The sequence below is a fragment of the Camellia sinensis genome, chromosome 10 (assembly GCF_055761805.1).
Source record: "Camellia sinensis isolate YWXY chromosome 10, ASM5576180v1, whole genome shotgun sequence".
In the NCBI taxonomy this organism is placed as follows: domain Eukaryota; kingdom Viridiplantae; phylum Streptophyta; class Magnoliopsida; order Ericales; family Theaceae; genus Camellia; species Camellia sinensis.
The window spans coordinates 21,858,198-21,967,397 of record NC_138970.1 but is presented as its reverse complement, the minus strand read 5'-3'; the positions used below and the strand labels follow the sequence as shown (position 1 = coordinate 21,967,397).

General features: G+C 36.4%; 7 protein-coding genes and 1 long non-coding RNA gene across 17 annotated transcripts; 4 read left to right on the top strand and 4 right to left on the bottom strand.

Annotated features, from left to right (window-relative positions):
* Positions 1-20,110: 20,110 nt before the first annotated feature.
* Positions 20,111-21,643, bottom strand: LOC145801577 (uncharacterized). Of its 2 annotated transcripts, none has more exons than XR_014343193.1 (2): positions 21,382-21,643; positions 20,111-20,350 (listed from the first exon to the last, which is right to left on the bottom strand). It is a non-coding gene; the product is annotated as an uncharacterized LOC145801577 (long non-coding RNA). The 2 variants fall into 2 exon arrangements; XR_014343192.1 differs by having other exon boundaries at positions 20,111-20,345.
* Positions 21,644-32,551: 10,908 nt separating this feature from the next.
* On the bottom strand, positions 32,552-46,353 carry LOC114297700 (uncharacterized). Of its 9 annotated transcripts, XR_014341798.1 has the most exons (5): positions 44,623-45,134; positions 35,527-35,887; positions 34,830-35,081; positions 33,732-33,812; positions 32,552-32,774 (listed from the first exon to the last, which is right to left on the bottom strand). XR_014341798.1 is itself a non-coding variant. In XM_082891037.1 (4 exons), the coding sequence occupies exons 2-4, from the start codon at positions 35,565-35,567 to the stop codon at positions 32,640-32,642; spliced, it is 270 nt and encodes an 89-aa protein (XP_082747163.1). In that variant the 5' UTR covers positions 35,568-35,839; positions 44,623-44,761; the 3' UTR covers positions 32,552-32,639. The 9 variants fall into 9 exon arrangements, 3 of the variants coding, with proteins under 3 accessions (XP_082747163.1, XP_082747162.1, XP_082747164.1); XR_014341797.1 differs by lacking the exon at positions 34,830-35,081 and having other exon boundaries at positions 44,623-46,353; XR_014341796.1 differs by lacking the exon at positions 34,830-35,081 and having other exon boundaries at positions 33,732-33,825; positions 35,527-35,839.
* On the bottom strand, positions 45,757-46,727 carry LOC114297701 (putative disease resistance protein At4g27220). Its single transcript, XM_082889860.1, has 3 exons — positions 46,546-46,727; positions 46,321-46,459; positions 45,757-46,227 (listed from the first exon to the last, which is right to left on the bottom strand). Exons 1-3 carry the CDS (start codon positions 46,725-46,727, stop codon positions 45,757-45,759), a joined length of 792 nt encoding a protein of 263 aa, XP_082745986.1.
* A 9-nt stretch (positions 46,728-46,736) lies between these two features.
* On the bottom strand, positions 46,737-47,645 carry LOC114297703 (disease resistance protein SUMM2-like). Its single transcript, XM_028242171.2, has one exon. The coding sequence runs from the start codon at positions 47,643-47,645 to the stop codon at positions 46,737-46,739; it is 909 nt and encodes a 302-aa protein (XP_028097972.2).
* A 2,566-nt stretch (positions 47,646-50,211) lies between these two features.
* On the top strand, positions 50,212-51,642 carry LOC114274094 (uncharacterized). The gene has a single exon (XM_028215962.2). It carries the CDS (start codon positions 50,212-50,214, stop codon positions 51,640-51,642), a length of 1,431 nt encoding a protein of 476 aa, XP_028071763.2.
* A 16-nt stretch (positions 51,643-51,658) lies between these two features.
* LOC145800208 (uncharacterized) lies at positions 51,659-52,438 on the top strand. The gene has a single exon (XM_082889859.1). It carries the CDS (start codon positions 51,659-51,661, stop codon positions 52,436-52,438), a length of 780 nt encoding a protein of 259 aa, XP_082745985.1.
* Positions 52,439-68,999: 16,561 nt separating this feature from the next.
* Positions 69,000-77,050, top strand: LOC145800207 (xyloglucan endotransglucosylase/hydrolase protein 2-like). The gene is made up of 5 exons (XM_082889858.1): positions 69,000-69,121; positions 75,283-75,383; positions 75,895-75,995; positions 76,150-76,334; positions 76,666-77,050. Exons 1-5 carry the CDS (start codon positions 69,000-69,002, stop codon positions 77,048-77,050), a joined length of 894 nt encoding a protein of 297 aa, XP_082745984.1.
* Positions 77,051-100,260: 23,210 nt separating this feature from the next.
* Positions 100,261-106,063, top strand: LOC114297704 (uncharacterized). The gene is made up of 8 exons (XM_082889857.1): positions 100,261-100,326; positions 100,439-100,592; positions 101,468-102,102; positions 102,265-102,564; positions 102,799-103,598; positions 103,683-103,889; positions 105,126-105,225; positions 105,335-106,063. Exons 1-8 carry the CDS (start codon positions 100,261-100,263, stop codon positions 106,061-106,063), a joined length of 2,991 nt encoding a protein of 996 aa, XP_082745983.1.
* The last annotated feature ends 3,137 nt before the right edge of the window (positions 106,064-109,200 follow it).

The window sequence follows — 109,200 nt, the reverse complement described above, 5'->3', positions numbered from 1 at the left end:
TGTGGGTGGCCCACTTTGCTTTTGTTTTATGGCTCAATTATTAAAGTTAATTACATATACCTCCTTCGAGATTTAACTAAATTATAGATGTCTCTTAAAATTTTTAAAATTACAGATACTCTCCTGAGCTTTATATTTTCATAACAAATTACCTTCTGAGATTTATATTTTTATAACAATTTATCTCCTAATTTATAATGCAAATAATACCTTTAAAGAAATATCTGTAATTTCTAAAAGCTCAAGAATAAACCTCAAAGGATATATGTAATTTGCCCTTAAAGTTAGGACGTAACATAAATTGGTTTTTTTTCCCTCCTTTCCCCTCCTCTTCTTTTCCATCACAAATATTAGATCCAAATATAATCATGACAACCGAAAAAAAAAAAAAAAAAAAAAAAACACAATTGTCAGAGTGGACATAAATATGATTTTTAAAGCAGAAATAAAACGATTAATCTATATCACATATTCAAGATCTTTTAAAATTATGCTTGGTCCATAAATTTATGGAGAGAATAAAAAAAATAAAATATGAATAAAATTATTTATATTTTACGTAATTTCACTCATTTTTTTCTTTTTCTTTCTCTTTTTAAATCCATCTCCAAATCTATAAACTAAATATAAATTTTACTAACAACTAATTTATATCATATTTAGAGATTTTGAAAATATTAATCTAGTTAAATTTTACCCATCTCTTCAAAAAAAATACAAGCCAGCAAATGAACCAATTAACTACGAGAGAGGTAAAACTTGTCAAAAAAAAAAGATATCTATGGTCATACCTCTTTCTAGCAGTTGTTTCTTTGAAACCATTCTTCCATGACAGAGGACCCATAAGATGAAGGGAGATGCTACTATTTGTACTCTTAAAAGTATGTATATGGTATATCCTTCATAACAATATCACAAAAATTTATAGCATAAATCCTAGAAGTTCAATTTTTTTGCCACAAAAAGTATAACACTTTCAATTTATGGTGCACATCATAAATTTGTCACTCATAAATTTTACCACAAATTTTTTCCCAAGAAGAATGCACTTTTAGGTATATTTTGAGGGAACCAAACAATTTTGGGGCAATAAATTATACAAATAGCTTCCCAAGCAGTTGTAGAGGAGCATAAATTATACAAATAGCTTCCCAAGCAGTTGTAGAGGAGCATATGTCCCTGTTTCTCTGTTCAATTTTCTTATGGAGAGGCCTCAAGAAGATGACAATTATCAATCCACAAGAAAGTGTCTAGCTCATCACCAACGACATATTTAATTACAAGTATCAATCCATTTATTTCAAAGCTTTAAGGATGTTTTTGCATCATGGATTTTAATAGAGATTTGAAAAAAAAAAAAAAAAAAAAAACATAATATATGAATAAAATATAACTATATTTCACTTATATTTGACCCATATTTTTTTGTTTTCATTTTTAAATCTTTATCCAAATTTATGATCCAAGCACAGTCTAAAAATTTGATCCCCATGTCCCCTTTAATTTTTGGAGTACAAACAGAATCCCAAATGACTTTTTTTCCACCTTGTTTCAAATCTGTAGCCACATTTTCAATGTCTTTAACCACCTTGGTAGGTAAAATGAATAAAGAGCTGCCAGTAAAATTTGATAATTTTATCTTTCAATTGTCTGCAATCCATCTATTTTAACTTGGTTGAGAGAAGGGTAACACCTAGGAATAATACCCTCTGGAACTTGCAGAATTTGATTCAGTAGAAGTGTCTGAGAATTATACTAGACACATTTGTAAGTTTGGCCTGTTACCAATTAATAACTGAGAAGTATCTTTTATTACTTCGAAAGGATAACTGCTAGAACTCATTTTTGAAACGCTACGTTGGTCATGGTGGACAATGTCAAAAGTGATAGTCATGAGAGGCATAGTAGAACCGGTGGCTCGGATTTGAGGGAGTGAAGAGAGGGGATGTGGAAACTTGTTTATTAATCAAATTCTAAAATACTCGAATTAGGTAATGTGTGAATAATATTACCATGTAGCTCATTGATTGATTACTAGGAATTGATGATAACATATTTTTGGAGTAGGGTTATTATCTGAAAACCTGTTTGGCTAGAGAGTGTTTATTAGGAAATAGAACCCAGAAAAACCAGTAGGACTACTTGGAGTAGGCAGATCATATCATGTCTGGCTTTTCAGAACTTGGATACAAGTGCTTTTTTTGAGGTATTTATGAATTTTTCTTTCTTGTATCATAGCCAACAATGGAGTTGCATTATGAGCAAAAGCATGATTTCAGATTCAGGAATACCTTGTGATAGATTTCCAAAAAGGTTAAGGAAATTAGATCAATCAAAGTCAAAAATGAAATTTAATTGAATTTCTGCTATGGCTAGAGAGAACCAAATCATAACCCTATTTCAAACAACCCCATATATAATTAGATACTGAAATCAATAATGGTAAATAAACATTTTAGTATGAAAGATATTGTGATATTATTTTTTTATTTATATGACCAAAAAGTTATTGATGAAAAATAACTTAAGTGTTACATGAATTAAAATTTTGTACAAAGTCAATATAATTATGTCAAAACGTAAGATTAACTTTATTTTTCTTTTTCTTTTTTAAATTATGAGAGGTAAGTATAATTTATTTTACATACATAGAACGAAGCGCAAAGCGTAAAGTGTATTTTGCCTTAAAAAATAAGGGAAATATTCATGAATTATATAATGAGATGGAACTTTTTAAAGTTTTTTTTAGAGTTAACTAAAATGTTAATTTACTAGCTAAAAATTAATACTAAATAATTAGCTTGCTTTGACATATTATAGTTTGGGCTCACCTATCGTATTGTTTTGATTTGTGGAGTCTATTAGGGTTCTGTTCGGATGATCTAAATCGTTTTTTTTTTTTGTTTTTGGATCACAATATATAAATCAATCATGTAAAAAATCAGGTCAATCCAATAACCATGGTCATGTTAGTTCATTACATTTGTTTTTCAAAAAATAAATGATCAAATTTTTAAATATTATTTATTGTTTGTTTTTGTCATGACCTAATGTGATTATAATTATCGAATCAATCTGATTTTTTTTCATAAATAATTGACATGCTGTAATTTAAAAACTAAACAGCTCAAATCACGGAGCCGTGACAAATCCCCATACCCCAAACAACACAATCCAACTGAAGCCTATTGGTTTTTTTTTTTTTGGGTTACTTTCTAATTGCCTTCATAATGGCTAAAATGAGTTTTTTAATGGGAAATTGATATTTCAAATGAGTTAAGTTTTTTTTTTTTAAAAGTAAAATGAGTCTTTTAGCCAATAAATGATTGTGAGAAAAATCATAAAATTTATGTGTTTATTTTCAAATGGGAGATGAGGAAATCGTACATAAACTAAATTATAGATGCACGATTTAACTTTCACAATTTATTGTAATTGGATTATTTGGTGTAATATTTTTTAAATTGTTTATATATATTTATATTGTAAGAGACTATGTTAAACTATTATCGTTTATTATTCAAAATTTAGTTATTATTTTTTAAAATTTAAAAATTAATTGAATTACGAAAGAAAAAATAAAATAAAAAGTGCTAGCCATTTAAAGGAAGGTGCATTTATGCTTCGAACAAGAGTTGTAAATAAGCCGAGCTGAGCCGAATTTTAATATGTTTAGACTTGATTATTAAGATTTTAACGAATTCGAACCAAGTTAGCTTAGGCTTAACTCAAGCTCAAACTTATTCACGAATCTTAACGAGCCAAAGAAATTATAAATTCATACTTAAATATGCCAGTGGTGGATGGCATTTTGGTTAAGGCTTGGGGTTTAAGCTCCAAGGTCACAGATTCAATTCCCTCCACCCTGGGCCAATCTCCTGGACGAAGCACAGTTGATTAGGAGGTTGAATCTTAGGAGGTTGGATCTCAAGTTGTCTAATCAGCACTTAGTGTGGGTTCAATGCTCCCTCGCTGTACGAGTCTTGACTTAAGCGGAGCTTGTCTTGGAAGATCGGGACAAGTTCCCAGGTTATAGTCTCCTCGCTCGGAACGGCTACCAAGAGACACTGGTGATTTCTACAAGGGGTGCTACCTTGGACCCGCGGGAGGGTAGGGAGGATTTTCCTGTAACCAATAAAATAAAATAAAAAAAGTTGCAATTGAAATTTTGCTTATACAATTATATATACAATATATATAAATATATTAAAAAAAAGTCAATATATTACTAAAATAATAATATCTACCACTACTATTATATAAGTATATATTATCTATAGATACCTATTATATACATATAAATAAATTTAACTATTATTTGTATTTATATTATTTAAATATATAAAATAATACACAATTAGTACACATTAATATGTGTTTAGGAGAAAAAAAATTGAGTACACACCTAAATTTTAAAATAGTGTATAATTGTCCCAAGACTTAAATCCATAATCTCAAAGTTATTAGGTTACGATTTTTTCATTGAACCAATGACCACTCTTATTTTTATCCTATTTTTAAATATATTTTTATTTAATATATAAATAATATATTTATTCTATTATTATTTAAATAAATATAATTAATGAGCTGAGTTTTAAATATTTAAATTTATTTATTAAAATTTTAACAAACTTATGCACAATATAAATTTAACCAACTAAATTCAAACGGGCCATTCCCAAATTAAGTTCAAATTTATTTACAAATGATTCTATTCATTTATAATCCCCACCCCAACCCCAACCCCAACCACAACCACAACCAACCCCAGTACAACAACCCATGTGATGGGCGTGGCAGACTTTGCTTTTGCTTTTGTTTTTGCAATAATGATTCATTTCACTAAGAGCGCTAATTAACTATTAATGAGGTAAAAATTTAAAAAAAAAAAAAAAAAATTTAAGGCTAAAACACCGTATCAATAAGTGGGACTCACTCTCTAGAGCTACTTTATAGGTCCCAAACATTTTTCTTATAAATGAGAAATAACATGTCAGTTGAAAAGATGAAAATAAAAAAATAAATATAAAAACAGACGACTGACCATGCAGCTGGATCTGTGGATTTATTACCGATTTTATTTTGACAATATAAATTATTTAATATGTAAAATTTATTGAGTATTTCATCTATGAAAAAAATCAAGTTATAAAGATGAAAAAAATCAAGTTGTAAAGATTATAATATAAATTATTTGATCGATTATTGATAATTCCTCGATCAAATCATCTTTTTGTCAATAGAAAATATAATTTTAAAAATAAATTATCAACAAAATGTTCTTATTGAGAGACTACTGATATCTGGTCAACATGTAAAGATGAAATACTTAAGTAGTCTTACATATTAAACTATTCGAATTATCAAAATAGGACCCATAATAAACCCCATAAACCCATCAATACCGTTTAGTCCACAAAGTGAACTAAAGAGGCCTTGCCCAAGAAAAAATTACAAATTAATGATTAAAAATAGTGTATTTCCATAAAATTATAATTATATAAACAGGTCAAGATTTTTGGAAATCCAATCCAAACATCTTAAACCTCCATTTGAGAAGTTAGTTTAGAGGTTTTTTTTGATTAAAATAGTCACAAAAAATAAAATAAACTTTTTAGTTTAATAAGACAAAACATCACATCCAACCCATAATCATTACATTCTTTCTTTCACAAAAAAATTAAAAAAGTCAAAAGTCCTTTCCAAATCAGACTTTTTAGCCCCAAATTAAAATAGCAAAAAAAGTCAAAAACTCAAAAAACTAACCCACTTCCCAAACGTGCTCCCGGAGATTAACATGACATTAGGCCTAAGTTAACATGATATATCCATTATACAAAATTTCAATATCATTCACTTGTTTGCTTAACTATTCAAAATTTAAATTTGGAAAATTACTAAACGGAAAAAAAACATTCAATGTTTAACCTTTATAACAAAATAAATATTAATTTTTTAATTCTATCAATTTAATCATAATCTTTTAATTTATTTTCAATCTAAATCATTGCCTATTTTTGGAAAATAAATTTATTATCTATTTTTGTTAAGTAAAATTGATAAAAAAAAAAATAATTATTAAACTCAACGAAAAAAAATATTCTAAACATCTTGTGTAAACCTACATTGAGTTTAGAGTAATGCTAGAAGCACTTAACCTACTAACACATTAACTAAAATACAAGACATACATGTGGGTTCCACCACTTAACATGATCTGTATAATATTTGAGAGGGTAATGGGCCGTTATGGGCCACGTTGCGAAGGACTGAGTAAAAAGGCCATGAAGTTACTCCGGCCCAAGAGAGGTGTAAAGTTACTCCGGCCCAAGAGGGGTATAAAGTTACTCCGGTCCGAAAGAATCTTGAGGTTACTCCGGTCTAAAATAATCTTTTAATTTATTTTCAATCTAAATCATTGCCTATTTTTGGTTCAAAATAAATTTATTATATATTTTTGTTAAGTAAAATTGATAAAAAAAAAATTAATTATTAAACTCAACGAAAAAAAATATTCTAAACATCTTATGTAAACCTACATTGAGTTTAGAGTAATGCTAGAAGCACATAACCTACTAACACATTAACTAAAATACAAGACATACATGTGGGTTCCACCACTTAACATGATCTGTATAATATTTGAGAGGGTAATTTATACTTATAAATTGGGCCGAGCTGGGTAATGGGCCGTTATGGGCCACGTTGCGAAGGACTGAGTAAAAAGGCCATGAAGTTACTCCAGCCCAAGAGAGGTGTAAAGTTACTCCGGTCCGAAAGAATCTTGAGCTTACTCCGGTCTAAAGGAAGCTTTGAACATAGCCCGGTTGCCATACTCAAAGTTAGCCCGGTCTTGGCTTATCGAGGTTATCTCGGCCAGAACCTTGTTGTTTGATAGCTCGGTCTGATCACACCATGGTTGGCGCTAGGAGAAACCTGGGTAAGAGCAATGAATGGAAGAGCCGAACTAAAGTTAGCTCGGTCTAGTCTGCGGCTTAGCATAAGCCATGCTTACCTCGGTCGTAGTGGAATCCGACCATGGTAAAACCATCTCACTTGGTTTAAGCAGTGAGGAGGGTGTTGAAGGATAAGCATTATCTTTCAAGAGTATGAATCCTAGGAGGACTCTACATGGAGGAGTAAGAGTCCTACTTGGATTGTGCCACACGGAACCTATAAAAGCTCACAAATATCACCTATGGAGAGGTAACACACAACTTTGATACACAGAGCTTTTTGTCTACTTGTCTATTTTGCTGACTTAGGCATCGGAGGGGTTTCCGGCACACACCCGCCGGCTAGCTCACGTTTGTGTTTTCAGGGAGTAAAGCGACGACGTTTAGAGGAGCGCAAACTTGATCAACAGGATCATACGAGAAGAATTATTTCGTGCTCGTACAATTGGCGCCGTCTGTGGGAAAAAAACACAGAACAAAACCTCTTGATCAAGTTTTTCCTCTTTAGAAGCAATGGCGCACAACGAAGATTTGCCGCAGTCCGCCATCGACGGACAAACACCAGAGGGGGGTGCAAGACGCGAAGGCCTACCTTCTATCCCTCCCATGGCAGACTTAGAACCACAGAGACAAAATTCCAGAAGGGATACAAGGGGGAGGAGGCGGACTAACAGCCCCCGTCACTCTCGTTTACGAAGTCCTGACAGACAAAGGAGGAGGATTGATCCTCAAGTTCTGGAGGACCGCGTGAAGGAGCAAGATGAATTAATAAGGAAGATGGCGGCGGACATGGAGGCTTTGAAGCGCCAGATGAAGGGAAAATGAGTGGCGACAGGAGAGGGGTGCAAAAGCAAGACGCCCCCTCGCCGCTCAGAAGACCGTGGAAGGCATTCCACACCATCACAAACAGAGAGTAGAAGCCTCAGGACAGGCGATACTCAATCCAGAACCTCCAGAACTCGTTTCTCCAGGTCTGAGAGAACGAGATCATTGAGGTCTTACACAGAGTGAAGTACCTATCGACCCTCGCGCTCACACCAGACATCATTCAGGCAGACAGAGTTGCCAAGATCGTTTGATTTGCGAAACATGTTGGAAGAAAAGGCACGAAGGAAGGAGGATACTAGGGCGCGCGACCCTCGCAGGGTATCTGCCCTTCAGAGGTTGGCTCTTCGGACGCATGGAAGCGTCGAGGTCGGAATGTCATTACCACGCCCTGCCTACGAACCAACGGACAAAGCATTAGCAAGGCTGCAGATTTCGCCATTCGTTCTGGCAATTGAAAACGCTCCCCTTCCTTCAAGTTTCCTTCAACCCAAATTCACCACGTACGAGGGGAAGACGGACCCTTACATACACCTAAGCCACTTCCGCCAGGTTATGGCGGTATATCGGCGAAACGAGGCTTTGATGTGCATCCTCTTCCCATCAAGCCTTGGTGATCCAGGTTTAACTTGGTTCGAAAAACTTCCAGAAGGCAGCATAGCCTCCTCGGCACAATTGGCGGAGGCGTTCGTCACGAGGTTCAGAACGAACACCAAAACCCCAGTGGAGATTGACCAGTTACTCTCCATCGACATGGGTGAAAAGGAGACACTAAGATCCTACAATAGTCGCTACTGGGAGACATTCAACCAGATTGGGGACTGCCCCACAAATCTCGCCATTGCACAGTACAAAAGAGGTCTTCCAGTCGAAAACAGACTAAGGGACTCAATCACCATAACACCGCCCCTCACCATGGAGGCCTTGATGGAAAGAGTGCATCAGCACATCAGGGTGGAAGAGGATGGCGCCCGTGCCAAAACAAAATCTGGCACGACCGCAGTACCAGATAAAAAGACCACAGCAAAGATCAACGCGGTAGAACGTCCAAACAAAAACGGACGAGGCAGGCGGGACAACGAAGAAGACCAGGATAAAAGATGGTTGAGAATCCGTACTGCCATAACCACGGTATTCAAAAAGTCGATCTATCGGATTCTGAGTGAAATACGCGATGAGCCTTTCGTCAGATGGCCAGCTAAGCTAGGGGAAGCACAGAAAGACTATGACGAAAGATCGCGATGCACCTTTCACAAAGAAAAGGGGCACCGCACTGAAAATTGCATGCCATTGAGACAGCATCTGGAGGAGTTGGTGGCAGCCGGTCACCTGGATAAATACATTAAAGGAGGGACGCAACCAGCTCCCCAGGACCACAATAACCCCAATGGAATGCCAATTGACTCCCCACCTCAAGGTGTGATCAATGTGATACATGGGGTATTCGAACCTGAGCGTGTATGCAAGCTCAGAGGATCGATCAAGAAGGCTGAGCACTTAAGGGAGGTACTAAGTGCCCAACCTGCCAACAAAAATGGGAGAACAGAGGCCACGAACGTCATGTCTTTTTCAGACAAAGACTTGGAAAGAATATATTACCCTCACAACGATGCATTGGTCGTCACCCTCCGCATCAAGGATTATGATGTCAAACGAATTCTGATAGACCAAGGCAGCTCGTGTGAGATAATGTATTACGACACCTTCAAACAACTGAAATTGGAGGACAAAGACCTGGCACCGGCTGTATCCCCCCTGATCGGATTCAACTCAATGCCAGAATGGCCAGTCGGCAAAATTATCCTGCCAGTCAGGGCAGGAAACGTGACAAAATAAGTGGAATTTTGGGTATTGAAAGTCCCTTCCACTTACAATATAATTTTGGGAAGAACATGGCTCCATGCCATGAAATCAGTAGCATCATCCTACCATCAAGTAATGCGGTTCCCCAACGGAACTGGAGCAATTGAAGAGGTCTTTGGAGACCAGATTATGTCCAAGCAATGCTTTGTCACGGCTAATGGCAGCCGCGCTGCCAAGGGATATGTTCATTCGATGGAAGAACCTGAGAGTAATGAACGGTTCGCAGATGTCAGCAGAGCAGCTGATCAAAAAGCGGTGGAAGATTTGGTAGAGGTAAGAATAGATGAAAAGAACCCGGATAAGTTCTTTTTGCTCGGTTCATCGTTGTCCAGCACTGAGAGATTGGAGGTCTTGGAATTCTTGACCTCTAACATCGAAGTGTTCGCCTGAACACCCTACGACATGCCAGGCATTGATCCAAACTTCATCTGTCACCAACTCAATGTCCACCCATCTGCCAGACCAATCATTCAGCACACTCGCAGATCGGCACTCCACCACGCCGAGATAGTGGCGGAAGAGGTGGGAAATCTGCTAGAGGTAGGAGTTATCAGAGAGGTGCACTACCCCAGATGGATTTCCAACACAGTCGTGGTACCAAAGAAGAATGGCAAATGGCGTGTCTGCGTCGACTATAAGACAGTCAACAAAGCATGCCCAAAGGACAGCTTCCCCCTACCACGGATAGATCAACTGGTAGACCTGACGGCGAGGCACAACCGACTTAGCTTTCTGGATGCGTACAGAGGCTACCATCAGATTGCCATGTACGAACCAGACCAGGAGGTCACGTCCTTTACCACTCCAAGAGGACTGTATTGCTATAAGGTCATGCCCTTTGGCCTAAAGAACGCAAGGGCAACATTCCAGAGAATGGTCACCAAGATGTTTGAGCCATTGTTAGGTAGAACAATGGAGGCTTACATCGATGACATGGTGGTCAAGAGCAAAGATGAGAATGACCATCTAAGGGACCTAGGTAAGATGTTCCAGATTCTGAAGAAGCACAAGTTGCGCCTTAATGCATCCAAGTGTGCGTTCGGTGTGGGATCTGGCAAATTCTTGGGCTTCCTAGTGACCAACCGGGGTATTGAGGCAGACCCCTCACAGATCAAAGCTATTCAGAACCTAGAGAGGCCTAACTCAGTAAAAGAAGTGCAGCATCTCACCAGCATAGCAGCTGCACTCAACCGATTCATTAGCCAGTCGTCAGACAGACTACGACCATTTTTTCAAGCATTGAAAGCCAAGTTCGAGTGGGACGAAGAATGCGACCGAGCTCTGGAAAGCTTGAAAGAATACATGTCTTCTCCACCATTACTAGTAACCCCAATACCTGGAGAAGAACTCTTCCTATACCTGGTAGTCTCTCAGCACGCAATTAGCGCAGTATTGGTCCGCGCAGAAGGAATCCAACATCTGCCCATCTATTATGTCAGCAAGACATTGCTGGGTGCCGAAACAAGGTACTTACCACTGGAAAAACTGGCATTGGCCTTGATGATGGCCTCAAGGAAGTTATCACACTACTTTCACGCCCACATTATAGTCGTCCTCACAGCTTTCTCATTAAAAGCTTTGTTTGAGAGGGCAAACTTTTCTGGGCGAATCTTGAAATGGGCAGTTGAGTTGGGACAATTTGACATCAAGTTTCAACCCAGAACCGCGATAAAGGCCCAAGCTTTGGCAGACTTTGTCGCAGAATTCACCCCAGGAAGTCATCATATCTGCCCAGTCGACCTGACTGATACAACCAAACCAGGAATAGAAGTTGACGCCGGAGTAGCGCGACCCCTGGTGCAGGATATTCAGTCAGACCCCAAGGCAGGCCAGAATAAAGACAGCAAGGAGGAAGCAAACCAAGCTACACCGAGCCAAGACTCACCAACAAATAAAGACTTGGTACAATCAGATAGCGAGGGGCAAACAGCAAGGATGGACCTTGAAGAGAACACCAACAACATTCTTGACCCCACGACATCATCTGACCCCTCCACTTGCTGAAAGTTGTTCGTTGGTGAGATGTGAAAGCTCTTTGTGGATGGAGCATCCAACCGGTATGGTGCAGGACTTGGCATAGCCCTCATCTCACCAGACGGCCTGGTTGTGGAGCAAGCAATCAACCTTGGCTTCCCAGCATCAAACAACGAAGCGGAGTATGAAACACTTCTAGCAAGACTCAAATCAGCATTCTACATGAAGGCCACCGAATTAATGGTCTACAGTGACTCACAGCTGGTGGTAAACCAAATTTCTGGCAACTATGAAACAAAGGATGACAGGATGGCCAAGTACCAAGAATTGGTAAGAACAGAGATCAAGAAATTTGAAGTAGTAAGGATAGAACAGATTGGCAGGGAGGAAAACAGCAGAGCAGACGAACTAGCAGGCTTTGCGTCAATGGCAGATACATCCATCCCTCACCCACTACTAATTGACTACCTACCAAGGCCAAGCATTGAATACCCCGAAGTAGAAGAGGTATATTGCGCCGAATTAGGCCCCTCATGGATGGATCCCATTATACTGTTCTTAAAAGACGGCATCTTACCGGAAGACAAAAAAGAAGCCAACAAAATTCGAGCAAAGTCGTAGCGATTTTGGCTCTCCCCATCCATGGCATTATACAAAAAGTCATTCTCAGGACCTTATCTAAAGTGTGTCCACCCCAGCAAAGTAGAAGCATTCTTGTTCGAAATACACGAAGGGGTGTGCGGAAGCCACCAAGGGGGAAGATCATTAGCTTACAGAGCCATTTCACAAGGATACTGGTGGCCATACATGCAAGCTGACTCAGAGAAGTATGTGAATAAGTACGAGAAATGTCAGAAGTTCGCATATCAAATACATCAGCCGGCCAGAGAACTCCTACCATTGTCCAGCCCATGGCCCTTTGCAATGTGGGGCTTAGACATAGTAGGACCGCTTCCAACAGTGCCCGGAAACAGGAAGTTCTTTCTCGCAGCAACAGACTACTTCACAAAGTGGGTGGAAGCAGAAGCATTGACATCAATCAAAGAAAAAGATGTGAAGAAGTTCATCTGGCAGAATATCATTACTCGATTCAGCATACCTAAAGCCCTAATATCAGACAACGGCACCCAGTTTGATGGCAAAATCTTTAGAGGCTTTTGTGAAGAATACAAGATAGAATTCTATAATTCTACACCAGCATATCCTCAAGCAAATGGCCAAGCGGAAGCATCAAACAAGGTTGTCTTGGATGGACTGAAGAAAAAGTTAGAGAAGGCAAAAGGCAAGTGGGCGGAGGAACTTCCTCATATTTTATGGGTTTACCGCACCACACCTCGACGATCAACAGGAAAAACACTATTCTTCTTAGCCTACGGCATGGAAGCAGTAATTCCACTGGAAGTTGGCCTCCCCACAATTAGAAGCGAAAATTTTGATCCAGACTTAAATGGAGAAGCCATAGCATTGGAGCTCGACCTCGCCGAAGAAAGAAGAGAAAGAGCACTAGTCCACATTGCCTCATATCAACAAGAGTTATCTAGGAAATACAACAAAACAGTGCATCCAAGACAATTCAAGATCGGAGATTGGGTGCTGCGCAAAGTGATGGGAAACACCCTGGTGCCAGGAGATGGCAAGCTAGGGCCTAATTGGGAAGGTCCTTACAAAGTGGTTGGGTTAGCAGACAAAGGGGCATATCACCTAGAAGACAAGGACGGCAAAGCAATCCCTAGGCCATGGAACACCGCCAATCTCAAGTTATTTTATTTTTAGCTTTCCTCTTTCAAACATGTGTAATTTTTTCTTTCCTCAATAAAACAAGTCGATTTTTTTCAGTATAGTTATTTTCTGTAAAAGTTAGTTTTAGTAAAGTTAGGAACATTGCAAACATTTTATTCTAAGCTGACTGGAAAAACCAACTTAGAGGTTGGCTGGATTAAACCAACACCCCTCCTAAGCCCAGGATAAGGATCCAGGCTGTAGGACGTTTGGTCGGAATAACCAAACACTTTACTTTAGGTTGGCTGGAAAAACCAATCTAAAGGTTGGCTGGAAAAACCAACACCATTCCCAAGCCTAGGATAAGGATCCAGGCTGCAGGACGTTTGGTTGAAATAACCAAACACTTTACTTTAGGTTGGCTGGTAAAGGTTGGTTAGAAAAACCAACACCCTTCCTAAGCCCAGGATAAGGATCCAAGCTGTAGGACGTTTGGTCGAAATAACCAAACACTTTACTTTAGGTTGGCTGGAAAAACCAATCTACAGGTTGGCTGGATTAAACCAACACTTGGTACTCTTTAGCCGAAGTAAAGATATCGGCTAAAGAGTGGTTGGCTGGACTAAACCAACTCTTCGTACTCTTTAGCCGAAGTAAACATATCGGCTAAAGAGTGATTGGCTGGACTAAACCAACTCTTCATACTCTTTAGTTGAAGTAAGGACATCGGCTAAAGAATGGTTGGCTGGATTAAACCAACTCTTAGTACTCTTTAGCCGAAGAAAGGACATCGGCTAAAGAGTGGTTAGCTGGACTAAACCAACTCTTCGTACTCTTTAGCCGAAGAAAAGACATCGGCTAAAGAATGGTTGGCTGGATTAAACCAACTCTTAGTACTCTTTAGCCGAAGAAAGAACATCGGCTAAAGAGTGGTTGGCTGGACTAAAGCAACTCTTCATACTCTTTAGCTGAAGTAAGGACATCGGCTAAAAAGTGGTTGGCTGGATTAAACCAAATCTTCGTACTCTTTAGCCGAAGTGGGGACATCGGCTAAAGAGTGGTTGGTTGGATTAAACCTACTCTTGATACTCTTTAGCCGAAGAAAAGACATCGGCTAAAGAATGGTTGGCAGGATTAAACCAACTCTTAGTACTCTTTAGCCGTAGAAAGGACATCGGCTACAGAGTGGTTGACTGGACTAAACCAACTCTTAGTACTCTTTACCCGAAGTAATGACATCGGCTAAAAGAGTGGTTGGTTGGATTAAACCAACTCTTAGTACTCTTTAGCCGAAGTAAGGACATCGGCTAAAGAGTGGTTGGCTGGATTAAACTCTTATTACTCTTTAGCCGAAGTAAGGGTATAGGTTGAAGAATGGTTGACTGGATTAAACCACTCTTGGTACTCTTCAGCCGAAGTACGTATATCGGCTAAAGAGTGGTTGGCTAGTAAGCTCTGTCGGATTGCTCAGCTAAGTCCGGAATAAAGTATCTCGGCCGAAAAATATTGTGTTTCGTTCAAAGTTACAGTTAGAAAGCAAGCACAAACAGGAAAGCAAACCGAGATAACAGTTGGAACAAAAGAATTCATTGAAAAACTCATTACAAGTGCAAGCATACAGATCAAACCGGAATAAGTGTTGAATACAAAAGATGATTTTCATTAATTAAATTCAAAACAAGTACAAAGGAGGGGCCACAGCCCGGTTACAAAAGCAAAAAGAAAAAAGAAGATACAAAATCAGTTAAAGAGATCGTCCAGATCAGCATCCAGCTCAACTCTGAGTTCGGTCTCAGCAGGAAGTTCGGTCGTAGCCAGAACTCGGTTGGGCTCGGTTGAAACAAGCTCCTCTGCGTTCGGCTCAGCTAGAGACACGACTATAGCATCAGGTGCTGGGGGATTAGAGATCGCTGGAATTGGAGAAGTAGGCTGGCGACCGGGCTGGGAGTCGTCTTCAGAAGAAGAACCTTCATCTCCACCTTCTTCAAGAAATTGCTTCTGAAGGTCGGCAGCATACTCCGCCAGTGAGACCGGAATGAAATACTGAGGAGCATTGTAGATTTCAGTTTCGGGCCCGCAACCGAGCTGCTCTACAGCACCTCTCCAGTCGCACTTGAAGAACAAATCCTTTGCTGCTTCACATTGTTTGATATAAAGGGCTTCGCCCTCCTTGAAACCCCGGAGCTCGGCGTCTTCTGCCTTCTTCTTCAGCTCCGTTATCTCGGCGTCCTTTTTACCTTCAAGCTTGACTAGCTCACGAAGGTACTTATCCTTCATCACAGCTAGGGCCTTCTGTTTGTCTGCATCGGCCGAGGTAACTAGTCCGGTTAGACGAGCTACCTCGGCCTCTAGCTCGGCCGTTTTCTGGTAGGACTCCCTCAGTTCGATTGTTTTTGTTTCAACCTCTGCCATGGCTTGCCTTGCTGTGCTCCTGAGCTCCAACACCTTTTTATGCGCAATTTGGCCCTTTTGCACGGCCTGACAAAAAAAAAAAAACTAATGACAAAACCGAACAGAAAGTTGGTGATATTTAGAAAGACAAGAAGAACAACTTACCAGGATCATTGACTTCTTGGCCGAGCGGATGGCCATTAGCTCGGTCAAGTTCTTGTGGTGTTCCATGTCGGCTGGGAGGCACACACTCTTGGCAAGGTTGAAAGCCATCAGATGGTCTTTTTCAGCGACAACTGAATCAGTGTCCTGAATATCACGGTTCTGAAAAGTCAATTTAGGTGCCCATTTGGAAGAGCTGGCTCGGTCGGCGTGCTCCGGTTGCGAGCTCGGTGGAGGGCTTTGTGGTAGAGTGGTTTCGTCTTCATCAACTAAGCGTTGTTCGGTCTGTGTAGTACGGGCGCGCTTAGTTCGGCGTGATGAGGAGGGTTGTTGTGATGGTAGGGCCACCACGGTTTCTTGTGTTTGGTTTGGTGGTGGTACCTCGGCCCTGTTTGTCTCGGTCAAGAGAGCCTTGACTCTGTTTCTCTTGGCCATCTCTTCTTCAGCAGTCAGTGGGATTAGGTTAATTTATGGCAAGGTTGGGTCCGATTCGGGGGCGTCCTCCAACAAAAAGTCAGTTACTCTGGCTTTTCGGCGGCCACTGTATCTGTATGTCGGTTTGAAATTTAGAAGTTTGGCCCAACTTCTTTCTGGAAAACGTAGTGCGGCGTGGATAGTGTTCAAGTTGGAGTAACTGTACAAGGATTGAAGATGGGCTGAATCTGCATAAAGAAAACAAACTGTTAGTTCGGTTCAGGAGCAAGTAACCGAAATAAAGCAAAGCATGTCAAAAACCGAAGTAATTATACCAGGTTCTCCTTTATTCCAGTTTATACTTCGACCAGGGATCTGGGCTTGCTGGTCTTCAAAATTGCCAGACACCCAGAAAAAGCCATCATCATTCAAGTCTTTGTCCGGTGTGTCTTTTATTATTTTTTCTCGGCGGCGGCGTATTCTAAGATAGTAAACCCAGCCGTCTTCTTTCGACCCTATGGAGTACTGGTGGAAGATTTCGGCTAAGCCGAGGTTAATGCCAGCTCGACGGTTTAGCTCGGCTATGCCCATTATTATGCGGTATGAGTTGGTGGAAAGCTGGGTTGGGCATATTCTCGTTTGCCTAAGGAATTCACAAATTAAGGGTTGGACTGGAAATCTTAGTCCAGTTTCTATTATTGATAAAAGGGTAAAGGGTACAAAGCCCTGGTTTCCCCAAGGTATAACATCTTTTTTGGCTAAAGTTAGGTGGACATCGTCAGGGATGTTATAATCCCTTCGAAATTCGGCCATGCCACCTGGTGTTTCTACTAAAAACCTATATTTACCCATTTACTCCTAAGTTATGTATAAATTATGCTTGGTTCTAGCTCGGTCGGAAAATGTTACTGTGTAGCTCGGTTGAGCGATCAAAAGGAGTGCCTGGGCAGCCTAAGTCTGCAAAGTGAAAAAACAGAAGTGTTAAGCACAGATCTTTAGATCGTGCTACAAAGTAAAAACAAGTTAAGTCCTACTTCGGCTTTGTGAAATGTTGCAGGTCCTATCTCGGTTTCAGCAAGGTGCTTGGTAGCTCGGTTGGGGCAAGTGATTTGTTAGACCGGTTGAAATTCTAGGGGCAGCTTTCTTAGTTCGGTCTGAACTAAGAGTGCTGGTTTAGCCCCAAGATAGTTCGGTCGGAATTAAGGCCTTCAAAACACACTAAGTGCAGACTTAGTTCGGTTTGTTATCTCGGCTAAGATAAAACAAAAGATGGTTTTTTTGACTTGTTAAAACTACTGGTACAAGTGTTGGTTCGGTTGAATGGTCTGGCTAGACTTACACATAGCATAAACAGTATCCTAGTCCGGTTGCATTATGATTTTGGATCAAAAACCAGTGTTCTACACGGTATTACATGTAATCGAGTGTTCTATTGCTAAGTTTTTCCAGAAACATACAAATCAAGTAGGAAGAAAGAGTGTGTTTTGCAAAAACACACAAAACAAAATATAGTGGATTGAACAAATACGAAAACAAGAAAAATAAAACAGATTTATAATGCTTACCTGATGAAGATCGAACAGCCTAGAGGATGGAAGCACACGGCAGCAGCAAAACATGAGCTTCACAATTGCAAGGTTGAAGGACAGTGAAGGTTGGAAGAGAGAGAGAAGGAGATGAGTAGTGATTCGAAATAGCAAGGGTTTGTTTTGTGTAGATGAAAGGACGAAAAGACGGAAACTGTTCAAAAAACACGAGGTACGACGGCGGCGTGACAGCTGCCTTCAGTCAATAAGAGCATGCCACGTGTCCATGAAATAAGAAGCGTTTCAGTTGCTGTGATTGAAGAGATGTTTTGACCGGACAAGTACAACCCGGTGTGAATTTAGCTCGGCTGGAAAGGCTAAGATGGTTTTTTAGCCCGGTTGGAAAGGCTAAATGATTTTAGCTCGGTTGGGATTCTGAAATTTTTTAGCTCGGCTGGTAACAGGTAATCCCTATCATGCTATGCAGATGGAATTAAGGGGCAATTGAGAGGGTAATTTATACTTATAAATTGGGCCGAGCTGGGTAATGGGCCGTTATGGGCCACGTTGCGAAGGACTGAGTAAAAAGGCCATGAAGTTACTCCGGCCCAAGAGAGGTGTAAAGTTACTCCGGCCCAAGAGGGGTATAAAGTTACTCCGGTCCGAAAGAATCTTGAGGTTACTCCGGTCTAAAGGAAGCTTTGAACATAGTCCGGTTGCCGTACTCAAAGTTAGCCCGGTCTTGGCTTATCGAGGTTATCTCGGCCAGAACCTTGCTGTTTGATAGCTCGGTCTGATCACACCATGGTTGGCGCTAGGAGAAACCTGGGTAAGAGCAATGAATGGAAGAGCCGAACTAAAGTTAGCTCGGTCTAGTCTGCGGCTTAGCATAAGCCATGCTTACCTCGGTCGTACTGGAATCCGACCATGGTAAAACCATCTCACTTGGTTTAAGCAGTGAGGAAGGTGTTGAAGGATAAGCATTATCTTTCAGGAGTATGAATCCTAGGAGGACTCTACATGGAGGAGTAAGAGTCCTACTTGGATTGTGCCACACGGAACTTATAAAAGCTCACAAACATCACCTATGGAGAGGTAACACACAGCTTTGATACACAGAGCTTTTTGTCTGCTTGTCTATTTTGCTGATTTAGGCATCGGAGGGGTTTCCGGCACACACCCGCCGGCTAGCTCACATTTGTGTTTTCAGGGAGTAAAGCGACGACGTTTGGAGGAGCGCAAACTTGATCAACAGAATCATACGAGAAAAATTATTTCGTGCTCGTACAATATTGTATCTAGTTAGTATGTTAATTAGTAAATTAATTAGTATTTATAGCATTACTATTGAGTTTAATAGCTAAAATATTATTATTTTTTATTAATTTTACTTGTCGAAAATAGATAATAATTTAAATTAAAAATAATTCAAAAAATTATGATTAAAATTAACGAAAATAAAAATTTATAATCTATTTTATTTCCATAGTCAAACCATGGAATTTTTTTTTAAAAATATCATTGTTTCCATTTAATTTTTACTTTTCTAAAGCTGAAAGAAAAATAACAAAAATAAAAATTAGCTGTCATTTTCGTACAATTTGTATGTATTTACCCACCAGACAAAGGAAGGGGCATTCGTCCTTCGATTGACCCAACCCCACAACCCATGTGATGTGGGTGGCCCATTTTGCTTTTGCATTTGCTTCTACTTTTGACTCAGCCTTGTGGCTCAATTATTAAAGTTGGGATGTAACATAAATTGGTGTTTTTCGCCCGTCCTTGCACCTCCGCTTTCTTTCCCATCACAAATATAAGATACAAATATAATCATATGACAACCTAACAAAAAAAACACAATTCTGGGAGTAGAAATACATATGATTTTAAAAGCATAAATAAAACGATTAATTTATATCACATATTGACGTTTTTTTAAAATTATGTTTGGTTCATACATTTGAAGGGAAAAAAAAAGAAAAAAAAAAGAAGATGAAATATAAATACAATTTACTTATATTTTACATAATTTTACCTCTTTTTTTTTCTTTCTCTTTTTAAATTCATTTCTAAATCTATAAACCAAACATAAATTTTACTAACAACTAATTTATATCATATTTAAAGATTTTAAAAATATTAATCCAGTTAAATTTTTACCCATTCCATCAAAAAGATACAAGTAGAGGTGTAAAATTGGCCCGGCCTATGTCGGGCCTCGCGGGCTGTCACACACCCAAAATAATACAATAAGCCTATCTACCATGCGGAAGAACATAACAGAAATACAATACTTGCATTCATCAGAGTTCAATGTTTAACAAACAGTTAAATGCCATGTAGGTTTACATCTTTTCAAGTCATTGCTTGGTTACACAAATTGAGTCTCGCTCGTTACATCTTAAGCTCTTGGCTTTACTAATAATAAAATATACACACAACAAGACATAATTAAGAAGCTCTTGCTTCCCAAAACTCCATCCACGCTATTGCCTTAGAGGAAGCATCTCACCTGTACTTGAAAATGGTATTCCCATACAGGGTGAGCCAACAACCCAATAGAAATAATCTAACACAATTTATGAGATTTAACAAAGGTATAAATACCATGTACATAAACAATACCGATCCTGAAACATCCACAAGACTTGCATATTCATAGGCTACTAAGACCAACCTTATTCCATTTTCCTTCAATTCATTTTCAGTTCATATATGCTACTCAATTCATGAGTTAAATTCATTATCTTTCAACAACCAAAATGAGACTACAACTCAATGATTTTCCAATTATGCAAAACTCACATAAACACTTCAAACCTGTCATTTTACGGATATTTCGTCCGAAGGAATCGGCACCCATTTATATATAAAATTTTGGGTCTTTCACCCAAGACACTCCGGCCAACTTGCTTTAAATGAAGTCCATCCCCTTTCTCCTCCCAAACAAATATACATATGCAATATATTTACAAACATAATCACATATGGAGTACATCCTCTTTCTCCTCCCAATAAATATACATATACAATGCATCTATAACATAGTCATATTCAATGACACCAACAATGGATTAGCATTAAATCGCCTAATCTTCATGTAATTTCTACAACAATCATAGCTATCCTCTATCGATAGCCCAATGCAATTATTTCTAAAGAGATGTTCAATATCAAAATAAATAGTTTATTCAAAACTTCCATAAGTGAGATAATATATATCCAATATCACCATTTATAATTACAACCTTCCAATTTCACGTTTTCAATGTTAATCCCAATTATTTATACAAAATAACAATTTAATCAAAATTAGGGCAGAATCCCCTTTTCACCAAATATCAACCCAAACACCAAAATCAACCATTTTGGCACAACATGATCTTATATTCAAGCCTCATACTCGTTTACCTCTTATTTATCAAAACCCCTCTTTTCATTTCACACTCAAATTCTAGATTTGTCCAAACCACAACCAACTCTCATCATCTATACACAATAGCAAATAACTAAGCTAAAAACCATATTGGAGTGTAGAAAATCCATACCACAAGTTTTGAAGAGAATCTGAGATGAAACCCCAAAATCTACGGTGTCGAAACTCGATCTCCACCGCACACAATGAAGCCCTTGAGGTGATAACCAACTTTGATGAAAAACTTAGGCCTAAATCCCAATGGATTTGGAGAAATCAAAGAGAGAAGTTGACTTCTAGAGAGAGAGGCTCTAGACCTGGAAATTTGGAGAGTTTTAGAGAGAGAGAGAGGGGGCTGCAAAAAGTGATCTGAAATCCTAATTTACGGACTGATATAACAAGGTCACTCGAGAGTGAAATACACTTTCCCGTAAGCAATTTCGAATGCATTTTGCACTTTTGCTTTCGGCGAGCTGACCAGGCAGCTCGACCCCCGAAGTTGACCAGGTCAAAATCGAAATCGCTACAGCTCTAGCCAAAATTCAGATCAGATCGGGCCGGGCCACATGCCAAAAAATTAGGCCTAAGCCTAGGTCTAGGAGTGTTCGGGTCTTGGGCCGGCCTAGCGAGTCTAGGCCTGGTCTCTGTTTTTCATTAAAAAAAACACTGGGCAGGCGAGCGGGCTGGGGCAGGCCGAACTTCAAAATGATGGCCCAGGCACTGGCCTTGGGGCTCAGGCTGGGCTCGAGTCCGGGTCCAAACGGACCTAAACGGGTCGGGCCCAGCCCGGACCGTGGACGGATTTCGAACTGCTCACGAACCGCAGGTCATTTTTACACTCCTAGATGCAAACCAACAAATGAACCAATTAACTATGAGAGGTAAAACTTGTCACAGAAAGGAAAAGATAGGATCTACTGTCGTACCTCTTTTTAGCAATCTTTTCTTTGAAACCATTCTTCCATGACATAGGGCCCATAAGATGAAGGGAGTTGTTACTATTTGCCCTCTTAAAACTATGTATATGATATATTATATGATATATCTTCATAGCAATATCACAAAAATTTATAACATAAATCATAAAAAAAATTCAATTTTTTTGCCCAAAAAGTACAACACTTTTAGTTTATGGTGCACATCATAAATTTGCCACTCATAAATTTTATCACAAATTTTTCCCTAAGAAGAATGCACTTTTATGTATATTTGATTTGCCACTCATAAATTTTACTACAAATTTTTCCCTAAGAAGAATGCACTTTTATGTATATTTTGAGTGAGCTAAACAATTTTGGGCCAATGAATTATACAGATACCTTCTCAGGCAATTGTAGAGGAACATATGTCCTATCAGTAGATAGAATCCAAACCACTATATTAGCAATGTTAGGCATAGGCTTGAAATTAGTAGGACTGCTTGTCACAAATTCTTGAATCGCTCTATCGCTCTGTTTCTATTAGCAAATTTCTTATGGAGAGGCTTCAAGAAAATAACAATTATCAATCCACAGGAAAGTGTCCAGCTCATCACCAATGACATATTTAATTACAAGTATCAATCCATTTATTCTAAAGCTTTAAGGATGTTTACATCATCGATTTTGATAGGGATTTGAAAAGAGAAAGTAAAAATATAAGTGAAATATGAATAAAATATAATTGCATTTTACTTACATTTGACCCACATTTTTCGTTTTCGTTTTTATTTTTAAATTCATAATCCAAACATAGCCTAAAAGTTTGGTCCCCATGTCCCCTTTAATTTTTGGAGTACAAACAGAATTCCAAACAACTTTTTTCCCCACTTTGTTTCAAATCTGTAAACACATTTTCAATGTCTTTAACCACCTTAGTGGGTAAAATGAATAAAGAGCTACCAGTAAAATTTGATAATTTTATCTTTCAATTGTCCTTAATCTTTTTTTTTTTTTTTTTTGAGGAATATTGTCTGCAATCCTTGTATTTTAATCTGGTCGAGAGGAGGGTAACACCCACATATTTAATAGGAATAATACCCTCTGGAACTTGCAGAATTTGATTCAGTAATATTAGGTGGATCTCCCAGACTTGGCCCTCGTTTTTCTACTGGACCAGGCGAAATACTAACAAAGTTGCACATTCGACTGCTAATGCAGATGCACTTTTACTGTTACCTGTTAACTGGGTTGCTTTGCCTCCCTATGGGTTGAGTTGTTTGATTTACAATGATGTAATTATACCCGCATCTTAATATATTTTCCCCTTTCTGATCAAAAAAATAAAAAAAGTTTGGCCTATTACCAATTGATAACTGATAGAACTTATTTAGAGTATCTTTTATCACTTCGAAGGGATAACTGATATAACTCATTTTTGAAACACTACGTTGGCACTGCTATGAAACACAGATACGGGTACGAGTACCAGTATTGGTACGATACGGATACGTCGATACGGTAAAATCCAAAAAAAATAGGGTACGGATACGGCTTGGTATGCTTGTAAAAAAATATTTATTTTTAATTTAGAGTAATGTAAAAATTAATTAAATGGTTTAATTTATTAAGATCCAACCTATAATTAACATTTAATGTCAAAAGTAAAGGTATAAATCAAAATTAAATGTCAATATATTAAATAACATACAAACCATAGCTTAATTTTAAAATCATGCTAAGTATAAAACTAAAAATAAAAAAAAAAATCTAGTAAAATGAGTTTTATCTCTGTAGTAGAAGAAAACATTGTTTCAACTGAGATATGATATGACTTGGATATAAACTAGGTACGTCTAAGTATGTCAAAAATGAAGAAGAAAAAATTTGGGTATGTGTTTTATGCACCCAGTACGTATGCAGAAGTACCATACGAGGTACCATAAGCCGGTAAGTACCAGATACGAGTACGGCATGTTTTTTGAAATATCCATATTTTATAAGTTGGTATGAAATACCCATAATTTATAGGTTGGTAGTGATGGACGATGTCAAAAGTGATAGTTATGAGAGGCATTGTAGAACTGGTGTCTCAAATTGAGGGAGTGAAGAGAGGGGATGTGGAAACTTGTTTGTTAATCAAATTCTCGAATACTCGAATTAGGTAATGTGTGAATAATATTACCATTTTGTTGCGGATCGTGGGCACACCAGGGGACACTCACAAGCAAAAACACAAGAGTTTTAACGTGGTTCGGCAAACCGGCCTACGTCCACGGGAGCGATGTTGTTATATATCAACAAATGGAGGAGATTACACACTCTCAACTCACTGTCTCTCTATATAACACACTCACTCACACTCTCTGACAAACAGAAAATAGCTCTCACTAGCTCTCTCTGTTTTGTGCCTTTCTCTCAGCAATGTGTTTTGCCATTTGCCCTGTCTACAACTCACCATCACCATTCCATTTTATACACCTTGGAGTAGGTGGGAGTGCCATTGGGTAGCCTCCATGCTTGACTTCGGCAGCCTCCTTCTTTGACATGGTTGGTAGCCTCCTTCCTTGACCTTTGTGTGTGTTCCCATGGAAGAGAGTCACCTCCTTTACATGGGGTGAATTCAACAAATCACCCCCTCAACCCATGTGAGGTGATCCACTGCACACACTGCTGCTAATCTTGTCACGCCCAAATTCAACAAGGTCTGCATCTCTTCACTGAGATGCTTGCACCCCCTTGCCTGGAGTGCCCGGCACCCCCTCACTGGGGTGCCATGCAAAGCTTTACTTTGCAACTCTTTGAGATGGCATCTCTCCCTTCCATCCAGTCTTGGAGAGATCCCAATATGTCTCTAATTCAGGAGCAAAAGAAACTTTCTTTCCTGGGACATGCTTTGCTGTCTTGGTCTCTTTGCTCTGAGCTGTCTTTAGAATTGGCCGCAATGGCTCCGTCTTGTGCACCTCCGAACTGCCTCCATGCGTTCTTGTACACTTTGGTTGCCATGTCTGCTGGGCCCTATGTCTCTTCTGTGCATGTCTTGTACGTCTTGCCCGGTAAGTGGCAGTAGCTCCGTCTGTCACAACCTTCTCCACAAGCCTGTACAGATTCCCCTCCAGTCGTCCATGTAGCATCACCGTATCTCCATGGATGACTTTGAGATTTCCTTTGCTAGATGTGAAGCTATAACCTTTCATGTCTAGCATACTTAAGGAAATTAGATTCTTCTTCAGTCTTGGCACGTGTCGGACTCCATCCAACGTGAAAATTTTTCCATCTTCCATTCTCAGCCGTACTGTTCCCATGCCAACAATCTTACTCACAGTGTTGTTAGCCACTCGAACAATACCTCCATCCTTGGCTTGGTAGGTAGAAAAAAGTTTCTTATCCATGCATATATGATATGTGCTTCCGGAATCTAAGATCCAGTCAGGTTTCGTCATACTCGACGAAACTGTAAATGCATACTCATCCTTAGCATTTACTGCAGCAGCGACATTTGATGAGCTCGCCTGTTCCTTTTGTGCTTTGTCCTCCTTGAGCTTTGCACAGTCTTTTATGAGGTGATCCTCCTGATCACAGTAATAACACTTTCTCCTGAAGCCTGACCTTGATTGCGAACGTCCTCTTGATTTGGATCTACCCCGTCTATCATTGGACCTACCTCTGCCTTGCTCATTTTCTGAGGCAACCATGGCATTTCCTTCTGGGTGTTTGCTACTGCTACCTTCCTGTTTCTTCATCGACTCGTGAGAAATGAGCGTAGCAATCACCTCATCCAGTCCAAGAGCATCCTTCCCGTATAATAGAGTTGTCCTGAGATGCTCATATGATGCAGGTAGAGAGACCAGTAAGATCATAGCCCTATCTTCCTCCTGGGTCTTGTCTCCAATGGTGTCCAATTCCATTGTGATCCTATTGAACTCGTCCAGATGTTCTGTGAGGTTCGCACCTTCTGGCATTCTAAGTGTATATAGCTGCCTCTTTAGAGATAACCGGTTTGTCAAAGATTTTGACTTGTACCTCATCTCTAACTTTGCCCATAGCTCCGCCGGATCTACTTCACTGATGACTTCCCGGAGTGTGTTGTTCCCGAGATACAACTGAATTGTACTGTTTGCCAATTCCCTCAACTCCTCCCACTTGTCATCCTTTATGTCTTCCGGTTTGTTGGACTTTTTGAGAAGAGCTTTCACCAGACCTTCTCGTGTTAAAATGTTTTTCACCCTTTGCTGCCACAGGGTAAAGTCATTACTACCATTAAAAGGCTCAATCATGAAACTTGCGCCTTTTCCTGCCATTGTAAATTTCTTCCCTTTTTAAAGAAATTTCGATGTAAGAATCTGACCGTACGGATGGGTCCGGAATATTTCAAATAGTTGGAACGCACTATTGGGTCGCCAAAAACGGACTCCGAATGGCCTAGATCTAGCCAAAAGAGTTTGAATGCCTCCGATTCAAAAACTAACCGTACGGATGTGTCCGGAATACTCCAAATAGTTGGGACTCACTATTGGATCGCCAAAAACGGACTCCGAATGGCCTAGATCTAGCCAAAACAGTTTCAACGGTTCAGATTTGCTGAATCTGGTGCGCCTGAGAAGCACCAGATAATTCCTCCGGATTGGCAGGTCAACGGCTCGGTCAACGGCGCAGGCGGCGCGGTCAACGGCGGCTTGACGGCTGGTCAACCCGGCTTGGTCAGCGGCTCAGGCTGACTGGGCTGACACGTGTCTGACACGTGTCTGACACGTGGCTGACGTGTCGGCTGACGTGGTACGCGCGTGTATTACACGCGCCTTCCCCCACTCGTCTTCTTCCTCCGTCAGCGCGTGTGGCGCGTGGATGAGAGTGGGACCACGCGCCGGGTGCCTTAACGGCGCGTGTGGGCGCGTGTCGAGACTGTGACTCACGCGCCAACTTCTAGGAGCGCGTGAGGGCGCGTGAAGAGGCTTCTGGGCTCTGTTTTTGCTGTTCTGGACTCCTCTCCTCCTGACCTTCCTCCTGGTATGCTCAAAAGTGGATTTCGACCACTTCGAAATCTGGACACTTTCGGAAAAAACTCGATTTTTCTCCACCCGGGCTCTGATACCAATTGTTGCGGATCGTGGGCACACCAGGGGACACTCACAAGCAAAAACACAAGAGTTTTAACGTGGTTCGGCAAACCGGCCTACGTCCACGGGAGCGATGTTGTTATATATCAACAAATGGAGGAGATTACACACTCTCAACTCACTGTCTCTCTATATAACACACTCACTCACACTCTCTGACAAACAGAAAATAGCTCTCACTAGCTCTCTCTGTTTTGTGCCTTTCTCTCAGCAATGTGTTTTGCCATTTGCCCTGTCTACAACTCACCATCACCATTCCATTTTATACACCTTGGAGTAGGTGGGAGTGCCATTGGGTAGCCTCCATGCTTGACTTCGGCAGCCTCCTTCTTTGACATGGTTGGTAGCCTCCTTCCTTGACCTTTGTGTGTGTTCCCATGGAAGAGAGTCACCTCCTTTACATGGGGTGAATTCAACACATTTAGCTCATTAATTGATTACTAGGAATTGATGATAACATATTTTTGGAGTAAGGTTATTATCTGAAAACCTGTTTGGCTAGAGAGAGTTTATTAGGAAATAGAACCCAAAAAAACCAATAGGACTACTTGGTGTAGGCAGATCATATCATGGCTGGCTTTTCTCAACTTGTATACGAAGTGTTTTTTTTTTTTTTTTTTTTTTTTTTTGAGGTATTTATAGATTTTTCGTTCTTATATCATAGCCAACACTAGAGTTGCATTATGGGCCAAAGCATGATTTCAGATTCAGGAGTACTCTGTTATAGATTTCCAGAAAGGTTTGAAGGAAATTAGATTAATCAAAGTCAAAAACAGAATTTGTAATTGAATTTCTGCTATGGCTAGAGAGAACCAAATCATAACCCTATTTCAAACAACCCCATATATAATTAGATACTGAAATATTTTACATGGGAAGGGAAAAAAAGAGGGAAATATTGAATATAGGTAAAACAAAGAGGAAAAAATTGAGTTTTTCCCCAGAAATAGTCATCATCCCTGCAGGTAGATAATAGGGCATTGTATGTTTAATGTTTGCAGCCAATTATGCATATATCTATGGATTTTTTTTTAGTAATTAATACAACTATGATTTTGATAACTAACTCCCTAAATTTTTTCACCATATATAGTTCAAGGGCAGCTAAACAAAGATGGCAACATGGGATAGACAATAAATTGCAGGTTAAGATTAATCAAAGATCAATCAATCTTTATTAAGATTTGATGGAGCTTCTTTCAGTCTCCTCTATTTACTTTCATATTCTGTATACACAAGCACACACGTAGAGAAAATAATCTACAAATTTATTTAAGGATATTGACAATCACTCATGATGTCATTGTTACAATTGCACACAAAGCACACTCATCAAATTCACACAAATTATTACATGGTTTATAATAAAGTCAATCCAGTTATACCACAACAGAGAAAGCTGTGCTAGCACAATCAACCCAACCAATGAGACGGCACACTACTTATACAAACCCAACAATAGATAAAATGTAATCCCAACAACTAAACAGTTTTTCATATAGAAGAACACCTTGTAGCCTTGGTTTCTTCATAAATAGAACCAATATCTATTTCTCCAACTTCTTTATTAAGAAAAGCATAACAAATCACCTGCAATCAAATTTCGAAAACGAAAGACATTAAAGACTAGTTAGAAGCTTATTACATTCAATGTGCTTGTGTCTAATGATTGCAGCATTTTTTAGGCTTTGCAAGACACAAATATCTATTATCAAGTTAATACTGGAGGTCAAACATAATCCAACATAGATGTCTCAACTATATATATTATTACATCTTTTGTTAAGAAATTAAAAACTGGAGTTGCCAAGTGGACAAATTAAATGTGATTTCATGTAAGGGCTAGATATCTATATATTTATACTGATCTCCCCTAAGATTTGAAGAGAAAATACAAGTCCCACAATTTTTACATAATTTCACCAACCTCTATTTTAGTAAGGCTAAAAAGATTAGAACGAATGCAGATGGTGTGAAAACACAAAAATAAACACTATAAATACATATTTCAGTATAAAAAAAAAATCACAATCCCATTTTTCAATTCATATGATTGACAAATTATCAATGAAAAAGGAGCTAAGTATTTTGTGAATCAAAATATTAAAAGGAGTCTAATGTAATTATGCTAAATTTGTAAAATTTATTGTGTTGTTTCTAAATCTCAAGGGATGTCAATGTAATTTTTCCTAATAAAAAGTGATTGTGCAAAATATTTATACAAGGAATGGGCTTGTTGGCAGTTATTCCATTTGGATTCCATAGCGCGTAATTGGTTCGTTAACAGTTCTCCAATTATTTTTAGTATTATGTCAGAATAATCACGTCTTTATCTCTCATTTGGTTTACCATAGGATGTGTCATCACTATATTGATAACAGACATAAGTGAGAGGATTCATTCAACCATTGTATTTATGATAAATGAGATGGTAAAACCCTATATGGTATAAAGACATGATCATTGTAGTATTACCTCTAAAAATAATTAGATTGATATGATACCTCTAAAAATAATTAGATTGATATGATAATTATAACAACATGATTTTATCATTTTTAATTATCTTCAAAAAAAGTAAATTTCATTTCTTTTGAAAGCAAAAATGATCATATTATCAAGATTATCAAATAAATTTGAATTTTAATGGATGATCTACATAGTGATTATAAAATGAAAGATTCAAATCACTACAACAAATTAAGGTTTCAGAGAAAAAAATTTAGAAACGAAACAAGTTTTTAGAGCAGAAATATTTATATTGCCATGAATGTCATTGTCATATTTTTAATGACAAAATTGAACATATCTCTAAAACTCTTGTTTATTCTAATATATCATCATAGTGGACTTGTGGTAGACCCTCACAAATCTAACCATACTGTTTAATCCAAAAGGCCAACTATCGAGAACCCCATTCCTTATACAACGTTTTTATTTAAGTCAGTTCGGATGCAAAATTGCATTAACAAACAAAATATATACAAAGTTTCTATTAAAATAATACTTATGGCACTTTCAAAATTAGACATGCAACAATAGTTTGCCATTTCTTCAGAAATAATAGTGAGTTTTTAGCTAAGATGAAATTTCGGTATGAAAAACTCAACTAGCATTTGATCTAATTGAACTGAACTCAGCCTAGTGAGTTTTTACACATTTTTTTGGGACGCAATTGACATTGCTTTTAAAGAGAAAATTCTTGACTGCATTAGTGATAAAAGCTCCATCTGTTTTGAAGTAAAATGTTTTCCTCAAAAATATTTTACACATTTTTCATTGTTTGGTTCACAAGAAGTTAGTAAAAAAATTTTAAGAAAAATATTTTTCATCATAGTCCTCAAAATGAATTACCATTGAAAAGTCTGAGTCAATTTTTTATTTAGAAAGTTCACCTCTAGCCCTCGAACACATTGATCTTTCAAAAGGTGGGGGGGGGGGGGGGGGTTGTTCTTTACTAGCCTCTACCCAACGCACATACAATATAAAGTTTTTTTTTTTTCAAGTGTCTGTTAGAAATAAATTTGGCCGCACAACAATCACTCACACAAACTTAGAAGAGAATTGAAGAAAAATAAATTCAACTCTTATATTTCACTCATATTATTATCATTGCACTCTCCGACTCATTCTTATTCCTCATTACATATATAGATTGCATGACTACATATGTATAACCTAACATGCAACTCACACACTCACATTAAGACCCACTAACTCTATTATTCTTTTTAACCGCTAACACATTAACATACTAATGACTTTTAGCACACCATGATCAACCATTACATGCATACCATTATTCCTCCATAATTAGCATAACTAAATGTAGGAAAATATAACTCCTAATAATAAAAACAAAGTTTATTATTTTCAATAGTGTCAACCAAATACCGAAAAAGAAAAAGAATTTTTTTTGTGCAAAATCAAATTAAACGGGAAAAAAAAAATTCAGTATAAAATATTTTACATCAAAACAAACAGAGTTAGAGTTTCCTCTCGGGCTGTGTTTGGATAAGGATTTGGAAATTGAAGGAAAAATTTGTAAAATGAAACTATATTTCATTCACATTTTACCAATTTTTTCTCTTTCCATTTCCAAATCTCTATCCAAAACAATGTTTCACATACAACCCTCAATGATTTTGTTTACAATTCTTTTCCTCTTCAAATGAATGATTGTATCCTTAGTTTAACGGATCTTGGAAACATTTTCTTTGAAACAAATTGGTAGTTAATGGTGAGTACTATATAATTTTAAGTTAAATTGACACACCTTTCCATCTTAGATGGTTGAAAAGTCAACCTTTTAAACTTCGTCATGCAATCCAACGTTGTTCCTTTGTTACCCTAGCTTGCACTAAAATGCTGGAGGGAGTGTCTTCAGTTTGGGACAGTTGCTTACTTCCACGGTCTTCAATAATGATTCCTCAAACTTATAAGTCCGAGAGCAGAAGCTCTCAAGGTTTGGCAGATTTCTGAATTTGAGTTTTTTCAGTTGAGGGAACATGATTATCTTTATTATCACTTCATCATTTGCATTGGGTTCATTTGCAATAATAGCTTCCATCCCACCACATTCAGTTACCTCTATGTCTTGTAGTTTCACAAGAAGTTTAGCTAGAGTGTATGACAATAGATTTATCAAACTACCACAACCATTTACTTTTAAGGATCTTAGGTTCTGAAAACCTTGAATTCCTGGTGAATTGTCCTTCCAATCATGTGTCAACTTTGGTAGACAGCTTAGTTTCACCTTTTTTAATGAAGGTAATGCCATATCTGATATGCCTTTCCAAAGAAGTCCTTCAAGGTCAAATGCTACTCCAATAGATGGACACCACTGTACATCAAGTAGTTCAAGATTTTGCATGCCCTTAATTGAATTGGATGAGAAAAGAATATTTGAGAGCCCATCACACACTACTAAAAAAAAACACTTTTTGCGACCGCTATAAACTGTGGAAAATAATAAAAAAACAGTCGCAAAAGACTTTTTGCGACGGCCCATGCGACGGCAAATGGGAGTCGCGAATGTGGAGGTGACAAATACTTTTTACGACAGCAAAGCAACGGTCGCAAATTATTTGCGACCACCTAAACTACTTATGGCGACCGTTGTTTTACTGTCTCAAAAAACAAAGAAAAACACTAACATGATTTTTGGCGACCATCTTGTTATCGTTGCAGAAGGAAAAAAAAAAAGAAAAAAAAGTGCAGCGTTAAGCACTCTAGGAATAGCAATGACAAGAATTCAGACAGTATAGCATTGTAGTTTAATTGAACATTCTATTTGAGTCTCAAAATTTGAGCCACATGTGAAAGTTATTACAATTAAAAACTTGAGAAAAGTTCTTTTATGAAAAAAATACAATCCAGAACTGGCCAATATTCTCATCAATTTTCTTGCTCAAGTGTTTCTCCACTTTATCGATGAACTGGCCAATCTTCTCATCAATTTTCTTTTCAAGTTCCACATCACCACATTGCACCTATGCAACAAAAATTTCAGGCATTAATGATAAAAATTATATACTGCCAAAATAAAAATTATCAATTTTAATCACTCTTATGGGGTATAGTGCAATTATATTGAAAAAAGGTAACATGTCACAATCCACATTTCAAACATCAGGAGGCTATATATATTTCTTATTGCAAATTTAACAATAAGATATGCAGTGCAAAACCTGCCTCGGTTTTAATATAATTCTACAGGCACATGGCACTATCCCTACAAGATTAAAACTAAGTCAAAACCAAATCAAGTACAAGACAAACCACACTTAGCCATGTTTGAGAATGTGAAAGCAGTGGTGTTATTTTCTTTAATCTCTAAATGTCAGATCCAGACAAACCACACTTTGTCCCTAAATTTTAGTTTCTAAAACCTTAATTTTTCGTAATGTCATAAGCATGAAACTAGGAAGCATCAACACTAGAGCTCTCCAGCTCTTATTACATAGTGTCATACTAAAAACAATGATCAGGGACAAGCTTAGAATCAACATCTTTAAAGAGATTAATCAAGTAGTTTAGATATTTCTGTAGATCAGGGACATCCTTATTTCATTTCTCATACTCTATTGTAATTTTCACCACATTGGTCTCTCCGTTGGGAATGATCTGAAAGATGAGGTTATAACTCTTATAGAACTCCAAGCATTCTGTTCCCTTTTCTAAAAACAATGTAGTTACTGCTTCATAGATGTTCTATTTTAAAGCAACATGCCTCAATTAAGCACTCCGTTGAGGAAGTCTAACTTGAACTAAGCATCGATGCTACCCCATGTCTCCATCAGCACTAACTCATGACTAATTGAATGACTATAAGGATGCCTAAAAATGATTTGTCTTACTTCTTAAAAGTCATTTTCTGGTGCCATCAACATCCAATCTGGGATGCAATAATTCGAAGGGAAAACACTTTAAATTGGAGAAACTCTCACCTTGTCGATAATAGCCTCAACAAGTTCATCAGTTAGCTTCACGTCAGATTCCATCATAATTGCAGTCAACATTTGCTTCACCTGAAAGCAATTGCTGTTTTACTATTAATTCATGAATGAAATTTAAGGAATGTGCACAGTTTAGTATGATAAAAAAAGGTCACAGACCATGAAATTTCACCAAATGAAAATGCAAAAAGAAAAGGGCATCCTTAAACAAGCTGTAGAAATAAAAAGGTCTAAGGAAGGCCAGCTTTCAACTAGTTTTTTTTATATCACTTCTCTTTTCTTTCTGGCTCTCAATGAATACATACATACACATATACCTCCAGATAAAGGGCTAAATTCCGCTTTGCACTAAATTGAATGAATTCAAGGCCTTTGAAATATATATATATATTTGAAAAGTCCCAAGCCTTTCAAATATTGCCCAAATCATAGAAACATGACTGACTAAACTTTGAAGGTTTGATCTTCTGTCCTCAACCCACTAATGACAGGAAAGCAGCAGACAAACAACATGACCAGTTGACTGCCTTAGCAAAAGCATGATAACAAATGCAAACTTATTTCAATAAAAAAGATTATATTCATCTAGTCATTCACACATTTGTCAATAGCAGTAAATTTAAAGCATAAATCAAACCAAACTAAGCCTTATGTCCCAATATATTAAAAATTATAGAGCAAAGAATTGGCCATCAAATCATTCCTGTTCTTAAGGTCCCCAAGATCCTGATAAATTGAGGCAGCTATTGGTTATTATGAATGTTTTATGTATGAGAGTCAAACATTTATGCTCATATGCATGCCCATAAATATAAGCACAAAAGGGAAGAGTAATGTGACATCTTTTACAATGCATGTGTGTGTGTGTGAGAGAGAGAGAGAGATCGATCTACAAAATGCAGAACCTGATGTAGCACCAATTTGATTCAAAAGCTTGCAACTTGCAAGCCACCTTAATAATGAGTTCAAAAAGGTTCGAAAACCTCCAAACACAATTAGTGTATCAACTGTCTATGTTTCTCAGAGCATGTATTTATTTTAACATTAGTTGTGGCAACAATTGCTAAGTTTACAGTGTAAAATACTTACTTCTTCTCGCTCAATAAACCCAGTTTGCCTCAAATCGTAAAGCCTAAATGCAACTGTAGGGCATCACGAAGGTAACACCAAGAGGTTAAGTTCATGAGATTTGTTTTGATAATAAGAATAAAAAGATTGCATCTGATCCCTAAAGTCTATTTTGTCTTCTGTGGGAGCATAGGGATGGAAGACGTTGAGTGCATGGACAAATTCATCAAATTCAATGACGCCATTTTTCCTTTCATCAAATACATCAAAAACCTAGGAAATCAAAAGAAACAATAAGTATATTAACTTATCCATACTTTCAAAATAGCAGTATGAATAAATTAAGCCGTACTACACTCATGAAAGACAAAAGGATAATATATGTACAAGTTGTGTAACCCATTTAATGTAACATCAGTCTTCTACCAGCCCAAAAGGCTTAACCTAGGTACTTTAGTTTGATTGTTTCTTTATTCTTTCGCTCACTCATGAACATCCAGATCTGAAATCTACAAATCTGTTCATATGCCATATCTAGGCCATTCAATTCAACAACATCAAATGGGAGATATTAGAATTGTCTGAGCAATTTACCAATGCTAAGTGCTAACACATTATTTCCTGATCAACAGACAACTTGAAATTTCATTCTACAACATCATTTCTAATCTAATTCATAATAAGCTGAAAAATTCATTAAAAGCAGAGAAATGCATACCTATTCATTTTCTTTTGAAGCTTGTTGCCCACTAGATGCATCTGACTCCATATTCAATTCACCAAGAATATATGAGTTACAACTTCTTGTGTATGTTGTTCTGTCCATCACCAAGAATATATGGTGGGTGGGTGGGTGGGTGGGACATGCAAAATGCAAAGGCAAAGTTGCAAAAACACCTTTGTATTATATGTAATAAGAAGAGACAACAATGAACACCTTCTTGTGCATGTTGTTCTGTCCACTACCAGTATTACTTTACTTGTTCATCTTCATCTTCTTCTTCTTCTTCTTCTTCTTCTTCTTTAAAAAGCTTTCAAAGAAAAGAGCAATCATAAAGCACACCAGAGAAAAGCAGAACCTGTAAAAAAGTCCCCAGTGTTTCTTCTTCTTCAAAGAGAAAAACTGTGTCTATACAGACATTGATGAGTGCATAATCATTCATCTCTTCTCTACTTCAATTTCTCCTTTAAATAAAAAAGCAGGACATTGACCTCTCTCAAAGTAATAAAGCCCCCCAAAGCTGTTTTCAGTCCCACACCACATATATAGACAAGTTTTATAAAAAAGCAGACCATTGACCTCTCTTAAAGTTATAAAGCCCCCAAAGCTATCACAAAGAATTATGGAGATTGTGCTGATGTCTTTTGGGGAAGATTTTAAGAGGAAATTTGAACTGGAGTTCACTAACTGTCATGGTTATTTAAGAATATTCATTCATCAATTTTTGATTAATATTCATTCATAGAATCTGGTAAAACACCAGAAATAAGCTAACAAATTAGCAAAAACAAGATCAATCACCGAAATCATGTCTCTATCTATCTGTATAACTTTAAATTAGCAAAAACAAGATGAATCACCTAATAAATCAACAACACAGATTAAAGAACGATCGAAATCAACACAGAAATTCAGCAACTAGGCATGAAACAAACACGCTAGATTACCGAGAGAGACAGAGTTAGATTCAACTGCCGATCGAAATCTGGACAGTGAGATTCAAGCGAGATTCAAATCTTCATCACGTGAGAGTGAGATTCAAGCGAGATTCAAATCTTCATCACGTGAGAGTGAGATTCAAGCGAGATTCAAATTTAGTTGAGCGAGAGAGATTTAGACACTGAGATTCAAGCGAGAGAGAGTCGAGCGAGAGAGATTTTGAGAGAGGTCACCACCGTTGGAGACAAATTTGGGAAATAAAAGTGAAAGGGGGAGATAGGTTAAAAAGACGTTTGGGTTAAATGATTTTGTAATTTTTTTTAATGTAAAAGTGATTTTTTGCGACGGTTAAATAATCAGTCGCAAAAAATTAGACGCAAAAAGTCATATTTCTAGTAGTGACACCTGTGAACTTCCATCTCTCTTAGTTTAGCTTGAAGTTCCCCAGGCCAAATCTCCATCAGATTCTCCATTTGAGAGATGTACAAATATTCAATGGTAGTCAATTTAACCTACGAGTCCATTCACGAGGTTACAAACTTAGTAAGCACAACATACTTCATTCCATTAAACATCATCCATTAATTTAATTTTCAAATTAATATACTTCATATTTGAATAATTAAATGTAAAACAATTCTTACAAATCTATTGCAATACATTTTTAGATCCTCGAGCTAAAAGCCCAACCTATTTTGTTAGATTCTTGAATTCACCAAATATAAATACACATTAAGTTTCTTTTTGGTAATACTGGATGGTGATTAAGGTGGAGTCGAATCAATCACTAGATAATGAGGTACAAGAATTATCATCATGATTATCGAAATCTTGATTCAAATAGTAGAATTTTTACGATTCTGTGATTTCAATTGGGCTAAACAATTTGGATCACAATAGAATCTTAAAGTGATCACAATCCTAGTCAGAAAATCGAGTGGAATCATACTACAATCCCAATTCTATAAAATCCCAATCCCACTAATTTTTTTTTCTTATTATTTATTTCTTATATATGTGTGTGTGTGTATCTATATGTGTATGTCTATATATAAATTTGACTATAAACTCATTTCACATGTCTCCTCTAATTCATGTTAACTTTGAAGATGCATTATATCAAATTTATCATTTTTCTTTAATGATTTCAAAATTATGTGTTATACATTATCATTATCAATATTTTTTACTTTAATTTATATTGAAAGTAGAATCTTCCAAAGAGACCACACTAACAAAAATTCATTGGTGTAAGCACTAAATTGGGAAATAAAGTTTAGGGCCAAAAAAAGAATCTGGAATTGATGAAGATCATGGAAAGAAGAAAAAGAGCAAATCTGGAATTTCATATGAAGCACGTTTAGGGCATCAAGAATTAAAGATTTGAAATAATTTTGAGTCTTCATGTCATTATAGTAGGTTTTAGTAATTAAGGGTATAATGGTAATTCCAACAATTGTTGGACATGGGTTATAGGGGTCACCCATGGGTTTTATTTTGGGTCAAGTTATTAAATGGGTTATTAAATATGGGTTTTATTATGTTTAAAATAATCTTAGTGGTCAAAAGTCCAAGTTTTTAATTTTGATATTGAAATAGAATTAGAAATCATTAAAGTTTCATATCATGATTGAGGTAGAATTGGAAGTCCTAATTGGTCAAGAATATTAATAGTTGCTAAATATTTTTAGTTTCTAAATTTGAGTAATAGTCCTTATAAAATTAGAAGAGTCTTTAGCCTATAAATATATGTATAATCTCAATGATTGAGGACAAGAGCCATTATTATGAAAATTTGAGATTGTATTTGTGTGATTGGCCTATCCCTTGTGAGGGTGAAACACTTCTCTCTCTCTCCGTCTCTTCTTCTATCAAACAAGGTTACTGTTCGCAGTGCTTAGAACAGCCACCAACAGCCCCTAAACACTTGTGTTTTCATTCCCAAAACCCTACCCTACCCTTTTACAAACCCTTAAACTCCTATTTTTTCAAATAGTTTTGTAGCCACAAAATCTGGCCCTATAAGTCTATTGTTGTTGCTGCTAGTATACTTAACCCAGGCTCACTACTTGTAGGATGGTAATCCCTACTCGTCCTACGTCAGGAATACTTTTTAGGGGCACAAAGTATGATTTACCTTAAAAATTAAGCGCCTTAACTTATAGATTCTTTTATCAATATTTTTTAAATCTATATGGATTAGCCTTAATTTGTAATAATAATTTTAAGGACAAATTACACCGATAATCCCTACATTTTGTCCTTGTGTCATTTTGGTCCCTACATTTTCAATTAGCTCAATTTTGATTCTTAATTTTAGACTTTATGTCGATTTGGTCCAATTGATAATGCCTTCAGTGTTTTTGATGAAAAATTATCACTAAATTGGTTGAAATTAATTTACTGAGTTGAAAAAATTTATAATTTTGTCTTGAAAAGCATGACATACGTCACATATCATATTTTTCATTAAAAAAATGCTAACAATTGTAAGCAATTGAATTAAATTGAAACAAAATCATAAATTCAGAATAAAGATCGAGCTAATTGAAATTATAGAGACCAAAATGACATAAAGGCCCTGTTTGGTAGAGCGGTGGGAAAGTGATTATAGATTCTGACTTAACAGATTATAGATTATAGCTTTAAACATAAGCTGTTAACCTGTTTGGTGCAGCTGTAGGATTATGGATTTAATAGTGTTTGGTTAAATAAGCTGTAAAATAACTTTTTGCTGTGCAATGTCGCTTTTGCCCCTTTTATTTCCTTTTTCATTTTATTTTATTTTCTTTAGTTTATAGTTTATTTTTTCAAATTAATATTGTAACATGCATGGTGAGATTGATCATGACAATTTTGAAAAATACTGAAATATCAATTAAAATTTTCAAATTATATTCATTTTAGTTTATAAATACATGAATATTAATTTATATTTTTTTAATTTATTAAAAATTGTTACAAAATATACCAATTTATTAATATTTTTTTAATTTAATTTATTATCAATTAATGGCTTAATTAGTATCAATTAATATAAAATTTATTTCATTAATGGCTTAAAATGCTTTATTATTATTATTATTAAAAAAACACTGAAAACCTAGCTGGCAGAGACGACGGCTCTGGTTCACCGGAAAGGGATGGGGATGGGGGACGACGACGAAGGTACAGCAGCGACGTAGCGATCGCAATTGCGAAGAGAGAGAGAGAGAGAGAGAGAGAGAGAGAGAGAGAGAGATTTGCCACGAACAATACCGGAGAGACAAAGATCTACCGCGATTGCGAAGAGAGAGAGAGATCTGTCGCAAACTGCTGCGAACAACACCAGAGAGAGAGAGATTTGCCACGAACAATGCCGGAGAGACAAAGATCTGCCACGATTACGAAGAGAGAGAGAGAGAGAGAGAGAGAGATCTATCGCGATCTGCTGCGAACAACACCAGAGAGAGAGAGATCTACCGTGATCTGCCATGAGAGAGAGCTGCCACGTACGTCGTCGGAAAGACAGAGATTTGCCGCGATCGGAGAGAGAGAGAGAGAGAGATCTACCGCGATCTGCCGTGATCACGAAGAGAGAGAGAGAGATAGAGAGCTCACAAAGCCAGCTCTGTTTCATGCCGGAGAGAGAGAAAGAGAGAGAGAGAGAGAGAGAGAGAGAGAGAGCTAGTTCACGCCACCGGAGAGAGCTGGTTCACGCCACCAGAGAGAGCTGGTTCACGCCACCGGAAATCACCGCCTGAAATCGCCTCTCAAGCTTTCTGTTTCTCTGAAGAAGTGCACAGTGTTTGGTTGTAGGTTTATATCTTGGTTTTTTGGTAATAATTGAAGTTGATAAGGGGCATTTAAGTAATTTCACCTCTCCCTTCCCAGCTTGCTGCTTAAACTGAATAATTAAGCACCCCCATAGCCACTTCAACAAAAAGCTGATTTTTCACTTACAAAAAGCTATAATCTATATTAGTAAGCTACACCAAACACAATGAAACAACTTAAATTAAGCTAAAAGCTGAAATAAGCTGTAAAAAAACTCTACCAAACAAGCCCAAAGAACCAAATATAGAGACTATCAATGTAATCTACCCTAATTTGAAGAACCTTCAATATATTAAAAAGCTTTATCATGTTCAAGCTTCATAAACAGTTAGGGTGTACACAGATTAAATTGGTTCGATTTTAGAGAAAACCAGGAACCAAATCATAGGAACTAGTTCCAGAAAAATTAAAACCATAACCGAACCGTTAAATTGTGAAACAAGACTAGAACCGAACCATAGAAACCAGTTTGGTTCAGTGCGATTTTACGGTTTTAGAAATTTTACATAATAATAAATATAATACTCCCTCCGTTCCAAAATATTAGTCCCTTATTCTATTTTTCATTGTCCCAAAATATTAGTCCCTCTTCAAAAATCAAGTACAAAAATAATATAAATTTCCTATTTTGCCCATCTTTTAAATTAATAAACAATATAAAAAGTACAATTATGACATTGATATTCTCAAAAAATGTACTATCAAAAGGATAATTTTGGTAAATCAACTTTTTTCAAATGCAATAATTGTACTACCAAAAAAAGTTGAATTCCCCAAAAAGGACTATTATTTTGGGACGGAGGGAGTATATATTTTATGTTAGTAAACAAATTAATGATAATTAATTTGGTTAAGTTGGTTAGAATTTATCAATTTCACAATAAAGGGCTAGTGTTCAAATCTTATAAAATATAAAAAAAAAAATACGTCACAGTTCAGTTCACTTCAGAACCAAAATCAAAGCTAATAAAAACCAAAACAAACTGATGATTTAGACCGGATTTGATTGATTTATTGATTCCACCATTTTTTTTGTACACCTCTAATAAACAGGGGTTTTCAATAGAAAATCCCATAGGTTGAACTTGTACAATAATAAGTCCCATACATTGTCTTATAATCCTCGAAGTCCCATTGAACAATTAGTTCATGAACCATTTGAAAAGTTAATTTTAATTTGCATTGAAAGTAGAATATTCTAAAATCTTCCAAAGAGACCACACTAACATAAATTCAAGGGTAAATTACACTGGCATCTCTTATAGTTTAAAGAAAATACAGTAAATCTCATAGGTTTGACATCATTATACTAGATTATTTTAAAGTTTTAATTCAGCTAACACTTGGTCCCCATGTCATCATATTAAATTTGTTAGTCGTATGAATGAAAAAAATGATATTATCATCTCTTTTACATTAAAATGAATATTTTAATTTGTGTATCTTTATGTCTTTAAACCATCAGCATCGATTTTGGTCTCTTTAAACATTCTAAAAAAATATCATTGTAATTATGTCAAAATTAAGGGATTTTTTGTATTTTATTCAAACTTCAAAAAAGGTCGGTGTAATTTACTCAAAATTCAATGGTATAATGACTAAATTGGGAAATAAAAAAGGCCAAAAAAATGAATTGGTAATACTTTAGGGGCACAAAGTGTGATTGACCTTAAAAATTAAAATTGCGTTAACTTATAAATTCTTTAGCAAATTACATTGTTAGTCTATGTACTTTAGTTCTTGTGTCATTTTGGTCCTTACAATTTCAGTTTGATCAATTTTGACCCTGAACTCTTAATTTTGTCTCAAATTGGTCAAATTGCTTCCAATTGTTAGTATTCTTTTATGGCGAATGCGCACATGAGCAGCATGTGTCATATTTTTGAGCAAAATTGTAAGCTCGATCAATTTAGTGACTTAACATCAAACAATTCCATGAAATTTTCAGTCAAAAACTCTATCGACATTATCAATTGGACCAAATTGAAGCAAAATTTAAAATTAAGGGTCAAAATTGAGCTAATTGAATCTGTAAGAATAAAATGACACAAGCAGCAAAATGTAGGGACTATCAGTGTAATTTATCCTACATTCTTTGATCAATATATTTCAAATCTATATGGATTAGCCTTAATTTGTAATAATAATTTTAAGAACCTTCAATATATTAAACAACTTTATCAGATTCATGCTTTATAAATAGGGGTTTTCAATAGAAAATCCCATACGTTTGTACAATAATGAGCCCCATATGTTTTCTTATAATCCTGGAAGTCCCATTGAACAATTAGCTCAAGTCTCTATTTTACAGAAGGAAATGCTATGGTGTGCACTCTGTCAAAAATATGTAATTTTATCAAAAAATTTCATAACATCAATCACAAAATGCGTAATCTCATCACAAATAACATTAAAAAAAAAAAAAAAATGTCATAACCAAGCCACAAATTTTTGCAACATCAACCACAAAATTTTGGATATTTTGTTACGCTAATTTGTAACAAAATTACGCATTTTGTAGTTGCTATTACAAAATTTTGTGATAAAATTACACATTTTTATGGTAAGGTGCATATAGTATGCACACCATAGGATATCCTTTTTACGAATTGTAAGTATTAACTTTTCTTTAGAAAATCTTTAGTGTTGTTATACTAATCTTCAAAACTGTTCAGATTGATCTTTGTCATACACATTGTATTTTTCTTATAAATGGTTGTAAGTTTCTATTATATAAATTGTCTAAATAAATCTTTTTTTTATATAGTTACATTGACTATATAATGAATAAACAAAAAAATTGCATAGATGCTAACTTAACTATAGCCAATACAACCCAGTATACACTTTTATTTTATAATGTTTAATTATATCTCTATTCATGTATGATCGGTACAATATGAAAGAAGGATTAAGTTAATTTACCAGGGATATTTTCAGTGAATATTTTAAAGTTGAAACTATTCAAATATATATTTTTTAAATTGATTAATTTTTTGAACCTTATTTTAATTTTATAGTGGCATATATTCTCTAATTTGGAAGGGAAAGGTTTATCCATGGGTCACTCGCATATTATTAGGGCCACACCTCTATGATCCTTTATAACATATAAAAGTTCTAGGGAAAAACATTTTCAGCCTAAAAAATAAAAATATCATTATAAAAAATATTAGGATGCAAATTACAGTAGTCAGGAAAAGGTTGTTCAAAAAAGTAAAATAACGACTATAGTGACAAAATTTGAAACTGTCACTAATAAATGTAATTTTAGAAACAAAACAATTTGGTGCGAAAGGGTTTACTTTTTGAGTCTCTAGAAAGTGATTTCGTCTCTAAATTTTTATCTCTAAAATATTAATTTGTCGTAGTGATCGAAAGTTTAATGGTAAAATCTTGGCCTAATAACCATGAGATTATGAAACCACTTTGTGCAATATGCCAAAAGTTAGATGTGTACCTATTCTTTCCCCTCCCAAACACAAATTAATGTGTACTAATTGGACATTGTTTTTTAGTGATCGAAATGGCTCATTTTGTATGACCCTCCTAGAAGATCATTCAAGCCAAAAATCAAATTGATCAGATCTCATTTGTCTAAAAAAACTGATAGACTAATTGGAAAGTGTTACTATTTGTTAATTATTTTTTATACAAATGTGATCTAATCCAGTGACTCTTATTATTCGATCAACCTAATTTTTTGTATAAATAATCTGCTTAACGGGTCAAACAAGATGAATTATTTGGATTGTCAAGATGTATCTAAGGTGGGTTCACAGTGGGCCAAACTGCTGGAGGGATGCATTCCCTATTATTATGCTCTTAACATATATTTTTTATTTTTTTAAAAGAATTTTGCTACATTTACAAACCAAACTATCTCCTATTTTACTAATTACTCACATGTCAGTAGGGTTCCACACACGTGACTAGTTGATAAAATAATTGGTAATTTAATTTTTTTTATTTTTTATAATAAAAGTTTTTTATATAGAACAATGGGACCTTATGTGGCCCTCTCATTTCAATGCAAAACACCGATTATTACGGCTCAAAATTGTCAAAATACAATTATCACATCATTTTGTATAGATTTTATGCCTAGGAATTTGGCTGGTAAACTTTACTTTTTATTTGGTATGATTAGAAATATATAAACACAAAAATGTATGTAAAACACAATTTATATTGAATATGGCGTGAAAGTAACGCACACAATCTTATTACACAATTATGAAGAGAGAAAAAAACCTCAAATAGAGACATAATAGTAAATAAATTCAAAGCGGTTTACAAATTAGCAATTAATTAAGCTCTTAAATAAGAGAAGCATACCTTCTTGTTGAAGAGGGGTTGAATGATGGGATCACAATTACTCTCTGAATCTGAAGCAGGCAGAGACGCTTCAGCTTTGGTATTTCCCACAGTGCCAAGTAACTCAGTTGTGGCAGCTCAATTATATTCATAGCTTTGCAGATAGCAGTAAAACTTGGCAGGTTTCTAAGATGCAATTGCTTTAGTTTAGGAAACTCAATTTTATCTGTTGCTATTTCATGCTCTCCTCCTTCACTCGAAACAATAATTTCCATCATATCACAGCGTCCTATGGAAAGGTCCTGCAGTTGCACTAGATCTCTAGCTATGAAAAGTGAGAACTTACTTTCCAGTTTCTCACAATGCCACACATGTACAGACATCAGGTTGCCAAGCCATACAAGTTGGGTGGGAACCTTCCACAAATTTGTCAGTTCAGACAAGAATTCCATTACCAACACTTTCGATGCACTGAAAGCCTTGTTCGGTAGTCGGCATTCATGACTAGCTCCCTTTGAAATTACGTAGACCATGAAGATTCAGAAACTCTAACACAAGGAAAGCACTCTGTGGAACCCCATCTGCTGTATTGATGAGGTATTCCAAATCATATCGTAGGCTCAACTTCATTAAGCATTCAAACAAATCTTTGTCGACCAAATCACACAGAATTTTCAAACCTTTTGTTCTTGAGTTTACATCCAGAATTTCAGCGCCCTTCAACAGCAAATTAAGCCTTGTTTCAATAATGTCACTCACATTTTGAACTTGGAGCTCCAACAGATTTGATAACGAATAACAAGGGTCAAGGATGTAGTCAAAGTCAGTCACGCCAACTATATTAAACTTTTTTACCTTCTCAACGACCAAACCTCTCGGCCAGAAGGTAATGTTTATTAGAGCAATATCCAAAGCCACCAAATTGGACAAGGACACCAGCTCATCGATAATCGCTTTAGCACCTTCTTTGCTTTCTTCAACTTTACAGCACCGTTGAAAGGTGGTTCCAATACAGCTCTTCTAGCTTTAATAAGCTTGACAAAACCCCAGGGTAAATCCTTTCCACTATACATTCCAACAAATCAAGTACCTTCAAGTGAGCAAGGTGACCTATTATTTCCTTTGGCAATTCCTTGATATAAGAGCCAGCAAAGCTCAAATTTCCAGATTCTCTAATGCTCCGATTACAGAGATATCATCATCAATAAGTCGGCAACGAAAAAGTGACAAGGTTCGGAGGTTGATCAAGCATCCAAATGATGTCGGCAATGAGCTGAACATATAGGATAGAGCTAGCACTTTAAGTTCTTTCATTCCTTGGTAGAAACTATCTTGGGTCTCTTGTACTTTGACCTCCATTCTTTTGTTGAGATCATATGAGATTCGTGGTAATCTAGCATTGCAATCCAGCTGTAGAAGCTTGAGATTTGGAAATTCTAAACTACCAAGAAGCCCATGCATACCATCAAGTTTTAATGAAATTACAGCATAATTTTTTAGTCGAACATTCTCTGGCCAGTCTTCTAGTACTTCGTCACATCTCACCATAAACGAATGTTGCTCGGATGCAATTGATATAGCCACATCACGTATGACATCATACATTTTGACACACTCTTTTTTGAACTATCCAGCAATAGATAGCATTTTTGTAAATCATCAACTATGGAATATAATTGGGCGTTATTTTTTTTTTTTTTTATCAACTATGGAATATACCCTGTCTTTTGCTTGGCTCACATTATCAATGTGCTCAAACAACTCTATCCCAATTGCATATCTGACAAGATCTTCGATTGGAATATCAAAATCTTCTAGATATAAGGAACAAAACAAAAGGCATTTCTTAGCTTCCTCACTTTCTAAGTAATTGTAACTCAACTTCAGAGGTTTAAACACCTTTTCACCTACTCTTCAGTGATGTTTTTGACCATAGACTTTCACATTTGTTCAAGAGCAGAATCCCATGAAGGTATTTTTTTGGATCTAAGAGCCCTCCCGACTGTAACAATAGCAATCGGCAAGCCTCCACATTCCTTCACAACTGCCATTTGTGTCAACTGCAAATCAGTTGGGTGACTTGTACCGTCGTTAGAAATTCCAGCCATCTCCTTGAAAGATTCCATGCTTCTTTTTCACTTAAGACACCAAACCTTGAAATTCTTGTCTGTGTCCATGCCAATGCATACATCTTCACTTCTTGAAGTCATCACAATTTTGCAACCCTTGTAATGATCTCCACATGGAATTCCAATATCATTCAATCCTAGTCTCTTCCAAACATCATCCAATATTACAAGGATTCTTCCTGCCATCAATATTCTTGATCCTAGTTCCCCTGCTCTGGCAAATAAATTGTTTCCCCCAGATAATTCAAAACCCAATATTTTGGCTATCTCACCTTGAATATTAATCAAATCTGGGTTTTGCGACACTACTACCATCACGATTTTATGAAACATCTTCTTTTCTTCCGCTTTCTTGGCAACTTCTTTCACCATAGTTGTTTTACCAACCCCTCCCATCCCACATATCCCAATCACATAGATACTATCTTCTGTCAGTGCCTCCATAACTCCATTCATAATCAATCTTCTAGATTCAAACCCCTTAAAACCTCTAGTGAATGCAAATGTTGTCCCCACAAAAGGTGCAACTGCAGGATAGGACACTCTAGAGAAATCTCCTTCTCCACGTAGCTCTTCCACAATTTGAGTTTTCTTTGTAGCTTTTCTGCTCAAGGAGTATTGTAACTTCAAATTTGGACACCGCCCATTCAGACACCCTTCGTTTGCTTTCAATTCAACCTCGAGGAATTTCTTAGCCTCTTCGTTGAGTTTATTCACTATTTTCAACCACCGCGCGACATCTGGTGCAATAGTTTCTCTCTTTGTCTCTGCTTCTTCAACTGATTTTTGTACTCCAAATCTTTTATCTTCCAGCTTTTGGACCTGCTTCTCCAGATTCTTAATATTTCTCTCATATGAAAACAAATAACCAAACTGGCGACCGACTGGAGCAACTACATATTCTCCAATCTTCATTACCATGGGAAAAACAAGGTTCAAGATCATTTCTCACCTGTTTCTAATATGCCCCCAACCCCACCCTTCTCAAGTATTTTTTTCTGAGGATTGTGCAATGAAAAATGTAAAACAAGAACAGAACAAAGAGCTTTTGGGACAACAATCAAAATAGAAATGAGGAAAGTGAGCTTTGCAAAATGAAATAGAACAATAAGATATGAATATAGGAAAGGAACACCGAGCAAAATCAAAAAGGGATGCAAAGTTTTTTTTTTTTTTTTTTTTTTTGGGGGGGGGGGGGGGGGGGGGGGGGTTAGATAATAGTTGAACAAAGATTAGGAAATGAACACTGAGCAAAATCAAAAGGGGTACAAAGTTTTTTTTTTGGGGGCAAACAAGGTTGACTATAGAAAAGATAACTTTTTTTACCAAAACAGAAACAGAAAAGAAGAAAGAGAGATTGGTAAAATGAAAACACAACACAGAAAATATTGTTCTGGTAATTGCTCAACACAACAGAGTAATAATAGAGTTGCAGAGGAGGAGACTACAAAGCTTTCTGGGCAAGCAAAATTATAATAAAACTGAAGCGAGAGAACAAAATTATAGTTGAAAATTGTAAATAAAAGTGGAAATGAAGAAAGAAAAACCTTTGAAATATTACTCTCTGGCTCTTGTAGATGAAAAATGCACAAAATAGCAACCAGTTGGCAGGGAAGAGCAAGAACGAGATCGAATTGAATCGAAACAATTAGGGTTTGTGCAGATGACTGGTTTGACTGAAAATTTGAAGTAATTCCAAGACCAAAGACAAGTGAAGCTCTAACGTTGCTCTTGAGTATGACGATTAGGGATTATTTTATTAGAGAGGTGGGTAATTACGGTATTACCATTTTTTAGGGATTAGTTTATTATGAGTAATTACGGTAATTACGGTAAAAATTAAAAGGCCAAAAAGCTTGCTTTTTTAGTAAATTCCCAAAATACCTAGTCAACTGATTTTTTAAGTTTTTAATTTGTATTTTTTTATTTTAATAATTTTTTTTTAAAATATTGTAATTAAATATTTCATATTTTTTAGATTTATTTTAATTCTAGATAAACTTAAAAAGTAAAATATTTTTGAAATTAAAAAAAATAATAAAGATAAAATATATACTAAATTAATTTTTATATTTTGTATTCGTGAATTTTTTAAAGATTTTTTTTTTTACATTTTTATATTTTTTAAATGTGTATAAATTAAGTGAAAGTAAAAGGTAAAAAAATGATAAAAAAATTAAAAATATTCATTAAAAATAAGATGAATTGAAAATTTTTAAAAACTCTGTCTTCGTTTAGCATTGACTTTTTTAGCTGACTTTTTGTGTTGGGACTTTTTTAGCCTGATTTTTTTAGGGGTTATTTGGTTTTTGTGTTGGGCTAAATAATCACAAAAGGACAAAAAAAAAAGTCAAAAAATCACAAAAAGCCAAATATCACAAAATAAAAAATAAAAAAAAAAAAATCCTCCATTCCAAAGCTAAAAAGCTAAAAAAACCAATCAAGAATACCAAACGAGCCAAAAAGTCTCAGGCTAAAAAAATCAAAAAAGTCAACAAGCTAACTAAAAAAGTCATTGCCAAACGAAGGCTTAGCCTTGTTTGGTTTAGCTTTTTTGACTTTTGTGAGAGAAAAAATGTAAAAATTATGATTTAAATGTGTCATTTTTTCTTATTAATTTATGCAAGGGCGGACCTAGGGCTGGGCATAGGTGGCTGCAGCCCAGTCCAAAATTTAAAAAATCTGTAGAAAATTTTTTTTCCAGCCTAGCCCAACCCAACCTCCCAACCTCTCTCAGCCCAGCCCCAAATAAGGGCCAATAATGTTTTTGTTTATTTTTTAGATAGACAGCCTAACAATAGTCCAATACTTACCCAAAAAAATAAATAGGTAGCCCAATAATTTTGTATTTATTTAAAGAGGCAGCCCAAAAATATAAATAGCAGCCTCATACAGCATCTTCTTTACGCTTGTGCACCTTCTTTACGCTTCTTCACGTCCTTTTCTTCTTCACGGTGGTACAGGTACTGCTCTCTCTTGACCCCTCTTTTTTTTTTTCTTCTTCTTCATCTTAATCTTATTTTGGTTGAGAATTAATTTAATTAATCTTATTGCTCTTAATCTTATCTTACATTTATTGACTTCAAGGCCTGAATGGATTTTTTTTTTCTTAATCTTTTTTTCTTCTTAATCTTTTTTACTCTTAATCATAAGAATATTTTTTGTTCTATATTGTTCTTAGTTTTTAAACTTTGAACAATTTTTTTGGACATATATCAAAATAATGAAAGCCTAAATAAAAATTATTGAGGATATATATAAAAACCCTAATATTTAAAATTATTGTGAATATACTCTAGTTTAATATTAAATAGGGCTAATTTTTTTAAATTTTTTTTTTTTTAGGTTATAAATAATGGAACCTCCACCACTCAAAAAAGGCAAAACCCTTTTCTCATTCTACCAATCAAAATAGAAGTCTAGTAGTACAACATCCAATGTTGTTGAAACCTCATTTTCTGATGTCCAACCGCTGCCTTTCATGCCTCAAGCAAATAAACCAAGCGAATTTGATTCAACTGTTATTGAACAGGATCTTGGTTTACGCTTGCAAATTTGTGAATATCCGGTTAATCAACGAGATGAGGTTAGACGAGCTTATATGAACTTGGGGCCTTCTCAACCTAAACTTGAGTATCCTAGGTCCTCATTTGGAAAGCAGAATCGCCGATTCCAACTTATTTGGTTTAAACAATTTTCTTGGCTAGAGTATTCTCCTTCAAAGGATAAAGCATATTGTTTTCCATGCTTTTTGTTTGATCAGCCAAATAAGTCGATCATTCGTTCTGCACTTGTTGATGAGGGGTTTAACAATTGGAAGAGAGTAAATGATGGATCCAAATGTGTTCTTTTGCTTCATGTTGGACTTGCATCCTCCTCACATAGTCGTTGTGTTATTAGTCATGATAATTTAAAGAAATCTTCCCAACACATTGAAAAAGTGTTGAATGCGCAATCAAAAAAAGAAATTTTGAAGAATCGAATTCGGGTAAAGGCAACAATTGAAGCTATTCAAGTACTTGCTCTTCAAGGACTTGGTTTTAGAGGTAATGATGAAAGCTCGACTTCATTGAATCAAGGTAATCTAATTGAATTATTGAAGTTCAAGGCGAGAGGGAATGATGCACTTGAGAGCATTATATTAAAGAATGCTCCACAAAATGCCAAATACACTTCTCCAAAGATCCAAAAGGAGATTTTGCATATACTTGCTAATAGAGTTAGGAATATGATTTTTGATGAAATTGCAGGAGGTTATTTTTGTATTCTTATTGATGAATCCCAAGGCGAGTCTAAAAAAGAACAAATGGCCCTTATTTTGAGATACGTCAAGAATGATGGTTTGCTAGGGGAACGGTTCTTTGATATTGTGGGTGTCGAAAATACATATGCATTGACTCTTAAAAAAGAAATATCAAATATCCTTTCTCGATTTAATCTCCCTATTCAAAACATGCGTGATCAAGGGTATGACGGTGCTAGCAATATGCGTGGTGAATGGAATGGACTTTTAGCTTTATTTCTTAAAGATTGCCCATATGCATATTATGTACACTGCTTTGCACATCGTCTGCAATTGGCCTTAATTGCGGCAGCAAAAGATGAGCCTAATGTTTGGCAATTTTTTTCTCACTTGAGTTGTATTGTCAATCTTGTTACTTCTTCTTCAAAGCGCCTTGGTGAGTTAAAATCTTTTCATAGGAGTGAGGTTGAAAATATGTTGGCTAGTGGTGAGCGTCAATCTGGTAAAGGGGCCAATCAAATTGGTACCTTGCATCGAGCTGGAGCTACTCGTTGGAGCTTGCATTATGAATCTGTTAGAAACTTGATTGATATATATGAGGCATCTTGTGTAGTTGTTGAAAGTCTCAATAAGAGTACAAATCAACAAATTCGCGAGCAAGCTAATTAATGGTGTTTACAAAGTAATGAAGAGCTTTGAATTCATATTCATCTTGCACTTGATGGACAACATTTTGGGAATCGTGAATACACTTTGTCAAGCCTTGCAACAGAAAACTCAAGACATCTTAAATGCGATGAAATTAGTTTCCACAACAAAAGCTCTCCTTCAAAAACTTAGACAAGATGATTGGGATACTTTTCTTGCAAATGTGGTGTCATTTTGCAATCGACATAACATTGCGATGCATGATATGAGTTCTCCTTATGAAAGGGGTACAAGTTGTCATCGTCAACAAGATCACATTACAATTGAGCATCATTATCACTTTGACATATTCAACTCTACAATTGATTTTCAATTGATAGAGTTAGAACATAGATTTAATGATGGGGTAGTGGAACTTCTTTCTCTTAGCTCGGCTTTGGATCCTAGTGGCAATTTTAAATCTTTTAATGTGGATAATATTTGCAATCTTGCCAAGAAATTTTATCCCCAAGATTTCACTTCTCAGGACATCCATGCTTTGAGATGTCAATTAATGCATTATAAGCTTGATGTTGTCTGTGATCCCGAGTTTCATAAGATATCTACCCTTGCCGAATTGTGCCGAGAACTATTTGTGACAAGAAAGTTCGAGCATTACACCATGATCTACAAATTGATTCGTCTTGTGTCAACCCTACCTGTTTTTGCGGCGACTACGGAAAGAGCATTTTCGGGTATGAAGCATGTTAAAGCTGCCATTCACAATTTAATGGGGGATGAGTTTCTTGCCGATTGCTTGTCTCTCTACTTTGAATGAGACCTTACTTTGAAAATTGATCTAGATTCTGTAATCGATGAATTTGAATCTTTAAAGACTCGCCGAGCATAACTTTGTTAGATTGTTTTTAATATTAATTTAGATTATGTTATTAAATTCTCTTTTTTCTTATGTGGTTATACTTATAATATATTGTATAATTTTACCTTAATATTAGCCCACCCCATTGACAACTCCTGGGTCCGCCCTTGAATTTATGTAGCTAATTTTGTCTTTTTATACTTTTTTTAGCTAAAAATCTAAAACCAAACGAAACTTAAATAATTTGATGAGTTTTCACTGCTTGTGTGTCAATTCTATCCATTGAGATAATTAAGACATAGGCTTAATTTGGAAGTTAAAAGTCAAAAGACTTTTAATTTATTTTGGATCATATTCCATTTGGGGGAAATATTAGTCCATTTTCTTATATGTTTTTTTAAACCAAATAGCCATTTTTATTTGTAATATATATTATTGATTTAATTTAGTAATATTTGAGTTTACTTGTTTGCTCCTTATTGTGATTATGTTTTTGATTTTTTTTTAGATTGAGTTGTTTGATATTTCTGTTTTTTTAGGGATTTCATAGAGTGATTGTGGCAATTATTGATGTTACCTACTTGGTGTTATATTATTGATGTTAAATTATTTGCATTTTTCTAGGGAGGTATATGGGTTGTAACGTTCACATTTACCTACATAACATCAGTCCAGAGCCATATTGTCGTACCATTAAGCCTCCCATTAACAACCTATATCATTAGCACCAAACACCAACCACATAACATAACATCGACAAAGTCCAACAATAAACAGCCACTACCCCCCTACCACCACCAAACCCTACCAACACTTTCAGGCATACATCCTCGCACTAGCCCTCAACATTACAAAATACACACCCAATCATACAAATATTAGCTACAACACCATGCGTCTATTACATTACATACATGCACAACATCACATTTGCAATCACTGGTAACTCCCAAACCTGTGAAAATATTACAACATTAACCAATAAAATCATGTGTCTGTCACATTACAAACATGCACAATATTACATTTGTAATCAATGGTAAACCCCAAACCAACGACATGAACAAGATCACCTAAAATCCCACATGACGCACCAATTAAACAAAAACCCATTTCGAGCATTAACCTTGATGTCGTATTGTTCCACAAACAACCAAACTAACATTGAAAACACCCATAGTTGTTGTCATCGCACTAACACATGATCAACGATGCCGTCGCCGGATTAATTTTAAATCACAAACGTTACGTCCTCAATGTTCATCGCACTCCAAGATATCCCAATGCCCACAGCGCGTCGCCTCTATAAATTTGATAGAAGGGGTTTCCATGATTTTTCTAGGGTTTTTTGGGGTTTTGTAATGTTATTTGGGGAATAACGAATTATGGGTGTAACGTTTCCAAATCCAACGTTTAACTCACACAAACTGAGGATCAACACTGCAACATTATCAAGGAAATGTTGACGTTCCCATTTTTGAGCTTCCGTTTTGTTCGCAATTGAGGAAAAAAGAAAAAAATGCTATAGTATACTTTTGGACCTTTTAGTAACTACAATATCACCTAAACACTCAATATACCCCTCTAAACAGCCAACCCATACGTTACATTCGTGAACTCAAGTGTAATTAACATTGACATAGGACAAATCAGTCTACAAAATAAATTGCAGGACTAAATGATTTAAACTATCTAAACTTGAAATTTATTGGTATTTTTCCCTTTATTTTTTTTATAATTTTTTTAAAAAAAAATTAAAAAATTAATTTTTAACCAACTTCTCAAAACAACTATAATAAAAAACGAAGTGACCAGTCAAATTCTTGATTGCTTCTGATTGGGTATGTGTCTATGTCCTTATTGCTTGTGGTTTAAAAAAATAAAAAATAAAAATACCAATCAAATTCGTTTTTGAGCAACGCCACATTTATTGAATTTTGATTTATCCGAATCGTCTGAATTTATACATGTCGGTCATCCGGCCGATTATCTAGTAACAAGAGTGACAATCACGATTGACAAAGGTTGCACCAGTCGTCCAAGTACACAAATTCGAACTATTTGGACAAATTTAAATTCGGTGCATAAATCATTTTTTTTTTTTTTAGTTGAGTGAGGATATTTGGTCTACTGGCTATGCATTACTAATGGCGTGAGATTTTAGATATCCAATGAATATGAGTTTGTAATTATATTATTCTAATGAGATAAACTAATTGTGTCATTAAATTATAAAAATGATATTTTTGATAATTAAAATATTTTATTCTAAAAAGTAATTTTATTTCCAAATTTTTTATTTTAAAATTTTAATTTGTTGAAGTGAGAATGCATAATGTAGACAATTCTAATGAGATAAACTAAACATATAAAGAACAACACATTAGATTTGGGTATTATTATTTTAAGAAAATATCCTCATAAGTTTTTAAAATCTCATATGCATTATAATTTATTTTAAAGTTTTCTACCTAATATTGGTTGAAATTCAATTGTTAACATGTAGCAACTGGGACACAACAGTTGTATGACCCCAAAACTTTTTTTTTTTTAGGAAAAATCGGTCTAATGTCCCTATCCAACTTTTAGTAATGGATTGGGTCCACAATCTGTTCTTTTGTAGTCTAAGGTCCCTCACCCCATCCCCTCTCCATCCACGTTGTCCTGAGCTTGATCACCGCTAGCTCCAAATCCCCAACCCTTGACCAGTTGCTCTCCCTTCTGCACTCAGCTCCTCCGCCAGGGACACATCAATCGACTCTGCGATTTGAGCTACGTGCTCTTTGTGCTGCTCTATCAACTGTAACGTGCGATCGTATGCCTTTGCCACCTATTCTCTTACTTCGTTGTCGATGATTGCAGCGGTCTTGCCGTTGTACAACTTCGTCATCTCAAATATGTCCTCTCTTTGAGGAAATGAGAGAAGACCTACTTTATCGTTGAAACCATAGATCGCCACTTGAGCATAGGTTATCTTGGTCATCTTCTCCAAGTCGTTTTGGGCTCCTGTTGAAATCTTTCCCAACAAAACCTAATTCCAAAGCAAAATCAGATTCATGAGAATTGAAAGATCCAAAATCAGATTCACCTAGAATGCTGTTCGGATGGATCAGCAGTTGGAGGTAATAGAGTATATAAGTGACAGATCAGAGAAGAACCAAGCCGCTAAAATTTCTCTGGATTGATCCAGAGAAATGATTTCTCTGGAGAGGTAATGTTGATATAGCTAGTTATCTGTGTGTTGTGGTATGTGTGTGTGCCGTGTATGTGCGTGACTGTGTGCATTGGTTGTGTATGTGCATGGGTTGAAGCTGTGTGTGTGCGGTGTGAAGCTCAAAAAATGAAGCTGCCATGGTTGACATTTGAAGGTTGAGAGAATGCAGCTGTCCAAGGATACTTAGGTTCAGCTTGAGAAGATCAAGTAAGCTAAGTGGTCGGATTCAAATGGTGACAGAAAATAGAATTTTTTGGCTAATGTTTTTTGGCTAATGTTTGATTGGTCTTCACAGAATGTTTTTGTAAATGAAAGGAACCAACCTGGTGAATTCTCAAACCAGAGAAATTCTCAATTGTTATTTTTAATAAACCAGAGAAATTCTCAATTGATATTTCAATAACAAACCAGAGAAATTCTTAGATTTTTCCAGAATTTCTCTGGTTCTGGTAAGTTGCCATTGTTATCCCTTCTAATGTTGCTTACATATTACAATGTGGAATTTTTCCAGTTGAATTCAGTTGAACATTGTTCAACAGAGAAACACTTTCGATTGAAAAATTCAACTGGAAAAAAGCGAAGAATAGATTTGGATAAGTTGCAGAAATTTTTCCAGATATTACAAACCAGAGAAATTCTCAATTGTTATTTTTAATAAACCAGAGAAATTCTCAATTGTTATTTTTAATAAACCAGAGAAATTCTCAATTGATATTTCAATAACAAACCAGAGAAATTCTCAGATTTTTCCAGAATTTCTCTGGTTCTGGTAAGTTGCCATTGTTATCCGTTCTAATGTTGCTTACATATTACAATGTGGAATTTTTCCAGTTGAATTCAGTTGAACATTGTTCAACAGAGAAACACTTTCGATTGAAAAATTCAACTAGAAAAAAGCGAAGAACAGATTTGGGTAAGTTGCAGAAATTTTTCAAAAAATATTACAAACCAGAGAAATTCTCAATTGTTATTTTTAATAAACCAGAGAAATTCTCAATTGTTATTTTTAATAAACCAAAGAAATTCTCAATTGATATTTCAATAACAAACTAGAGAAATACTCAGATTTTTCAAGAATTTCTCTGGTTCTGGTAAGTTGCCATTGTTATCCCATTCTAATGTTGCTTACATACAATGTGGAATTTTTCCAGTTGAATTCAGTTGAACAATGTTGCTTACCTAATGAATCACAATGATTTGGATGTGAATGAGAAGAAAAGTAGAGAAACTCATCCAGAGAAATTTGGTCCAGAGAAATTTCTCTGGGCCAGAATTTCTCTGACCAATTTTCTCTACACTGAAATTTCTCTGGACCAATTTTCTCTGGACTGAAATTTCTCTAGACTGAAATTTTTCTGGATCAAGGTTGAGGGACCTTAGACATTATGAAAATATTGTTGAGGGACCTTAGTCATTATGAAAATATTTGGTGTCCTTTATGCTATAAAATCATAATACCAAGGACCTTAAAAAAAAACCCCTATTTATTTACTATAAAATAAATTGCAGCAAATCCAACTTAAAGTCGCAATTGTAAACCTAGCTTAAATTATTGATTTTAAAACACTAACTTTGGTGAATTACAAAAAACCATTTAAGTCATTGATTATAGGCTCAAACTCTTCTCATTTCAACACTTTGATAAATAAATTAAAAATGATCCAAAAAAAAGTTTAACAACGAAATCATTTAAATTTGAATATTTTTTTTTTAAATACTCGTGTGCTATGTAAATTGAGTGGTGTTAGAAAGTTGGTAAAAAGTTAATTTTTTAGTTTTTTTAGTTTATTTTGTCTTTTTATAGATAAAAAATGTGAGAGATGATGTGACTCAAAATGAGTAAAAAACTAAAAATTGGCTTTTTTGGTACTTTCCAAAAAAAAAAAATTGAATTTGAAGCATTGTTTGGAAACATATTAAATAGTTAAAAGGTAAAAAATTAATACAAAAATTCAACTCGTTTTTATTTATTTATTTATGTCTTTTTTTTTTAAAAAAAGTTAAAAAAATTAAAAATTAATTTTAAAGTTACTATTTGGTGATTGAGTCTCACGCGCTTGAGGCAACATTAGGAGCGTGTGGTGTGAAGTCTTGGTTGGAAAGAAAGAGACAAAACTGAGAGTACTATTTGTTTGGCAGCAGCTCACATGAATAAGGTTGTCGACATGTGGCTTGCCAGCCAAAACCAATCTGAAGTCCCAAACCAACTCACTTTGCCTCCGTTTAGAATTGGGTTGTCTTTTTAATTTTTTGACTTTTTAATTATTTTAGTTTGGGATTAAAAAGTTTGGTTTGAGAAGAATTTTTTAATTTTTTGCCTTTTTTGACTTTTTTTGTGAGAGATGAGTGTAATGATTATGGGTTGGATTTGATGTTTTTTTTTTGTGACTAAAATAGTCTATTTTGTTTTTTGTGGCTATTTTAGCTCCTAGCTCACCAAAACTAACTTCTCAAACTATGCCAAGCATCCTTTTGGGAAGTGGGTTAATTTTTTGGCTTTTTAATTTTTTGACTATTTTAGGGTTGGTTTGGGGTGTCCTAAAAAAGTGTACTTTTTGTCTTTTTACGAAAAGATGTGCAGAAAAGTAGAGAGGTGATGTGATGGAAAAAAGATAAAAAGATAAAAAGATGGATTATATAGGTTATGCCAAACCAGGCCTTAATTTGGGTTATTTTAATCTAGTTTGGGAAAGATTTTTTAGCTTTTTGACTTTTTTGACTTTTTTTATAAGAGAGAATTGTAATGATTATCAGTTGGATTTGATATTTTATTTTTTGTGACTAAAATAGCATTTTTTTTCTTTTTTTCTTTTTTTGGTTTTTTTTTTTTGACTATTTTAGCACCTAACCCACCCAAACCTTCTTGCCAAACACCACCTAACTCTAGTTAGATTGTTACCATACCCTGTAGTTAATTTTGTGAGGCCATCTTCAATTATTGCTCTGGTTAAGGGTTAATCATCCTTAATTTTTTTTCCCTGACAAATCTTATTCTGATTGTTTTGTTTATTTATTAAAAATTTCATTCACTCTGTTAAGATGTGAGGTTTTAAAAATAATTTTTGAAGTTTTCGTTTTTGTTATTTTTTGTTGATTTTTTTTTTTTTGGGTGTTTTTCAACTCAAATTCCATTTATAAAATTTCAATAGAGTAAACCTTGTTATTTTTCTATTTATTTTACTAGATTAACTCTCAAAATAATAAATGAAAATATCAAATTCTCTGAAATAAAAAAATTAAAAACCATTCAGTGTGTTTGGTTTGAGTTTTCTGGATTAAGTTTTTTGAAAATTGAGTTTTTTGGTTTTCGTATTCTTTTGTTTTTAGTGAATATTTTAAAATTTTAAAATTTTTTTTACTTTTTTAGATGCGCCTTAGTTAGATGTATTTAAAAAGTAAAAAAATTGTGAAAAAATATTTTAAAAAATTAATAAATACATAAAAATACAAAAAATGTACTGAATTCTTGTATTTTTTTTAAAATATTTTTGGTATTTAGTGAATTTTTAAAAGATTTTTTTTACATTTTTTTTACTTTTTAGGTGTATTTATGTTAGGTGTGTCTAAAAGGTAAAAAAATTGCTTAAAATATTAAAAAAATTCATTAAAAACAAAAAAACACGAAAAATAAGAAAATAGACTTTTCTGAAAAGTATTTTCTGAAAAATGAAAACAAGCAAGCTTATTGTGTCTCTAAAATCTTATTTTACATATTTCTATATTCAACTTATTGAGATTGCATAAGTTTAAGCAATTTGATTTTTCATAATAGATATATACTTATACAGTCAAGTAATCGATTGTTTAAATTTGTTCTGAAACTTTTTTAAATGAAAAAACTTATGGTTTACACCATCTCTATCACAAATTTGTATAACTATATCATAAAATTTTGTAACATCAATTATAAAATGTATAATTTCACCACAAAGTAGCGTAATAAAGTATCTAAAATTTTGTGGTTCGTGTAAAAAAAGTTTGTGATTTAATTATGATATTTTTTATTATGCCAATTTATAGTGATGTTACATATTTTATGATTGATGTTAATAAAGTTACATTAATTTATGGTAGGGTGCATATGGTATGCACCCCAAAAGGAGCACACCATAGAGTTTTCCTTTTAAAAATATGTTCATTTTAAATTGTTTATATAAGTCAATTTCGAACGAACTGAATGCAAGTCTTGAGTAGCTTTTTTCATTTTCAACCGTTAAAAAAGTCAATTGTTTTATTGTCTTCATATAACTATAAATATATTTAAATTATAGAACATGTTAGAACCAAATGTTAAGTTACCTTGGCAACTAGGGCCAAACTATGGGGTATTTTAGTTGTTAAAATAAAATTTTCACAATTAAAAGTATCTCACAAATTAAAGCTTCTCGACCCCAACCTAGTGCCTCTGGTTTGGGTCAGGCCACTGGGCCTACAAATACCCAAAGCCTTTGGGTTGGTTATTATGGATTGCTTTTGGAAGATGGGTGAGATCCACATTTGAGAATAAATTGTTTACATAGCTTGCATGTCTCGCAGTTTGGAAAGTGGTTTTTTTAATAGATTTTTTGTTTTTAGGCTAAAATATAAAGTAAAAAAAATCAATATGTTTGGGAATGATTTTTTTTTAAATTTTTACGTTAAAAACGTATAAAAAGTAAAATGAATGAAAATGAATCTTGACTTCTTAAATTTTTTACTTTTTGGTGACTTTTTAACTGAAATAACATCTTCCCAAACGAGACTTCATATTCTTCAAATATCCCATGATATAATTAGATTATTTTACATCCCATTTAATTAAGGATGTGATTAGGTGCATAGAATGAAGGTTAGGAAGTTCAAGTGTTTGAACATGTAGCATATTTTGATTTTATAAACTCTGTTGGGAATGTTCAAATTTTATTATATTGTTTTGTCCCATATTGATGCTCATATTATTGAGCCTTATAAACCTCCTTGTTTTAGAATGGGCTAGAGATCTACCGTGGGCCTACTTGAGGTGAAGTCTAGAAAGTCCATATATTATAGTTGCGTTGGACTTGAACTAGGCTAGGCACATGTGATGCATGTGTGTGAAGCATAAAAAAATATGTGGAATATAATTTATTTCATTTATGTTTTACTGATCAATCACATAATTTATGAAATTAATATTTGAGAGGGTAATTTATAAATAAATTGGGCCGAGATAAGAAAGAGTCTTCTTCGGAAGTTAGGTCGCACAATGGGCCGAGATAAGAGTTGGTGTAGCTCGGTCTTAAAACTAACGAGCTATGGGCCGAGGTGTTTGGGCTTCACAACTTGGACCTTATCCTTGTTAGCTCGGTCTAAATAGCCCAAACCGAGATATAGGCGAAAAAGAACCGAGCTAGGCATTGCATATGGAAGCACCGGATTGAGTATGTCGAGGAGCTAGTGTTAGCTCGGTCATACTGTTATTCTTTCGTGGTAGAGTCATCTCACTTGGCTTGCAGTGATGAGACTCCTAGGAGGACTCTGCTAAGGAGAGTAGAGTCCTACTAGGATTGTGCAAACCATCTCACTTGGTTGGTAGTGAATAAGGTTGATTCCTAGGAGGTCTCTTATACAGAGAGTTGGAATCCTACTAGGATTGTGCCAGACAGAATTTATAAAAGCTCATAGCAGGACCTATGGACAGGTATCACAATTTTGACTCTCAAATACACAGAGTTTTTGTCTATTGTCTATTTGCTGACTTAGGCATCGGAGAGGTATCCGACACACATCCGCCGGCTAGCTCACGTTTGTATTTTCAGGGAGTAAAGCGACGACGTTTGGAGGAGCGCAAACTTGATCAACAGGATTATATGAGAAGATTATTTCGTGCTCATACAATTAGCGCCGTCTGTGGGAATTTCACAAAGAACAAAACCTCTCGATCAAGTTTTCCTCTCTAGTTGAAAGCAATGGCACACAATGAGGACTTGCCGCAATCTGCCATTGATGAGCAAACCCCAGAGGGGGGTGGGAGGTGCGAAGGTTTACCTTCTATCCCATCCATGGCGGATTTAGAACCCCAGCGACAGAACTCCCGGAGGGACACGAGGGAGAGACAAGGCATTAGCCCTCGTCGCTCACAAAGTCTTGAAAGACAGAGACGAAGGTTGGATCCTCAAGTTCTGGAGGATCGCGTGAGGGAGCAAGATGAGTTAATAAGGAGGATGGCAGCAGATATGGAGACAATGAAGCGCCGGATAAAGGGAAAATAGGTGGCGACAGGAGAGGGACACAAAGGGAACACGCCCTCTCGCCACTCGGAAGGTCGTAACAGACATACCATGCCATCACAAGCAGAAAGTAAGAGCCTTAGAACAGGCGACACTCAATCGAGGACTTCCAGGACTCGTCACTCCAAGTCAGAGAGAACGAGGACTGAAAGGTCATATACAGAGGGAAGCAGCTATTACCCCTTACATACGCACCAGACGACATCTAGGCATACGGAGTTGCCTAGGCCAGCGGACTTACGAACGGTGCTCGAGGAGAAGGCCTGATGGAAGGAAGACACCAATGCTCGCGACCCTCGCAGAGTTTCAGCACTCCAGCGATTGACCCCTAGGACACATGGGAGTGTCAAGGTAGGGATGCCAATGTCATGCCTTGCTTACGAACCAGCAGATAAGGTATTAGCAAGGTTACAACGCTCGTCGTTCGTTCCGGCAATAGAGAACGCACCACTACCTTCAGGCTTCCACCAGCCCAAATTCACTACGTATGAGGAGAAGACAAACCCCTACATGCACTTAAGCCACTTTCGCCAGGTTATGGCAGTATACCGGCAAAACGAGGCCCTAATGTGTATCCTGTTCCCATCTAGCCTTGGCGACCTAGGTCTAACCTAGTTCGAAAGGCTACCAGAAGGCAGTATCGCCTCATGGGCACAATTGGCAGAGGCATTCGTGACTAGATTCAAAACGAACACCAATACACCAGTGGAGATTGATCAGCTACTCTCCATTGACATGGACGAAAAGGAGACATTAAGGTTTTACAACAGTCGATATTGGGAGACTTTCAATCAGATTGGAGATTGCCCTACAAATCTCTCCATCGCATAATACAAAAAGGGTCTACCAGTTAGAAACAAATTGAGGGACTTAATTACTATGATGCCACCCCTCACGATGGAGGCCCTAATGGAGAGAGTGCATCAATATATTCGGGTAGAGGAAGATAGCACCCGTGCTAAGGCAAAATCTGGCACAACAACAATGCCGAATAAAAAGACTACGGCAAAGGTCAACACGGTGGAACAACCAAGCAGGAATGTGCGAGGCAGGCGAGCCAACAGAGAGGACTCAGAAAAAAGAAAGTTAAGAGTCCGCACTGCCATCACCACCGTGTTCAATAAACCTATCTACCGGATTCTCAGTGAGATACGAAATGAACCTTTCGTTCGGCGGCCAGCCAAGTTGGGAGAAGCGCAAAGAGGCTATGACGAGAGGTCCCGTTGCACCTTTTATGATGAGAAGGGGCACCGAACTGAAAATTACACACCCTTGAGGCAACATCTGGAAGAGTTAGTAGCTGCTGGTCACCTGGACCAGTATATAGAAAGGGGAACCCAGCCAGCCCCCCAGGACCTCAACGGACCAAACGGGATGCCGGTCGACGGTCCACCCTAAGGCATAATCAACGTTATTCATGGAATCATCGAACCTGAGCGGCTGTGTGAACTCAAGGGGATGATAAAGAAGTCAGAGCACTTGAAAGAGGTGCTAAGTGCACAGCCTACCATCAAAAATGGCAGAACTGAAGCTACGAATGTCATATCCTTCTCAGACAAGGATCTAGCAAGGCTACATTGCCCTCACAATGACGTGCTGGTGGTGACTTTGCGTGTCAATAATTTTGACATCAAGTGGATTCTGATTGACCAAAGAAGCTCATGCGAAATAATATACTACGAGACCTTCAAACAGCTGAAATTGAAGGACAAAGACTTGGCTCTTGCGACATCTCTACTCGTCGGTTTCAACTCAATGCTAGAGTGGCCAGTGGGCAAGATAATCCTCTCAGTCAAGGCAGGAACCATGACAAAACAGGTGGAATTCCGGGTATTGAAGGTCCCTTCCACTTACAACATAATCCTAGGAAGAACATGGTTGCACGCCATGCGATCGGTAACGTCAACCTACCATTAAGAATTGTGGTTCCCCAACGAAGCCGGAGTAATTGAAGAAGTCTTGGGAGACCAAATTATGTCAAAATAGTGCTTAGTCACAGTAAATGGCAGCCGGGCTGCAAAAGGATATGTACAGATGGTGGAAGAACTAGAGAGCAACGAACTGTTTGCGGATGTCGGCAAAGCAGCTGAACAGAAGGCAGTGGAAGACTTGGTAGAGGTAAGAATAGATGAAAATAACCCAGAAAAGTTCTTTTTGCTCGGCTCGTCTTTGTCCAATACTGAGAGAATAGAGGTCATGGAATTCTTAACCTCTAACATCGAAGTGTTTGCCTGGACACCATACGACATGCCTGGCATTGACCCAAACTTCATCTATCACCAACTTAATGTCCACTCAACTGCCAGACCAATCATATAGTGCACTCGCAGGTCGACACTCCACCACGCGGAGATAGTGGCGAAGGAAATGGGAAACTTGCTAGAGACAGGAGCCATCAGAGAAGTGCACTATCCCAGGTGGATCTCCAACACTGTAGTAGTGCCAAAGAAGAACGAAAAATGGCGTGTTTGCGTGGACTACAAAATAGTCAACAAGGCCTGCCCAAAAGATAGCTTTCCCCTACCACGGATAGACCAATTAGTAGACCTGACGCCATGGCATAATCGACTTAGCTTTCTTGATGTGTATAGAGGTTACCATCAGATCACTATGTATGAACTAGACTTGGAGGTCACATCATTTACAACGCCTAGAGGATTATATTGTTACAAGGTCATGCCCTTTGGCCTAAAGAACGCAGGGGCAACATTCCAACAGATGGTCACCAAAATGTTTGAACCATTGTTAGGCAGAACAATGGAGGCCTACATAGACAACATGGTGGTCAAAAGCAAGGATGGGAAGGACCATCTCAAGGACCTAGATGAAATGTTCCAAATTCTGAAGAAGAATAAGTTGCGTCTAAATGCATTCAAGTGTGCATTCGGCGTAGGATTAGGCAAATTCCTAGGTTTCTTAGTGACCAACCGAGGTATAGAAGCAAACCCCTCGCAGATCAAAGCAATCTAGGATCTTGAGAGGCCCAACACAGTTAAAGAGGTGCAGCATCTCACTGGCTTAGCAGCCATACTCAACCGGTTCATAAGTCGGTTATCCGACAGATGTAGACCATTCTTCCAAGCTTTGAAGGCCAAATTTGAGTGAGATGAAGAATGCGACCGCGCCCTAGAGAGCTTGAAAGACTACATGACCTCTCTTCCATTGCTAGTAACCCCAATACTTGGAGAAGAGCTCTTTTTGTACTTAGCAGTTTCCTAACATGCAGTCAGTGTATGTTGGTCAAAGCAGAAGGAATCCAACACCTGCCTATCTTTTATGTTAGCAAAACCTTGCTGGGCGCACAAACCAGGTACCTACCATTGGAAAAGCTGGCCTTGGCTTTGATGATTGCCTCAAGGAAGTTGTCGTATTACTTCCACGGCCACACCATAATCGTCCTAACAGCTTTTCCCTTGAAAGCTTTGTTTGAGAGGGCAGACTTTTCTAGACGAATCTTAAAGTGGGCGGTGGAATTGGGACAGTTCGATATCAAGTTTCAACCTAAAACCGCAATAAAAGCCAAAGCTTTAATAGACTTTGTGGCTGAGTTTACACCAGGAAGCCATCACATCTGCCTAGTTGACTTGACTGATACAACCGAAATGGAGATGGAAAGTGCCACAGGAACTGCACGGCCCCCAAAACAAGATGCCTAGCCACATTCCAAGCCATACATGATTGAAGCCAAGAAGGAATGGGCAAACCGTGCTATTCCCAGCGAGGACTCATCAACAAGTAAAAACTTGGGGCAGTCAGATAGTGAAGAGCAAACCCTAACAGCAGGCATGGACTTAGAAGAAAACATCAGCAACACACATGACCTCAAGACATCATCCGACCCCTCTACTTGCTGGAAATTATTCGTCGGAGAGATATGGAAGCTCTTCATGGATGGAGCATCCAATAGGCACAGTGTAGGACTTGGCATAGTCCTTATCTCACCAGATGGCCTAATAATGGAACAAGCAGTCAACCTTGGCTTCCCAGCATCAAACAATGAGGCGGAGTATGAAGTGCTTTTAGCAGGCTTAAAATCAGCACTTTTCATAAAGGCCACCGAGCTAATGGTTTACAGTGACTCCCAGCTAGTAGTAAACTAGATTTTAAGTGACTACGAGGCGAAAGATGAGAGGATGGCTAAGTACCAAGAGTTAGTCAGAAAAGAGATCATGAAGTTCGAAGTAGTACGAATAGAGCAAATCGGCCGAGAAGAAAACAGTAGAGTAGACGAACTAGCAGGTTTGCCTTAATGGCAAATACATCTATCTCGCATCCATTATTGATCGACTTCCTACCCAGACCAAGTATTAAAGAACCCGAAGTAGCTGAGGTATGTTGTGCCGAACTAGGCATTTCATAGATGGATCCCATTATAGTATTCTTAAAAGACGACATCTTACCTGAAGAGAAGAAAGTGGCCAACAAAATAAGAGCAAAGTCACAGCGATTTTGGCTCTCTCCATCATTAGCGTTATACAAAAACTCCTTCACAGGACCTTACTTGAAATGTGTCCATCCTAGCAAGGTTCAGGCATTTTTGTTCAAAATACATGAAGGCGTATGCGGAAGCCACCAAGGAGGAAGATCATTGGCTTACAGAGCAATTTCACAAGGATATTGGTGGCTATACATGCATGCAGATTCTGAGAAGTATGTCAAGAGGTGCGAGAAATGTCAGAAGTTTGCACACCAAATACACCAACCAGCCAGAGAGCTTTATCACTAACTAGCCCATGGCCCTTCGCAATATGGGACCTGGACATAGTGGGACCACTTCCAACGGCACCCAGCAACAGAAAGTTCTTTCTCGCAGCAACAGACTACTTCACAAAGTGGGTAGAGGCTGAAGCACTCACATCAATAAAGGAGAAAGATGTAAAGAAGTTCGTCTGGAAGAATATCATAACTCGATTCAGCATACCCAAGGTTCTAATATCTGACAATGGCACTTAGTTCGATGGCAAAATCTTCAGGGGCTTTTACGAGGAATACAAGATAGAATTCTACAACTCTACACTAGCATACCCTCAAGCAAATGGCCAGGCAGAAGCTTCAGACAAAGTCGTCTTAGATGGCTTAAAGAAAAAGTTAGAAAGAACAAAAGACAAGTGGGCAGAGGAGCTTCCTCATGTTTTATGGGCTTACCGTACCACACCTCGGTGGTCAACTGGTGAAACGCCTTTTTCTTTGGCCTATGGCATGGAGGCAGTAATCCCACTAGAAGTAAGTCTCCCCACTATTAGAAGTAAAAATTTTGACCCAGATTTAAATGAAGAAGCCATAACCTTGGAACTCAACCTTGCAGAGGAGAGAAGGGAAAAAGCTCTAGTTCACATTGCCTCATACCAGCAGGAGTTGTCCAGAAAATACAACAAAACAGTGCATCCAAGGCAATTCAAAATCGGGGATTGGGTATTACGCAAAGTAATGGGCAACACTTTGGTACCCAGAGATGGCAAGTTAGGACCTAACTGGGAAGGACCATACAAAGTGGTTGGTTTAGCAGGAAAATGGGCATATCACTTGGAGGATGGAGACAACAAGGCTATTCCCAAGCCATGGAACACTGCGAATCTCAAGTTATTTTATTTTTAGTTTTTTCGTAGAATATTTGTAATTTTTTCCATTTTTTCAAATAAAACAAGTAGTTTTTTAGCATAATTCTTTTTCACTGTAAAAGTTGTTCTCAGTCGTTTCCAGCAAGGGGCAACCAGAAAGTTTGGTAGGAACAACCAAACATTGAGCTCTCTTCAGCCGAGATCAGAATCTAGGCTGAAGAAGGTTGGCAGGAATAACCAACATTGAGCTCTCTTCAGCCGAGATCAGGATCTAGGCTGAAGAAAGTTAGCAGGAATAACCAACATTTAGCTCTCTTCAGCCGAGATAAGGATTTAGGCTGAAGAGGTTGGCAGGAATAACCAACATCCGGCTCTCTTCAGCCGAGATAAGGATCTAGGCTGAAGAAGTTGGTAGGAATAACCAACATTTTAATCTCTTCAGCCGTGATAAGGATCTAGGCTGAAGAGGTTGGCAAGAATACCAACATTTAGCTTTCTTCAGCCGAGATAAGGATTTAGGTTGAAGAAGGTTGACAGGAGTAGCCAACGTTTAGTTCTTTTTCAACCGAGATAAGGATCTCGGCTGGAAAAAATTGGTAGGAATGACTAACACAGCAAACAGATGACAAAGCTCTTGAATTGAGTTGTCTGATTAGTTTGAAGACCGCAGGTACGTCGGTCAGAGATGCATCGTCAACCGTGCTTGACACCGGTGGATCCACCCGAGCTGTCTGATTAGTTTGGAGACCGCGATCATTACTATCAGTGTGGGCATTATTTGAAATAGGTGATCCTTCTTCCTTCCCCTCTTGAAGAAGCTTCTACTGGATGGCGTTGGCATAATCCGCCATATAAGTTGGGATAAAGTGAGGGGGAGGGTTTTGAAAGACCTCAATTTCTGGGCCCAGACCGAGCTTCGCCACAGCTGCCTTCCAGCCACATTTGAAAAAGATGTCTTTTGCAGCCTCGCACTGCAAAACATATGTGACCTTTGCCTCCTTGTAGCCACGGTCCTCAACATCTTCCGAGATCTTTTTTAGTTCGACTATCTCTGCATCCTTCTTCTTCTTGAGCATGGCCAGCTCGCGTAGATAGCGGTCTTTCTACTCGGTCAAAGCTTTCTGCTTGACCGCTTCCGCCGAGTTGACTAGCTCGGTGAGCCGGGTGATTTTAGATTCGATCTCAGCCATTTTTTGGGTAGCTTCGTTCAGCTCGGCTGTTTTAGTTTTGGCTTCTACCATAGCCAGCCGTGTTGTTTTGCGCAGTTCCAGCATGCACTTATGGGCAATTTGGTTCTTCCGTATGGCCTACAGAAGGGGAGAGCAATCATGACAAAAACTGAGCAAACCGTCGTATAAAATGGAGAAACAAATGGAGTAGAACACTTACCAGCACCATCGACTTAGTGGCCAAGTGGATGGCCTTGAGCTCAGTGAGATGGGTTGTGGTGTTCCATATCGGGTGGCAGGAACACACTTTTTGCAAGGTTGAAGGCAAACATGTGGTCTTTGTCTGCCACCACTGAGTCTGTGTTCGTTACGGCTCGGTTCTTATATGTTATTTTTGGTGCCCACTCTGAAGAACTAGCCAAGTCAGAACGCACGGGTTCTGGGCTTGGCGGGTTGGTTTGAGGGAGCATGATTTCATCTTCGTCAACAAGGTGTAGTGGCTCGGTTGAGGAAGTACGAGCACGCTTGCTCGGCCGGGATGACGAGGCCCGGGCTGTTGGGAGGGCCACCACTGCCTCGTTTGTTTGACCAGCTTGTGTTGTCTCGGTCTGTGCTTTGCTAGCGGGATTCGTTGTTTTGGTGATCAGTGCCCTTACAGCTCGGCGCTTGGCCATTTCTTGTTCTTCGGTTAGGGGTATGAGGTTAATTTGTGGCAAGTTTGAGTCCGGTTCTTGTGACAGTTCCAGGAGAAAGTCAGTTACCCTGACCTTCCTCCTTCCACTGTATCGATAGGTCGGTTCAAAATTGAGTAGCTCGACCCAGCTTCGATTATGGTATTGAAGTGCAACACGAAAAGCGTCTTGATTGGCGTATTGGTATTGAGATTTAAGCTGGTTCAGGTCTACAGAAAACAAAAAAGACAACGGTTAGCACGGTGAAAAGTTATAAGTAAGGACAGACAAAACAGATAACTAAGCCGAGGTATCCTTACCAGCAGTCCCCTTATTCCAATTTATATTGTAGCCCGGTATCTAGGCCTCTTGGTCTTTAAAATTGCCAGAGACCCAGAAGAAGTCATCGTCATTAACGTCCTTATCCGGGGTGTTTTTTATAGTTTTCTCTCGGCCTCTCCTTATTCTTAAATAATATACCCAACCGTCGTCATTTTGACCAAGCGAGTATTGGTGAAATAGCTCGGCCAATCCGAGGTTGAGGTTGAGCCGACGGTTTAGCTCGGCGATGCCGTTTATTATCCTATAAGAATTGGTGATGAGTTAGGTTGGGCAGAGTCTGGTCTGCCTAAGAAATTCAAAAATAAGAGGCTGAATAGGAAACCAAAGGCCGGCTTCGACAATCGATATCACGGTGAATGGAACGAAGCATGGTTTGCCCTAGGGTGTTGTTTCTAGTTCGGCTAGGGATAAGTGAACGTCGTCTGGAATTTGATAGTCCTTTCGGAACTCGACTATGGCCCCAAGAGAGTCTACTAAAAACTGGTATTTACCTATGATAAACTTAAGTTGTAAATAAATTAAGCCTAGCTCGGCGCAACTGAGGGTTTGGTTGGCTCGGTTGGGCGAAGCTGCCTAGGGGCAGGGTGCAAGGGCATGCCTGGCCAACCTAGTCAAGTCGGCAAAGTGGAAAATAAGAAGTGTTACGCACAGACAACTGGACCGGACTAAGTAAGCAGTCAATTTACAACGGAATTGTGAAAACTTAACTCGGTTACATACGGAGAACGTAGGGTTCTCAGTTCGGTCGTACAGAAGGGATAACACAAGGCTTTTAGCTTAATTGGAGGTTAGTTTGCAGGGTCATCCAAGTTTTTAGTTCGGTTATTGAGCAGGAAGGCTCTCAGTTCGGTCGTAAAGAATGGCCAATCTAAGGCCCTTAGCTCGGTTGAAGATGGGTGTACATGGCTATAATTGAGCTTTTAGTTCGGTTGTGTTTAAGCCTAAAGTTGCCTAAACATGTATTTAGCTCGGTTACAGCACGATTTTGGATTCAACTTCATGTTTTCTGAATCCAGACGGTGTGTTTTTGAGCTCGAGCCTAAGGTTTGGGGTTTATAGCATTTTCTCAGTATTCTGGTGGATATCTAGTATATATAAACACATGTATGCGGGGATTAAATATCAAAAATGAAGAAATAAGTTAAAAAAGAACAGAAGAAAGAGATATTAGTAAACTTACCAGTGTGAAGGTTCACACAGACAGTGGCCAACGAAGATGAAGGTGTGAGTATGGAGCTTCGAATGCAGAGGTTCTCAGAAGACAAATAAGAGAAGATGAACAATGGGAGTGTTTTTCAAAATGAGGGTTCTTTTGTATAGAGCACACGAAATGGGCAGGACTGTTCAAAATTTTTGAAGTACGAAGACGGCTGTGACAGATATACTTGACCAATAGGAGCCAGCCACGTGTCCAGGAGAATAGAAAGCGATTCAGATGTGCAGCGCAACTGAAAAGATGTTTTTTGACCGGACAAATCGGTAGCCCGGTAACAATTTAGCTCGGTTGAAGGTTTGAACTAATTAGCTCGGCTGGTAACAAGTAATTCCAAAGCATGCGATGTAGATGGGATTAAGGGGCAATTGAGAGGGTAATTTATAAATAAATTGGGTCGAGCTAAGGAAGAGTCTTCTTCGAAAGTTGGGTTGCACAATGGGCCGGATAAGAGTTGGTGTAGCTCGGTCTTAAAACTAATGAGCTATGAGCCGAGGTGTTTAGGCTTCATAACTTGGACCTTATCCTTGTTAGCTCGGTCTAAATAGCCCAAACCGAGATATAGGCGAAAAAGGACCGAGCTAGGCATCTCATATGGAAGCACCGGATTGAGTATGTCAAGGGGCTAATGTTAGCTCGGTCATACTGTTATTCTTCCGTGGTAAAGTCATCTCACTTGGCTTGCAGTGATGAGACTCCTAGGAGGACTCTGCTAAGGAGAGTAGAGTCCTACTAGGATTGTGCAAACTATCTTACTTGGTTGGTAGTGAGTAGGGTGTGTGATTCCTAGGAGGACTCTTATAAAGAGAGTTGGAATTCTACTAGGATTGTGCTAGACAGAATTTATAAAAGCTCATAGCAAGACCTATGGACAGGTATCACAATTTTGACTCTTAAATACACAAAGCTTTTGTCTATTGTCTATTTGCTAACTTAGGCATCGAAGAGGTATCCGGCACACACCCGCCGGCTAGCTCACGTTTGTGTTTTCAGGGAGTAAAGTGACGACGTTTGGAGGAGCGCAAACTTGATCAACATGATTATACAAGAAAATTATTTCGTGCTCGTACAATATTTAAATTCCTTTTAACAGTCCCCTCATGCTTCTATTCACCCAAAAAAATACATAGAATTTTTTTCTAATTCTTATTTCTTACCGTATCATACATAACTACAAGTTCAAAGGATTGTTTATGAGTGCATAAAACCATTTCTGATGTTGAATGGTGATTCTATTTGTGCCAAAGAAAGTTTTTGATATAGCGAAATTACTTTAAAAAATAACGAATTTAGTTCCACACTTCTTAGAGCTAAAAAATTAATGAGATATTTTCTCATTATATTCATCATTGATTTATTTAGGTTTATTGTAAGAATAATATTTGGGAGCTCGAAAATTATTGGCTCGAAACCCAAAACGAAGTCGTTTTGGGTTTTCTTTTTTTTTTTTTTTCCTCTCTTAGACAGACAGCAGAAAGAGCGAAGAGTAGAGGCTAGAGAGAGAGAGAGAGAAGATGGAGAAAAGATGGAGAGAAAAGATGTTGATTTGTTAACAAATCAACAAGGTAAGAGTTCCTAATTTTGTATATTCCACCGTTTGATTGATTTTCACTACTTTGAATGCCATTTGTGTCCCAATCGAGAGCTCACTGCTTTTATGTTTCTTGTTGGTTTTGTTTAATGGTGCTAGGGTTCTGAATGTACCAGCAAAAGATATATATATTTTTTAAGTTCTATTGTTGTTCTACTTCAATAATTGGTTGATTGGGTACATATATACGTGTATGTATATATTTGGGTATATATATATAGATCTATGTGTGTGATCTGGTGTTGATGTTGATCATGATGATCTGGTGTTGGTGTTGGTGTTGATGATGATGATGATGATCTGGTGTTAATGTGGATGATGATGGTGATGTATAGATCTCTTATATAGATATATAGATATGTGTGTATAGATCTGTATATACACACAGATTTGGTGTTGATGATGATGTGTTGATTCTATAATTTTTTTTTGTGATGATGATGATGATCTCTCTATCTCTCACAACTCCCTCTTCTCTCTCTTTTTTTTTTCTTCTTCTTCTTCATCTGCAGAAAAAAAAACGACGTCGTTTTGGGCAGTTCGAGCCACTCGGGCCAACACAATTTCGAGCTACCTAACAGCTCTATTATTGTAAATCCATTTGTTTTAAACACTAAATAATTTATTTTTCCAACGAAGTCCAAGCTAAGAAATGGGGCATGTGGCACACCTAGAGTTGGCCAAATAAAAACATAGGCTTATTTTTGATTTATGATGAAGGCTTTAAACTTAAAAACATAGCACTCTTCTTTGGGTTTAAAGTCTAGTCCGAAAACACACACACACACACACACACACTCTCTCTCTCTCTCTCTCTCCCTATATATGTATATACTAGTGTATGCCCGTGCCTGAAGGCACGGCGTAAATAATGTTCGGTGTAAATAATGTTGGGATTAAAATGTAGTTATAATTTCTACGTATAATGTCAATTAATTAATTAATTAATTTAATGCATCCTCAACATTTAATTAATCATGGGGAACATGAATATATTAGAAACACTACCACCACACATAAGCCAATTTTGTTTGAATAATTGTAGGTATCATTAAAATTTAGGAAAAATTAACCAAAAAAAAAAAAAAAACTTAAAATTTAATACTTGTAACAAAATAAACTATTGAGTTTTTAATTTTATAAATTTAGATATTAAATTTTTGATTTATTTTCAATCTAAACTATTTGCATGTTTTCAATCTAAACAATCTGAGATCTTTTATGTATTTTACTAAATAATAAATAATAAATAAATACCATTAACAATCCAAGCAATTTGTCGGTAGGAAGAAGTAGCCATCAGTCATTTGCGGGTCTGTCTTTCACATATTTTTTTTGCATTCTTATTGAAGAAAATAATAATATGTCTACACATTTTGCATTCCTATTGAAAAAAAATAATAATATATTAACACAATTTGAATAGCACATAAAATAAATAAAGATGTGATAGTGGCCAAGCATTTGAATGCGCAACACAATTAAGAAAACCGACCACTATCTCTTTTCTTACTCTGTTTCTTTTCAATTTCTTCACCATGTCTTCAACAGGGATGAAGAAATAGTCCATGAATTATGAGTGAAAATTTAAATTGGGTTATAGAAATAAAATAAAATGAAACAAAAATAATGACCCATGGGAGACATGCGGGTTGAAGAAAAAAAATAAAAAAGAAAATGTTGAGACCCAAACCAATGTCAACAGTCCCCACAAACCAATGTCAAGACCCTCACTTGACAACACAAAAAAGAAAAACAAATATATATCAGTTTAAGGTTTAGAAACACCAGCCCAAATACATAACGTAACTTAACACCAACCCATATAAATTGAAAGATGCATAAATAAAAAAATGAAAAAGAAACAGAACACAAAAAAAGAAAGAGAAATCCAAATACATATCAGTTTAAGGTTTAAAAACACAAATCCAACACAAACACATCAGTTTAAGGTTTAGAAAAAAAAATACAAATCCAAATCTTAGAAACACAAACCTAAATTGATGGGTCTCTTTTGCTTTGATTGAAAAGAAACATAATGATTTTCAATGCTCTGTTCCAATGCTTTGTGTCTCTTAAGCTTTGTTTCCAACTTTTTCTGTGGTTCCATTGAATGCATACCTAATCACACAAAACCAAACAGAAATCTTAGAAACACAAACACAAATCGAAACCGAAATCTTAGAAACACACCCTAATCAACAAAAATATATATAAAAAATAATAATAATAACACAAATCCAACACAATGAAACATTGAAAACCATTTGAAAAATCACTTAAGAATATCTTAAAAACCATTTGAAAACCACTTCATGAAGATGAATTATTATTTCAAACCCAAGGATTAGTTTGTATACCATACTACAAAATGAGTCAAAAAAAAAAAAAAAAAAAATCGCTCTTTCAACCCACCTAAATATTTCAATAAAGTCACTCTACTAATTTTTTAGCAACTTCACATCTCCTTTCATTCTTACCTTCGTAACACAAACACAAAGTTGCTCACCAGTTTGGAAACACAAACACCAATCCAAATCATACCCAAACACGTACCTAATCCTATTTGTTCATTAACAACAACATAATCACCAAATCCTATCCGTTCATCATCATCACACAAAAAAAAAAAAAAATCAAAAAATTAAAAATAAAACAGAGTTGTATGTGCCTCTTCCAAGTACTTCTTCGACCTCTTTGCCACACTCTTCAACCTCTTCATCATGATCATCAATTTGGATAGATCAGAGCCTTTTATATGTACTAATTTTAGCTACAAAAATTTACTTTGCATAGATCAAGTCTTATACATGTATCAAGGCAGAGAAATCGGGCTCAACATATCTTGCCATTTCATCAAGGCAGAGAAATCGGGCTCTCTCTCGATGAATCTAGTGGTCGTCTCTTACCCCACTTTTTGTCACTCGTTAAAATTATCTGATAAGTCCAACTCATTACATAGCGGTATTTCCTTATTATTGAAATTACATATCAGGTGCCATGTAAACTGAATTTACTAAATTTTTCGCTTTCCATTTATCTCATTCATAATCTCCATTTCTTTCCCCAAATATATATTCTATCAAAAAAATGGAAAATTATAGAATATTCTAGGACTACTGAATAATCATCCAAAAAGAAAAATTATAGAATAACACATCTATTTTCAAGCTTTTTTAAGGGTACAATCACCAAAATATTCCATGTTGTAATTAAAATGCGAAGAAAAAACAAACAAACAAACAAACAAATAATGGAAGAGTAAAGCTCATCAACTTGTTTCAAATAGATTGTGTCTTAGTTCATAGCACATTTCGAAAGTGTGTTCAAATTTTAGCTGTTAACCAAGCTATAATATATAGAGCCAAGATTTATTCTTTGTGACAATGATGTTTGTTCACCAACCAGGATCTGGAATTAAATCCAAGTTGAATTATACTTTCGGGTTCTTCCATATGAACATTAAGCTACCAGCCAATGACTCCGGAGGAGTCGTGACAGCCTTCTATGTAAGTTCACATTTACATATATATTCATGCTCCTTGGTATAGGTTATCACTGACAAAAAAAAAAAAAAGCCGATTCAGTGCAAGAAACTCCTGCTAAAAAGGTGTCACTGATAACATAATGTAAATCCTTTTTTTTTTCTCTTTCTTTTGGCAGTTGAAATCAGAAGATAATGAATTGGATTTTGAGTTCTTGGGCAACAAAAAAGGGAAGCCCATCAGAGTCCAGACGAATGTCTTTTTAAAAGGAAAAGGGGGTCGAGAACAGAGGATCCATGTATGGTTTGATCCAACCGTGGACTTCCATACTTACAAAATCCTATGGAACCAACATCAAATAGTGTAAGGCAACTACCTAAACGCATTCCAATTTGAAAAATAAACTTATTCCACAAACTGCTTCTGAAAGCTAGCTATTTTCAAAAAAAATAAAATCATTATATATGAAAATTGAAAATACCCTGTTTCAAGGAAACATTTTTAAGTTGTCTTTTAAATATGTCTACACAAAGATGAAATTTATTTATTCATTTATTTTGATATTTTCAAACTTTCCATTATTTTTGTTTTTGAAAACAACAAAAACATCGAAATTGAAAATGATATCACACTCCTTAAATCACAATCTGTTAGAGTTCTAACTTATTTTGTTAATCACCTTTCCCCCCAACAGTTATTTTGTTGATGAATATCCCATTCGAGTTTTCAAGAACAACAGACGCGATGGAGTTGGCTTCCCAACACAACCAATGCAACTAATGGCAACTATATGGGACGGAGATAGTTGGGCCACGAATGGTGGAAAAACTAAAATCATTTGGGCTTATGCACCATTTATAAGTCACTTCCGGGGCTTTGCCATTGACGGATGCCCCTATGACAACTCTCACAGAAAATCATGCAATTCTTCCAAGTTCTGGTGGAATAGAAAGGATTACTGGCAACTGTCTCCTGACCAAGAAAGAAGACATCAAGTCATAAAGCACAATTATATGTACTATGATTACTGCAATGACAAAACTAAACACCCAACATATCCCCCAGAATGCCCACAGTGATAACAACCCTTTATTTTCCTATTACATAATCATCTGACAATAAGTGTAGTTTAAAACTATTGAATTCACAATATAATATTATGCTTAATCACTTTCTACTTCTTCTAATTCTCAACCTTCTCTCGGACCTAATACATTTTTCAGGATGACTATTTGGGCCTGTCTTTCTAGTTCTAAATACACGAAATATTGTAGAATTGAACTGCACCATGTACAAAAATATGCATACAAACATTGATGAGCAATCATTAGAATCAATGCTTCATTTGTATATTCTTCTCATTTATAGCATAAGAATCAACCGTGTCAGAACTTCATACAGTATTTCTTGAACACAACCATTTGCCACTATCTCACCATCACAACCCTTCCATCAAATTAAGCAAAGCAGAACACTACGGTGCCGTTTGGTAACACTTACGTTTCCAGTTTTCTGTTTATATTTACAAAAATTTAAAAAACTAAAATAAAAACTTGTTTGGTAAAATTTTTGATTTATAAATCAGTGGTCTCAGTTTATAAATTTGGCCAAAAAATGAAAACATAAAAAATGTGTTTTCGTTTTGAGTTTTGAGTTTTTTTTTTTTTTTTTTCCACCCAACACTAGCCACTACCCGCCACCATTTTCCACCACCGTCTTCCGCCACCACCCCCCATCACCACCTGCCACCACCACTCACCACCCACCACCCACCTACTACCACCACCCACCACCACCCACCAGCCACCCACTCGCCACCACCACCCACCTCTCGCCGCCACCACCACCACCGCCACCCGCCACCCACCTGCCATCCATCTGTCACAACCCACCACCCGCCACCTACTTGCCACCACCACTCACCACCCACCAGCCACCACCAGCCACCAACCACCACCAGCCACTTGCCACCCACTCGCCACCACCACCAGCCACTTACCACCCACTCGCCACCACCACCCACCACCCACCACCACCACCACCACCATCACCCACCACCCACTCGCCACCCACCTGCCACCACCACCTACCACCCACTCGCTACCACCTACCACCCGCCACTGTCACCCACCACCACTACCACCACCCGTCACCTACTTGGCACCACCCACCACCACCTACCATCCGCCACCCACCTGCCGCCACCACCCACCACCCACCAACCGCCACTAACACTACCACCACCCACCCACTCGCTACCACCTACCACCCACCACCGTCACTCACTCACCCACCACCACCACCACCCACCACCTACCTCTCACCACCCACTACCACCCGCCATCCGCCGCCCACCTGTCGCCACCACCCGTCACCCGCCACCAACACTACCACCACCCACTTGCTACCACCCGCCACCGCCACCGTCACCCACCATCACCACCCACCACCCGTCATCTGCCACCCACCACCCACCCGCCACCACCAGTCATCTACCACCCACCTGCCACCACCACCCACCACTGTCACCCACTCGCTACCACCCACCACCCACCACCCGCCACCATCACCCACCCACCTACCCACCCGCCCACCACCACCCACCACCACCCACCCTCGGCCACCCACCACCCACCTGCTACCACCACCACCCGCCACCACTGCCCACAACCCGCCACCACCACCACCACCACCACCACCACCCACTCGCTACCACCCACCACCTGCCACCGTCACCCACCCACCCACCCACCATCACCATCACCACCCACCCGCCAACTACCCACCACCCACCGTCAGCACTTTTCACCACCGTCTTCTGCCGCCACTTGCCACCACTTGCAATTTCTCACTTTTTTTTTATATTTTAAATTTTTTTAAAACATTTTGTCAATTACCAAACGCGTTTGTAGTTTATGTTTTTCTAAAAATAAACAAAAAATAAACAAAAATCAGTTTATAAAATTTTTATAAATATAAACTGAAAACGTAAACGTTACCAAACACACTCGTAGGACTTCAGAGCAAAACAAAATGTTCCCAGGAAAAATTCAAAATAAGCATTATTTGCATTGGTTCTATAATAAAAAATCACCAAAATGTATGGAAAGTTACTTCATTCAAAATAGGTCCATTAAAAAATTGCACCTCTGCAATAAATACCAATAATAAAATCATGGGCCCAAAAAGAAAGAAAAAAAAAAAAAGATAAGGTCATTCAAGAAAAAACTTATGCAAATGTATTGCAACTTAGGCAATGAAAACTTTACAAAAACTTATTTTTTGAGTCAAAAGAAAGAAAATTCAACAAAAACAGTAAAATAAAATAAAATAAAAAAACGTGTTTAACATATTGTCAAGTAAGTGAAGAGGGTTTTTGAATTTATATAATAAGGGAAAACATAAAATGTAAAATTCAAATATAAAATGACTTAAACAGGAAAATTCAAATGAAATGTAAAATTAAAAAAAAATTAAAAAAAAAACCATTCTCCCGTATTCAAAAAATATAAAATAAAAAAATCTCAACCATTCAAACAAAATGTAAAATTAAAAATAAAAAAAGAACCATTCTCCCTTATTCAAAAATAAATAAATAAATAAAATCAGAGATGGGTATAGATGATTTACTCTCTTTGGGTCCATGGAAATCCACAGAGAACTTCTGCACCTTATGGTCACTCATCATCCTATTTCACAACAATCAAAAGCCAACTATAATAATAATAATATATGTGTCTTAGATTCACACACACTGTGTAATATGTGTCTTAGATTATTCTCACACACTTACATACACCTACACGAATTTGGGATTGGTGCTGTACATGAGTGCATAGTAGATCTATTAAATAATTCAGATTAATTATATATTTATAATTTATAATTTATAATAATAAGATTATGTTTATGTTTTAAAAAAATAAATAGTTAATATGATTTTGATAATTTTTTTAAAAAGTGGAGTTTGATCATGAGTCTATATTTATTCCATTAACTTGATTTTTTATGCAAATGATGTACTCAACGAATCCTATAATATAAATCATTCAATTCATGAAAATATGATCCGAACAAATCTTTAGAGTATGACACTAACACCCATCCCAAATCCACACCTAGAAACCAATATATATCTATATATAACACATTTAATTATCTAATACACACAAATTAAAGTCAGTACACCTTGTTCAAAAAAAAAAAAAAAAGTCAGTACACAAATTAGGACAAACTGTTTTAAACTAAGATCAGAAGAAAAAAATTGTCTTAAAATGGCTTATTCACACAAATTATCTTAATAAAACATCAAAAAAAAATAATAACAAATGCGAGCCAGAACCAATATTGTTTAAAACAGAATATAAATACAGACGAAGCCCATTACTTCTGTTATTTCAAAGAGTCTGAATTTATAAACTCCAAACTGTCAAAACTAAGTTAAAAAACTGACACTATGAAAATCATATTTTTAATTTAATCCAAATCTCCATACCAACTGTCAGAAATATATGAATTGATGATGATACATGTTTTCTTCTAACTGGGCTTAACAGAACTAACAAAATCATGTAAATTAATGATACAGAAAGATGGAAGAAAAAAAAAAAGCTGTTCACGATTTAAAGAAACAAAAGAAACCATAATCAACAATATGACATGGTAATCTATATAACAAAAGAAACAAAATCTGATTCAAACATAAATTCAAATAAAGAGATAATTAATTTACATGCTTGATTTTCGCGTAGTTCGAAATGCTGTGTGATTACTATATACAGCATGCAATTATTGTCTCTACAATATGCTTGTCATGTATGTTTTTATCTGTTTGAGCAACAAATTTTAAAATTATGCATGCCTGCATTTTGTATCTTCCCAAAACCATAAACTCACATCATTATTTCTGGGTCATTAGCATAGAAAGATGTTAAATTCTTTTTTCCTATTCCCTGATTGCTCTATTTGTAACTTGTGAATGCTTATCAGTGAACTCACATTATTGATGTTAAAGTTTCTGCACCATCAGCACATAAGGATGTTAAAGTTTCTTTCTCTTGATGTATAGGAATTGTCCAAATCCCAAAATTAAAGGAGCAATCATTTTTCATGATCAAGGTCCCGAATTATTTGATTATAGCATCCGCCTCAACCACACATGGGCTTTCTCTAGATTTCCTGATGTTAAAACTATCATGGACATAGATGGTCCTTACCTCAATGACCTGGAATTGGGTGTTGATACTATATCAATTATGCAGTACAGCTTCAGTGGATTTTTGACCGTATGATCTCAATTTTCCCTTTTCACTATTTGCTTCCTTCTGAAATATTAATCTTAATGGAAGAAGAAGAAGAAGAAAAACTGTTTGCTTCCGATTCTGATTTAATATTAATATTCAAAAAATATAAAATTTTGATCATTAGAGTTTAGTAAAGACTAAAGATTAATACTAAAGTTTAGAGATTAGAGATTATAAAATTGGATTAGAGTTTAGTAAAGACTAAAGATTAATTAATGTTTCAATCAAAAGATTAGAGTAAAGATTATCCAAAGATTACCCAAAGACTAAAGATTAATTAATGTTTCAATCAAAAGATTAGAGTAGAGATCATTATCAGTAAAGACTAAAAATTAGAGTAAAGATTATCCAAAGATTACCCAAAGATTGAAATATAAATACTAAAAAAAAAGCCCAGGTTTGCTCACCTAAACCGTATGTATACCGGATTATTTATTTGTTGAACACCATTGTTCCCTTTTGCAGTCCCCTTGTTCCTCTTTTGCAACGACTCCGTCATTGTTGATGAAGATTGGGAGAGAACGGGAGGAAGAGAGAAGATGAAGAGAGTAATACGGGGTTTGGGGTTCAATCGTCAGCAAGGGTTGGGCGGAATGGGCTCCGATGGAGGTAGAGAGAGAGGGGGGTTCAATCGCCACTGTTGATGAAGAGAGATGGAGGGAGGAAGAGAGAAGATGATAAGAGGGAATGGGCTCCGACAGGGAAGGTTGGGCTCTGATGGAGAGGGAGAGAGAGAGAGAGAGAGAGAGAGAGAGATGGGGGGCTGTGTGTTTTCAAAATTTGAAATCAAAAAAGAGATAAATGGGAGAGACAAATGGGAGTGAGAGAGAGAGAGGGTCTGTTGAAAATGAGAGAGACAAATGGGGTAAGATATTTTGAGCCCTTAGATTAAATCAATCTAATGGTCCAAATTTTGACACAGGTATAAGAGTCACATCCGGATTCAAAAAGCCTCTTGCCTTATTATATAGATATACTAGAAGGGTAAGCACACTATGTGTGCAATCAAAATGATCATAGTAATTCTCTCTCTCTCTCTCTCTCTCTCTCTTTATATATATATATATATATACTAGAAGGATAAGCACACTATGTGTGCAACCAAAATGATCATAGTAATTGTGAATCTCTATATATTTCTTTGTATATTTGTCTATAACTGCTCTTGTGGGTATATATGTACAAAGGTATATTAGAGAAATTTAGGAATAGGAAAAAAATGTGACATAAACACCAAGTGAAACCTTTGCTTTATGAAAGGGAATAAAAATAATCACAAGAATTACGTGGGTCCCGATATTGCCACTTGACATGGTTATGGATTATCATGTATATGACAGTTATCAAATTCTTATCAAACACTGCATTAGTGTTTTATGTTATGCAAAACTTATCAGAATATAAAATCTTATCGATATAGAAGTCCTGAACAACCGGAGATTGTTTGGGATATGACTTCTGGAACATTCAAACTACTTGATAAGTAAGTCACTAGATATTATAAATGGGCAACACCCTTATGGGTTGAGGTAGGCAATTTCTCTCTATGAATTAGTCCATTAAATATTTCGATAATATTGAAGGACTGACTTGGGTGTCGGAGGACCCCCGGCTACGGTTGGGGGTGTTTTGTCTTGAAGATAGCGATCGTGTGGTGGTGCTGACCATCTTCTTCGTTGGATTTCTTTATCATCAAATACGATATATTTTTTTATATCCGTACAATTGACACTGTCTGTGGAAATCAACTGAATTCAATGAATAAGATAACTAAGTGGTCGATATGAAGTTTGTCTTTACTAAACCATCCATTATTACGGTATGCTTTATGAAATAGTCTTTGCTCTATGTTATTGTTTGTATTAAATCAATTATTCAAATTGATGTGTTGGGACCAAAGGAAAAAACAAGGATTATAATTCTATAGTATGAATACATCCATCATCATTATGTAAGCAAACTTATCTTGCCTTGACTTGAATTGAGAACCAAGCAGTGTTGCCGTGCTATAAACCAATCACCGAAAATGGTGCGAACCACCGATTCAATAGTGTGATTAATTCTTGTGTGTGGGCACATCATGCTCAAATACATTTTGAAGATCAAGTGATGAGTTTCCGCCATCTTTACAAATAAAGCAGGATCATAATATATATATTGTTCCATTTTCTACCATGCTTATTGGGCTGGTTTTCAGCACATCTGCTACACTCTGAGATAGATGCAAATTAGCATGTTTCATATCTCATCAGTAGCTTATTCTCATGACTAGTGTTTTTAGAAGTAGAAAAAAGGAGTTGAGATTTGGCCAAATGATTAAGAGCACAATTAGTCTTGGCACTGCTCAATCATGGCGGAGTTATTATGTCAGGTTTTTATTTGAGAAGTATGGATTTTATATATTATTATTCTCGACATAGAAATATTATTATCAATTATGAATTTTATGCATTATTATTCTGATCACAGGACCTGGAAGATCAAATCATTATATTAGATTTTTATTATCTGAAAAATATGAGTTTTTGTACCGAACGTAGATGAAGACTATTATTTGGGTCAAATATGTTGAGATGGAGTCCACGCTTTATGGATCATGGGGGCAATATAAATAACAAATTTTATCTCATTGCCAAGCTGATTTGGGCAAGAGATAAGTTGGCAAGTTTGACAAACTTGAAAAATGTTTGTTGAGCGGGTTTTGCTTGGTGAAGTAGATTGGCAGGTTTGACCAATTTTGAAAATCTTTGTCGAGCAAAGTAGGTTAGTAGGTTTGACCAACTTAAAAAGTCTTTGTCAAGTGGGTTTTGCTTGGTGAAGTAGATTGGCAGGTTTGACCAATTTTAAAAATCTTTGTTGTGCAAAGTAGGTTGGAAAGTTTGTCTAACTTGAAAAATCTTTGTCGAGTTGGTTTTGCTTGGTAAAGTAGTCTGAGAGGTTTGACCAACTTTAAAATCTTTGTCGAGCTGGTTTTGCTCAGCAAAGTAGGTTGGTAGATTTGACCAACTTGGAAAATCTTTTTCGAGCGGGTTTTGCTGGACAAAGTGGGTTAGCAGGTTTGACCAACTTTGAAAATTTTTGCAGAGTAGGTTGGTGGTTTGTCCAACAGTGGGATTCCTTGCCGAGCAAGTTTTGCTTGCCAATAAGCAAGTTGGTGTTTTGGTAGTTGCTAACAAGATTAGGCATTTTTGGATAAATCCTAATGAGGTTAGGCATTCTTAGAATAAGTCATAGCAAGGCTAGGCATTTTCGGAATAAGTCTTAATGAGGTCAGGCATTATTGGAATAAGACATAGCAAGGCTAGGCATTTTCGGAATAAGTCCTAATGAGGTTAGACATTATCGGAATAAGTCCTAACAAGGTTAGGCATTTTGGAATAAGCCCTAGCACCCATGTATGGTTCTAGCTAGGCAATATTACACAGCTATTTTTATCAGAACAACAGAAAACTTCCACTCTTTCACTGGGTTCGAAGAGAATGAAATCTTGGGGGCAATTGAGAGAGAATAAAAATAACCACAAGAATTATGTGTGTCACGACCCAAACCCGCCCCTATAGGTTTAGCATCGTAACCAGCCAGTAATCCATGGATTACCAAAGGCCTTTGAACACATAAGCATATGATAAGAGGCTGCGGAAACAATAATACATAAATATAGTTGTCCAATGAGCTGTGTTGACTTATATGAAAACAGAATATTTAACACGTTTTATACATATCCGATAGTCAACCATACATTATACCCACACACATTACATAATCTTAAGTATAGCCATCATGATCAAATTCAGTTTCATGCATATACAGAACTAATCAAAACTTGAACCCAAGACACTTTGGGAACCTCCTCGTGAGGCGCAATGGTTGGCTGACAACAGAAACACAGTCCCCTACAAAAACTTTCGGGCTCGACCTCCAGAATGCTCACCTATATACATATATATACAAACAGTGAGCTAATGCCCAGTGAATAATATTAAGGTAAAGGGGTTAGTGAACGAATTCCGAACATATCATAAGTATATAACAGATCATAGCATAGTCATTCTTGTATCAGAACATAATAATGGTACATCCCATAAAACACATCACAGAACAGAACGTCTTCCGACTAGAGTAATCGGTTTTGGATACCGATTAAACACATATCACCACAATGAAGTGGCTAACGAGATCTCGTAAACTTGTATGTCATGGACCCGCATTTTCATGTCGTCTCCCATGACTTGGGACTATCTATGGATGCCATAATAGATTTCAAACATGGAATATTCGTTCACAAAAACAGATATCATTTCAGAAATCATAGCTTATCATATTTCATTTGGAACATAATTCATATGAACGTATCTTTACGATAACGTTACTCACAGTGGTTTCAGTAAGCGGTCAATCAATCCTCGGACGTTGACCTACAAACACAAAAGCACATAACCCCAACGGATCTTATCATTACACATGTACTTGGCCAACATGGCTTAACTTACATTACATTGGTTCTTATTCGTTCTTATCACATTGCTTAGAACACACACACACTTGTAATTCCTTGACTTAGCACATTCATTTCTTAGTGTGTTTCTAATTCATAACCTCATTATTATGGCTTAATTAAGGCTTAGGAATGCCTAAGATGTAATGAGGATGTCAAAACATGCATTGGAACACTTAGGCAAAATTTTTGAAAATGAGGCCTTCGCTCGAGCGGGAATGCAAACAAAGGATATCCGCTCGAGCGTGTGTTCCCCCGCTTAAGCAGGCTGTAAACTCAGGAAAAGTGCTGGTTGGTCGAGATCTACGCTCGAGTTTCAACTTCCACGCTCGAGCGGATCAACAACATGCAAAAGGGTTTGCTCGAGCGCCCAAGTGGTCGCTCGAGCGGAGAGTTCATGTTCTGAAAAAAATACTGAGAGCTCGAAATCTCCACTCGAGCGCAGGTTTCCACCGCTCGAGCGGACTGTAAAATTCTGGGTTTTTCAAAACAGAGCTTGAGCTTAAAAATGCTATTTTCATGGCTATGTTCATGCAAAGCTTGATCAAAACACTTGGAAAACTTTACCAAAACACAAATACATGGTCCTTTTCAAACCTTTAGCTCAAAACTCATGGATTTAGCAAATTTGAAGTTGTAAGCTCATGCATGAAAGATTTTCAAACTACTTTCTTGATTTCTTCAAAACATGCAAATGGTTGATAAGAATCCATGAATTTCCAAAACAGTTTGCAGTTTATGAACTCACATTCTTGCAATGACTTCGAACCTGAACTCAAAATGGTGGAATAATAGGTTAAACTCTAAAAAAATGCACATGCAAGTCATCTACAAGCTCAAAGGCCCACTTCTCTTGCTAATTTCATGAAATTGGCTCAAAGATGTGTTGAAATCATGATGCATGGAAGAATGGCTACAGAAAAGGTGCTTGAAACTCTTACCTAGAGCTTTGATTCCAGAAGTGAGAGATGAGTCTTCCTAGTTTCCTTTCTCTTCTCTAACCTTGAGCTCTCTCTTTCTCTCTAGCTACACTCTTTCTCTCTAACACAAGGGCCAAATGAGCAGACTCCTACACTCCTTTACTCAGCTGAAAATACATAACACACACCTCACTTTTGAGCTCAATACACGTGCACATACATGCACACCTCCAACTCACACCCAAGAAGTTATCCCCTACACCCAACACCACAAATGCCTCAACACATCATACCCTAAATCACATCTTGGATCATTAGTAGGATTAGATCAGGCATCAATTATTCATTAATTAAATCAGACATGAGTGATCTTAATTTATTCAAGTTAGCATCGAATTCACTTAATCCAAAATAGTTCCCATCAAGGTTCAATTTAGTCATATACGATTTTTACTAACTGAATCAATTTTTAATAAGGTTTACCATATGGTTCTAAAAATTCCAAGTAACACATTCATGTAATCAATTTCAGGTTCGGATGCCGATGAAGCTTTCAATTTACATATTAAAGCGGAATTCTAGACAGATATTTCTACGGGTGATAGATAGAAAGCCAACTATCATGCAAATTACACATTGATCCCATAATTTATCCTATTCACTTAATTAGCATCCTTAATTTCTGATTAGTAGCTAATTATGGGTCGGGGTTATTACAATGTGGGTCCCGACATTGCCATGGTTATGGATTATCATGTATATGACAGTTATCAAATTATTATCAAACACTGCATTAGTATTTTATGTTATGCAAAACTTATCAGAATATGAAATTTTATCGATATAGAAGTCCTGAATAACCAGAGATTGTTTGGGATAGGACTTCTAGAACATTCAAACTACTTGATAAGTAAGTCACTAGATATTATAAATGGGCAACACCCTTATAGGTTGAGGTAGACAATTTCTCTCTATGAATTAGTCTGTTAAATATTTCGATAATATTGGAGGGCTGACTTGGGCATCGGAGGACCCCGGCTATGGCTGGAGGTGTTTTGTCTTGCAAATAGCAATTGTGTAGTAGTGTTGACCATCTTCTTCGTTGGATTTCTTTATCATCAAATACCGTGTTTTTTTTTTTTTTTATGTCCGTACACTTTTATATAATAGAATAAATAGATATATACCATAAGACCAAAAAAAGTAAGAAAAGGAAAACAAGTATGGCTCCTAATTTTTTTTTATATTTTTAATTATTAATCAATAAAAAATATTTATAAATATTAGAAGAATTAAAACAAACTATACAATTATATAAATTCTACCACCACATACGTACATACATCAATACAAAAAAAAGATCATAAAGACAATATATATACTAGCAGAAAATAAATAAATACAAGAAAAAGATCATAAAGACAATATATATACTAGTAGAAAATAAATAATAAAATTTATTTACTTTTTTTTATTTTTTGTTTTTTTTGTTTTTAAAAAGACAGATTTATAGTCAAGTCCTATTTTGACAAATAATAGTAACTTACATCCTGCTCCCAAAATTTTAAACTCACAAGTTTTTATTAATTTTATATCACCAACACCAACCTATCCTTATAAATTCAAAAACACAAAATCAAAATAAAAAGCAAGCTGTCTTGTTTCTTTCTCTCTCTCTCTCTCTCTCTCTCTCTCTCTCTCTCTCTCATGAAAAACCCAAAAATACGCCCTTTATCTTGAGAATCAAACTCAAAGATCTTGATACCAATCACTTCCAAAACAAAAATGGCTTCAATCAAAGGCCTCGGTGGAACTCAGCTCTAAAGAGAAAGTTCGCGGCGACGATGTTCGAAGTCGATCGAAAAGTGATGATGTGACGGTGGGGATTAACTCCAATGGTCCATGCGCATCAGCATCAGATGTTAGCGATTCGAGTCTCCAAATGATGTCTCAGATGAATGTGAATTTGACTTTGTTCCAACCCGTAGCAAGACATGTAAAATCGACTCCAGTATAAGAGATGGTAACTTCTTCTCCGACTGCGCTATAGCGACCCTGGTCTTTTTCCATTTAATTATTGTATCCGGACTGTTCCGTAGATTTTGTCATTGTATATGGTTGTTGTTGTTATTCCTTATTTTTCTCTTTTGGAATTATAGGATGTGTTGGGCAGGTTTGTTTCAGGTTGGTTGGGTTTAGAAACCAAGAGTTGCTGTCCAGGTTTTTGGTTCTTCGCTCGAGCGAGGAGTTGTTCGCTCGAGCGAGAGGTAGTGTTTGATTTGGACCTGAAGCTGTGCATTCTTGGCTCGAGCGAGCTTTTCTTCGCTCGAGCGAGTTAGTTCATCCTTCGCTCGAGCTATAGTTCCTTCGCTCGAGCGTGTGTCTGGGTTCAGACCTGAGGGTTTGAGTTCTTCGCTCGACCGAGCTTTCTTTCGCTCGAGCGAGCATTTGAGTTGTTGGCTCGAGCAAGGCTTCCTTGGCTCGAGCGTAGTTTCTCTGTGTCTGGTCGCTCGAGCGACCAAGTCTTCGCTCGAGCGAGCCTGTCCAGTTTATATACACAGCAGCGGGATTTGATCAGTCTTTTTCATATTCTTTTGATTCAAAACCCCAGGTTCGACTTTTCTCTCTCCCTACTCACCTTCTTTCTTAGATTTGATCCACTTAGGGTGTGTTTCTACCCTAGATCCTTCATTTAAAAGATAGAGTGAGGCAAGAGCTACCATTTAATCTGAGCATTTGACGATTTGGAGCACTTTGGTGTTTTGGGCATTCATCTCTTTCTTCACCTTTTTGGGTTGTTTTCTTTGAGGTAGGGATTTCCTACTCCATTTTATAGGTTTTGCTCTAAGTTTTGGTATTTTGATGTGTTGGGTTACTTTGGTAATTTTTTGGGAAAACCCCAGTTATTGTAATAAATTAATTTAGATAATCAATTCAGGGAAAATTGGGGAATTTAGTTGAATTCATGGAATTAATGAATTTATTGATTTAATGGTGTAGTTGGTTAGTTTAATCACTCACCTATGAAAATGTTGGAATTATGTTAGTTGATACATTTATTTCCTGTTTAGAAATAACTGTTTTAGGCTATCGGTGGAGGATAGTCGTGATTGTTGTAGACATTGCATGTGGATTAGGAATAACTGAAACTAATCACATTGGTTAAGTCATTAACTTTGACTATTGCATTGATACAGAAAATACGTGTATTGATTGAGCATTGCATTTGCATACATTGTTTTGTGTGGGAGGAGATAGGGGATGTACTCCACGGTTTAGGGGAAGATAGGGGATGGACCTCTAAACCGGATTTTGTTTGGGAGGAGATAGGGGATGGACTCCATTAGCATCACTTTTATGTGTGCTTATTATATTGAAGTGTTTTTATTGATACAGCACTAAAATGTGTATCAATCTGGAAGTATGAAGTGTTGTGAATTGAGCTTGAGTCTCATTTGTTTGTTGTTATTGGAAGGATGTGAATATGGTATATGTAATTCACTGTTGTAGGTTGGCCAGGTTCTGAGCCATGTTGATAAAATTGGAGAGTAAATTGTATCTTTGACAATAGTGTCATGAGACTGTAAAATGAAGTGGTTAATTATCTTGGTTCACCATCTGTCAAATACTATTGCTTTATTCATTGCTTATATGTGGTTTAGTATATTTCTACTGGGCTGTGGCTCACCCTTTATGGGAACATCATTTTCAGGTTCAGGTGATAAGCAACCTCCCAGGACTTAGTTTGGAAGGATGCGGATTTTGAAGACTTGTCTTTAATTATTTATTTTAAATAAGGTTACATGTAAACATTCAAGCCAAGGGCTTAACTTGTAAATGGGTTAATACTTATTCTTTTGTGTCCAAGTGTTAGCTTGGAAAGATGTAAGCCCTTAGGGCATTTATTTTGATGTCCCATGTAATGACTTTTAATAAAAGTACTCTGATGAATAATTCAAAAGATTCGTTTTCTTTTAATAATGCACGTTAATGTTATGTACATTATGGGTTTAATTTGAGGGCGTTACATGCGCTCACTCTCTCTCTCTCTCTATTCGGAGATTCTCATCCGTATGAGATTCATGATAAAAAAAAAGTTGTAGTTCGAGTTCGAATCCGAGTCTACTAACTCAGTCGAGTCATAGCATGCCAATCTCGAACCAGGCTAGGAGATTTTCACATATGGAAAAGTGTAGAAGGAAGAAGGAAGAGATGGTGAGAGAGAGAGAGAGAGAGAGAGAGAGAGAGAGAGAGAGAGTGCAAAACTTCCAAGTTTTAAAATTGTAAGGTTTTTAGTTTTAAACTGATTGTTGACCGTTATACTGATAGTCGAATCAAATTAAAATGCAGAGGAGTAAAAATATTTAATTTTATGTTGTTTTTTTTTCACAATTAGTAAAATAATTACTATATTGAATATTATTATGTAAAATTGATAATATTCTTAATTTAAAATTGAAAAAAATTGATAGTTATTTATTTTACTTGATAGTCATATCAAACTAAAGGACATTAGGATAAAAAGGTCTTTATATATTAAAATAGGATTTAATAGTTTAAAAAATTTTAAACATGATATGAGTTAACATAATATTTGTAAGGGAAAATCGGTCTAAGGTCCCTATCCAACTTTTAGTAATGGATTAGGTCCACAATCCGTTCTTTTGTAGTCTAAGGTCCCTCACCCCATTCCCTCTCCATCTACGTTGTCCTGAGCTTGATCACCGCTGGCTCCAAATCCCCAACCCTTGACCAGTTGCTCTCCTTCCTGCACTCAGCTCCTCCGCCAGGGACACATCGATCGACTCTGCGATTTGAGCTACGTGCTCTTTGTGCTGCTCTATCAACTGTAACGTGCGATCGTATGCCTTTGCCACCCATTCTTTTACTTCGTTGTCGATGATTGCAGCGGTCTTGCTGCTGTACGACTTCGTCATCTCAAATGTGTCCTCTCTTTGAGGAAAGGAGAGAAGACCTACTTTATCGCTGAAACCATAGATCGCCACTTGAGCATAGGTCATCTTGGTCACCTTCTCCAAGTCGTTTTGGGCTCCTGTTGAAATCTTTCCCAACAAAACCTAATTCCAAAGCAAAATCAGATTCATGAGAATTGAAAGATCCAAAATCAAATTCACCTAGAATGCTGTTCGGATGGATCAGCAGCTGGAGGTAATAGAGTATATAAGTGACAGATCAGAGAAGAACCAAGCCGCTAAAATTTCTCTGGATTGATCCAGAGAAATTTCAAAATTTCTCTGGAGAGGTCATGTTGATATAGCTAGTTATCTGTGTGTTGTGGTGTGTGTGTGAGCCGTGTATGTGTATGACTGTGTGCATGGGTTGTGTATGTGCATGGGTTGAAGCTGTGTGTGTGCGGTGTGAAGCTCAAAAAATGAAGCTGCCGTGGTTGACATTTGAAGGTTGAAAGAATGCAGCTGTCCAAGGATACTTAGGTTCAGCTTGAGAAGATCAAGTAAGCTAAGTGGTCGGATTCGAATGGTGACAGAAAATAGGATTTTTTGGCTAATGTTTTTTGGCTAATGTTTGATTGGTCTTCACAGAATGTTTTTGTAAATGAAAGGAACCAACCTGGTGAATTCTTAAACCAGAGAAATTCTCAATTGTTATTTTTAATAAACCAGAGAAATTCTCAATTGATATTTCAATAACAAACCAGAGAAATTCTCAGATTTTTCCAGAATTTCTCTGGTTCTGGTAAGTTGCCATTGTTATCCCTTCTAATGTTGCTTACATATTACAATGTGGAATTTTCCAGTTGAATTCAGTTGAACATTGTTCAACAGAGAAACACTTTCGATTGAAAAGTTCAACTGGAAAAAAGCGAAGAATAGATTTGGGTAAGTTGCAGAAATTTTTCTAGATATTACAACCAGAGAAATTCTCAATTGTTATTTTTAATAAACCAGAGAAATTCTCAATTGATATTTCAATAACAAACCAGAGAAATTCTCAGATTTTTTCAGAATTTCTCTGGTTCTGGTAAGTTGCCATTGTTATCCCTTCTAATGTTGCTTACATATTACAATGTGGAATTTTCCAGTTGAATTCAGTTGAACATTGTTCAACAGAGAAACACTTTCGATTGAAAAGTTCAACTGGAAAAAAGCGAAGAATAGATTTGGGTAAGTTGCAGAAATTTTTCCAGATATTACAAACCAGAGAAATTCTCAATTGTTATTTTTAATAAACCAGAGAAATTCTCAATTGTTATTTTTAATAAACCAGAGAAATTCTCAATTGATATTTCAATAACAAACCAGAGAAACTCTCAGATTTTTCCAGAATTTCTCTGGTTCTGGTAAGTTGCCATTGTTATCCCTTCTAATGTTGCTTACATATTACAATGTGGAATTTTTCCAGTTGAATTCAGTTGAACATTGTTCAACAGAGAAACACTTTCGATTGAAAAATTCAATTGGAAAAAAGCGAAGAACAGATTTGGGTAAGTTGCAGAAATTTTTCAAAAAATATTACAAACCAGAGAAATTCTCAATTGTTATTTTTAATAAACCAGAGAAATTCTCAATTGTTATTTTTAATAAATCAAAGAAATTCTCAATTGATATTTCAATAACAACCTAGAGAAATACTCAAATTTTTCAAGAATTTCTCTGGTTCTGGTAAATTGCATTGTTATCCCATTCTAATGTTGCTTACATATTACAATGTGAAATTTTTCCAGTTGAATTCAGTTGAACAATGTTGCTTACCTAATGAATCACAATGATTTGGATGTGAATGAGAAGAAAAGTAGAGAAACTCATCTAGAGAAATTTGGTCCAGAGAAATTTCTCTGGGCCAGAATTTCTCTGACCAATTTTCTCTGCACTGAAATTTCTTTGGACCAAATTTCTCTGGACCAATTTTCTCTGAACTGAAATTTCTCTGGACTGAAATTTCTCTGGATCAAGGTTGAGGGACCTTAGATATTATGAAAATATTGTTGAGGGACCTTGGACATTATGAAAATATTTAGTGTCCTTTATGCTATAAAATCATAATACCAGGGATCTTAAAAAAAAAATCCCAAATAAAAATACAGTGTTAGTTTTTAAAAATAAATTAGAATAGTGGTATATTTTAATAAGTATAAAGTCATAATTTTTTCCCATAAAATTGTGAATTGCCATTTCTAAAAGTTAAATTCATTTCCTAAATTTAGATTAATTAAATTTTCTCAACTTTATTCAAGTCATTTTTATTTTGTAAATTGTAAAAGGAAATTATAACAAATGCCCCAACACAATACATCTTATTCTAAGTTATAATTTAATACTTACAAACAGATTTTAGAATTATTATTACTCTAATTTTAAGACAATTAATTTTTTAATAACTTATTTAAACTATGTTTACAACATAAAATATAAATACGACAAATAATTTACAGTAAGCCTACAATATAAAACTATAAGGAATAATACCAAAATCCAAAAATAAAAACTAAATAAATCACTTATAAATAAGTGTTTAGAAAGTGTTAAATAAGCATATTTTTTAATTTTTTTATGAAAAAATATATTAAAAAAAATAGAAAAATAATGTGTTAAAAAAAATATTTTTTTATAGTTCCCAAACAATTTCTAGATTTCTATGGTTTTTTTTTATTAGGGTAAATTACACTGACACCCCCTAAAGTTTAGGTTTATTACAGTTTTTCCTCTCTTTTTGGAAATTACATCTCCCCCCTGAGGTTTAAAGTTTCATTACAGATTCCCCCCTTAGCAATTTAATTTTTCTAAATACCAATTTTGCCCTCATTGGGTAAATTACATTGACACCCCTCACATTTTAAAAATTACAATCCGCTCCCTAAAGTTTAAAGTAGCATTACCAATTGCCCCATCGGTTAGTATTAGTTGAAAAAAAAAATTCATTGAAAAAAAATTTAATTGGAAAAAAAATTATTTGAAAAAAAAATTAATTGAAAAAAATTTTGTTAGTAAAATTTTTAAATTCTTGTTTAAAAACCAACGTAAACTCATTTTTTGAATTTACTTTTTTCCTCAAATTTACAAACTGAGACAACCATTTATAAATCAAAAAAATTATCAAACAAGTTTTTATGACAGTTTTAAAAATTTTTGTAAGTATAAATTAAAAATTGAAAACGAAAAGGTTACCAAACATGCCTCAGATAGTAAAAATGTCGTAAAATTAACAAATAATTAAATAAGTTACCAACGTAAGAAATGACTTATCAAAAGATTCTTAGGCTATGTATGGTTTGATTTTTAGAATTTTTTTTTAAAGAAATTAAAAATTAATTTGGTTAAGAAATAAAAAATAAAAAATAATTATCATTTAACGGTAAAAATAAAATTTTTGTAAGTATATACGTATGGTTGTTTCAATGTAATTTTTAAAAATTATTTCTAACCACTCGAAAGATAAAAATTATATAAAAATGGTAATTATTTTTTATTTTTTTATTTCTCAACCAAATTAATTTTTAATTTTTTTAAAAAATTTCTAAAATTCAAACCATAGATAACCTAAGAATATTTTGATAAGTCATTTATTATGTTGGTTACTTATTTAATTATTTTTTAATTTTACGTTATTTTTACCATCTGAACCCTGTTTGGTAACCATTTTGTTTTCAGTTTTCAATTTATATTTACAAAAATTTTAAAAACTGCCATAAAACTTGTTTGATAATTTTTTTGGTTTATAAATGGTTGTCTCAGTTTGTAAATTTGAGAAAAAAAAAATGTAAATTCAAAAAATAAGCTTACGTTGATTTTTATACAGAAATTTAAAAATTTTAGTAATAATTTTTTTTTTCAATTAATTTTTTTTTCAATGAATTTTTTTTTCCAACTAATACTAACCGAGGGGGCAATTGGTAATACTACCTTAAACCTTAGGGAGGAGATTGTAATTTCTAAAATGTGAGGGGTGTCAATGTAATTTATCCAATGAGGGCAAAATTGGTATTTAAAAAAATTAAATTGCTAAAGGGGGAAATCTGTAATGAAATTTTAAACCTCAGGGAGGAGATGTAATTTTCAAAATGTGAAGAGAGAAACTGTAATAAACCTAAACCTCAAGGGGTGTCAGTGTAATTTACCCTTTTTATTATTAGCAGACTAGCAGTGTTCTCTAATCATATTAGCAGTGCCTGTCACGCGTGGTATGCTTTCACTCTCTGATTTATTAGTATTTATTTTTAACTTTTTTTTTATTGTACCACTCTCAACTTATTGAAAAAGAAAAAAATCTAAAAAAGTTTATATGATAAGCTTGACAGCGACTAAGGGTGAGCAGCGGATATACTGATCCGTCAAAACCGACCGAACTGAACCAATCCGCCGCATTTTGGATTGATGCGTGATGACGAGCGGACGATTGCAGATTGATTTTTTCCAATCCGCCAATCTAGTGGACGGATGGTGGATTTGAGATTCTTTTGGCCGCAACCAAACCGCCAAACCGCAAGCACCCCTAGTAATTTATAAAATTTTATGTTTTCAGTTTGTTTAAATATTCTGTTTGTGTTTTCAATTAAAAAAGAGTTTAAATATTCTGTTAAAAAAAGTTTTCAACTTGAATATCTTTTTTGAATTGAAAAAAATAAACGTATTATTTATCTATATTTTTTGATTTTTAAATCTATCTCTAAAAATAATAAATAGAAAATATGATATATGTTGGTTGGTTTTGTTTTCAAAAACAGATATAGATATAACAATACAGAGACATACAATCTCTACTACTGCTCTGTTCATGGTTTTGGTGGTTTGAATTGATTTTATATTTTAAGAACCATAGATTGTAATACTTTATGTGGATGAGGCATGCAGTGATTGTGATATTCTAAAATTTAAAACTTTCTTGCTTTGGATGAGGCATGCAGTGATTGTAATATTTTTTTAAGTCATTGACTGTAATACTTTCTTATTCTTTTTTTGAGGAAGTGCACAAGTTGAATTATATTGAAAATTTATAAAATTTTAAACCGCCAAACCGATTCACATCCATCCGCCAAACCGCCAATCCGCTCAATCCACATCCGCCGGATTGGCGGACGGATGCGGATTGATTTTTTCCAATCCGCCAATCTGACAGACGGATGACGGATTGAAGGTTCCGTGGCCGTAACCGACCCGCGCCCACCTCTAACAGCGACACCTTGAGTACAACTTACAAGATCCAATAAAACGTCTTCAATGATTTTTCCAAATTTACTTTAATATCATTATAAACTGACCATCCTATCCTTGCCTAGATTGAGAGATTCACATGCATGGTGTTGAGTGAAATGACAAATTCAGCCATCATGTAGAAATTAATCAATTGGTTGGACCTCGCCACATCAAACTTAAGGTTTGAAATGATGTCTAACTTTGCACAATCCGACCAATTTATATTAGGGATGTCTATGGATTAAGTTTTAAGCAACAGTTACGTATGATTTTACTGTTTGGTATAAATAATTATAAGTTAAAAGTTGGTAATTAAAAATAAAAGATAAAAACATCTCTCTTCTAATTTCTAAATAACCAATTTTTTTTTTTTTTAGTTTATTTAAGCTAAATTTACAATAACTGTACCAAACAGTCTGATATATTCTCTCAAATTAATTTTTTCATAATTTAATATGCACCAAACACTCCCGAAATCCTATTTGATAAAGCAATCAAATATTTTCAATTAAGGATGTTGTTAATAAAATTTAAAATAATTATACAATTTTTATGACACTTTATTATTCAAATTATATAATTATTTTAAACTTCTAAACAATTGTCTTCAATCAAATGTATATTAGCATTAAATCTTTGAGCAAAATTATGCTATGATTAGATTTTGAATTTTTCTAGAGACAGAAAAATAAAATGATGATGGAATAAGTTTAAGTAAAAGAAGTTAGAAATTTCCTTCAATTGGTTAAGTTGGAAGAGAACAAAAAAAAAAAAAAAAAACTTTAAAAAGCATATTAGTTTTATTAAATAAATAAAAATGAGCGTCATCAAGCTATAAATTGACTTATATCTCTCAAAGTTGGCCTCTCACTTGAGCTCGCAAAATTTGGCTCAACTATGTTACAAAACAAATTTTATGGACCAACTTCACTGGAGCACTTCTTTTTTTAAAATTTTACTTATGTCCTTTCTTGCTTTAAAAATCTTGTACTCTGATAGTTCATGAACTTTTGCTTAGTTTTCACTCCAAGTTGATTTTAAAGCAAATTTTAATTATTATCATCCTCAACTTGGTCTTTTAAAATTAATTGCAATCACTACAGGGAAAGGGGGATTTGGTGGCTTTTTTTAACGACGTTTTTTTAAATGCCACTGTTATTAGTATTTAACGGCGTTTTATAAAACACCGCGTATTCTATTAAACAAAACGACACCGTTTTATAATGCAGTAACCACACGCGCCTCTTTTTTTTTTTCTTTTTTTTTTTTGAACAAGAACACGCGCCTCCGAAACCTTATTTTGAATCACAGCCTGTTCTCTCTCTCTCTCTCAACCCTTAATACATACGCACAGATCTCTCTCTCTCAACCCTTAATACATACGCACAGATCGCGCCATCGAAGATTCAGATCGATTCAGATCTAAGCTTCATCGCGAAGATTCAGATCGAAGCTCCATCGACGTGATTTCGAAGCTCCATCGCCTGCGATTTCGAAGCTCCATTGAAGCGATTTCGAAGATTCAGATCTACTTTGTTTCTGAACTGTAATCGGTACTCTCTCTCTCTCTGTCTCTGTCTCGCTCTATTTGTGGTCTTTGGGAAAAATGAAGAATTACTGTATTGGCATCAGGCACTAGTTATTTCATTACTTTTTTAAGAAGAAGAAACTATGGAGAATGAGATATTAATTCTATTTTTCTATTAGTCAATTCAATTTTGATGATATTACTCTCTGTTGGCAAATTTCCAGCTCACATTCTTTTGCATATGTTTAATGCTATATATCATATATATGAATCCCTTTTGTCTGTGATTGGAATCATCTGTCAAACGTGATCGCATCATCTGACTTCAATGATATGAGATTCAAAGCTTTGCAACAAATCAATGGTCAATTAACAAGAAATTATGTGTTTATGGAGTCTCTTCTGAGTTCATTTGTGATTAAATTGGAGTTTGGCGATGAGTATGATGCAATGGTGTTGAAACTTTTTCTAGTTTTTCATTTTTTTTATTAGATAGTTTTGTGTTTAGTTCCTCTGATTTTATTTTGTTGTCCTATTTTTTCATGATTTGATCTTTTGCTCTTGTTATTGATGCATCTATTATGGACAATCCCATTCAAGTGTCTTCAAGTCTAAAACATAAAATTTTATAATGACAAATGTTAACTAAATGCTTGTGAGATTTTTTTTATTTTTTATACCATTAGGTTACTTGGCAATATATTATTTGCTTTCATTAATGTCTAATTAATTATCTTTAAACAAGAGAATCAACTATGATTACTCCATACTATATCCATCATTGATCGATGCATGGGATTCTGAAAGCAGTCTGCTTAACTTTAATTGGTACCAAGGCTACCCCACCCCTTTGTTTATGAAAGAATTGGATCCAAAAAACCATATGAAAAAAAAAATAATCAAGCTAGTTATTGAAAAAATTTCAAAATAAATTCTCAAAACTCAACCAATCGTAACAAGGAATAAACCAAGTTCGGTTATTTGTATAAGCAAAAATAATGTTGGCTTCAACTCTCAACAAATGGTTAGGGAAGCATAAAATAAAATAAAGCCAATAAGTTGAAGCTGATGTACATCAAACAGTTCAAATACCATTATATATCTATTTCACAAAATCCATACACATATTTGTTAAAATTTTAAACAGCTACTAAATTTCACAAGTCCGACTCTAATATAATTTAATATTCAGCATTATTTAGCAAAAAACAACCCTCTCCATATATAAATTCAGAGTATTATTATTTTTACATATACTGGGTACTAGAAATTTACTGGAGAAGAGCTTCAGCTAGTTATGGTGATAAGAAATGCACCCGAGCAAGAGGATACTCCTTTCCAGCTATGAAAACACCAGTTTGTGACCACTTGATATCCTCCCAATCAAGATTCTCTTCCAACACCTGTTCAAATGAAAAAAAAAAAAAAGCGAATTCATAAAAAGGGAAATCAGTAAATTGAACAGTCTTTTGAAACAAAAACAAATTATTCTAGTCAATTCTCCTATGAAACAGTGACAAAGTGGATTATTCGATTAATTTTCCCGTTAGGCAGAAAGAACCTTGTCACTCAAAGATCTTTTACCAAGTAATCTCTATTATGTGAGGCTAAAATTGTAATATCATGTAAAATCCCTTTCTTTTCTATTTAATTTAACCAAATAGAACGAGTGAAAAACAATTTCCATTTCCTAAAGATACTTTTCATCACCCTACCTTTCCTTGCTAATATCCAGTGTACCAAAAGGAGCATTAGATTTGAAGTTAACGCTGTAGTTAGAATAGGAACCAGGGCTTGAGGCAGTTTACAAAAAGCCAAAAACTATCTACATTAAAGTTGGGGATAATAGTTGATTTCATTAGCAATCTGAAGAGATGGAGATTGCACAACACCCGACTCTAAAAAGATATGGAGATTGCAAGCTGCGATTGATGCAAAAGGTGCAATTCTATGACCATGATTACAAAACATATCGTCTTTTAAGAGGTCAAGAAGAAAAAAAACATTTCATAAATCTTAAATATTGGGTCAATTATTTCTCATAGTGACCAGCACTATGATTGTGATTGTGATTGTGATTCCTCAACTAATATGATTGTGATTGTGGTTATGATTGTGATTGTGATTGTGATTGTGAATGTGATTCCTCATTTGGTGGCTGCTCTTTGGTGTTTTTTGAATCATCATCAGAAGTATTCGAGCTTTGGTACACTTATTGGTTTGGGTAGTGGGTTTGAACTTCCCACATCCATGAGTTCCTGCCAAAATTATTCTATTATTGATGGATTTGAGAGAGCAATGTGTTTCTTGAATCTATCATAATCTATCAAGAGCATTGTAGAAACTTTTGGTTTCTTCATTAATATGCTTCATACTAGATATGCTTGATAGTACTAATTTAGATTGCACCTCCAGGATGCAATCATTAATGGTGCATGCAGCAAAAATAGCTTTACACCCGTCCAAGAATCTTCATTAGAGATACCTAGTCATCTTTGATGAAGCTCTTCTTGGATTGTCCAGTTTGGACAGTTCAGGAGAACAAGTCTGTATTGTAATTAGCAGTTCTACTGCTTATAGTCCATCTCGTAGAGATTTCGTGTAGCAACTCCTTGTGTTCTCCGAGTGCATACTAGACAAGGTGTAGCAGTACACGTAGTCTATGTCGTGTATTTGGAGAACCATGGGGAGATGCTGTCGAAATTTTGTTAGAGATGAACAGAGCGGTATGAACTGCTTTTTACAATATAGACCGTGCATTCCTGAATGGGAAAATAGGATGAACCAACATATTAGAGACCAGTTAGAGGTGAATGATGTCATGTCGCATGCATTATAAGGTACTTAATTGAGGTTAAGATTAATTAAAATGGAACCGTAATTTTGAACTTTGTTGATTTGGTAGTGACATTTGTAGTGTAAGACAGAGTCAGATGGATAAAAGTTGGATAAATCAACATAAGTTGCACCCGAAATACATACAAGGGGTTAAGGAATTTATTAAATTTGCATGCGAAAATAAGCCGTTGTTGAATGAAGTCACATGCCCATGTAAACGGTGTCGTAATGTCAAATTGGTAGAGAAAGGCCTGTTAGGGGAACATTTAATGATCAACGGGTTTCTTCCAAGTTACGCCAGTTGGATTTTTCATGGGGAGAATTTGTCATCGCCTGTGCCACACAATGTGAATGTTAGGCAAACTGATTTGAACGATGGTGATGAAACTTATGAAATACTATACGAAGGATTTGGACTTCCTCCACCAAGCTTTATTCACGAGGCAACAAGTTCTAGTATTAAACAAGGTCCAGATGAGAAAACCAAAAAATTCTTCAATTTATTGAAAGAGGCCGAAAGAGAGTTGTATCCTGAGTTTCAGAAGTTTTCAACGCTCTCATTTATTGTCCGGTTATTGCACATCAAGTGCCTTAGTGGATGGAGTGAAAAGTCTTTCACGATGTTGCTCGAGCTTTTGAAGGATTCGTTCCCAAAGGGTGAAACTTTGCCAAAGTCATTTTATGCAACTAGGAAACTTCTTAGGGACTTGGGCCTCGATTATCATAAGGTACATGCATGCCCAAGGGATTGTTCACTATATTGGAAGGAAACAGCTGGTATGGATGATTGCATAGTGTGTCATATGCCTAGATACAAACAGTTTGAGGGGGAGGAGAATGATGTTAAGAAGAAGCAACAAAGAATTCCGCATAAGATTGTTAGAAACTTTCCATTGATTCCAAGGCTTCAAAGATTGTTTATGTCATCCAAAACACCTTCTTTAATGAGATGGCATGCAGAGGGCCAAATTGATGACGGTAAAATGAGACATCCCGCTGACTCCCTAGTTTGGAAAATTTTTGATAATTTGTATCCCAAGTTTGCGAGTGAGCCTCGTAATGTCAAACTGGGTTTAGCAGCGGATGGATTCAATCCATTCAAGGCAATGAATGTCTCTTATAGCAATTGGCCAGTTATTATAATGCCATACAATTTGCCACCATGGTTGTGCATGAAGCAGCCTCATATGATGATGACATTGCTCATCGATGGTCCTTTTTCACCTGGAAATAATATTGACGTCTACTTACGCCTTGTAGTGGATGAATTGAAAGAACTGTGGGAAAACAGTGTTGACACGTATGATGCAGAAACTAATCAGATGTTTCGAATGCATGCTGTGTTATTGTGGACTAAAAATGATTTTCCTGCCTATGCAATTTTGTCTGGATGGAGCATGAAAGGCGCTTTAGCTTGTCCTTGTTGTAATACACATACTCGTTCTCGATATTTGAAGAACGGAAGGAAATTATGTTACATGGGGCATCGTCGCTGGTTGAATAGGGGTCACAAATTTCGGAAAGCTAGTGCGTCTTTTGATGGCACTCGTGAATTCGAACCATGTCCAACTTAGTTATCAGGGCCTAATGTGCTACAACAACTAGGCCCTAAGTTCAAATTGAATTCTAAGCATCAACAATCTAGCAAACGTAATAGAAAGGGGAAAGAAAAGGAGGAAAATGAGGACTCGGGTCATAATTGGAAGAAGAAGAGTATTTTCTTTGAGCTATCATATTGGGAGCATAATTTGATTCGCCATAATCTTGATGTGATGCACATTGAAAAGAACGTGTGTGATAATGTATTGTGGACGATATTAAATGTTGATGGGAAAGGGAAGGACAATTTAAATACTCGTCGAGATCTGCAAGATATAGGAATTCGGAAGGCACTACATCCTCAGAAAAGGGTTGGGAACAAGTATTATTTGCCTCCTGCATGTTTTGCCATGAACAATAGAGAGAAAAGTCTATTCTGCACACTTCTAAAGAATATCAAAGTTCCAGATGGTTACGCATCCAATATTTCTCATCGGGTTAACCTTAAACAGCGTAGTATATCTGGACTGAAAAGTCATGATAATCATATACTCATGCAACAAATACTTCCAATAGCAGTGAGAAATTTGTTACCGAAGAAAGTGGTTGAACCATTAATTGAGTTAAGCAATTTCTTCAGGCAGTTGTGTTTCAAAACCCTAGAGGTGGATAGTCTAAATTGTCTTCAGTCCCAAATCGCTCTTACACTTTGCCATCTTGAGAGAATTTTTCCTCCATCATTTTTCGATATAATGGAGCACTTACCCATTCACCTAGCAGAGGAAGCGAAGATTGCCGGTCCAGTGCAATATCGATGGATGCACTTTATAGAAAGGTGTGTAATTCTACTCCAATGTCCATTTTGTATAGATTTGATTGTTTATACTAGGAAGTCATGTATGCATCTTTTTGTTTATAGGTACCTTATGACGCTTAAATCATACATGCGTAATCGAAGTCATCCTGAAGGTTCAATTGCACAGGGATACTTGGTCGAAGAATGTATGACATTTTGCTCAAGGTACTTGCATGATGTTGAGTCGAAATTGCATCGATCGTTAAGGAATTGCGATGTTAGTGACAATCCTGAGATATTAATAGGGCAGCCTTTAGGAAAAAGAAAAAGGTTTGTTCTTGATAACACAACTAGGAATGGCAATGGGGCGGGGCGGGGCCGGGGATTGCACTCTCCGTCCCCGATCCCCGGTGGTAAAAATTTTCCCGTCCCCGGCCCCGATCCCCAACGGGGAGCTTATCACGTCCCCACCCCCGCCCCCAACGGGGATCGGGTTTCCCTGACCCCAAAAACTCCCCGGTTAAAAAAAAAAAAAAAAAAAACAATATAGATATCCAACAATAACAACAGATCCAACAACACCACCAAATCATATATGTTCTTCATCATCCTCATGATCATGATCATCATCAATAACAACAACAACAACACACCCAGATTTAAAATATATATTCAAGAGCTCAAATGTAAAAAATAAAAAATCTAAAACATTCAGAGAGAGAGAGAGAGATGTCAAGAACAAGCACCCTATTTGCGGCAGAGAAAGGGGTTCTCGATCGGTATGAACGACACATCGAGAGGAAGAGGTTCTCGATCGGCATGAACGACATGATCGACAGGAAGAGGTTCTCTATCGGCGGTCAAACTGAGGCCGAACAGAGCTGCCGTGGCCATTCTTAGGGCTATGGTTGTGGGGGTTCTGCGAGGAAGAGCCTCTGACGAGGGGGTTCTGCGAAGAGAGAGAGGAGCTTCCGAAGAGAATGAGTAAGGTTGCTGCCGACGAGGGGAGAGAAGCTGCCGACGAGGGGGTTCTGCAAAGAGAGAGAGGAGCCGCCGTGAGTGATGGTGAAGAAGAGAGAGACAGTAGATCTACATGACTGAATGAGAGAGAGAGTAGATGGAGATCAAAAAAGTATATAGATAGGGATATATAATATAGGGATGACTCATCGGGATATATAATATATATATCATTCGGGGGGACAAATGAGGCGGGGCTCAAGGCCGAGGCCGGGGCCGGGGCCGGGCCGGGACTGAAACATGTATCCCCGTCCCCAGCCAGAATATCATCGGGGATTTTTTTTTTATCACCATCTCCGGCCCGTCGGGGGTATTTTTCGGAGAATAACCGTTATATTCGGGATCGGGGGGTCGGGTCCCCATCGGGCCGGTTTTAGATTGCCATCCCTAAACACAACATGCGTACAAGCTCATCGGTATATGTTATTTAACATTGCTGCAGTTGTCCCATATCAAGAGTAAGATAGATGCAACCTTTGTCTCATTGTGAATGTATTTATACCAACTATAATTATCGTGCATTTTACAAGTAGTTTAATTGTGTAGGGAACATCGTGAATTTATTAAGCGGTCACATCGTCGTCTCAGAGATTATGATGTGGATCGTCGTCACAATGATGAGTTTCCCAAATGGTTCAATTCTCATGTAAGTGCATGTTAAGCACAAGTCTTCTATATTTTTGCAATCCATGTGCTTCTATATTTTTGAAATTGTTAATTGATGTTTAATATTAATAACTTTCTTTTAAAAATAGGATGCCGAGTTATTAGCTACTGAAAATGTAGCGTTATCAGAAGAGATTAAAATTTTGGCTTTGGGACCCAGCCAAAAGGCCACCAGATTTAATGGGTATATAATTAATGGTACTAGGTATCATACTAAGAGTTGTGAGTTGAGAAGAAAGACTCAGAATAGTGGGGTTATGGTGAAGGCAAAGACTTCTAGCTATGCAAGTGCAAAAGACATTAATTCAGTGGAAGGTGATGTAGCGTACTATGGATATGTGACAGATATTATTGAATTGTATTACTCACACGACCATAGATACATGTTATTCATGTGCAACTGGATTGATAACAATAAGGGACTCAAGCAAGATGATTTTGGTTTTACACTTGTTAATTTCAATCACTTGTTATATGCGAAGAAACAAGACAGTGATGAGTCATTCATCCTAGCATCTCAAGCACAACAAGTCTTTTATGTTAATGATTCTGTTGATGAAGATTGGAATGTTGTACTCAAGATGAAACCTAGAGACTTGTATGAGGTGTGTGGAGAACAACCAACTATTGATGAAGGACTACATCACAACAAAGTGGAAGGATTTGGTGATCAAGAGTTAGATGTAGCTTCCTTCACTTGTGAGGAGGACATGGATTGGGTTAGGCAAGGTATTGATGAAACAACTGTTGATGAAACTATTGGACCTCTTGAAGCATCGACAGAGGCACAATTTGAAAATGACGAAGAACTGATATGATATTGTAATTGGTCGCATATTCACTTTTACATTTGTGTTTTCTGTATGGATATTCATATTAATAAAATCTTTGCTTTTGTACCTTTGTACCTTTCTCTAAATGGCCATTTTTACCTTTCATGTACTCTTATTTTGTTTTGAATGCAGTAGATATTTATAGATTATCATGTCCTTACTCTTGTGTTTGTAGTTTTTTTATAGATATTATCTATGAGTTCTAGCTCCGACCATTCTTCTAGTGAAAGTGAGCGATCAAGCTCTAGTAGTTCTAGTTCAGATGAGACTCAGACCACACTCAAGATGAAAGTCATACCCGATCCACCAACATCATGGCATCCACCAGGAAGTCTTCCTACCACATCACGTAGCGGTAGTACATCACATAGCTCTGTTTCAGCTGGTATGTATCAACTTTGCTTGATATTTTCTTATGGTGTTTTTGAGTTAGATTTGTAGTCCTATCTATCATACATAATGCATGGTTATTTTTTAAAAAATTGAGTTTGGATAATTAAAAGCATAATGTGTGGTATAGAAGCAAGGATAGCAGAATTTTAACACCCCATGGTATGATTTGCACATTATGACTTCATCTTCACAAACAAATACTATTGTTTTGTAGGTCCTAGCTCAAGTCAAGCTACACAAAAGCAGACAAGGGGTCCCACATATGTGCATGGTCAATGGGGTACTAGTGAAGATGGCATTTTAAAAGTTGTTCCAAATGAGTTGAATCAAGTAGTTGAAGGACACACATCCCCTGTTTCACATTTGGGCGTTTTGGCACGAGATGGGAGTCTTGCACCACTCACTTTTACGATTTGGCATTATGTTCCAAAACAAAACAAAGATAACATATGGAGGGAGATAAAGGTATATATGGATATTTAATATGAAATAAGTTACAATTGTATTCCATATGAAATGCATATTACAAGTGTAGTTGACATTGCATATTACAAGTGTCTATAATTGTAATGCAGGCTCATACGGATGCAGATGAATCTATGAAGAGAACAATAATGGATTCATTTGGAAAGAAATGGAGAGATTGGAAAAGTCGAGTGAAAACAATGGGATACAAACCCGTCAAGAATGATGCAGAAAGATTGGCTCATCGACCAGATAGAGTACATGAGGATCAGTGGTGGGCTTTGGTCTACTATTAGGGCACTTAGAGTGCATCAGTAAAATTTTATTTATGTGAAAAAATGTTTATATATGATAATTTTTTATAACATCTTAAATAAATTTCATATTTGACAGAAATCAAGCAAGAAGAATAGAAAAATCCGGAAGAAGAAGACATTACATCATAGAGCAGGCCGAAAGCCTTTCTCAGTAGTTCGACTGGAGGTATAAATTTCAGTTGACTTGTCATCATCATCCCTATTGCTTCATTTTCCAAGCACCTGCATCAGTTATGCATATATGTACTGAAAGGAGCTGCATAACGTGTGTGTGTGTGTGTATTATGATTATAATAATAAGGAGCTGCATCATTGTGCTTGCAAATTATGATTATAATAATATGGGTATTGTAACTGTTGGTGATGGAGATACTTGGGTAACATCAAAAAGTTCCTCTAGTTTTGGGTCTTTTTTGGATGGTCATTTGGTACATTACCAAGCTTTATTAGAATCAATAGAGTGGGCTTTGCCAATTCATCTTGGACAATCAAGAACTATCTTGGAATGTCTCTTTGTGGCACCTTTGATATCTTCAATTTCTTGGAGTAAAAAATAGGAGATGAGTTGTTGTGATCGCTCGGGGTTAGGGTTAGGGTTAGAGGGTTGGCGAGTGAGTGAACGGAGCTTAATGGAAGTTGAGGAAATGGTGAGAGATGGGGAGAATCTATATGCGGTGAGGATTGAAGGTGAGAATAACAACGATATTGTCACGACCCAAACCCGCCCCTGTAGGTTTAGCATCGTAACCGGCTAGTAATCCATGGATTACCAAAGGCCTCTGAATACATTAACAAATAGTAAGGGGCTGCGGAAGCAATATATAATATAAACAGGGTCCAATGAGCTGTGATGACGTACATGGAACAGAACATTTCAAAACTTATTTATATACATAACATGCCAGTCAAAACGTACCAATATCTAAAAAGTGTACATCCAAGGTCTAACTTTACAACATATTTACAAGACCAGCATGAACACAAAATAGCCATAAGACTCGACTTCAAGCGGAACCTCCTCGGGAGGCGCAAGGGTTGGCTGACAAAAACGAAGGCATAGGCCGTCAACTCTGGGCCTGGTCACCAGCTTGCTCACCTACATACATAGTATAAATGGTGAGCTAAAGCCCAATAAATAATAACAGAATAAAGGAGTTTAATGAATGATGTCCATCACAGAGTTAGAAATCAGATTCATATACTTATTCAAAATCATTTCCATATTCAGGTTGTAACATAATCATACGTGGTACATCCAATAGCGTTTACAAATCTGATGACCCATAAAGGGACCTGATGACCCATAAAAGGGACTTGATGACTCATGTGCACAGAGACGTTCTGATGACCCATAAAGGGACGCATATCATGTAGTGCTAAGGATGCCACGGTTAACTTTCAGAATCTTGGACAATCATTCATTCGTTTCCAACATATCATAGCGTTTTAAAGAACCAATCATTTTGTATCATAGTATTCTGAAAATACATAACATTAAACACAACTTTACAAAGTTACTACTCACAGATGATTGATAGCTCTAAATAGATGGTAAGGCGGCACTCCACTTGTTTTGAGGTGCGTGACCTACATGAACACACATACAACATAGACACTTGAACATCCATTCGAATAACGCACAACTTGTTTCGTTTGTTCTTAATGTGTTTCTAACCTTTAATTCTCATTAAGGAGTCTTAAACATGGCTTAGGATTGCCTAGGATGAAATGAGGATGCAAAAGAATGCCTTAGAAACATTTTCAGAAATTTCAGAAAAACAGGGTCCCGCTCGAGCGTGGGTTTCCCCGCTCGAGCGGACATGCAACAAAGGGCTCCGCTCGAGCGTCAACTCCCCCGCTCGAGCGGACTGTAAAAATGCTGGATAGGTGAAATTCACGCTCGACGGGCGCTTGATGCCCGCTCGAGCATGAGACACATGCCGCCGC

Coding starts and splice junctions, on each gene's coding strand:
- LOC114297700 (XM_082891037.1), bottom strand. CDS start 35,567: ATGCATCTAGTGGGCAACAAGCTTCAAAAGAAAATGAATAG. Junction 33,826..35,526: donor CTTCAAAAGAAAATGAATAG/GTATGCATTTCT, acceptor ATAGTAAAACAG/CAATTGCTTTCAGGTGAAGC. Junction 32,775..33,731: donor TTGAGGCTATTATCGACAAG/GTGAGAGTTTCT, acceptor TTTGTTGCATAG/GTGCAATGTGGTGATGTGGA.
- LOC114297701 (XM_082889860.1), bottom strand. CDS start 46,727: ATGGAATCTTTCAAGGAGATGGCTGGAATTTCTAACGACGGTACAAGT. Junction 46,460..46,545: donor GATTCTGCTCTTGAACAAAT/GTGAAAGTCTAT, acceptor TTACTTAGAAAG/TGAGGAAGCTAAGAAATGCC. Junction 46,228..46,320: donor TGAGCCAAGCAAAAGACAGG/GTATATTCCATA, acceptor ATTGCTGGATAG/TTCAAAAAAGAGTGTGTCAA.
- LOC114297703 (XM_028242171.2), bottom strand. CDS start 47,645: ATGAAGATTGGAGAATATGTAGTTGCTCCAGTCGGTCGCCAGTTTGGT.
- LOC114274094 (XM_028215962.2), top strand. CDS start 50,212: ATGCCTCAAGCAAATAAACCAAGCGAATTTGATTCAACTGTTATTGAA.
- LOC145800208 (XM_082889859.1), top strand. CDS start 51,659: ATGAAGAGCTTTGAATTCATATTCATCTTGCACTTGATGGACAACATT.
- LOC145800207 (XM_082889858.1), top strand. CDS start 69,000: ATGTGGTCTTTGTCTGCCACCACTGAGTCTGTGTTCGTTACGGCTCGG. Junction 69,122..75,282: donor ACGGGTTCTGGGCTTGGCGG/GTTGGTTTGAGG, acceptor TACTTTGCATAG/ATCAAGTCTTATACATGTAT. Junction 75,996..76,149: donor GAGTCGTGACAGCCTTCTAT/GTAAGTTCACAT, acceptor TTCTTTTGGCAG/TTGAAATCAGAAGATAATGA.
- LOC114297704 (XM_082889857.1), top strand. CDS start 100,261: ATGGAGATTGCACAACACCCGACTCTAAAAAGATATGGAGATTGCAAG. Junction 102,103..102,264: donor AAAGAATTCCGCATAAGATT/GTTAGAAACTTT, acceptor TTGTATCCCAAG/TTTGCGAGTGAGCCTCGTAA. Junction 103,599..103,682: donor TGGATGCACTTTATAGAAAG/GTGTGTAATTCT, acceptor TTTTGTTTATAG/GTACCTTATGACGCTTAAAT.